The sequence below is a fragment of the Adiantum capillus-veneris genome, chromosome 20 (genome assembly GCF_014529385.1).
Source record: "Adiantum capillus-veneris isolate H3 chromosome 20, ASM1452938v2, whole genome shotgun sequence".
Classification (NCBI taxonomy): domain Eukaryota; kingdom Viridiplantae; phylum Streptophyta; class Polypodiopsida; order Polypodiales; family Pteridaceae; genus Adiantum; species Adiantum capillus-veneris.
The window spans coordinates 109,605,877-109,750,055 of NC_140950.1; the positions used below are offsets into that span (position 1 = coordinate 109,605,877).

The 144,179-nt window shown below is 43.7% G+C and overlaps 2 protein-coding genes and 1 non-coding gene across 4 annotated transcripts; all 3 read right to left on the reverse strand.

The window, feature by feature from the left end:
- Positions 1-32,226: 32,226 nt before the first annotated feature.
- Positions 32,227-32,298, reverse strand: TRNAD-GUC (transfer RNA aspartic acid (anticodon GUC)). The gene has a single exon. It is a non-coding gene; the product is annotated as a tRNA-Asp (tRNA).
- A 1,218-nt stretch (positions 32,299-33,516) lies between these two features.
- LOC147433075 (uncharacterized) lies at positions 33,517-88,362 on the reverse strand. Its single transcript, XM_086492791.1, has 8 exons — positions 88,163-88,362; positions 60,095-61,118; positions 59,903-60,013; positions 59,669-59,806; positions 59,514-59,561; positions 59,303-59,383; positions 33,959-34,118; positions 33,517-33,855 (listed from the first exon to the last, which is right to left on the reverse strand). The coding sequence occupies exons 1-8, from the start codon at positions 88,243-88,245 to the stop codon at positions 33,734-33,736; spliced, it is 1,767 nt and encodes a 588-aa protein (XP_086348917.1). The 5' UTR covers positions 88,246-88,362; the 3' UTR covers positions 33,517-33,733.
- Positions 88,363-107,118: 18,756 nt separating this feature from the next.
- Positions 107,119-121,583, reverse strand: LOC147433076 (uncharacterized). Of its 2 annotated transcripts, XR_015185594.1 has the most exons (6): positions 121,013-121,583; positions 119,703-119,780; positions 119,400-119,499; positions 109,325-109,467; positions 108,591-108,998; positions 107,119-108,492 (listed from the first exon to the last, which is right to left on the reverse strand). XR_015185594.1 is itself a non-coding variant. In XM_086492792.1 (5 exons), exons 1-5 carry the CDS (start codon positions 121,526-121,528, stop codon positions 108,795-108,797), a joined length of 1,041 nt encoding a protein of 346 aa, XP_086348918.1. In that variant the 5' UTR covers positions 121,529-121,583; the 3' UTR covers positions 108,508-108,794. The 2 variants fall into 2 exon arrangements, 1 of the variants encoding a protein (XP_086348918.1); XM_086492792.1 differs by lacking the exon at positions 107,119-108,492 and having other exon boundaries at positions 108,508-108,998.
- Positions 121,584-144,179: the final 22,596 nt, after the last annotated feature.

Below are 144,179 nucleotides of genomic sequence, written 5' to 3' on the forward strand. Positions count from 1 at the left end.
AAAGCAATTGGTGCGATACTTCTCTAGGAGGGAAGACCTATAGCCTTTAAAAGTAAAAAGTTAGATAGAGCTCAACAAAATTATTTTGTCTATGAGAGAGAGCTCTATGCCATAATTCACGCTTTACGAAAGTGGCGACACTATTTATATGGTGCCAAGTTTGAAGTAGTTTTTGACCATGAGAGTATCAAATGGTTTACTACTCAAATAGACTTGAAGGGCCGTAAAGCTAGATGGACCAAAATCCTTCAAGATTATGATTGTAAGCTATGATATCGCAAGGGGTGATATAATGTAGTAGCGGATGCACTAAGTCGGATGCCTTAGATTAATTCACTTGCTTTCACGGAAATAAAGAGTGGATTTTTGGAGTCATTACATGGCAAGTGTGCACAAGATCAATCATATGCTACAGTGTGGAGTGCAGTGTTTTAAAAAGGGATCCCTCACACTCACATGTCTCTACACACGCAAATAAAAACTCCAACACACAGAGCTCCACCCCTACTCAGGAAGAGCTTAAGCGATGGAATAATTTTTCCATTGATGATGGCTACTTACTCCACAAGGGTAGAGTATGTGTGCCAAAGGACTCAACCACTAGCCGTCAAATCTTATTTGAGTGTCACAATAGTCCAAGTGCTGGTCATCCAGGTATTCGTAAGACGTATGCCTTAGTTCGACGATAACTTTATTGGCCAGGCTTACATCATGATGTTCAAGAGTACGTACTAAACTGCCAACAGTGCCAAGTTAATAAGGTAGAGCGCCTCAAGGTAGGTGGCCTTTTACATCCTTTAGAGATTCCACAAGGTAAGTGGGAGAGTATCTCTATGGATTTTGTAGTAGGACTACCTACTACAAATCGTGGCCATGATGCCATATGGGTAATTGTAGACCGTCTCACAAAGATGGATCGATTCATCCCACTAAGACCACGGTTAAGACACCAGAATTAGCACGGCTATTTGTAAAGCATATATATAAACTCTACAGGCTTATAGCTGTATCATTAGTGACAAAGATCGAAAGTTTGATAACCACTTCTGGAGAGTTGTGTTTCAAAATTTGGAAACTAAATTTAATCTAAGTTTGGCTGATCATCAAGAAACAGATGGTCAAACCGAAAGAGTTAATCAAGTGCTGGAGGATATGCTACGAGCGTACGTTAGCAAGAAGCAAACCAATTGGGAAGACTACTTACCTATATTGGAATTTTCTTATAATAGTTCAAAGCATGTGACTATAGGGTTTAGTCCATTTATGCTTTTATATGAATTTCAACCTAGATCACCCGTTTCGGTGGGGCTGGCTAAAGATACAACAAGCAGAGGATTTTCTCCAAGACCATTTTGACATGCTTCAAGTTGCTTGATAGAATGTTAAGAAAGATCAAGATTGATATAAGAAGTACGCAGATGAGCATCATTGGCTTGCTACTTTTGAAGAAGGAGACAAGGTTTTCCTTAAAGTTCCGGAGCATTCAAAAAGTTTGAAGATGGGAAAAGTTGCTAAACTTTCACCACGCTATTGTGGACCGTTTACCATTCTCAAATGTATAGGTCAAGTGGCCTATAAGTTAGCTCTCCCAGAGCACTCACAAGTTCATCCTGTTTTTCATGTTAGCCATTTACGAAAACACCTAGGAAAAAATGATGATATCATTGACATAGGTGTGTTATTTGACCTTATCGAACCGCCAAGCATCCATCATGAGCCCGAAAAGATTTTGGATCCTCATGAGCTTCGCACCACACATCATGTCAGACGACAGGTGTTGGTAAAAAGGCTAGATAGACTTGAAGAAGGTTCTACATGGGAGAATGTCTCTGAACTTAAGAAACGTTTTCCTACGTTTGTTTTCGAGGAAGAAAACGATTCTCCAAAGGGGGGGGGGGGGGGGGGGGGGTAAATGTAAGGACATGGGTCCTGCGGGCAAGGCCACCAGTACGATCGGACAGTGTGTACACTAGGGGGAGGCTATAAGATAGCACGATTGGGTGGAGACTAGCACACACATTACCACCACACTTTCAAAACTTCGTCCCCTACACTTACGTGGTGCAATAAGTTTTCCATGGTGAATCCCCCGGGCTTTAGGTGTACATGCATACTACCTAAATGGATCCACAGTACCAATTTGATACTTTTGGGAGCTTCTTACACTCAAATGTATAGTACCAAATTGGATTATTGGTGCTTTCAGTGTTAGCTGCAAAGTACCAAACAAGATGCTTAATACCAATTTTGAAGATTCTTGGAAAATGGAAAGTACCCCATTTGGTACTACTGAATTAGTTTGACACTCTGCAGTATGCAAACAAGTACTTGTTAGGTGCAATGAATTTAGTTTGGTATTGTGAATTGTAAGGAAATGTACCCAATTTGGTACTATGCAGGGTGCTTTGAGTTTGCTTGCAATAACCTTAGAGATTCATAGTCTCAATTCGGTACTTCTGAGCATCACTCACACTTGGTACTATAATACCAAACTGGGTTTTGAAAAAGATTTGGTGCCTTCTGAGTATCATGCAAAGTACCAAATTGGATACATAGTACCAACATTGACATATTTCTCTACCCACAAAATCCATTTTGGTACTAGGGATCTAGTTTGTTACTATGGAGTTTATAGAAAACTATGAAATTGGGTACTATGCAGGGTGCTTGCATAGTACACAGTACCTTAGGGGATCCATAGTACCAAATTTGAGCATAGTACCAAAGATTAAATGCAATTTAATTCTTTTGGGCACTAGCCTTTGTAGTTAGTATAGTTCTAAAAATAGAGTATCTACTTTTAGGGGACTTGAATAGGTTACACAGAACCAAATTGGTGCTTTTATACACTCAATTTGGTATTATAGTCTGATTTTTAGCAATATAGTGCCAGATTTGGTATTTTAGAATGAATTGGTGTTTTACAGTACCAAATTTGGTATTGTAAACTACTTCGGTGCTTTACTCATTTTTTGTACTAGTATGAGCTCTAAAGTGGATTATTTTTTCTTTGTAGGTTGAGCTCTACAAAAGGTTCAAGAGCACACATTTTGTGGTGAAGTTGTCACTTAGGTCCTTTGAGACACTCAAACCATTCTGTGTCCAAAAATTGAAAGAGCACTATACTTGCTACTATGTTTACCATATCCAGATGGTATATTCAAGGATGCTGGAAGGCTTCATACCAAGTCTTTACAGTCAAAGCGTGCTTGAGCAAGGTCAGGCAGAACCGTTGCCTGATGGGAACCTTCCCCATATTGCTATCGATGTCTTCATGTCGCACGACCTCTTAACATTACACCACTGATCCCCGATCCAAAGCTTACTATGCAATGACGGTACCGATATCCACTAATTATTATTTCCAGATACAGTTGTTGGTTGGTGTTTCCTCCGATTCATCAATACGAGAAGCAAATTATTATGTAAATGAAAAGGTGTCTCCACTCAAGCCCAAAGGCAGATCTTATGCCACTCCACCTCTCCCATCCCAATAAGTGGCAGTTCAAAAAAGATGTTAGCCTTTATAGATAGTGAAATGTATATTTAAGGCTTTGCCTAGGCTAAAAAAAACCAACATAACTATGGGATTGAGTTAAATGGATGACGAACATCCATGCATTGTATACAACAATGAGCAACTTGAAGTGGTAGATAGCTTCAAGTACCTTGGCCTTGAGGTTCCATCTAATCATAAATGGAAGGATTGTGCAATGCGTTGCTTGGAAGCCAAAAAGAGGGCGTATTATGCATTTGAGAACATGTGCAATGCTGGAGAGATCAAGTGTCGGGCTCTCAAAAAGTACCTCTTTGACACATTGGTGACACTGGTGCTTCTTTATGGAGTGGAGGTGTTGGGTGGTAGCATCGGGAAGTCTACTTGGAAAGAGTTTGAGAATGTCCAAAAGCGTTTTCTCACCAATTTTCTCCAAGTCAAGACACAAACACCCTACGTGCTCTTACTTCTTGAGTCCGGATCGCTTCCCATTGAGGTCTTGGGCATGAAGAGAGTTGTGGAGTACATGCTTGAGACACAACAATATAGCCCTTTGTATCGCATTCTCTACGCTCCAAGATAGGACGTTGGGGGACTGCCGAGGAGTGTCATCGACTTTGCACCTTATTCCCTCGTCAAGTGCAAGAGAGTGAGTACCACACACTACTTGAGTGCTTAGCTTTTGACCACATTAGGTCCTCTTTTGCCCATATATTCAGCCATGAGCTCTCCCTACATAACTTCCTCTCCCAACCACGATGTGGGCTCTCTATTGCGACGTTCATTTTAGCCATTTTTGAGCATCAAGAGTCACTTATGACCTCCACTCACCCCACGTGACATGTTCATTTGGTCCCATAGGTCATATTTGACCTCCGAAGACGATAATAGAACTCTCTCTCTCTCTCTCTCTCTCTCTCTCTCTCTCTCTCTCTCTCTCTCTCTCTCTCTCTCTCTCTCTCTCTCTCTCTCTCTCTCTCTCTCTCTCTCTCTCTCTCTCTCTCTCTCTCTCTCTCTCTCTCTCTCTCAGTTTATATACCTCTTGAATAACAGGTATTGAGTTCAAATCTCCTCGTCGGATAGATCTTTAAGGTCTCTTGGGTTAGTTTTCTATGACGTTAAAACAATCTTCGTCTTGGGTGTGCGTGTGCATGCGATATTAAAAAGAGGAAAATGGTATAAGCTTTCTATCACCCAAGTGTGGTAGATTGGTTATGCCATTTCCCTCTTGAATAACAGGTCTTGAGTTCAACTCTCCTCATTGGATAGATCTTTAAGGTCTCTAGGGATAGTTTCCTATGACGTTAAAAAAATCTTCTTCTTCTTCTTCTCTCTCTCTCTATCTGGTCTAATGGCCCTAAGAAGTTAATATACCATTTCAATATACCCTCCCTCTTCTCTCTCTCTCTCTCTCTCCCTTTGATCTTGTTCCAATTTTTAAAAGGGGACATTTGCATTTTTCCTCTCTCTATTGTTTTTTTTCGAAACAAAATCTCCCTCTCTCTTCCTTTCTCTCCCTCTCTCTAGTGTCTCTTTTATCCCCTTTATGGTCACATGGATCTACTCTTTTGAGCACATTACCATAACATTTCATTTCATTTTCATCTCTCTCTCTCTCTCTCTCGCCGCTTCTGTTTCTCTGATGATGATGAGGAATATAAGAATAAGGAGAGCTCTCTCTCGGCACTTATGTTTCTTTGATGACGATGGGGAATATAAGAATGAGGGGAGGGAGAGAGAGAGAGAGAGAGAGAGAGAGAGAGAGAGAGAGAGAGAGAGAGAGGAACAAATCTGCTGCTCTACGAGAAAACGGCCTCACCCCACATTGGCCTCTCATGGACCCTTTGTCCTCACTATGTTGGAGTCCATCTTTCTCCATGTTCATTGCAACTATGCAACTACTCCAAGTGCATGGCTAGTGAACAATGAACATTACCCAGATGGTGGAGAGAGAGAGAGAGAGAGAGAGAGAGAGAGAAAACACATTTCTGCTCTCCTTGCCAAGGTGCTATGGCCCTACACACTCAGACCACCTCTTGAACACCCTTGGGCAAGCAGCAACTAGACTGCTGGACACCTGCTCGTGGTACTGTCATGCATCTGTCCGGCATCTGCTCCACAACAACCCACCCTACTCCCTTGTGCATGCAACGACAACTAGTAGCCCCTGGACCCGCTACTGTTGTGGTGCAGTTGCAAGGCTACTCACTCCTTGACAACAACGTCCTCTATCGCGGTGATTGCATACACACACACACGCATGCACAACACCAAGGAAGCAAGCACCTGTTCTTAACCCTTGATGTCGACATGCATTTTTGTGTGTGTGTGTGTGTGTGTGTGTGTGTGTGTGTGTGTGTAAGCGTGGGTATACTTTGCAAAGCAGGGAGTATGGAGCAAGGAATGTGGCCATCACCAAGCATGTAAATGAGCTTAAAACCTGGCAGAGCCACTGGAACATGACCATTTGCATGCAACATTTTCCTCCTCAATGGATAATGGGTGTTGTAATGGCAGCATTTTTTTTGTACCTGCAATTACATCACTAAGATGGAATCTAATAGATCCAACCTCATTACATGCCCCCCCCCCCCCCCCCCCCCCCCGATTTGTCTCTCCTAACCATTTCACCAAGGTAAAGGACTTATATATCGTTAAATTATTGCAAGATTTCAATCAATAGTGAGGCCATTCTAGTTACTTTAGCATGACAAACTTGAATTAGTGCAACCCCAATATCTCTCTTTGTTCAGCCCTTTTCTATGCATTTCAGGCTATTGAACTTGAACTATCGTGGAAAACTTGATCCTATTGTCCAATTTGGTTAATACACAGTTGGGAGTTGGCTAGTACACAGTGGCTTCTTGGCAGCTTGTGCAAATTGAGGACATCCTTTGGAGAGTCAGTGTCACTATCTGTGGGACTACCCCATTTCACAACAGGTTTGGCTTTTGGTTCTTTGGCTAATACCAACTCTTCCCACATCTTGACAATACACTTGGGGTGCTGCAGTAGTGTGGTCCACTCTCATGGGCCATGTGCTCCACTTTGACTTGGTTTCCACCTGTAAGATGATAGTGATCGAGGGAAATTGACCTACTCTCCAGCCTGCGACAAAACTTACCCCCTATGAGTGGTACAATAGCCTTACACTCTGGTTCATCTGGCATGCCCGCTGCTTTTGCATCTTCAAGGCTCTCCCTGTCCTTATCAACAAAGATTGTTCGTGACTTTTGGTTCGAGCTGATTCACACTCTGAGGGGTCAATTTGAGAGATTGTAGGGAAACTTTGACCACATGAGGGAGTACAAAGAGGCTTTTCTATGACCTTAACTCGCGGGTCCCTACTTCACCATGGTCCAAGGTGTGCCTAGATGGCACTACCATCCACCAATGTGGCTTTTTCCTCCTCCCATCTTGTGATTTAGCCCTCATTGTACATATTTTGTTTACTCACTGGAGAGTCTCCCCATGTTTTTGATATAGCCCTCTTTAATAGAGGTGGTTTGTAGCCCTATGAACAGCTTTATTAACTAATGGAAGGATCTTTTTCTTGAAAAAAAGGAAAAAATTTGGTTAATGAAACCTTACAAAAAAATTTGGTTATACAATGCGTAGTAAAAGACATTTAAAGGTGTAAAAAATCCCCCCTCCCCTGCCCCTCAAACTCCACCCTTCTCTGTTGTGTCCGGGCACAATGATCTCTCTCTCTCTCTCTCTCTCTCTCTCTCTCTCTCTCTCTCTCTCTCTCTCTCTCTCTCTCTCTCTCTCTCTCTCTCTCTCTCTCTCTCTCACGATATTAACAGGGACAATATTCTCTTTCCCTTCAATTTTGGGTATGTGCATTGTGAAATGTAGACGGGTGTTGGTTTTCAGACCTGCAAGGGTGCACAAAAATCACATTCAGTAGCACCCCCCCTCTCTCTCTCTCTTTCTCTCTCTCTCTCTCTCTCTCTCTCTCTCTCTCTCTCTCTCTCTCTCTCTCTCTCTCTCTCTCCTCTCTCTCTCTCTCTCTCTCTCTCTCTCTCTCTCTCACGATATTAACAGGGACAATATTCTCTTTCCCTTCAATTTTGGGTATGTGCATTGTGAAATGTAGACGGGTGTTGGTTTTCAAACATGCAAGGGTGCACAAAAATCACATTCAGTAGCACCTCCCCCCCCCCCCCCCCCCCCCCCCCTCTCTCTCTCTCTCACGATATTAACAGGGACAATGTTCTCTTTCCCTTCAATTTTGGGTATGTGCATTGTGAAATGTAGACAGGTGTTGGTTTTCAGACCTACAAGAGTGCACAAAAATCACATTCAGTAGCACCTCCCCCCCCCCCCCCCCCCCCCCCCCTCTCTCTCTCTCTCTCTCACACACACACACACTCCCTTTGGTTGTGTGGAAACACACTTTTTAAGGTTGTTTCCAACCCACGCATGTTGTGTGTGTGTGTGTGTGTGTGTGTGTGTGTGTGTGTGTGTGTGTGTGTGAGAGAGAGAGAGAGAGAGAGAGAGAGAGAGAGAGAGAGGTTAGCATGCAATCCTACCAAGCCAAGGCTGCCTCATATTGTAGAATACATTATCTTCCTTTGTGTCAAGGTGGATGACAACCTGAGCGGCCACAACATGATAGCCTGAAACAAATGGCAGCAATAACAACATCGTATAGCTGATTGCGACAATTTCCACCTAGTAATAATAGCCAATTGGAATGAGGAGACCAAAGAATCAAAGGGATATGAGGGCAGCAAGGGAGATAGTGTCGGTCAGTTAGGGTGATTTTACATGAGGCACAACAATATGGAATATGGCCTGGACCTGCTATTCGCACCATCGTCAGATTACCTGCTGCACAACAATATGGAAGATGGCATGCACCTGGTGTCTGCACCATCATCACAAGCTACCATCGTCCAGCTTGTAGTAGGTTTTTTGGCAAGGCAGGTAGGTGAGTAGGGCAAATAAGTTGAGAGCTATCCATGTTAGTAGCCCAGCCAGGTGCAATTCAGCAAGGTCAGCAGGTAGGTTGTGAGCCTAGCAGGTGGAGTCTTCTGAGGAAGAGCAGAGTGGCGAGGAATTTTGATGCAAGCTGTGGGCTTCACACAATGGTGAGAAGACATGGTAGGATAGATCGGCAAGCTATACCGGTGCATATAGGTTAGCATGGAGGGCGGATGACTCAAGTGAGCATTCAAATCAGGCGGGCCAGCGTCTCAAACATATGGAGAGAGAGAGAGAGAGAGAGAGAGAGAGAGAGAGAGAGAGAGAGAGAGAGAGAGAGAGAGAGAGAGAGAGAGAGAGGGAGCGGCCTAAGTGGGGTGGGAGTCGAGATTGGAGCTACTGCTGCTAGAGATAGGTTAGCCTTAGATTTTAGCCTTTAGGTTGCAGCTTGTGCCACGTGGAAAGGGCCACCCCTTCCGCCATATCATGTTAGTTGATGTAGGTAGAGGATCTTTTGGTGCGGACACCCATGACAACACTTGTTGCAATGCCTCTAAATCACGTAGATAGTCAGCCAATGCCCCTATGGTAGCTTTCTCTAGTTCTATGCAGATGTTGTTGCCACTTTGAGTCAAGTTAAGTATGGAGCCTCATTTACCCCTTGTAATTTTTTGTATAGAAAATGCACATTTGTAAGGCCCCCGTTATGAAGAGAAGCCATCGTGCGTGAAGAAAAATCACTCGCCAAAAACCAGCCGAAATATTCCTTTTTGCCGGAATATTATGATTGGACGGAGGCCGAAAAGTGGTTGACAAACGTTCGGTTGGCCGATGGGCGGTGGTGGTCGATTTCAAAGGCAGACTTGTCTTCTCAAGGGAGGCCACACATGGGCGGATTGGAGAGTCCGTTTGGACTTGTCAACACAAGGGCAGCTACACACGGCTACCTCTTATGAGAGAGGGCATCTCTTTTGGCCTATAAAAGGAGGCCATTTTTGCACACATTTGGAGTGTGAAGGTGATGCAACAAGGTGGGTGTGAGGTGGTGAGAGTGAAGCAAGGTGTGAGCTCTATAAAGGGTATAATCCCTTTGTAATCTACTTCTTGTTTTGAAGTACTAAAGCCATTGAGTGGCTGCTTTCCCATGGATGTAGCCCACATTTAGTGAACCACGTATATCATGTATGATCTCTCTCTCTCTCTCTCTCTCTCTCTTCTCTATATCTCTCGTGTGTGCAAATTATCTCTCTCCATTAAGTAAGCTATTCAAATATCTATTTAGATACGTCATATTTCCTGACAATTGGTATTAGATCAAGGTTTGCTCGTAGCTAAAATATCTCAAGGAAAGGATTCCTTGAATTGAGTGGGAGTAATGGTGGAGGAAGGGAAGCTCAAGATCAAGAAGTTCAATGGCAAGGACTACCAACACTGGAAGATGCAGCTTGAAGACTATTTCTACCAGAAGGACCTTTATTTTCCACTAGGCGGTCTTGAAAGAAGCCCGCAACAATGGTAAATGAAGCATGGATTGTCCTTGACTGAAAGGCATTATGAAAAATCCGGCTAATCTTGGCGTCAACGGTGGCCTTCAACATTTTGGAGATGAAGACCACGGAGGACTTGATGAAGTCACTTGACGGCCTCTACGAGAAACCATCGGCATCAATAAGGTATTTCTCATGAAGCACTTGTTCAATATAAAGATGGCAGAGAATGGTTCAATTGCAGAAAACCTAAATGACTTTAACACCAACATAAGTCAACTTCGATTGGCAAAAATCAAATTCAATGATGAAGTGCAAGCTCTCCTAATACTATCGTCTCTATCGGATAATTGGGACAGCCTTGTGATGGCTATAAGTAACTCTATCTCTGGCACAAATCCTCTTAATTTTGATGATGTAGTGGGTGTTCTCCTAATCAAGGAAATACAAAGGAGAAGCACAGGTGAATCATCAAGTGCTGCATTGTCAGCAGAAACAAGAGGAAGACCTAAGGAGAGGTTCAAAAACCAAAAGGTCATGATCGCTCAAGGAGGAGAAAGTAACACACAAAGTCAGTTCTTGAATGGTGGAACTATAGCAAGAAGGGCCACATCAATAAGGATTGCTGGTCCAAGAAAAAGAAGGAGTCGGAGTCTCAAAACTACAAGACAACATCACAGGCCAATGTGGCAGGTAAAGTAGAGCGAGATGCTCTAATTCTCTCATTAGACAATGTGTCTAATTCTTGGATAGTAGATTCCGAGGCTTCACTCCATGCAACACCACACAAGCAACAATTCCAAGATTACACCAAAGGTAATTTTGGGTATGTATACTTGGGAGATGATGAAGCTTGTGAAATTGTAGGCAAAGGTACAATTTGTGTCTAAATTGCTAACAAAATTGAATGGAAGCTGAAAGATGTTAGGCATGTTCCTTCTCTTCGCAAGAATTTGATCTCTATAGGACAATTGGACGATGAAGGTCACAACATTGCATTTGAAAACAAACGGTGGAAGATCTCAAAGGGATATTTGGTGGTTGCCAAAGGAGAAAAGGTTGGTACACTTTACTTCTGTATTGTCAGCTCGCAATCTTTAGCTTGTACAAAAGTCGACAGTGCAGTGTGGCACTACCGACTTGGGCATATGAGTGGCAAGGGAATGCAAATCCTTCAAACAAAGAAGCTTCTACCAGGTTTGAAAGAAATGGACTTAGAGTTCTGTGAAGATTGTGTTTATGGTAAACAAAAGAGGGTAAAATTTCAAAAATCAGGAAATGAGAGAAAAAATAAAAAACTTGAACTGGTTCATTCTGATGTTTGGGGTCCTGTAAGTACACCATCCCGTGGTGGCTCATTGTATTATGTAACATTCATAGACGATGCAACTAGAAAAACATGGGTTTATGTGTGATGAAGAATAAATCCAATCTGTTTTCCATATTTCAAAGGTGGAAAGCCTTTGTGGAGAATGAAGAAGGTACCAAGGTTAAATGCCTCAGATCCAACAATGGAGGCGAGTATTGCAGCCAAGCTTTTGAAAGCTTTTGTGCTAGCAATGGCATTTGGAGGCAAAGGACAACCCCAAGGACACCTCAAGAAAATGGAATTTTTGGAAGGATGAACAAAACAATCATGGAGTGAGCACAAAGCATGTGGCTACATGCAGGCTTACCACTTGAGCTTTGGACGGAAGTAGTAAGTGCATTTGTGTACTTAATCAACCGATCACCCTCAATGGCATTGGATGGGGGAGTTCCAGAGGAGGCATGGACATGTAAGTAACTACTCTTTGGACTAGTACCTACAACTTACTTTGGTTGTATGCTTAAATGTCATCATCCACTTTTGTAGAGGGCATGAATGTTCCCAAGTGGAACACATTTTCCAGGTGTCTAGTGATAGGGTGCATGGATGTTGCTCATGAGTTTTTGGCCGATGAGGGGTTTTTAGTAACCATGTGCATGGTAGATCATATTGGAGATTTTATTGCAGATGAAACTAGGCTAGGACTTGTGCTCTTACATACATGGACCCTCATGTGTAATAAGAAGTCATATCAACATCCACTCACTAGAGAGGCGGTGAGATAAAAAAATTAATTTCATGATTTAATTTCCTAACTAAAAGCATTGTAGCTAAGACATTCATTCTTTGAGTTATTTATTTATGCAGGTACTGGATCTTACCATGTGTCTTTGGTATCATGTTGGCCATCATGTGCCACGCTATGATAGAGAGGAAGGGGAGAAAATTGCCGAGAGATTGTTTCCAGCAAATTGTAGCTACATGATAGATGATGTAGTCTTCCCCATCGAGATTGATGGTGTTATTCTTAGAGGCGGGGCAGAGTGGTCTTATTTTTTCTTTCAGTAAGATTAGTCCAAAGTATGATACTAGTGAATATTATAGTATATGTGAGTTTGCATTAGGTTTCTAATTTACTTTTTATATGGTCAGGTGGTTGCTGGAACATTTACTGGGTCTCATGACTATGTTTTGGACTTGTTTGCGGGTTTTGGTGGTTTGGGTAGAGCTTGTGCGGAAGATATGAGGTATTTCATGTGTCTAGAGCTAGATGATGTGCTCTATGAAAGATGGTTTCCCGATATTGCATGTGGACCTGTGAAATGTTGATTGTGGCAGTGCAGATTTGGTTTAGGAAACTCTATTCTAACAGTACACATCTTGATGTTTTGATTTATGTGTTTATGTACCTGGCAACCATATGACATTGACATGGCATTTTGGTGTTTTTTTAGTATGAGATGTATAACATACTAGCACTTGTAATTTGGTTTGGAGGGATCTTAAATTGATTTGGTATGCTACTCTCTATATACATTTCATTTGGATGTTTCTTTTGTACATGATGGCCACTTGGAGGTTATTTCGTTAGATTATGTTGACACTATTGAGAATGTGTTGAATTTTGTGAGATAACAAAATCGTTAAAGTGATGGAAATAAGAGTTTATGTGAAGGAATTGCCATGTGGGAGCCCAGGAAAGGGTGTACAGGTTTTGTATGAAGAGGTCTCAAAAGCTCAGAAAAAAAGTTCCAATTGTAAAAGCTCAAAACTAAAAGCTTGCAAAAAAAAAAAAAAATCCCCCTCCCAAGACAAGCTGCCACGTCAACAAGGTGCTTGTCATGCCGTTGTGACAAGCAAAACGAGGGAATTTTTTTGGCTAAAAAAGAAGAAAAGAACGAAGGAAAAAGGAGTTAGGCCCAAAGAATGGGAAATAGGAGGACAAAGGGAAGGAGGATAAGGCAGAGAAGATCTCTCTCCTTCTCTTGACTGAGTTCTCTCTCTCGACAGCCAATGAGAAAAGTGAGAGTAAGGTGGTTGACAACCAGAGAGAAGTTTTTAAGACTTCTTGTTAGCAATCAAAGAAGAAGAAGAGGAGAGCATTCTTGGAAATTGGAGAGAGCTCTCTTGACAATCACAGGAGGAAGTTTGGAAACTTCATGAAGGCAAGCTGAGCTCTTGGAAACTTCATGAAGGCAAGCTGAGCTCTTGAGGGTAATTGAAGCAGGAAGAATGACATGGAGGGAAGTTCCTGTTAAGTATGGAGCCTGATTTACCCTTGTAATTTTCTGTGGTAAAAGCGCACATTTGTAAGGCCCCCATTATGAGGAGAAGCCATTGTGCGTGAAGGAAGATCACTCATCGGAAACCAAAATTTTCACGGACAAGAATCAGGGGCAACTTTAAAGGCCTCGGGGGCGGAGGCCCCCGAGACTTTTTTTTTTGCCGGAATATTCTTTTTCGTCGGAATATTATGGCCGGACGGCGGCCGAAAAGTGGTCGGAAAACAACCAGTCGGTTGGCCGATGGCCGGTAGTCAATGGCCGATGGCCGGTGGTCGGAAGTCAATGGCCGGTGGCCGGTGGCCGAATAAAATAGCCGGTGGCCGAATTCAAAAGCGGACTTGTCTTCTCAAGGGCGGCCACACATAGGCAGATTGGAGGGTCCGAGTTGGACTTATTCGCACAAGGGCGGCTACACATGGCTGTCTCTCATAAGAGAGGGGAGCCCTTTTGGCCTATAAAAGGAGGCCATTTCTACACACATTTCATAGTGTGAAGTTGATGCAACAAGGTGAGTGTGAGGTGGTGAGAGTGAAGCAAGGCGGGAGCTCCATTAAGGGTATAATCCCTTTGTAAACTACTTCTTGTTTTGAAGTACTAAAGCCATTGAGTGGCTCCTTTCCCGTGGACGTAGCCCACATTGGGTGAACCACGTATATCGTGTGTACTCTCTCTCTCTCTCTCTACTCTATAATCTCGTGTATATAAATCTGTCTCTCTCCATTAAGTAATCTACTCAATTATCTATTTAGCTATGTCTTATTTCCTAACAGTTCCATCATAATATTAAGCTTAAGCTTTGCTAATCTTGATGATAAGTTCCAATGTTGTTAACGGTCCACTGAGTTTTTGTAAGAAGCTTAAACTCCTTAGTTTTTAGTTAATGCAAGTGATGATGTTGTTAACGACCTGCCTTGGCTATTGATGAGTTGTAGTCAAAGCTTTAATGAAGGTTTATTGATGATTATATTGATTGTCAGCTTCTGCTATTCTCTGTCTCTCATACCTCTCACAGCCAGAGGCCCCACGCATTCTCGGCTCACCTTTCAAACACATATCCCCCAACATTCTTGGTGAACCCAACGCAAAATGAGTCACGGTGGGAGGCACATATGGAGAATTCATAGCAGTTGATGAATTTTATTGAATAGCTCAATTTCAAAGGTTTTGATGGCAAGCCAGCAGTTCCATATTTGGCAAAGATGCTAGAGCTAGTACAAGGGTATCTACACGAGATGGAAACGAAGAAAACATAGCTGAAAGGATCAAGGAAGCTATTGACATAGCACTAGATGTTGTGTATGAAGAACGGATTTTTTTTTCAGGGTATGATCCTGAAGTTTACCTTACGTGCTACAAAGCCGAGGTGTACCTAAGGACCAAATGATTTTTGCTTTTGGACAACTTGTGGCTTCAAGTTTCCAAAATGTGTACCAAGAGATAACATAGTGTTCTTTCCAATAGTGGAGCGAATTTGCAAACGCTTTGATCCATGCATGCTTTATGGTACTAGAACTTGAGATCAAACAAGTTACATCCAACAAACAGAGGGAATGTGAAGATGATCTAAGGGATAAATTGAGTGCTTCTACAACGGTACGTACCCAGCTAGAATCTCTTCTAGATTCAAGTGATTTGAGGGACATTGAAGATGATCTAAGGGATAAATTGAGTGCTTCTACAATGGTATGTACTCAAATAGAAGCTCTTCTAGATTCAAGTGATTTGAGGGACACGAAATATTTTGATCAGTTAGTGAGTTCAGATTTGAAGTAGTAGATTCAAGAGCTTACAAAAACCTGTGAATTGGGAATGTTTCAAAGAATCTATTCTACAAGTAAGAGATGAGCATGATGCAAGATATCAAGAATAGATTCAGAGTCTACCAAATCACTTAGATATTGAAGAACAAGTATGATCAAAATTAGAAGTTGTGATTGATGAGTGTCTTCTACAAGATGCTACTTTTGTCCATGCTAACAACGAAGATATAGTTAAAGATGTGTATGAAAAGCTGGGTTTTATAGATGCCTTACATGAATTGGAATCTTTGAGGGTGAGGCAATACAACCTCAAGATACATATGGTGAAATTTTCAAAGATCCTATACATGCAATACATGAGGAAAAGAATTCAAGGGATCAAAATGATGAAGTGGATGAAGCTCAAGATGAAGCTGATGTATAAGATGTTGAGGGTCTACAAGATGATGCAACATAGTGGAAGCTGTTTGCACTAAATTGGGTAAGCTGACTTCTCATGATTCCTCATATGATGCTATGGAGGATGTTGTATAGTTCACACAGCCATGAGGGGATATTAGCGAGCTACAAAACTTTCATAATGCAAGGAGGGATGTACGGCTACCATTTACCATGAGCTTAGTGCATATGATCTTTCTTGCTTGTTTGATACTAGTGAAGAAGATGATGATCTACGTACTATTGCCATGATGCATGATATAGTATGCCTATGATGGATCGTGCTCTTGTTCCAAAGCACTGGGATATAGGTACAATAGGTTAAATACAGGAGCAAGATGAAATTTTTGATAGTTTTCTCTCTGGTGGTGATGCATGCGAGCTGCCTAAACTTGATGCTTCTCATGAGGGAAGTGTCTGTTTAGAGGGGATGTTGGTACAACCTTTTCATTGTTTGTATGGATCTATGAGTAATGAGCTGGTTGAAGATGATTGCCTGGATAAAAACATATGTATGCCATATAAATTTGTAGTACTTGACGAAGGGCACGCTAGTCCACAAGAGTCATATGATGGGTCTAAAGAGTTGCAGGAACTGCCAAATAGTGTTGATGATGGGTGTTGATGATTCTTGGCAAGATGAAGACAAAGTTATTGATGCTTTTATATCCAATTGTGAAGCTTATGTATTGGATAGTTTGAGAGGCTTTTTTTATGAGAGTACCTATTCAGAGGGGATGCCACATGAGCCTCTGCAGTATTATAATGGATTTTTAAGTAGCATGGATGCAAATGAGGAAGCAAAGGATGACATTGACAATTATGAGGATTGTCTAGATCATGCTAATTGTGAACAGGTTATCTAGGGATATTTTGCTTCTATACTTATGCATGGGTTGTGAGAGGAGGCAACTCCAGCACTTCCGATGAATGCTAAGGTTTTAAAGGGTGGTTTTTCTAAGGGTGTTTCACATGAATATTTACAGGCTAAATTTGTTTTCCATGATCAAGCTAGAATCCCAAGAATAAATGTCTCCAATACTATACGCATAGATTGTTTGGAGACTTGTGATGACTTTGAAGTTAGAGGGGGTGATGATGTTAAATCATCATGGGTAGTGCAAAAGGTGCACAAGTTTTGTCATTTACTTGGACATTATGTCAATTATGGTTGGGTTTGGATTCTATTTCCAATGATGCTTATGTCAGTGATGTTCTAGATGCCAATAAAATGGTGTCAACGTTCTTTAATACTTGTTGGTAATGAGCTAAAGTTGCCAAACATTTATGGGATGTGGGTGATGCACTATGCTTCAAGTGATGCTCTAGTATATTGTGGGGCGCATCAATGCTATGGTCTCTTAATGGTAGTTAATGCAAAATATTCTAGGTGATCTTCAAAATCAGGTTCAATATGGATGGGTACTTCTAGGTATGCATTCTAGTTACGTGTTGTTGGATCCAAGAATAGTATATCTGCACCCAAAAAAAATTATGTTGATTGATACAAGAAATGTATGCTCATGTGGATATATAATGCTCCAATTATTGGGCAATTCCTTCTAATCCCATTTGTTCTCGGGGGCTATTAAAGTGCAAGTTGCAAATTCAAAGTGAATCAGTTATGTCTTGTGGTAGGTTGCTTGGCACTAGGTCTTGTTTTTTTTGGATTTATGCTATGTGGGAAGAGTTTTTGGTTTTGAGGTCAGTAAGCTTACATGGCTAGCTTCCATTTAACTTCTTTGGAAAATTGAAGTATCTTCACATCTTTTGGGTTGGTTTCATTGCCGGAACTTGAAGTGGAGGACTTGACGTTCATTCCATGTGCAGATAGGCTAAGGCATACTTAAGATTTATAGAGTTTCCTAAATCAAGCTTGATGGTCAATACATGTGTACAACTAATTGGGGCATACTTGAGTTTGGTGGGGTTCACTATAAAGGCTTTTCCTTAATTGGGTGTGGTGGAGATACGACAAATATGGTATAAAGATTTGTGATGGGTAATTACCAAAAGATAAAGCTAGACCATTGGTGACAGGGTTTAGACCTCATATTCTTTTGCATTTACTTACCAATTATGTGAGCTTGATGGAAAAGAGGTCAAGGCACTTATAGCAGATGCATATTGAAGATCGATTGGATAGACCGGAGGCTGTGCAGGTTTAGAGGGGGTGGATAAGGGAGAATTGGAAAGAGGAGAGAACCAACGAGCACAGAGGGCTTAAGAGGAGAAGGCAAGGCTTAAATCTCTTCCTCGTTTGAGCTTAGAGAGAGGAGGCACAAATGAGAAGTCCGAGCAAAAGTGGTGGCTACACACGCCCTTAAGGGCACAACTTTTTTGCATTCAATAGGAGATTTTTGGCTATATCAGGGAGTAGGTTTTCAAGTAAGAGAAGAAGAAGGTGATTGAAGAAAAGAGGAGTTCCATCGTCGTTACAAAATCAAGCAAAGAAGAACTGAGGGAGCAATCACACTCGCTATGATCGTCGGTGGTCATTACCATTGTCGATGCTCTTTTTCTCAGATAATTTGATCTCCATCATCATCATCATAAGCTTAAACTTTGTTAATCTTATTGATACGTCATGGTGATGTTAACAGCTCTCTTAATCTTTGTAAGGAGCTTAAACTCCTTAGTTTTTAGTTAGTCCAAGTGACGACGTCGTTAACAACCTGCCTTGGCTATTGATGATTAAGTTTTTCTCAAAGCCTTATTGAAGGTTTATTGATGATTATGGTGATTGTCGGAGCTATCAGTGTGTCTATTGCTCTCTCTCTGTCACATGCCTCTCATATCCAGAGGCCCCCCTGCCTTCTCGACTCACCTTTTGAACACATATCCTCCAATGCTGCATCTTGCACATCATATTGTTACACTGCATCTTGCACAACATCTCTTCCATAAGTATGATAGGGCCACATTCAACGGACTTTCATAGACACGTTGTTTGCACCCATGCACATTGCACCCATCTTTGTCTGGGATGACTCGGAATGGAAAGGGGGGAGTAACAATAGCTGAAGCAGCATATTGCAAGATCTTATGTTGCATGATGATAAGAGATTATGTGTACATTGTATAAAGTGTGTTTTTTGCTTAAAATTTTCTTTTTAACGACCTTTAGCAGACTTCTACTATTATGAGGCATAATAGTGAGAGATGCTGAGAGTGAGAGATGTACATATGAGTGTGAGGAATAATTTGGCTAAATTTTTGGCCAAGTAATAATAATTTTCATAAATCTTCTTTCTTTTTTAACCTAATAAAGATAAAAAAATTAATAAACATAGCCAAAAAATTTGGATTTAAGTTTTGAAAGCAAATGCCAAATCTACAAAGCAAGAGCTTCGAGCATGTCAAATATGAAAGGATTTGACACATGTCAAAATTTAGGCCAACTTACAATGGTCCATAATTGCAAAATCAAGAGAAATCAACAACCAAGTTTCCAAATGACGAGCCATCTGTGTTGCAGGTGGTATGTAATGAGAAATGTGAGCAAACAACGTAAATATGCACATTTCATTTGTCGGGCGCATATAGTCAAGATGGGTAAATTAAACCTCATTTGCATTCAGTTAATGTCCTCCGGCTATACCCATGTGGGCTTCTTGCAGTATGTATAAATACTCATCCTCACGGGCACAACGTCTAAGAATATCATCCTTCCCTAGCCTGTAGAGAGTTCCCGCAATGAGAGAGTAAGGTTCACATTCTTTTAACAGTTTTCGAGCTCTGTCTTCACGAAGCTCTTTGGGTGGAAAACCATTAACTAGAAAGTTCACAATCTTCTCACTCCATTCAGGTATGGTTTCGACTAGCAATAGAGAAGTATCAAGCAATTCATCATCGACTCCAGTAGGGGATTCACCATTGGGTATGCGAGACAAATGATCAGCCATGACATGTCTTTTACCAGGTCTCACCACAACGGTAAAATCAAACTCAAGGAGAATTAACAACCATAGTGTAATTCTTCCCGTGGAACAAGGTTTATTTACTAGATACAACAAGGCTTGATGATCAACATAGAACACAAACTTGTTGGCCAGAAGGTAGTAGCGAAATTTCTTCACTGCATAAATCATACCTAAACCTTCTCACTCTTTAGTGGTGTAGTTTCTTTCGGCATCATTCAACTGACGACTTGCAAAGCTAATGGGGTAGTCCAGTTTATGTTCTCCTGGTTGAGCTAGAACACACCCAATAGCAAAGTTCGATGCATCAATATGCATATGAAAAATTACATTCCAATTGGGCACTCGTAGAATAGGAGCGCTATTCAAGGTCTTTTTCAATGACTCATAAGCATGGTCACACTCCGTAGTCCATTGGAACTCAATAAGAAGCTTGTACAAAGGACAAGCTATCTCGGCAAAGTTTAAAATAAACCGTCGGTAATAACCAACATGGCCCATGAACCTTTGAACTCCTTTATAGTTTGTAGGTGGTGGCAATTCAGCAATGGCTTTAATTTTTCTCTCATCTGTGGAAATCCCATTTTTGGACACTATATGCCCTAAAATGACTCCATGTTTAACCCAAAATTGGCATTTGAAAGGGTTTAAGGAGATGCGATACAATCTACACTTCTCAAACACTTTTCGTAAGCATGATAGATGTTCTTTCCAAGAGGAATAAACACAAAGGTTTTCTAAGAAAGCTTCACCAAACTCCCTCAAATATTCACTAAAAGAAGTGTTTATTAATCTTTGAAAGGTAGCCGGGGCATTGGTTAAGCCAAAATCCATAACACGAAATGCGCACACTCCAAATTCGGTTATAAAGGTTGTTTTAGCTTGGTCCTCCAGCGCAATTGTGATTTGATTGTAGCCAGAGTGCCCATATAAAAAGCTATAAGCTTCCTTCCCTGCAACTCTTTCAAGCACATGTTCCGAATATGGCAAGGGGTAATGGTCCCTTCTAGTGGCGGCATTGACCTTCTTGAGATCTACGCACACTCTGAGTGTCCCATTCTTTTTTGGCACAATCACTATTGGAGACACCCATTCTGAGTGCTCAATAGGGTATATGAATCCGCATTCCACAAGGTTTTCAATCTCTTCTTGAACGATCTTTGCATATTTAGGATTCATTGGGTAGGGTCGTTGCTGAATTGGTTTAGCCATGCTATTCATGGGGATTGTGTGTTGCACCACGGAAGGTGGAACACCTTTCATATCATGATATGTCCAAGAAAATATATCCCTGAATTCCTTGAGAAGTTCTTTAAGTACACACTCCTCAGTCGCTGTCAGATCTTGGGCAATGAAGACATGTTTCGACTCTTCTCCTGGGTCTGCTAACTCTATTTCCTTAACTATCGTTGGACCATCATAGACTCCATTGCTCCCATCGATAGGTTTTCTTTGGGCCTTTGTATACACAACCTTACGTTCCTCTGTGGTATAGGATTTGAAATGTTCAGGTGCAGGGTGTAAGTCTGTGGGGTCATGTTGTTCTGTGGACTGTGATTTAACTTCTGATTCCTTTTGTTGTTGAGCTAACTCTCGATTTTGTCGTCTCCTTACGGTACGGCTCAACTTTGGCTTCTCTGTAGCCTCTAGTTGTGCGATGTCAATGGGTTGTGGACTACACCACATAATGCTTTGAAGGTATTCACCCCAGTTATCTACCAACTTTCGATGAGCATCACATGCCCCTATATAATTAAGCCATTCTGCGGTAGATTTCTTTTCATTTATTCTAGCATGCACATTTGCTCGATATCGTCGCCTCTTATATCTCTTACTCTTCTTGTTTAATTCTCGATTACGGTCGATTTCTAGTGAAGACTCACTAGATGAATCACTACTTGTGTCTTCTACTCCCTTGGATAGATTATAATCTAGGTTACCACTGGGCCCTGAATGGTTTGTCCCCACATTTGCACTAAGATTTAACTCAGATTCTTCATCCTGAGAGTCAATTTCAACTGATGATTCTGACCCCAAATCGTGTGGGCTATAGTCTTGTGAGGCGCTACTGGTTTCAATGCCAGTCAAACTTTCATCTTGTAGATCATCAGAAGCTATATGCATTGCTTCTAGCATGTTTAAGGGTACAAGTGGTGGTATTTCATCCCCCTCAGGTGTTACCCAGGTCGTCCCCCTATTTCCCCAAGTGTCTATGGTTGCTGCTAGGTGGACCCAATCCCCATTTTCCGACTCGGTCATCCCAGGTAGTACATCCATATAAGGAGAATCTTCCCCAACATCAATGTCCGCTTTACACGTGTAACAATACTGCAATGGAGCCGAGTGAAATGTGGTGTCAGATCTATGATCAATTATAAACCTGTTTCCTAGAGGATGTGCTCGACCCGTCACAAGATCCACTCGAATGACAGAATCTTGGAACTGCAAGTAGACATGGTTTTTAGACCAGTCATGCACCATTTTTGCTTCCCTCATGAAAGGACGTCCTAAGATCATCTCCGATGCCATAGTGTGTTTGGATAAATCCATAACAATAAAGGTAATCCTTATTTTATGTCCAAAGACCTTGATCTTGAGATCTTCTAGCATCCCAATAGGTTTAACAATAGACCCATTGGCCATCTTCACTACTATGGTTGTGGTCGCAAGGTGAGGTCTTCCCATAGTTTCCCAGCAATTTTTAGTCACAATGCTAACCCCAGCGCCACCATCAAGGATTCCCTTCACAGTTAATCCCTTAGTAGTGATTGGTATAGTCGCATTGGATTCATCACCCTCAAAGTATTGTCCCAACTTGTTAACAGGTATTTCTATAACAAGGTTCTCATCTAGGTTGGGTTGTGGATCTATGTATTCCTCCTCTATTGGCATCTCCCCAGCTCCATCCATCTGTGCAAATTGTGGTAGCCCAAACTTTAGTTCTCCATTGAGGAAGGATCGAAGGGCTGAGACTAGCTCGGGGTCTTTATATAGTTTGGACATGATGGTGGTTCTAACTTCTGAAGACATGAAATCCATCAATTTGGCAATGTTTAACGGCACCTTTTGGCCTTGAGTCCCTTGACGTGGGGAAGATGGGATCTCCATTTCTTCGATAGGATCAGGTAGTCCCTCTGTAAACATTCTTTCCATCAAGAAGTGAGTACGCCCACTTTCCCATGACTTTAAGTCACTTTCTTCTTGGATGACACTAGGTATGTCCAAGGGTCTATGGACTTGGTGAGGTTGTTGTTGCGTAGGGAACACGGTGTCTGTAATCTGGATCTTCCTAGGTGCTGGTTTAGGTGCTGGTTCTAGATCCCTTTGGGTATCTTCTACCAAACTCCTAATTGCTTGACTCGCTCAATCTCCTCTGTAGGGTTTGGGTAAGTTCCTATCTTCTTTTTGGATCCTGGCCATTGTGGCTCATGAAGATCTTCCTTGTTGGTTTCTATGTTAGTGGTCGTTTTGGTCTCCATGGTTTCACCTGAATCAGAATCTTCTTCAGCGTCGTTCATATATACGGGGTCATCACCAGTCCCTATGTTGGTCTTTGAACTGGGGTCTGACTTTGCTGCTTTTTGCGATCTCTTTCTTCGTGTTTTCTTCTTTTTTTGAGATTGGGCAATTGATGCCGTGTCTCTTTCCTCAAGAATATAATTTTGTTTTTGGAGCATCGATCATGTGAGTACGTTTACTGGTACCACGGGTGTACTTGGTGATGGCTCCTCGGTAACTTCAATCAAGTTTAATGGCGTGATCTTCGGTGCATTTGGATTATTTGGACATTGGGCAATCAAATGATCTATGCCACATCGATTACACATGAGTATCGGCATTGTAGACGTGCTCGCTTGATTGGTTTGCATTAGTGTCGCGTTCTTTTGTAGCCTAATAGGACACTCAGCTACACGATGTGGACCTCCACACTCATAGCATTGAAGAGGTGGTCTCTTAGCAGTGTAATTGATATTTTGGCCTCTTGCCGCAAGAGTAGCTACTTGATATATAGGTTTGACTTGTCCCCAATAGTCCTCCATATAGTATTGTGGACTTTCTTCAAGCTTATCCATCCCATAGGCGATATTAGGATCTATATCTTCCTCATAGCCTTCCAAACAAGAAATAGATGACTCACAACCCACTTGATTCACAGAAGTGATTCTCGGATGTGGTGGTTGCGGTCCTAGCACTGGAGGTGGTAAGGGTGCTGTTTGAATAAAATTTTGCGCCCTAGGGACCATATTTTGTGATGTTTGTTCAAGAGGTGGGGCCGGCATCAATGCAGGCACTCGAGGTGTGTCTGTCCATGCTAAGGTTGGTCTATTGGCCATCGCGCGCTTAAATACTATGCAATCCTTAGCTTGATGACCATACCTTCCACATGCATTGCAGTTCCCATTGAATTTTACTCTAAAAGTAGGGCATTCACTGGTACTATGCGGTCCATAGCATACTGAGCACCATTGTTGCTCCCTTCTTGGATACATATGATTGTTTTGCAGAGCACAATTGTCTCTAAGACTCTCTTGAAGAGCCTTGGTGAGATCTGCTAAAGTCATCTCAGATATCTTTGGCTCCTTAGCAATAGGCTTTAGGGTCAGTGGTTGATGCCCTGATGCTTGTGAGCTAATAGATTTAGACTCAACAGACACTCTTTCTCCTTGAATCATTAAATAATCCTCCAATTGGATCGCATTGGTGGTGACTGCTTCCCAAGTGGTGATACCTCTAATGACTAGGCCATTTTAGATATCCTCATGCCGTAATCCCCTAATGAATCTATCAAGCAATTGGTTATTGTTGAAGCGCTCATTTGGATTACAACGAGAATTAAAATGCTTCAAGCGACTTATAAAGTCTCTCACCGACTCTCCTTCCTCTCGTTGGGCTTTCTGGAGCTGAGAGGCTACACCCCAAAGCACTCCCTCTCGTATGTATTCTTTTAAGAACAGTCTCCTAAGAGTAGGGGAAATCGTTTTTTCTTCCACCCTTAGGGTTCTATACCAATCCCCAGCCTTTCCACTTAAGGTTAGTAGGCTTAAAGCATTGCTCTTATGTAGGTCATTGTGTTCTCCTAGAGAATTGCATATTTGTTCAAACACTTCGATATGCTTTCTCACATCCCCGTCTCCACTAATTTTTTGTGTGAGCTTGGCTATTTGTACTGCCTTACTTCTAGGCTCTCTATCAGGCGTGTTACGCATATTCTCTGCAATAGATCGACCAATAGCTTGAGCAAATGTTACCAAGTCACCTAAGTGAGCAGGCACCGTGGGTGAAGGCGCTCCAGAGACTACATGTGGAGTAGGTATTGGCATTGGGCTTGGCGCATAGGAAGCCTTTGGGTTCCACGTTGAGTACGATGTTGTGCCATGTGGTGGTCCATAGTTCATATGGGTGGCTCTAGGCATAGCAGACGTCGGATGTGACATGCTAATGCTAGCCGGTATAGTCCCATGGAAATAAGAACTTGTGTATTGTGGTTGTGGAGCATAGGTAGTTGAAACAATGGGAGGGGTAGGGACTACATGAGTACGTGGACCCATAGGTGCATACGATCGGTACGCATTTGTAGGTACTATTGCAAGCATTGAGCTACCATGCTAAGACATTATCTCTATTTTGCTTAAACGAGGTCCATGGTGTGTTTCTTGGCATGCCCATCATTGGGGTAGGCATGGTATCCGTGGTGTCATCAAGGGAAAGATGAGCTAGACTTGGAAAAGTAAAGCTATCACTTGTGGGCTCAGATTGCATTGAGACCCCTGGCGAAACAACATATGGGGGATCGATGGGACTCACTAGGGGAGTCTCCATTTGTAATAGAGTGGGTTGTTTCCCTTTGTCCGTGTCTAAAAATCGCATAGTATCCGTCGAAGGTATGTTTATTCCTTGATTTTGCCTCTCGGACTAGATAATCCTATGGATGACATTGCAGATCATGTGTTGTTGTTCCTCTAGACTAGTGGCACTAGATGTGGATTGTACAACTTCTAACCAACCCACATGGTATGTGTAGCCCATGTATAGGTCGGTCAAAGTCTCCGTGTGTAGGCCATATTCCCAATTTTCATTGAGAAATACCCCGTCCAAACTTGGTGTACTAGAGGGTTGCCGTGAGGTGGATGCAATGTTGCTTTCCGTGTTTTGGCTTTTAGTCACCGCTACCTTAGAGGCGACTTTGGAAGGTGGTAGCTCGGTAGTGCCATCATTAAATGAGGTAGGTAGAATGTCCACGTGGACACTCTGAGGGAGTGTGGGGTCTACAGGAGATGTGAATGGTGATTCTACTTCCCCACCCCCTTCGTTTACTTCACTAGCCGTAGGTTCAGAGCGCGTAGCTCTACTAAAAGTTTCCATCAAACGGCTAAACACACTAGTTCCAGGTTGTTGGGCCTAGCTAGGTACGGTTTCATTTGTTCCCCCGGGGCTTTGTGTAAGATGCTCTTCCATAATATCGTAGTCAGAGGAAGAGTCGCTAGCCGCTATATTTGAGTCTTGGGTTGCACTACCTTGGGTCCCCGCCGAGGACGTGGACCCTAGCGTGGAAGGATAGTGAGTACCCCCATAAATCGAAGCACTAGCTAGTTGTTCGGACTCTAGCACACGACCAGAGCGTAGATACATGTGATTTGGGTGCCCTAAAAGTGTCGGCAAGTACCCTCAAAGGTTACTTTCTTTGTTTTGTGGGTGTTTTGCACCCCGTTTTCTACTTGATTTTATTTTTTTTGATGTTTTTTGAATTTTTTTTAATGTTTGATTTTTTTGATTAAAGTGTCTGATATCTCGAAACGAGCGTATCACTTAGAGGGTCGCTGTGTGCTTTACAGCACAATTTTCGGGCATCTGACGTTCCATTGGTCCTCAAAAAATCGATTTTTAGCTACGTGTGAAGCTAAAATTCGTTTTTTTTTTTAAAAGGCGAATGAGGCCTAGGCCTGAGCGTGAGCTTGGGCTTGAGTCTAGGAGATATTCTCGATCCGGTCCTACCTTTAAATTTTTATTTTTATTTTTATTTTTATTTTTATTTTTTTAAGGATAAGGTCGCCGCGGCCTGCGCGAAAGCACACACACACTCTATCTACCTACTTCTAACTAATACACCTACTCTTACACACTAACACACTCTATTAACTCTCACTAATCTACTTCCTACATACTGTACACACAGAAAACTAACTACCTTAATACATAGAGAATAAACATAGAACCTTTGAAATCTCTATTAACAAAGAAAACTAACTACCTTAATACACAGAGAATAAACACAGAACCTTTGAAAACTCCATTAACAAAAAAAACACACATTATAACACCAAATTCCTCTTCTCAACACACACACACTCCTTCCTTACCTTTCCTACAATAGAAATTGCACCACGAAGAAGCACAGAGTGCTACTCGAGCTTCATGTATGGCATTCCCTGGCAGCGGCGCCAAAAATGTGTGCGTATGTCGCACGTGTCAATGCAAGGAACTTGCCGATACACCGTGTGCGAGCCACAAATGGCTCCAAGCACACAACAAGCCTAAACTAGTAAGCTCAAAGAAAGCGATGGTGTGTCACTCACCGCTCTACGCTTGCTTCGTGGAGGATTCCTCGCTGTGAAGAAGAAGGAGCTGCCGCTTCGCCGCGCTCAACCACTTCGCCGTCGTCGTGCCGTCGTCGCAATGCTCTCTCTCTCTCTCTCTCTCTCTCTCTCTCTCTCTCTCTCTCTCTCTCTCTCTCTCTCTCTCTCTCTCTCTCTCTCTCTCTCGCGCGCGCGCGCGCGCACACACAAGGAGATGAAGAAGAAGAAGATGGAGATGGAGCAAGAGCACTCGTCTATTGCACAAATGAGAGAATGAGTGAATTTTAGGCTTAGTTGACTTTTATATGAGCTCGCCCCATTCACACTTGGGCGCCCATGCTTAGCCAACTAATCCCTTGAATGTTCCAGTTAGAGTACGCCTCTCATCGGCGATCACTCTTACCCTTTTCCTATTGGACCGACAAGCCCAGTACCTGACTCTACCAAATAAATAATACAATGTCCGCCGTAGGTTACAACATCTGTCGTAGGTAACAGGGTGTCCGTAAGCCGTGAGGGTTAAGAACTACCTACCTTAGCCAAGCAATCCACGATGAGTAAGAGCAGGTTTCCACATCAGAACCAAGGGTTAATAGCCAAAGTTCCATGCAAAATTTAATACTAACAGAGTAATGCCTATAACCTAGGAGCTAGGTAAAGTAGTTAGCAATAACCAATGATAGAAATGGTAACCCATGCCAAAATCCACAAGCTATATCTTCATATGCAACCAATGTACCAAAAGGAAGTATTATCTTCAGGACCAAAAACCAATACCAAGAAAAACACAGCATTATCATGCCACTAGAACCAATCCTAATCATTTGAGCTATGTTTAAAGACCAAAATCGCACCAATCAACCGGGAGTCCAAATCTCATTGTATTCCAAGTTGTCAACATAGCATAAGCCAAGAGCCATGGAGCATTATAAAATTACACCCTCGAGGAGTAGAAAATCCGCAATCCAATAGATTAAACAGACAAATTTCAAATTTGTAAAGATTTTTTTAAAAGACTTTCACTGCACACTATTAGTCTTCTAAAAGTTTCCATTTTGATGTATGAATACCTGACCTATATATCATTTAGGCCAAAAACCAGAAGCATATATGAGGATAACCTATGTGTTTAGGCAACATGGCAGATCCCTATTCAGTTTAAGCCATATGCTCAGTTAATAAGATGTAAACCGCTAGCCCAATTCCATCATTTACAGGAGTATGAAGGAAAAAAAACGCGCAGACCAATCAAACCAACCAGTCGGCTTCCTCAACCAAGTATATATCATGAGCCACCCAAAAGCACCAAACTCAGTAGAGCGTCAGTATAAACAGTCATATATTATGAGCTAGTACCAAAAGCACCATAAAAACTAAGTAGAACATCAGTATATATCCAAAAGCACCATAAAAACTCAGTAGGACCAAGAACTAATTGTTTCTCAATCTTGAATTAGGTTTTAGACAGCAACCTATGAAGAACAGGCATCTACCACACAATCCATGTTGAGAATAGCCTGTGGTAAAGTTGAATGTCTTAAAACCCCAATCACCATACTTTGAAATTACTCAAACTTCTCTCTCTCTCTCTCTCTCTCTCTCTCTCTCTCTCTCTCTCTCTCAAGCAAGACAGATAGGTTAAGTAACCAAAGTCTAAGTGAGGGATTTAAATCCCTCACCTTTAGATAGAAAGGGGCAATAGGACAAGTCATCATCCTCCTCCTTCCATAGTTAGTGATTATGTAAGGCCATAGGAGTAATCCCATCTTCTTTAGTAAATGTACATGTAAGAATATTTGGACAAGGATACCAAGAATTAAGTGCTCCCAACCAAAGGATCTGCAAGAGAATGCATGCCTATATAATTATTCCATGAGAATGGGTGCACAATCCATCAAGGCAAAGCCTACATTAGTCTGACACCATGTCTATAGTATGAGTAGTATTGGGCCATACAATAGAAGCAAAGTAGAACTATTAGTATAATATATATTGCAAGAGGACAGCCCACCCATATCATGGAAGCTAAGAGGAAGGGAGAGAAACCCCATCTATTTAATTGTGAGAGCAATCCAGAATGATGGTAGTAGAGCATCAAAGAACATGTAAATTTACCTTTCACGGTGATGTTTATTAGTCCATCATAGGAGGGGAGGTGAGCATTAAAGCTACGATGTGCCCGGAACAAGGAAGACTGACAGGTTGCAGAGCATCTCGACGAGGACATTAATTTAGGGAGAGTTTTATTAAGGGGATAGTCCCACTAGACATGAAAGCCTCAGAGATTAGAGTGTGAAGCAAGACAACCTACTTAAGAGTTCAAGAATCCTAATGCTTTAAAATCAAGGAGACCACGGGTCCTATTAAGATCAGAGCATCACAAGGAGACTCCAACATCATGGTGAACACCACAGAACACTATATTCATCAGCACTATTATGCATATCATGAGCCACAATCACCCATTGAGGAAGTGCAAAGTAACTACCCAAGGTAATCACCCATAAGATAATAAATCCATCAGCTACATCAGTAGTTCAAGTATGTGTGTGTGTGTGTGCGCGCTCACGCGATGCCAACAAAAAGGAGTTTCTTTGTGGTCTTTAAAAGGGTCACCCCTCAAATTTGAAGCGCGGCACATCCATTTGTGTAGAAAGAAAAGGAGTTTCTTTATGGACTTCAATAGGAAAAGTAGAATAACCTTCACATTTGAGGATGGGAGGTGTGGCATTGTGTAGAAAGAAAAGGATAATTTCTTTATGGCCTTCAAACGGAAAACTAGAGTCTACCTTCAAATTTGACATATTGAAGGTTGGACACGTAGATGCCTCCATAGCTCTTTTTTTTTCAAGATTTTTAAGAAAAGTATAGATATATATATGAACCTGACATGATTTTCTTTTGATTTTATAATCTAGAAAAAGCTCAAACAATTAACTTAAGCAATGGTCACATGATGCATAGTTATCAATTATTTTTTGAAATTATTGGACCTCATGCATGGTCACACGTGCACCACTTATTTGTCTTATATGGAATTATACAAGGCCTTTTGAAACTATGAAAATTTTGGCATAGTTGCATCAATGACATCTTACTGATAATTGTGCTTCATGTGACCACATCCTTATTGATCTGATTGATCATTGGTCAAATTGAGCTTTGAGAAAGAAAGCGCCACATTTAAGGAGGTATAACCATATCGTACAAAATTTGAGATATTTAATTCCTTCTCAAGTGAAGGAGCTCAAACTAGGGCATCAAGTGCACAAGCTCAAGCCAAAGATGTACACTTCATTGACGCATCACTGTAAACCAAGAATGGGATATCCTACAAAAAAAATTTGGAGCAAAGACAAAGCAAAGTAGAATCAGTCTCAAGAAAAGTTTTCACATGGTAGCTATGCGTCAAGGGAGGATGTCTCTAGTCTTGTCAATAGACTAAGAGCATCATCAATCAACTCTTGTGAGGCTCCCAAAGAAGATAAAGTAGCAATTCTCTTGAGTGCGTTACCTCCATGATTTACCATATTGTCATAGTTTTGGAAGAGAAAGACTGTGGACCAACCTTACAACATGTTAGCTCATTGCATGAGGACGAGAGAAAGAAATTGAAAAAGTCAAGTTCAAATGGAGGAGCTTTAGTTGCATCTTCATTAGCATCAATAGTTTCTCCGCCAAGGTGAGTTTTCACCTCATCATTTGGACAGTTGTGGATCTATTTTATGTCATTGCAAAATATGTTCCTGTCTTGTTCGAGGAAAAACAATAATGATAATGGCTTCAAAGTTATATACACTTTTTTACAAGTTCTCCTTGCAAGAGACGAGCATCCGCTGGAATATTATCTCCTAACGTGGTGCTAGTGGTATCCCTTGGAATCAACATGGATGCATCTGTGTCTATCCATTTCTTATTGCGGAGCCTCAAACTTATCTCTTGGAGAAAAATGATAATATGTTTTCCTCCACAAGAAAGTATGGCATTTACTCTAGAAGTGTGGAAAATCTTATGCAAACATATAAAGAAAATTGTATCAGATAATTGTATCTCATTGCTAGCCTTAGGTATTGGAGCTAGTTGAGCCATAAAAGCTACAATTGCATTGCCTATACTTTTCTCCTTGATAAAAAATATGGTGGAGTTGATTGTCAACAATGTCAATGGTAGTATATGAAAGTAAGAGACGCTTCCTATAATTAGTAAAATGCAGAAGGGAAGGGCAAGTGCAGGGAATGAAAAGCCTCATGGCATAGGCAAGTCAAAAGGCCTTTTTCTCTATATTTAAAGAAGGGGCCTCGCTTGGATGCAATGTGTCTTTCCGTAGCGTTTTCTTTTGTAAGAGTCCATTGTCTTGACCTTCCTAGCCTTGCTTTAATTTTTGTTATGTATCTGCTATGTATGGGTGGATCTCTTTTCAGTCGAGTCTATGTCGAGGTGGCTCCCCTTGTAGCCGGATATTGTGATGCAATTAATTTGTGGTCTTGTGATGCATTGGCTCGGGTTGAGTAGGGTTTCTTTGTAATTGTTTTTGGATTGATATGAACATACTATCACACTCACAGTTGTGATTATTGCAACAACCAAAAAAAAAAGAGTTTCCATTGTCTTTACCTTCCCCTTAGAGGTCTTTTCTTTTCCTTAGAGTCATTAGGAGTGTTTAGGTATGAATTAAAAAATTTTAAGCCATTAGGAGCACGTATTGTTTTAACATCGTGAGCTACCGCTCGAAAGCTCGAAAGACATCGCATACCTAGCTAGGTGCACTTTTGGGATCTTGGTAGAAATAGTGTCGAGACTTGATTATTCAGAAAGACTGACATTCCTAAAGGAATCTTCAGCAGAATCTTTTTATGTTAACTTGACGTTAGGAAAAATATAAATATATAGTAGCGCACTCTCCATTTCAACCAAAACAAGGACAAAGGAGAGTCGCTGATTTTCGTAGGCACCTTTACGAAGTAACGTCCGGCCGGATTGCTTTGTTTTCATTTCGTTACTTCCCAATAAAAGAATGGAAACGCAAAACGCCGCTGCCGGGGATCGAACCCGGGTCACCCGCGTGACAGGCGGGAATACTTACCACTATACTACAACGACTTGCATGCTACAGGTCTAGCAATAATTAATAACATCTATAAAATTATCTGCTCTTTTTAAATGCAAGTACGAGTACTGTTGCTTTGCTCTCGAAACTAATACAGAGACGACAACAGTGTTGATAACTTGCTCTCATTCAAGAGAAAGGTGCTATTTACAGCAATAACAATGATCTTCTGTACTAGATGAGGCTGACTACAATATAAACCAACTTCCTTTTTGCCACAATTCTGCAAATGCATCTACAATATCTATCCTATGTTCCTGGCATGTAGGTGTGGGGAGCTCTTATCAAATTCACAATGTGTAAACTCAAACTCTGGCTCTTCTCTCGCACGGACTGAAACTGTACCAACAGGAAGAATCGTCTTTCTTCCATGTCCCTTGAGCCTATCTGAAAAGATAAGCCTCACATCCACATCATAATATGTACAATGGACTTGCTATCTTTGTTTGTTGGACAGCTTCTAAGCAACTTCATCTTCATATTGTTTAAAACATTTATGGAATTCTGATCCACCTCCCATGAAACAGAATCATAGAAACCCTCACATGCTTGCACCTCACAAGCACAACATTACTCGTTTTACAACCCCATTTCTATGCCATGTTCAAACTCATGGTCACACTCAAAGTCGCCTTGCCCAAGTGCACATGATTTCAACCCAACCATCTACCAATGACTGCTTTTTTGGCATTACTAGCATAATCGCACCAGTCTAAGTGCACATAGCAATGCAAATTGGACATCTAGAAATATGTTCGGATTTGTCTTTCCAAGGGGGTTTTCTTAAGGGACCGATATTGACAATTTTTTAAAAATTGATGTATGTTGAAGAGGCACTTGTCTAGAATTGGACATCTAGAAATATGTTCGGATTTGTCTTTCCAAGGGGCTTTTCTCAAGGGACCAATTTCAATATTATTTAAAATTGATGCAAGTTGGTTTCAATTTTTTGAAAACCTATGCTAAAGAGACTTTTGTTCCAAAATAAGGTCAAAAAAGTTGGGCACTCAACCAATCACCTTCACTTTTACTGGAACAAGGTGTGCGCATAATGATGGGCCACACACTTTTGGCCATTGCTACACCCTCCTTACTGGCACATCTAACCCTACATCATGTGATATTTTACAACTCATTCATACTGATTCAGTAAGAAGGGCTTCATAACTTAACCCCCAACATGATTGCACAGTCATTTCTAGCAGCATAGGTTAGCTATCTAAGAAAGGTTAATGATTATGGAGGAAATTACACATTTACAAAATTCTTTGGATCTAAATAGCAGTTAGTACGAAGGGCTTGATGGGTTCCTCAAGAGATAAAAATTCACATTTTCAAAAAAACCCAATTGGACAGTGATCACTTCCTTCCACGTGTGGGAGGGTAAGAATAATCATGAACTAGATGGGTTCCTCAAGAGATAAAAATTCACATTTTCAAAATAAGCCCAATTGGACAGTGATCGCTTCCTTCCACGTGTGGGAGGGTATAAGAATCATGAACTAGATCCAAAAGTGCATCTGATGCCAAATAATAGTCCAGTCTCCAACCTGATCATCAACAAAGACAATGGTTTTTAAGACCTTACAAATGCCACTAGCATGCATAGCAACATAAGACTGTTGCATATCTCGTCCCTTTTCTTTCACTTACCATGATTTTTTGGACGTGCTACCGTACGATAACCCCAATATGTATATGCCACCGCATTTGGATGCAACTTTCTGAAGGTGTCATGAAAGCCATTATGAAGAAAATTTTCTTCGAAGGACGTCCTTTCTTCATCTGTGAAGCCCGCACTTCTCCTATTTCCCTGCCATAATGGGTGACATGACCATTGTAAGTACATGGAAGTATCAGGTCTGTAGCAAAAATTTACTCGGCATAGAGCAAAGGTTCAAAGGAAATTTAAGTTGAGCAAGCAAAGAGATCACTAAAGCAATAAACCATGAGGGCAATGTACAACTTACAAGGCTCTCAACTCCTTCTGAGCATGAAAATCTCTCTCTCTCTCTCTCTCTCTCTCTCTCTCTCTCTCTCTCTCTCTCTCTCTGATAGAGGTGCACCGCTGGCAGGGACATGGATTCAGCTATTGTTATATGCTGATGATATTGTGTTGATCTCCGACTCTCCGGAGGGGATGCAACATCACTTGGATGCTTTGCATAGGTTTGCCCATGAAAGTGGTTTGTCTGTCAACCTTGGTAAAACCAAGGTCATGGTATTTAATACCACCCCACAGTGGATCAGGAGGTCAGGAGGTCAGCGCCTGCGTTCACATACGGCCAGGAGACAGTGGAGTATATAGATGCTTACACTTACCTTGGAGTGGTTTTTAGTGGACCAGCATTTTCATTGAGGAGAGCAGCAGAGACTAGATTGGAGAAAATGTGTTCACAGGTTCAGTTTCAGGAGCCTCAGACGAAGCTCTGGCTCTTTGACACTCTGGTGGCTTCTGCATTGCTCTATGGGGCTGAGATATGGGGGCCTTCATTGAATCATCACGGGAGGACAGGTCGCACTGATGGATGGGGGGACATGGAGAAGCCTCTAGTCTCTATGATCTCGCGGCTCATTAGAGCCGAGGCTTCAGTACCACGTGCCATTATCCGAGCAGAGCTAGCTGCCCCCCCCAGTAGTGGTTGAGGTGCTCACCAGATCTGTCTCCTTCATACACCGCATGTGGGAACTTCCCAAAGACAGATACGCCCGCCTTGCACTTGAGTCCTCTCGACAGCCATGCAGGGAGATACAGCATGTTGGTATGGGGAGATGACATCATGGTTTCAGGCACATGGGTTCAGCATAGACAGATTGCCCCCCTTCCAGTACTCATTGGATGCACCCTCTCTCACTCTTACACAGTCCGAGATCACCAGGCTCATCCGCCAGGACCTGACTCAACTAGACACTAGGAGGACATGGATACAGCCAGCACAGGAGCTGGGCACGAAGATGGCTTTCTACAGAGAGCATCTTACAAAGGACAGTTTTGTGACGAGGCCCAGATACATGGACACCAACTTGTCTCATGGGATACGATGTGCTATTGGCCAGATACGCACATCTTTACACCAACTGCAGATCGAGGCTAGGAGGTACAGTGGAGTACCAGCAGAGGCCAGGACATGCCCCTTGTGTGACATGGAGCCTGAGACAGAGTTGCACTACACATCCCACTGCCCCATCTACTACGAGATACGAGGCCGCTTCCACTGCTTGTTCAAAGAGGGCTTTGGACCGGGGAGATCTAGACGCCCACGACTACGGAGGACTACACAGTATGGACGGAGGCTACATCAGAGGATTCGGATCACTTTGGCCCAACATGCACGACGCTCAGTCAAACTGCTGACCATGGAGGAGATTGATGAGATCCGCCAGCGACCGATGCTGGGTCTCTTGTGATTTAGCTATCCCTGCTAGCTGCTTAGTTCACACCTACCAGTTTAGGATTCCATAGTAATTTTATTTTGTCATTTTGTTATTCTGACTTTGTATCAGATCCACCACATTGTAACGCTCTGGTCTCATAGGTCACTTTTGCCTTATGAAGACGTTAATTTATTCCATTTCATTTCTCTCTCTATGGACCTCTTGTGATCCACATGAGGTCTCAGCTTTTTAGTTTTCAGTTCCTTTTATTTTGGTACTCAGACATTGTATCAGATACATCAGGTTGTAACTTCGTGGTCTCATAGGTCATTTTGGCCTTTTGAAGATGTTAATAGAACATTTCATTTCCTCTCTCTCTCTCTCTCTCTCTCTCTCTCTCTCTCTCTCTCTCTCTCTCTCTCTCTGTGGACCTCTTGTGATCCACATGAGGTCTCAGCTTTTCGTTTTCAGTTCCTTTTATTTTGGTACTCAGACATTGTATCAGATACATCAGGTTGTAACTTCGTGGTCTCATAGGTCATTTTGGCCTTTTGAAGACGTTAATAGAACATTTCATTTCATTTCAAGTTGAGCAAGCAAGGAGATCACTAAAGCAATAAACCATGAGGGCAATGTACAACTTACAAGGCTCTCAACTCCTTTTGAGCATGAAAATCTCTCTCTCTCTCTCTCCCTCTCTCTCTCTCTCTCTCTCTCTCTCTCTCTCTCTCTCTCTCTCTCTCTCTCTCTCTCTCTCTCTCTCTCTCATGAAAATCAGCAAGACGTTAATAGACTCTGGGCGAGGCCAACCAGGGCGAAGGCGAGCAGTCAGCCCAGGCGAGTGGCGAGCAGGCAGTCCAGAAAGAGGAGCGAGGGGCGAGCAGTCAGCCCAGGACGAGGACCGTTCTGTGGTCGGACTGAGGACGAGGACAAGGGGCGAGCAGGCAGCCCAGGACGAGGGACGAGTGGCGAGCAGGCAGCCCAGGACGAGGGGCGAGCAGTCAGCCCAGGCGAGTGGCGAGCAGGCAGCTCAGGATGAGGGGTGAGCAGGCAGCTCAGGACGAGGGGCGAGGGGCGAGCAGTCAGCCCAGGACGAGCAGGCATTCTCTCTCTCTCCTGCAACGAGCGAGCAGACAGGAGCCTCTCACGCTGTAGACACAGCAGCGCACCACCCCTTCCCTTCTGTACAACCACAGTAACTTCACGTGCTGGTCTCTCTCTCTCTCTCTCTCTCTCTCTCTCTCTCTCTCTCTTTTGGGGCGAAGGGCGAAGGGCGAGCTGAGGTAAGGACGAAGGGCGAAGGGCGAGCTGCTAGACCTGGGCTTGGTGACGAGAGCGAGGCCAACCAGGGCTAAGGCGAGACCTCTACTGGTGAGGGCCTTGGCTCAGAGCTTACTTTGTTCTTCTCTCTCTCTCTCTCTCGGATGGACCAACCAGCCGAGGATGGTGATGCAAGTGGCTTCACCACCCCACAAAAAATGAAAGCAACATTCAAGCGGAGGAACAGAGATAGTATACTCTCGCCAAGCTCTCTGCGGGCAGCGAAAACAGTCAGAGTCCAAGATGATTTAATGATGGAGAGGGTTCAAGTGATGATTAAATCTGAGCTCAGCTTTATGAGAGATGACATCAGGAAAGAGATGTACGCAAACGCAGAGAGTTATAAGAATTCTATGTGTGCAAATATGAGGAAAGAATTGGATAAAGCGATGCGTGGAAAGCATGATGACATGTATCTATCTGTGAAAGGAGAGATGCAAGCTCTAATGCAGGCAGAAGTAAATGTAATGGAATGTATCATGCAGAAAAAGTTGGATGAGGCAATTGCAAGCTTCGAATCTTGGAAAACCAATGTGGAAAATTGCATGAAGGAAAAAGATGCAGTGATTGAAGAGCTTAAAGGGGAACTTGCAGCTTGCAAAATTATGCCCAAAACGGAGGGGAAAAATCAGCCCTCGATGTTAAAGGAGCTCGAAGATATTAAGGAGCAGGTGAAAAGTCTACGCGAAGGGGAAGAACAAAACTCGAAAGAGGCTTCCTCATGGGCGGAGCGCCTTTGTAAAACACAGGAGAAAGTTGACGAAGCAGAAAAATGGATTGAAGGTGCAAAGGAAGGGAAGGACCGGATGCCAGAAGCCGCACAGACTTCTACCATCATCAATATGACCATTGATAAGGAACAAAAGAGGAGCACTAGAGCCCTCCATGTGCGTATTACTGGTATCAAAGACACCGAAAATGTAGAAGACGAAGTGAAGGAACTCTTGCAGCCCATGGGCATCCCGGAACCTATGCACACAGGTGCTTGGAGAGTAGGAAAGAAGGGAGTGGATGGGAAGGGAAATGTCAAAGAGAGCACTTATTTTGCGTTTCCCGACTTTGGACACAAGGAAGGAATTCCTGAAGAAGAGACCAGCACTTAAGAAAACTGGAATATTTATGGGGGATGACCTTACTTTAGCACAAATAGCACATATGCAGGAGTTGATGCCAGAGATCAAGGCAGCAAGGGAGAAGGGGAAAATTGCCTTTTATAGAGGAGGGAAAGTAGTGGTTTTGGAAAGACGCACAACATGACGGTGCGAGACATATGGGACCACACTCCGGATGGCGGCATGGAATTGCAATGGATCATATAGGCTGGATGTGGGTGCTTTTGAGGATAACTTCAGAGATAGAGACATTGTCTTTTACTCAGAGACACATCAGAAATCCGGACAGTTGATGCCAAGTGTGACTGGTTATTTATGGGAGACTGCTTGTCGGCCAGACGCTAAATCCCAGCATGGGAGTCGAGGTTCAGGAGGGATAGCAGTCTTATTCAAGGAGTTGTTGTAGCCGCTATTACAGATTGTCCGGAGAGATGACCAGGCGAGATACATGTGGGTGAGACTGAGAGCTGAGACAGGCAGATTCTTATACATTGCTATATGTTACTTTCCCCCTAGCACATCAGTCTATACCTCACCTAGAGGGCAATCCCCTTTCTCTATACTTGATGATGACATATGGGAGTTCTCTAGAGATGGAGATATCATTCTCTTGGGAGACTTTAATGCCAGGACGGCCAACTCCCAAACGGTATTTTATGATACCTCGGAGGAGATGCTTAGAGAGATGGATATATCGGAGATGGGGCTTGACAGACACTCACAGGATAGAGAGCACACAGAGTATGGGAGATATCTCATGGAGATGACTACTACGCATGGTCTGGCCATACTTAATGGTCTAGAGATTTTTCCTTCGTCTGGGGGATTCCACACAGACATGGAGCCAGTGTCATGACTTCACAGAGCTTCATCTCTAATATTCAGGATCTCAGTGTGGGTCCTAGGCCTGTTGGAGTAGCAGTGGACCATGCTCTCCTGACTTTTTCAGTCTCTTTCCAGTATAGTGCCTCTCAGACACCACGGAGGATTGCACACACACGGTATACTTTTACACCAGAGACGGACTCAGTTTATGTGGAAGAGATTTACAGACGGATGTGGGCAGCCGAGCCTGTATATACCGTGGAGGAGATCACCACTTTATTGACGGAGATCTTGCATGGGGCAGCAGCAGAGGCATACCCACACACTCAACCAGATCAGAGAAGACGTTCTGGGAACATGCCTCAGAATAGTTGGTATGATGAGGAGTGCAGAGAGATGAGAGTTCAGATTCAGAGCGAGCTTATACTTGGAGTCATTACATATAGACAGTCTCGGATTTCCCTTCGGCGTTTAGTGCGACGGAAGAAGCGGGCCTTCTTAGCCCAGATGGAACATGATTTGTATCAGCTCTTTTTGAGTCGAGATTCAGGTGAGGCCTGGCGTCTCTTCCATGAGCACTCACCTCCTCCAGTGATTACTTCTCCCGAGATTTGGGGTCAGTATGCAGCATCATTATATACAGTACCTGGGCAACCACCATTACCAGACTCTCTAGAGCCATGTCTAGCCACTAGTACCTTCTTTACCACTGAGATGGTGAAGAACGCCATTGACAGGATGAGGACTAGGCGAGCATATGATCATGATGGTTTGGTGGCAGAGCACTTGATACATGCTAGAGATTTACTGTCAGAGGTTCTTGCGCGGTTGTTTAACCGTGTCATGTGTGAGGGACTACCCGAGTCTTGGAGGTTATCTACAATTGTACCTCTCTTCAAGGTAGGGAACCCCACGGTGCCACGGAACTACTGTACTATTATGATAGGGCACACATTGGCACAGTTGTATGCATCCATTCTTGAACAGCAACTGAGTAAATGGGCAGAAAGTGAGGGCATACGAGCAGCAGGACAGGCTGGATTCAGGAGGGGTTTCTCCACTTTGGACCATATTCTTACACTCAGAGCCATTATTGAGGAGGGTCGGGCACATGGGAGACAGATGTATTGTTGCTTTGTGGACTTCCACAAAGCATTTGACACAGTGCCGAGGGCCAGATTGATGCACAGGTTACTGCAATTGGGAGTACCCACAGAGATCATATGGGGGATCATGGCTTTATACGGCTCAGTGACTCGCCGGGTATGCACCCTTGAGGGGATTTCTGACATTGTTCATTCCACTATTGGAGTGAAACAGGGGTGTCCTTTGTCCCCTACACTTTTTGGTATGTATGTAGATGAGGTCTCTGACTACATTGACAGAGAGGGTGACAGAGGCGCTCAGCTAGCAGGGACATGGATCCCTTTATTATTATATGCTGATGATATTGTGTTAATATCAGAGTCGCCAGAAGGCATGCAGAGACAATTGGATGCATTGCACAACTTTGCAGAGGATAGTGGACTGTCTCTGAACCTTGGTAAAACCAAGGTTATGGTGTTTAACACCACATCACAGTGGGTCAAGAGATCGGCACCTACACTCGTATATGGTCAGGACACTGTGGAGTACACAGATGAATATACATATCTGGGGGTGGTATTCACGGGACCGAGGTTTACTCTGAGGAGAGCAGCAAAGACTAGACTGTCCAGAGCCTATGCGGCATTGGGAGGGCTAGAGAGGATGTGTTCGCAGGTTCAGTTTCAAGAACCACGAACAAAGCTATGGCTCTTTGATACTTTGGTTGCTTCAGCTATGCTTTATGGGGTCCAGGTTTGGGGACCATCTGTGAATCGTGACAGTTGGAGGAACATGGAAAGACCCTTGGTATTTATGATATCCCGGATGATTAGAGCCAAGGCCTCCGTACCACATGCGATTATTCGAGCGGAGGTAGCCGCCCCTCCTATAGAGATTGAGGCTCTTACCAGATCAGTGTCCTTTATGCACAGTCTATGGGATACACATAGAGGCAGATATACTAGATTGGCTCTTGAGTCCTCTAGACAGTTAGCGATGCAGGGAGACGCATCATGTTGGTATGCGCAGATGACCTCATGGTTTCAGAGGCATGGTCTCAGCATGGATAGATTGCCTCCTATTCAGTATTCCCTAGATGCACCCTCCCTGCCAGTCACACGGACGGAGATCACTAGACTCATTCGTCAGGATCTTATACAGTTGGACACCAGGAGGACATGGGTAGAGCCGATGCAGGAGTTGGGCATGAAGATGGCTTTCTACAAAGAGCATCTTCTCCAACTTTCGGGAGATGGGTTTGTGACTCATCCGAGCTACATGGACACTCATTTGTCTCATGGTCTACGATGTGATATTGGTCAGATTCGCACATCCTCACACCAACTGGAGATTGAGACGGGTAGATTCAGAGGGATACCACCGGAGTCTAGGATATGCCAACTATGCGGTAGAGAGCCAGAGACAGAGCTACACTACATATGCCACTGCATTGTGTATTATGAGATACGAGGGCGCTTCCATTGCTTATTCAGGGAGGGTTTTGGACCCCTAGCTAGAGTCATGAGGTACCAGGATCAGAGATGCCTTGGCTTATATCTACTTGAGTTACACCGACATAGAGATAGTCTGTTGAGAATACATGGAGTACGACAGTCACAGAGACAGATCACAGACTTCTTTGGATCGAGGGAGCCAGGAGACCAACCACCAGCACAGTGTTGTACCCGCATTCATACCAGAGGCACCCTCATTGACAGGGCGACTGAGCTCGGGAGATCGAGACGACCACGACCGAGACACAGGAGCACACTCCATCGGCGGAGACTCAAGCAGAGGATCAGAGGCATTCTAGCACGACACCCAGATTGTCATTGAGGGCCTATTCTACATTTTCACATTTCACATTTCACATTTCACACTTCATTTTCAGTTTTCATTTTACTTTCAGTACTTTTTGTACTTGTACTTCAGACATTGTATTAGACTCACCACTTTGTATCTGATGGTCTCATAGGTCATTTTGGCCTTTTGAAGACGTTAATATATCATTTCATTTCATTCTCTCTCTCTCTCTCTCTCTCTCTCTCTCTCTCTCTCTCTCTCTCTCTCTCTCTCTCTCTCTCTCTCTCTCTCTCTCTCTCTCTCTCTCTCTCTCTCTCTCTCTCTCTCTCTCTCTCTCTCATTGACAGGGTGATCGAGCTCGGGAGATCGAGACGACCACGACCGAGACACAGGAGCACACTCTACCGATGGAGACTCCAGCAAAGGATCAGAGGCATTCTAGCACGATACCCAGAGTGTCATTGAGGGCCTATTCTACATTTCACATTTCACACTTCATTTTTCATTTTTCACATTTTACATTCAATACTTTTTGTACTTATATTTCAGACATTGTATTAGATTCACCACTTTGTATCTGATGGTCTCATAGGTCATTTTGGCCTTTTTAAAGACGTTAATATATCATTTCATTTCATCTCATCTCATCTCATCTCATCTCTCTCTCTCTCTCTCTCTCTCTCTCTCTCTCTCTCTCTCTCTCTCTCTCTCTCTCTCTCTCTCTCTCTCTCTCTCTCTCTCTCTCTCTCTCTCTCTCATGGGTTACGATGCGCCATAGGCCAGATACGCACATCTTCACACCAACTTGGGATTGAGACAGGCAGATTCAGAGGCATACCAGCAGACAATAGGATATGTCAGTTATGCCATGCAGAGCCAAAGGCACAGCTTCACTATATGTCACTGCACAGTCTACTATGAGATACGGGGACGCTTTCGCTGCTTATTCAGAGATGGTTTTGACTCGTTAGATAGAGTCATGAAACATCAGGATCAGAGATGTCTCGGATTATTTCTACTTGAGGTACAGAGACATAGAGACTGATACAGAGACATAGAGACTCTCTATTGAGAGAGCATAGACAGAGAGTACACCGACGGAGATTGCGGTAGAGGATCCACAGGATTCTAGCACGACACCCAGAGTGTCGATCAGGATAGACTTCATGCTACTACTATATTTTATCATGGTGACACTTATCCCCATTCTGTACCTTTGTAGCATTATACCATTGCTCAACTTACCAGCCACCCATAGGAGTCGGTAGCACTCCTATGTCAGTTTCTAGTTTGTAGTTTTCTTTGTTTGTACCCTGACTTGGTACTAGACTCACCATTGTAATCAGTTTGGTCTAATAGGTCATTTTAGCCTTTTGTAGACGTTAATATATCATTTCATTTTATTTCATTTCTCTCTCTACACTCATTCGACCACTACCAGCACTCTCATCGACCGAGCACTAGAGCTACGGAGATCCAGACTGCCATGATTGAGGAGAGGGCTACACAGCATCGACGGAGACTACAGCAGAGGATTCAAGCCATACTCTCTCGGCATCCAGAGTGCAGATGAGGATGGATTCTAGTAGTAGTATCTTTGTTCTAGTTCTTTTGTACCCAGACATGGTATCAAATTCACTATTTTGTAACAGATTGGTCTCATAGGTCATTTTGGCCTTTTGAAGACGTTAAAATAACATTTCAATTCATTTCCCTCTTGAACAACAAGTCTTGAGTTCAACTCTCCTCGTCGCGGATAGATCTTTGAGGTCTCTTGGGATAGTTTCCTACGAGGTTAAAACTCTCTTCTTCTTCTTCTTGAGGCAGCTTGTAGGTGACGCACCACCTTTGCAACAGGTGCACGCAAGCAGTTCATATGTGCAGCAGGTGCACGCAAGCAAATGCAGCAGGTACGCACATGCTACAGGCACAGCAGGCAGTCGCAACATGTGCAAAGCACCCTGCAGGTAGCGTGAAAGGCGACAGGAGGTCTAGGGTCTACTGCAATCAGTGCAACACAGGTCTGCTCGGCAGTTCTGGGCTGCGACCAGTCCTCCTTACTGTCTCGTCTGCAAACAGTGAGTAATCTGGCTTGGGCTGCAGACCAACACACGGTCAAAGCATATAGCCGCTGTACAGTTTCAGCCCGAGGGTGTGTGAACAGCAGGTAGCCATCGCCAAAGGAGCTTGCTGCTACCACTGCTGTTGCGAGGGGCCATGATGGTAGGAGTGGAGTGAACGAAGCACCCAAAGGAGACATTGCAATTGCGCGGGGCAGAGGCAAGTTAAGCCTCGACAATCAGCCCGACATCCAGCACTAATAGAAGGGTGGTGGTGCTTTTTGTCTGGTGCTAGTTGCATTTGCCAATTTTTCCTGCCATGGAAACCATCTCCCCTGCTCCACCTTCACAGGACACGGAAGCCATGAATGTTTCACCTACTTGCAAGCCGCGAGCAAAAGCCACCTTCATGCTCACGACCAAGCGGATGACGCAAATGGAAAGGGAAATGAAGGAATGGAAAACAAAGATGGAAGGATGGTGGAAGGAGAAAGCCAACCTCCTTCAGATGGTCTTCAACGAAGGCGCACAATGGAAGGAGGAGAAAGAGAACCTTAACGCAGAGATACAAACACTTAAGGCGGACTCACAGACACTCAAAGATGAAGTCTCAGCCCTCAAATGGGAGCTTGTTGACAGAGCAAGCAGTGGACTAGAGGAAGGTAAATTTCAACCCTCTGTGATAGAGGAAATCAAGGTAATCAAGGAACGGGTAAGGATATTCTCTTAACACTATCCGTTTCATTTCAGTATAGTACAGCCCAGACATCAGGAGGCAGGTCACACACCCGCTATACATTTACACCAGAGACTGATTCCGTTTATGCAGAGGAGATCTGGGACCGTCTATGGGAAGGCTCTCAGTGGAGGCTCATACAGGCCTCTCAATGGAGGAGTGCACCACTCTACTAACTGAGACACTGCATGCTGTTGATCAGTGGCATACCCACACACTCAGCCGGGCAGGAGACGACATTCTGGGAGCATGCCCCAGAATAGTTGGTATGATGAGGAGTGCAGAGAGATGAGAGCCCAGATTCAGAGGGATCTTCTTTTAGGAGTCATCACTTATAGACAGTCTCCGATTGCTTCCCGGTGCCTTGTGCAACGCAAGAAGCGAGCTTACCTGGCTCAGATGGAGCGAGACTTATATCAGATGTTCTTGAGTAGGGACTCAGGAGAGGCATGGCGACTCTTTCATGAGCACTCCCCTCCCCCAGTGATTACTTCACCTGATGTGTGGGGCCAATATGCGACATCGTTATATACGGTTCCTAGACAGGAACCCCTTCCAGACCCTACAGAGCCATGCCCAGCTACGAGCACCTTCTTTACCACCGGGATGGTACAGAGGGCCATTGATAGGATGAGAACCGGGAGGGCATATGATCACGACGGTCTAGTAGCAGAGCATACATGCTAGGGATATGTTGATGGAGGTTCTTGCAATGTTGTTCAATCGTGCCATGTGTGAGGGGTTACCTCAGACTTGGAGGTTGTCTACTATTGTGCCTATCTTCAAGGCAGGTGATCCTACAGAGCTTGGGAACTACCGCACTATTATGGTTGGGCACACATTGGCACGATTGTATGCATCCATTCTTGAGCAGCACTTGAGTAATTGGGCAAAGGGTGAGGGTGTACGAGCAAAGGGTCAAGCCGGTTTCAGGAGGGGTTTCTCCACTCTTGATCATATTCTGACACTCAGAGCCATCATTGAGGAGGGCAGGTCACATGGGAGACGGATGTATTGTAGCTTTGTGGATTTCCGCAAAGCATTTGACATGGTACCGAAAGCTCGATTGATGTGCAAACTGCAAGAGATGGGGGTGTCCATAGAGTTGATTTGGGGGATTATGGCTTTGTACAGATCAGTGATGGGACATGTACGCACTCCAGAAGGGATATCTGATTTAGTACTATTGGGGTGAAACAGGGCTGCCCATTGTCTCCTACTCTATTCGGTATGTATGTTGATGAGGTGTCTGATTACATTGACAGAGAAGGTGACAGAGGTGCCCAGCTGGCAGGGACGTGGATCCCATTGTTGTTATATGCTGATGATATTGTGTTGATATCTGGCACTACACAATTTTGCAGAGGATAGTGGATTGTGTGTAAACCTTGGTAAAACCAAGGTTATGGTGTTTAACACCACACCACAATGGATCAGGAGATCAACACCTGCTTTCACATATGGTCAGGAGTATACAGATGCATACACTTACCTGGGGGTAGTCTTTACTTGGCCGAGATTTTCTTTGAGAAGAGCAGCACAGACTAGACTGACTAAAGCTTATGCGGCTTTGGGAGGATTGGAAAGGATGTGTTCGTACGTTCAGTTCCAGGAACCTAGGACAAAGTTATGGCTCTTTGATAGTAGATACTTTGGTTGCCTCTACTATGCTATATGGGGTGCAAGTTTGGGGACCTTCTATAGGCCAGGATGGTTGGAGACGTATGGAGAGGCCCTTGGTATCTATGATCTCTCGGCTGATTAGAGCCAAGGCCACCGTACCGCATGATATCATTCGAGCGGAGTTAGCCGCCCCCCCCTATGGAGATTGAGGCGCTGACCGGATCAGTCTCTTTTGTACACAGCCTATGGGATACTACCAAAGATAGATATGCCAGGTTGGCCCTAGAGTCCTCCAGACAGTTAGCTCTACAAGGGGATACATCATGCTGGTATGCACAGATGACATCATGGTTTCACCATGGACAAGCTGCCTCTTTTTCAGTACTCTCTACAGGCACCCTTGATGTCTCTAACACGGGTGGAGATTACTAGACTCATTCGTCAGGATCTGATCCAGCTGGACACGAGGAGGACATGGATAGAGCGGTACAGGAGTTGGATGGCTTTCTATGGAGAGCATCTTCTCCACCTCATAGGGGATGGGTTTGTGATTCGAACTAGCTATATGGACACGCATCTTTCTCATGGTTTGCGTTGTGTCATTGGCCAGATATGCACATCCTCATATCAACTCGAGATTGAGACTCGCAGATTCCGAGGGATACCAGTAGATAGCAGGATATGCAGCTTATGTCATCTAGAGCCAGAGACAGAGTTACATTACATATGTCATTGCACAGTGTACTAAGAGATACGAGGCCGTTTTCATTGTCTATTCAGAGAGGGTTTTGGGCCTCTATCTAGGGTCATGAGTTATGAGGATCAGAGGACTGTATCTACTTGAGTTACACAGGCATAGAGACACTTTACTGAGGAGAGCTGCAGAGAGAGAGTCCCAGAGACAGATTACACATTTCTTTACACTAGATATTGGACACCCAGAGGAGCAGCCAAATGAGCAGCTACCATTGCAGAGCTCTGCCCGCACTCACACCACCACTACTAGTCTCATAGACTGAGCATTGGAGCTAGGAAGATCTAGACGACCGCGATTGAGGAGAGGAGCTACACAGTACCGACGAAGACTACAGCAGAGGATTCGAGCCATACTTTCTCGACGTCCAAAGTGCAGATGAGGATGGATCTCTACCATATCCCCCCCCCCTTCTCTCCTTGTACTACACATTGTACTAGGCACCTTTTGTATTAGTTGGTACATCGATACAGTCCCAGCTTGTAGTAGTTGTATTTTTTGTTTCAGTTCTTTTTTATTCCGGACATGGTATCAGATTCACTATGTTGTAACAGCTTGGTCTCATAGGTCATTTCGGCCTTTTGAAGACGTTTAATATATCATTTCATGTCACATCTCTCTCTCTCTCTCTCTCTCTCTCTCTCTCTCTCTCTCTCTCTCTCTCTCTCTCTCTCTCTCTCTCTCTCTCCTTGTCGGCTAGATCTTTAAGGTCTCTTGGGATAGTTTCCTACGACGTTAAAACTCTCTTCAAGCCCACCTTTTCTCTCTCTGCGAGAAAAGGTGGGCTTGACCCTTTGTATTATGTAACCAACTTACAAAGCCCGGAGGCATTATATGAGCCTGGAGGCACACAGGAGAAACAGAACTAGCAGTGAAAGAACCTCTGAAACATTACAAAGACAACAAACCATAGGGGAAAGCCACCAGTGATACAAAGTTACACGAGATGGGTGATACATCAAAGGCTAGGGACAAGGGAGTAAGGGAGGAACAAGCCACCCAATTGGCAATGAGGAGGCCCCAAAGAATCTCGAATATCCGAGTCCACGTTTCTTGGGCCAAAAGAGGCACACTACCAGAATCAGCATCACTAACGCACAACTACTCTGCATCAAAATCGGGGAGAGAGAGCCTCAAGCCCCTAGCAGCATCAACAATGACACTCTTCAACCTGTAAAAGCATAATCATGCATAGGGCAAAGCTGGAGAAGAGGCTAATAATCTCCTTGTCAAAGGTGCAGCAAAAAAGGGTGAATCGGGTGACTATCTCGTATGCAACCGCGAGCAAACCTCCTCTCAGGACCAGGAGCCAATGGGTCTCGGATCTATCTTGACATATCTCCTCAGAAACGTCCTTCTATCGTGTACCACCCACCAAACGGGGCACGGGTAGTAGACCTGCCGCAAAGCCTACAGCACAGGGTGTCAAGACGGAAGAGAGAGAGTTAGAGAGAGGAAGAGATTGCTAGGCAAAATGCTAAAGAGAGGACAAACGTTGGTGAGAGAAAATGCTAGAGAGATGTGGTCAGACATACACAAGCTCTAGAGAGAGAAAAGAATAGAGAGAGTGTGACCCAAAACGTTGGCAAGCTCTACTCGCTAAAATGCTCATACAATGGGGCCATAGTCACAAGATACGGACAGCAGCAGTTTCTAGAAGAAACGGACCGACGGAAATGGAGTTTCTTCCCTTCAATTTTTCGGGCCCCTAAAATGGGTGGTCTTCTACATCTAGTGAGGACAGTCAAGAGAAGGTGGAGGATGAGGACGGGGATGATTCTCACGACTCGGATGCTTGAGTCTTGAGCATGTTGGTGTTGTGATTATGGACCACTTTTTTGTATTTACAGTGATTCATGTACTTGTGACATATGATATATCATGACTCGGAGTCCCATCACATCTAGTTAATTTTTTTATCAAAAGAAACTCCATTTCTTAACCGGTTCAGCCTTGGTCGAAACTCCGGTTTTTCTATTTCCGTTTCTACCGTTTCTCTTTCTTGTTGTTACTATAAATGGAGGGAGGGCCTATCTACACAGGGAAACCCAAAATATGTCCTACCTACAGCTAAAAAACCCCACAACCCAAAAATACAAGCCTAGACCTAATAAAGTGTGTAAAGTCACTGAAGTGACATACCCCCCACATTTTAGAAGGGAAAAATGTAGAACACTTGAGACGTTGACCCCGGAAAACCCTAGGAGCATGTGTCCTGCCTCAAGCTAGCCTACCGAGTGGGCAACACAATGGAATGCACCATCGAAAAAGTACGCCTACCTCAAGTATGGCCGGGCATAGCCACCAAAAAGCCCTCACTTACCAATCTGCTCCTAGGAGATGCCGGAGAGGAATCTGAAACTTTTAACACCCCCTCTCAGCTCCTCGAAAGGGAACCAATCCAAGGGAGCTAGCATGAGAGGATAATGTCGCCTCTAGTAGAGGTTTGGAGAAGATATCAGCAAGGTTGTCGGACATTGAAACATACTCTCGTTGAATATAGTCATCCTCAGTCTTCTCACGAACATAATGGTACTATATCTCTAAATGCTTGGTCCAGGCATTAAAAACCGGGTTCCTCGCAATGGCGATACAACTTTGGTTATCAAAGTAGATCGTGGTCGTCTATTGTGGCAAGCCAATCTCCAAAATTAGCCTCTGTAACCACGCTAACTCACATTTAGCACCGCAAACAGCCCTAAATTCTGCCTCTATGGATGATAAGGCAATTGTAGGCTATTTCTCATTGCTCCATGAAGCTGCTCTTAAGCCAAAAGAAAAGGTGTAACTTGTAGTCTATCGTCGTCCATCTAGATCTCCACCCCAATCTGAATCACTCCATCCTCGAGGATCTTGGAGTCCTTACCTCTATCCGCCTAGAAAATGCCTAACAAATTTGAGTGCTTTAAATAATATAGAGTCTGAAGAGCCTTCTCCATACATGACTATGCGGGTCTCTGCATGAATGAGCTGAGAAGTCCCATCGAAAAGCTAACATCGAACCAAGTGTTGAGCACCCAAATAAGAGAACCGACCAGCTTCCGATAGCGTGTAGCATCTGCTACATCTCAAGGGTCATACTGTGACAACCTCGTTGGGATCCATAGGGGATGAGGTAAACTTAGTCATATTGAACGCTTCAAACAACTCTTGGACATAGTGTTGTTGATAGAGAAAGATGAAGGTCTCGTCGTAGTTCACACTATGTCTCTGAGAGAAGCCCTTGGCAACAAATCGTGCCTTGTGCTTATCCAAAGAACCATCAAGCTTGTACTTGGTCTTGTAGACCCATTTGACACCAATCACCTTCCGCTTGGCAGGACACAAAACCCACAACCCCCAAGTGTTTTTTTTCTTGATGGAATCGAGCTCTTTCTACATGGCCAACTACCACTTTGGTTGTGAAAGTGCCTCCTCAACTCTCAGAGGATCTCTGTCCTTGATCAATGTAGACATCAAAGCATAGTTCACTTGCAACAAAGTCCCGTATGTCTCAGAAATCCAAAGTCACTGAGAACGTCACGTCGGGCCAACGACTTGCCCCCAAGAGAGGGATCTACCGGTACATCTCCCTCTACCTCAACAATATGGTGAGAACCACTATCATCTGCATCATCTGGAATAGATGCATTCTCTTCCGAAGCCTAAGGGACAGGAACTACAAAAGAGGGTCCACCGAACTCAAGAGGAACATCATCATCGAGATCTCCAAATATCGGCAAATCTGGGGTTGTCGTGGAGGATTTGGGAGCAGAACCCCCCTCTAAAGGAATATGCTCGTCCAAGACCACATCGCGGCTCAAACTTCCCCCTCTTCTTCTTTAGTACATGGACGTATGCATTGCTCTCGAACATCCAAAAATGAGAATCGGGCTTTTTACCAAAGCAGGCCTCAAACGAAGTCTTCCCAAGAACTCAAGAGGTTGGTGATCAGTTTATAGTGCGAACTACCGTCACAACTGCCTCCGCCCACAAAGACTTCGGTAAATCTCGATGGTCAAGCATAGTCCAGGCCATCTCAACCACTATCATATTCTTCTGCTCCACAACTCAATTCTCTGAGGGCATCCGGTATCGCAAGCTTCCCCTTGATGCCATGGCCAGCACAAAATTGAATGACAACTTTGGAGGTAAACTCCCCACCTTTGTCCAATCAAATTGTCTTCAACACTTCATTGCTCTCCTTCTCCACAAGAGCACGCCAATTCTTGAAAAGATCAAATGCCTTTGACTTGTGCTTTAGAAAACATACCCAAGTAAATCGGCTATAAGCAACATGATTCATGAAGTAAAGAGCTTTGACCAAAGTCAGAGTCTACATAGGTCCACAAAGGTCATTATGACCTGACTCGAAAACCGCAGTAGCTTGGCGCTTTTGAATAGCCTCTCTATGTTGCTTCCCACAAATGCAAGTAATGCATTTCCCAAGCTTACTCCCAACATCTAGTAAGCTTCAATCATTTGTTCACGAAAAGCACGATGAAGAGGAGCGCATGGGTGTTTTTGAACCCACACACAGAGGTGCTTGGAGAGTTGGCAAGAAGGGAAGTGATGAGAAAGGAAGGCCCAAGAAGAGAGCACTCATTGTACGTTTCCCTACGCTGGAAGCTAGGAAGGAATTCCTGAAGAAGAGACCGACGCTCAAGCAAATTGGGAGATTTTTGGGTGATGACGTCACTGTTGAGATGTCGAGCTCTACACCTTGAGCTGGCATCCACTACGGGTCTTGGCCGCTTACGGCATTTACTCACTGGCGCGTTAGGTGACCGACACGGAGGATCTCTGCCAGTGATTCTACAGCTGGACTACACTTATAGTGCCAGCGTAGTACGCTTCTAGCGAGTTCACACTTAGTGACCGCATGTACATATGTGCTACTTTTCAGCTTTAGCACTTAGTCATTTTTGTACTCTCTTTTCTGTGAAGAAGAAGAAGAAGCTTTCCATCTCTGTGTGCTTTGTGCTTATCTTGTGTAGCTCTCTTGCATCCTCATTCTTTACATGGTATCAGAGCTTGGTGCAGGCAAGAGAGGCTAAGAGAGCAAGAGCATCACAATCCCTTCGTTCACAATCCACGACCAGATGCCGAAGGCGTCTCGCGCAGCGAAAAAAATTTTAGGGGTTTTTCGCACAAGTTTCTGAACAGGTTTCCAAAGTGCAGTATACAGAGATTTACTGTACAAGTACAGTGGTTGTATGTACGCTTTGATTGTGGACACTCGTTGAGTGTAGAAAGCGTTACAGGAACCACGATAGCAGGTTCAGCAGATTTGCAAGTTTTTGCAGATTGCAGCTATTTTGTCTTAGTGCTTCAAGATGTCTGACGGTTTCAATCAGATTGTTACTGAGAAGCTTGAGAAAAATAACTACCCTGCATGGAAGTTCAGAATAACAAATTTCCTAAAAGGAAAAGGTTATTGGGACTATGTAGAAGGAGACAATGAAAAGGAACCAGAGATTCCCGAGGCAAATGCTACAGCAGAACAAAGGAAAGCTTTGAGGGACTGGCAACAAGGCCAGAGCAAAGTGATGTATTGGCTGTCTATGAGCATCACAGATGACATGATGGGCTATCTACAGGATGCTGAAACCCCCGCCATTGCATGAAGAAACTTAGGCAGAGTGTTCGAGGTGAAAACCAAGGCCAAGAAGCTTCAACTAAAGTCGGAGCTAAATCAGGTTAAGAGGAACAACCTCTCCATCAATGATTATGCTTTGAAGATCAAGAGTATCATTGAAGCTCTTGGATCTATTAAAGTCTCAGTGGAAGACGATGACATTGTTCGTGCATGCTTGGATGGTCTAGGAGATGAGTATGTACATTTTAGGTCTTCCATGAATACAAGAGACGACATCCCCGTGTTCCAAGATTTGATTTCTATGCTTATTCTTGAGGAGAAGAACCTTGACACATCTTCTTCTCATGGCAGAAATAATTCTGAACAGGCCTTCTATTCTAACTCCAACAGAGGTAGAGGTAGAGGTCGTGGTCGAGGCCCAAGGGGTTGCAGGGGCCAATTTCTGGAAGGTCAATCAAATCAAAACAATACAGGTGGCAGGGGAAACCAGTCTCAAGGCAGGGGGAGTCAAAGAGGTCGTGGTGCAGGATCAAGCAGGCAGCAACATACTCCAGATAGTAGAGAATGTTGGACTTGTGGTGAAAGAGGTCACATGTCACGTGACTGTCCAAAGGGAAAAGCAAGTAGAAAGAGAGAACAGGGCAACTATGCATCTACTAGCAGAGATGCAGATGACAGCAAAAACGAGCGCATGTTTGTTATGCAGCATGTAATGAATACAATGACTGCAGAGAATTCCACCCAAGATGATGTTTGGTATGTGGATTCAGGTGCCTCTAATCACATGACGTCTCGTGGAGAGTGGTTTAGAGATATGCGCAAACCAGATGTGTCAGGCTATGTACAGACAGGAGATAACACAGCTCACCCCATTGCTCATGTAGGGAACATACCTCTAAATACGAAGAGTGGGAAATCAAAGTACTTAGCAGATGTACTTCATGTCCCAAACATTACAAAGAATCTTGTTTCTGTTGGACAAATGGTTGAGCAGGGTTTGCAGGTTCGCTTCAATCCAAATGGCTGTTATGTAGAAGATTTCCAGAATGGCTGTAAGCTGATCACAGAGGGCAAATGTGTGGGCAGAATGTTTACGTTGAATGTAAACATGCCTGAGGTAAAAGCTGCATTATTTGCACAGGGCACAGGTGTTATGGCTGATGTTGACATTTGGCACAAACGTATTGGCCATGTCAATGAGCAGAGATTGCGCAGCATGCAATCAAAACAGATTATAAAAGGTTTGCCCAAATTCAAGGTGGATGGTATGCATAAAGTGTGTGCAGCATGCCAATTTGGAAAACAGTCAAAGGGCTCATTTCCACATGAGCGCAATGTATGTAAAAAGCCACTTGAGGTGGTGCACACAGATGTTTGGGGTCCAACCGATACTGCAAGTATACATGGTTGCAGGTATTATGTCTCTTTCATTGATGACCATACAAGGAAAGTATGGGTCTACTTCATGCGTAACAAAAGTGAAGTGTTTGGTCACTTTCAAGACTTCAAAGTCATGATTGAGAAGGAGACAGATATGCAAATCAAGACATTGAGGTCAGATGGAGGGGGAGAGTACTTCTCCAATGATTTTTCAGATTTTCTGCGAATGCATGGTATACACAGGCAGTTTACATGCAGATATACTCCACAGCAGAATGGGGTCGCAGAAAGGAAAAACAGCACATTGCAGAGGTTGCATGTGCATTGATGAATGAGAAGAACATGCCTCATCATTTCTGGGTTGAAGCTGTAAATACAGCTGTGTACATTATGAACAGGACACCTACAGCTGCGGTGCATGATGTAACACCTGAGGAAAAGTTTACAGGTACAAAGCCTGATTTGGCACACTTGAAAGTGTTTGGCTGCATAGCTTACGTGCATGTACCAGATGAGTTGCGTAGGAAATTGGATCCTAAAGCAGAGAAATGTATTCTTGTGGGATATTCCCTTGAACAAAAGGGGTACAGGTGCTACAATCCTACTACACGAGAATTACGAGTGAGCAGAGATGTAGTCTTTGATGAGATGAGCAGCTGGTACAGTAATGCACATGGCACTATTGGGGCTGATGTAAAAGATGATGTGGTTGTACAAAATGTGAGGCCACAGTCACAGGTTTTGAGTGGACCACAAGAGTCCTCTTCTCGTGGCTCTGTTGAGAAACCATGGAATGGTAGACTACGTACACAGGTTACTCCACCAACAGGTACAGGGAATGTATCACGAAAAGGAAAGGAAAAGGTTGATGAACCTCCCTTTATGGTTGATGCATCATCAGGTTTTTCACATGTAGACATGGATTCAGATGGTTCTGAACAAAGTCTTGATGAGGAATTTGGAATTCCGGCTGTCAGGACACCTGGTGTAAGGAAAGTACAAGAAGATGCTAGAGGACAAAGGAGTGACCCAGGACCGCGCAGATCTAATAGAGTCAGAAATCCAATTCAGAAATTGACTTATGATGGGTATCTAGCGCATCACCAAGCCTACATGGCTAAGGTGATACAGGATGTGGAGCCCACATGTTTTGAGGATGCAGTTGGAAATGTGCATTGGGATGATGCAATGAATGAAGAGATGGCTGCATTGGAAGCAAATGACACATGGGAGTTGGTGCCATTGCCAAGTGGCAAGAAAGCTATTGGCTGTAAATGGGTGTATAAAACCAAGCATAAGGCTGATGGTAACATTGAGCGTCACAAGGCAAGGCTGGTCGCAAAGGGTTATGCACAGACGTATGGCATAGACTATGAGGAGACCTTTGCTCCAGTGGCAAAGATGACGACAGTGAGAGCTGTCATAGCAGTGGCTGCATCTAGAGGATGGATTATGCATCAAATGGATGTAAAGAATGCCTTCTTGAATGGTGAGTTGCAAGAGGAAGTGTATATGGATCAGCCACCTGGTTATGTCGATCCAGGTTACCCAGATTATGTATGCAGACTTCTCAAAGCTTTGTATGGTTTGAAGCAGGGCTCTAGAGCATGGTATGACAGGATTGCCAAGTATCTTGTCAGTATTGGTTTTAGGAGAGCTCATGCTGATCATTCACTCTATGTACGTGAGAGTGATGTGGGGATTGTGGTCATTACCATATATGTAGATGACCTTATTATTGTTGGTGACAATGCTATGGAGATTGACCATGTGAAGGGTCTTCTCAAACAGGAGTTTGAAATGAAAGATTTAGGCGAGTTGCGCTACTTTCTTGGCATTGAAGTGATCAGGACTCCAGAGGGTGTATGGCTATCACAGAGACAGTATGCTTTGGACATGTTGTCAAAGTATGGTATGGCTGATTGTAAGCCAATTTCTATTCCCTTGGATGTGAATGCAAAGCTGAGTGTAGAGAAGGGTGATGTTGTTGAGGATGTCAATATGTACAGGAAGATGGTGGGTAGTCTAATCTACTTGACTATCACAAGGCCAGACTTGAGCTACACAGTAGGCTTGGAGAGTCAGTTCATGCAGCTTCCGAGGAAGCCACATTTGGATGGAGTACGACGCACACTTAGGTATGTGCAAGGGACTCTTGACTACGCATTGTTCTATGCAGCAGATGCACCATTAGCATTGTATGGGTATACAGATGCAGATTGGGCAGGTAGCATTGTTGATAGGAGATCTACGAGTGGCTTCATGTTCTCTTTTGGGAGTGCTGTTATTACTTGAAGCAGCAAAAAGCAGCCTACGGTCGCTTTATCGAGCACAGAGGCCGAGTACAGAGGTGCAGCAGTTGCGGCGTGCGAGGTAGCTTGGCTACGCACATTACTTGAGGACTTGGGAGTGCAGGTGGACCAGCAGATTGTCATTCATTGTGACAACCTCAGCAGCATACAGTTGGCTAGGAACCCAGTGTTCCATGCTAGGACCAAACACATAGAGATCCATTACCACTACGTTCGAGAGCGAGTGTTGGCGGGCGACATCGACTTGGTCTACGTCAGCACAGAGGAGCAGATAGCGGATATCTTTACCAAGGCCCTCGGAGCTGAGAAGCTTCGACGTTTCCGGACTATGCTTGGACTCTGCGACATGCAGAGCTCGAGGGGGAGTGTTGAGATGTCGAGCTCTACACCTTGAGCTGGCATCTACTACGGGTCTTGGCCGCTTACGGCATTTACTCACTGGCGCGTTAGGTGACCGACACGGAGAATCTCTGCCAGTGATTCTACAGCTGGACTACACTTATAGTGCCAGCCTAGTACGCTTCTAGCGAGTTCACACTTAGTGACCGCATGTACATATGTGCTACTTTTCAGCTTTAGCACTTAGTCATTTTTGTACTCTCTTTTCTGTGAAGAAGAAGAAGAAGCTTTCCATCTCTGTGTGCTTTGTGCTTATCTTGTGTAGCTCTCTTGCATCCTCATTCTTTACAGTCACTCTACCACAGGTAGCACACATGCAAGAGCTCATGCCGGAGATCAAGGCGGCGAGGGAGAAAGGGAAAATTGCTTTCTACAGGGGAGGGAGAGTAGCGGTGTTGGAAAAGCGCACCACATGATGTGCGAGACCTATGGGAACAGCCTTAAAATGGCAGCATGGAATTGTAATGGATCAATGAAGCTAGATGTAGGCGCATTTGAGGATATCTTTAATGGAGAGACATTATTTTTTTACTCGGAAACGCATCATACTCCTGGCGGCACATTACCTAGAGTGATGGGATACCATTGGGAGACTACTTGTAGGCAGGATGTGAGATCAACGCATAGACGGGGGTCAGGAGGTGTGGCAGTCCTATTCAGGAAGGAGCTTCAACCCCTCATTCGTATTGTTCGGAGAGATGATCAGGCCAGATATATGTGGGTCAGAGTGAGAGCAACGCTACTTGTCTTTACTTGCACTCAAAAGCAATGTGCAAAAGAGGTTGGCAAAGCTCTTGTACACAGCTCTAGCCCTCTGGAGGCCACGCTCCTTCAGCTCACATGGACCAAGTTTGAAGATGGAAGACCTGCCAAAGACTTCATAGTGCAACTTCAAGACAGAACTTAATCTAACCAAGTACCTCATCGAACTGAAAATTACGACCTTTGAAAACCGAAGTTGGTGTCAGCTAAAGTCAACAAGGGGTGTCCAAATGAAGGTAAGAAGCCTGCACATTGCAAGTGCTGGATTGCGAAGAATCTATTTGAATTGACTTGTCCCCACGCAGACCAACGCAACAGGTGGTTCTGTGTACTGTGGATTACCTTTCGGCGAATGTTCAAGTATGGGGACTTCTACTTGTACATTCCAAGCATGCATTTTCCAACCTTCTGTCAAAACCCATACATACACATACACTTAAATCTCAAAAACAAAGCATTCTGCAATGCATAAGGGTACATTTGCACTTAAGACACTTTGCACTATTTGCACCCCTTTGATTCCGATTGCTGCATAGCCAACTCTCACGCAACCCACTTTCGTTTGACGAGGACGTCAAAATTATCATCAACCAGGAGTATATACAAGGGTAGTGACCCATTCGAAAGGGCCAACGAGCGGGGAGCCCCCACCTAGACACGCTAGTTCCACTTCGCGCATCGTGCACCGTGGGATGCCACCATAAGGCTCGATAGGGGGACGCTATGCCCCTAGCACAAGTCATGGGGGAGCTTAGGACTACGTGGGGCTAGGGACATGGACAGCGGGCACATAAGGTCTATACCACTAACCACACTAACCTCCCCACGGCATCTTCATTCTGGCTAGTCACCAAACGGCAAAGAGGACCAGAATCTATGATACCCTAAGCTGCCTTTAAAGTTGATCAACCAAAGCATCAGAGGCTGTCCCAACTGATCATGCACTGTCTAGAAACCATAATGTAGCTCCGGTGGCCCTTTGGGACAAGAAAGAAAGGATCTCCTCTCTATGAATACTGCATACACATCAATGTGAAGAGGTCCATCCCTAAAAGATGCTTCTGGACCTGAAACATGGACAAGGGAACATTTGATAGAGAAACAAAACCAGCACATACTCAAACCTGTCTCCTCTTAGGAAGACTCCGCTATCTTCTGCCCCTCCCATAAACCATCCTCAATACAAGGAATGTCCAATTGAACCTCCGACTCTACCAACTGTTGGACTCTGTCATCGTCCCCTAGCTGTTCCAAAGGCTGCTGGTCCAACTCTGCAGACCCGCGAGCTCAGGCCTCACTGCCTCGCCAATCTCAACATAGATCAGATTAGTAGCAATACAGAGATGGTAGGGATCGGAGTCAGCAACAGTCTAGTAGGAGTGGTTGACAACAGACACAGTAAGGTAGCAGAGGTAGGCCCAGTCTATCCTTGTTTACAAGAGGAGAGTTGAGAGAGTTGTTCATGGTGATGAGCTTTCTCCTCCAGATGTGAGAGAGCCTGTGTTTGGACCAGAGGCTTCACCAAAATTATACCAGCAGCCTTTGGAGCAGCCAGGGGTTAATGGCAGAGCCCAGCAGTTAGGCCACAGTTAAACGTCCCTCTGCCAGAAGACGGTTATATTCTGAAATCCTTTGCAACGCATGCCTCTCTTTAATGCATAAGTTGCATGGACAGCAGCTTGACCATAACAGACGGTCGATTAAAACAAATAGCACCATCAAAATAAAGATCAACATGTAAGGCTTGGTGCCACAAACAAAGTTGGCACCAGTGCAAAAATAATAGAACAGTATCATACACAGTATGCCTAAACCTTATTTGACAAATGACATATAAATGAATGTTTTCAAGGGGATAATCAAATGGCTTACATCTGGATTATAGATGTCAATTTCTTGATGTGCACAGTTCAAATCTCCTGTCAAAATGACCGGCTTTTCCTTTTCAAGGGCCTGCATGTAAATGAACCAACATTTATGAGTGTACCATTCCATGACACTAATACAAAGAAAGGGAGCACAATTCTGCTGTGCATGTGTGAAAACATGTACAGGCTTCTTGAAACACAAAAACGGAACCTGCCTTGAGATAAATTCCTAAGGACAGGTCCCAATCTTGGGTCCGATATACCTGCAACAGTAGAGTTGCACATCCAAGTAAGATGAAGAAGGTGTATGAGCGTTTCAGAAGTACACTGTTTTTTGGTATCAGAACAAGCAAGCAATCAAAAATGTTACCAGTCTTTCAAGCTTCTGTCCAGAATTCGGTACGTAACAAGTCACTAAGAAAAAATTTTCAAACTCGACAGTGATGACTCTGCCTTCACTGTCATGCTTTGGGATCCCTATTCCATAAGATATGGACAATGGTTTTATCTGCAATATATCAGCAAAAGCAAGAAGATCATTAGGAAGTCTAATTAAGTATTATTCACGACAATACTAATGGACTATGCTGTTGAGACAAATTACTCTTGAGATGACTGCAGTCCCTGAGTAACCCAGCTTTGCAGTGCTACAGCTCCAAAGAGAATTGTCATACGCAGGCAAAAGGGTCTCCTTGATTTTAACCACATCCTTTTCCTATAATAATATATTTGTGTTAGAAGGTAGCAAAAAGCACTAGTCAAACGAGTGAGTGAGCCATGAGGAAGTAGAACGTACTTGTAGTTTTGTCTCTTGCAGAGACAATACATCAAAATTCTCTTTCTGTGCCAGTCTTAAGATAGCAGAACCGGGTAAATCTTCACCCTTTCTTTTCAATAATGCTCGAAGACCATTAACATTCCATGAGAGAAGTTTCATAGACTTGCCTTGCGGTTCTGATTGGCGCATGGTATGTGGATTATACACACTCCACTCAGACTGCACCTTCTTGTGAACCAGCAACAACCATGGATTCACTTTCTCAACAAGGGTGTCCACGGTATGCTCTTTGAAGCCATTAGCTGTGGCCACTTCTACATTTGTGGCTTCTGTGTTGCTTTCTTCTATTTTCTGAGAGAGAGAATCCAAGTGTTCTATGCACTGAGAACCTTTTACCCTTGCCTTTCTCCTCTGAGAGCCTGAGGCTGGGTCTGTCACAGTTCTCGCACCTACCTTTCTCTTCCCCGAGCTTGCAGCTGTCCCTAACTCAGCGTATTGAGAAGCCTCTGTGCATTCAGAGACTTTACTAGTAACTTTCCTCTTTCGACCAGTTTTACGTGAAGCTTTGGTGATTGCTTCCTCAGTTTGCTCTTCTGAAGACACAACACAAGCCATGGCCTCTGAATTCAAAAGCTCCTCCTCTACAGTCTTCGTCACAGTTAAAGCTTTTTCTGCAGCAATGGCTTTTTTAGATCTTCTCTTGTACACAATTTGACCGACAGTTGAAGTGACCACATTGAGCTCCGTTTCAGCATTCTCAACAATGGCTTCCCTTGCCTCTTGAACATTTGGAGCCAAAACTAGTGATTGTAATGCTGTCTCATGAACATATTCATGTATGCCTGTGCCATGCTTTTGCTCTTGTCTACTACTTGCGAGACTCAAACTGATCTCCATATCTGATAAAGAAGATGTCTTTGTAATAAATGCTTTTTGATGGTGATATGGCACACATTCTAGATTAAGAAATGACAACCTGTTTTCATGACAGTTGAAGTACCTCAATCCTTGCTTCTGTCTTAAAGATTGGAACTGAGCAAATCTGCAAGTTCATGACAAGCGGGTGATCCTTTTAGCACATCAAAGTGAATATCTCCCAGTTCAAATTCCATTTTTACAAACGATTACAGCATGTGAATCATGCTGCATAGAGGATGCAAGCTTAACAAACTAAAAATCGATAAACGTGTTTCGACACACTAAGATTTGAACAACAGGAACCGCAGAGATGACAAAGTCACCATGCGAAAGAAGACGGGAGTGCCATTTGCACTTTGTACATCCACTGAGGAAAGTAAAGCATATTAGGCTACCTAATTAAAGGCTTGTTCCTATGACCAACATGTTCATGATGTTAAGAGTTTCATCTTCCTTCTGGTGGTGGCTTCAGTCTCTCAGGAGCAGTTTAGGGAGTGAGGGCTATTTTGTGGCTGTGCCCAACCGTATTTGATTTAGATGTACCTTTTCCGGCGGTATGCACCATGTATTTTCGCACGATAGGCTTGCATGAGGCAAAACCCCTGTTCCTAGGGTTTCCCGGGGTAAGAGTCTCAATTTCTGCAGTTTTCAATCTCCTAGACGATTTATTAACCTATTTTTAGGTGATGTGGCATTTTTCCAAGGCACTTCCCTTTTCTGGGTCGTGGAGTATTATTTGGATCGGACGGTTGTAGGGGACCCTTTATAAGGTCCACGACCCCCCCTCCCCCCCCCGCGGGGCCGCCTACCTTGTACTCATCCATTCCATTGCTTACAAATTGTAGTCAACGTTTTGGGGATCTCAACTCTCTAGAGTTTGCTCCTAAGATCTTAGCGTTTTGTCTACACACTCTCTCTCTCTAGCATTTTTGCTTGTGATCTCTCTCTCTCGCAAAACAATCTCTCTCTAGCCACCATCTGCAAGTGCTTGTTTGCAAGTACTGCTACCCTTTGCCCGTGTGATGGGCCGTTTGTGAGTGGAGGCTATTTTGAAGTGGTAGATCCAAGATCCAATGGCTGCCCATGTTCATGAGGAGATTTGTTCGCAATTGCAACTTGATCACTATCCGATTCACCTTGTCTTGTCAGGTGCAACGGAATTGAAATGGCGACAAGATCTAGACTTTACACTTTCACAAATCTTTCCTTCTTTCCTTGCTTGAATGATGGTTCCTTTTATTTCCTTGTAGAGAGAGAATGAGAAAGAGAGGTAGAGATGTGGGGGGGGAGAGAGAAATGAATGTTATATTAACGTCTTCAAAAGGCCAAAAGTGACCTATGAGACCAAAAAGTTACAACTGGTGAATCTGATACCATGTCTAAGTACAGAAATTACAAAGTTACAAAGAACTAACACTAGAACATTAAGAGGAAAGGATGTGGGGGGGGAAGGGGGGGAGGGGTCGGTGGGGTCAGATGAAATCTCTCATCGGTCACTCTCGGATCTCATCGACCTCCTCCATGGTCAGTACTCTGGTTGGGCGTCTTGCATGTCGAGCTAGAGTAATCTGTATCTTCTGTTGCAGCCTTCGTCGGTAGTGGGAGACTCCCCGAGGTCGTGGGCGTCTGGATCTGCCAAGTTCAGTGGCTTGGTGCAGTGTACCTCTAGTATGAATAGGCTCTGAGATCTACTGTAATGACTGCTCTCCACTGGCTGGTATAAAGAAATCTGTGATTCATCTCTGAGACTATCTTTCCCCTAATGTCCTCAGCAAACTCTCCCTAAGTCTGCGCAGCTCTAGTAGGAACAATCCGAGACATCTATGATCCTAGAAAGAGAAATGAAATGAAATGTTATATTAAACGTCTTCAAAAGGCCAAAATGACCTATGAGACTAAACTGATACAATCCTTGTGGATCTAATCCAATGTCTAGGTACAAAAATAAAATGAAGTAAAGTGAAAGACTAAAACTAAAAGGCTAAAATCGTCAGACTGAAAATCATCATCATCATCATCCATGCCCGAGGATGCCCGGCATCGGGCATCTGTACATAGTCGTATTATACCGTGCTAGAATAGTCTTGATCCTCTGGTGAAGCCTCTGTCGATGTCGTGGTCACCCCTGTAGACGTGGGCGTCTAGCTCTCCCGAGCTCAATGTCTTTGTCCACTAATATACCTTTGGTATAAGTGGGCTCTGAAGTCTGCTGTGAGGCATGCTCATCTGGCTGTTGAGTCCCTGCTCTAAAGAAGTTAGTGATCTCCCTCTGTGAATGTCTCCCGCTACCTGGTCTCCTCAAGAAACTCTCCCTGTGTCTGCGCAGCTCTAGAAAGAACAACCATCAATGACTAGCCAACGGTCCAAAGCCCTCTCTGAATAAACAGTGAAAGCGCCCTCGTATTTCATAGTATATCGGACAATGACAAATGTGATGAAACTCTATCTCTGGCTCAATATGGCACAACTGGCATATCTGTAAGGTGCAGCGGAAGTGAATGTTTGAACTTTGCTCAAGATGAGTGCTCCGAACTGTGCTAAGGGTTCCTTTTACTTACGAAAGGGAGAGCCTTCTGTTCCTTCAGTGAGAGAGTGCAATGGACACAAACAAACTGAATGGACACTGTGAATGGAAGTGCATGAGACTGAGAGATAGAGAAGAGAATACGACACCAGAGACGTTGTAAAACCCTCCTCCAAAGGCCCCACTCTCTATGGCGAGATTAGTCTACTTATGATTGCACAAATCTCTACAATGCTTGGACTTGCCGACGATGTCGACGACGATGAAGACGACGACGAGACGGGCTGAAATCTGAGAATGCTAAGGGCTGTAATCTGCAAATCTTTATTTGCTGAATTCTGACTCTATGTCGGTGACGATGTCGACGACGACGATACAACGACAACGCGTTGAAAACGTAGATGTTGAAATCTGCGTTTTCCGGGCTGAAACTGCTGAAAACTAAAAACGCTAGTGTTTCTTGATGTTCCATCGCGGTGAATCTGCAAAACGCCGGGGCTGATCTACAAACCAAAAACGCTAGGGCTGATTTGAAGTCTTCTGCAAAAACGCTAGGCTTTTGCGATGTCTTGTTGTCACCGGGTTGGTCTGTGTCACAAAGTGATGACGTGGCTACCGACAGCAGAAACCCTAATTTCTGCCAGAAACCTAAACTTCCTGCAAACCCTAATTTCTGCCAGAAACCCTAATTTCCGGAAATCGCGGGGGTGGAAAAAAAAATTGTTTTTTCTTAGCGACGCAAATCCCTGCTTTTTGGCTTTGCAAGGAAATTGGAAGAGAGATAAAGAGAGAATATTGCTTTATTTTGCTCTCATTGAGAGAGAGAGAGAGAGAGAGAGAGAGAGAGAGAGAGAGAGAGAGAGAGAGAGAGAGAGAATCTGCTTTTGCTTTCAAGCTTTTGGGGCTCTGCTTTTGGGCATCCTTGTAATCTTTATATTCACGGTGAGGGCCTCACTTCTCCAAGCATGTGGACGCAGAGTCTGAGAGTGAAACCCTAACCGCTCTTTGTACTTTGACATTGATTTAATACATAAAGAAATACCGAAAGGGGCGCCAGTCTTTGGGGCCAATATCTCTAGGCACGGAACTCCGCCGGGCCAATGCAAATCTATTGTGATCTGTGAATTGTTTTGAAGTGATTATTTGGTGCTGTCGCGATTGATTCTTCACTTGGAATGTCCAAGTCTGTTACAGTGGTATCAGAGCACGGCCGATTTCTCTTCTACGGGAAATCTGATCCCCAATTTTTTTTCCGTGGCACCTATGGCTTCACGCAAGGATCACTCGACTCCCTCTGCATCTGGAGATGCGGGCAGGGATCACAACGAAGATTCTGACAGAGTATGGCCCGCCTCGGCCTACTCAGGTGGAGCAAAGAGAGATGAAGCGTCGTCAATTGATCGGCGATGCAACAAAGATGATGCTCAGTTTTGCGAAGGATCCGAAATTGGCAAAATATATGAGCAAGACTTCTTTTCAGAAAGTGCATGCACAGTGGCAGAAAACCACTACACCACCCCTGAAACCCGCTCTCAAGAAACCTTCTAATCACAAACAGTACTCAGAGAAGGAATTACAAGAGGTGGTTGATGCACGGATTGCTCAGCTTTTTGACGCGCAAAAGAAAGCCAAAAAGCAAGGCAAAAAGCAAAAAAAAGGCACTGACTTCCCGAGATATTTGGGTCGTCAGTCGACTTTTGACAAGGAAAAGAAACAAAAGAAGCGTGTTCGATTTGAAGGAGTACCCAGTTCTTCTTCTTCTTCTTCTTCTGACAGTTCTTCTAGCTCTTCAGATTCGAGCGAAGAAGACAAAAAAGGTAAAAAGCGAAGCAAGAAACAAAGCTTCGGAAAGGGCAAGAAAAAGGCAAAGAAGGCTAAATCTCGCCCAAAGACTCATAGTTCTACTGAGGACTCGTCTACAGACAGCTCAGATTCTCATGATGGAAACTTTTATGCGAACAAGAAGAATCTTTACAAGCCAACCAGTATGACTTTCTCGAAGATAAAAGCAAGAAAGTCCGAGAGTTTAAGGAAGGTGGCCACTCGATCAAGTTTGATACTTTTTCAAGATACTCAGATGCTTCGAAGGCTTTGTCTTTTATACAGCAGTTTGACATCACTTTCGCGGGAGGGCGCTATTCAGAGCACTCCAAGATTCGGAGAGCTACCTATGCTCGTACTTGGTGGTCCACGCTTCTTTTAAACAAGATTGCGCCAGTTAAATGGCTGAAATTTAAGAAGCTGTTTAGTTCTTCTTGGTTGACACAAGAATATGAACGAGATATACGAGCTGCTTGGAACCATCTTCGGATGACTAAGAAAGATACAATCAATGCTTACTGTGAAAGATTCTGGAGCTCTTTTCTACCCACCTCTTCATTCAAGAAGATCTCGTTCAGAGAACAGATTGAGCGGTTTACCTTGGGTCTACCTACAGAGATCCGAGATCACTGCTTGGAACAGAAGTCAGCTTCTATTCAGGAGTTGATGAGTCATGCGAAGCGGGGCTTTGCCATTCACTCTGGCAGTTTGACCTACCCCACAGATGAGGCCATGACACAACGAGCCGGACAGACTTCTGGGAATGAAAGTAGAAAGAAAAAGAGCAACCCAGAGAAAAAGGATGCACGACCAAGCTTACTCCTGAGGAGAGAGCTCGCTTCATTAGAGAGGGGAAGTGCTTTCGATGTGGGGAACATGGACATATCTCCGCGAAGTGCCCTAAAAAGGCACAGAAAGAACAAAATGATAAAGACGACGACAGGCCTGAGAGTTCGAGAGCAGCTGAGGAACGTGGCAGAAACGGCAGATAGAAAAGCAGAACTGGTACCACATGGCGTGGGACCTACACCGAATCTAATGAATGAAAGTACAAACTTTGCAGCTTTTGGGGCAAAGTGAAGGATCAGGGAGCTCTTTTGAAGGAGCCAAGGCCGACTTCTTTTCACTGGAAATTGGCGGCTCAATTTGGAATTACGCCCGACAGACTGACGCCACAGGCGGAGGTAGTTCGACTGGCACCCGGATGGGATGTTGCCATTACACCGAGCATTGGCAAACTTCGTTTGCAATGACAGGGGTGTTTAGGGCACGCGAGTGATATTCTACTCAGGATCCCTTGGTACCACAAGAACTACGCCGTGGTTGACTACCGGGCCGAGAAAGCGACTTTGATAAATGAAGGGCTCAGAGAATTCCACTTGATGAACTTCAGTTTCTTTACTCATTCTTTTGAAAGAGAATTGAACGATGGATAAAGGTTGAAATATGTTTTGACCTGATCAAAAGAACGCCAAGATTTTTCTCCACACTCATGCCGATTGCTTTTTAGAGGGCCTGAAGATCAAACCATTGACCTGATACCTGGAAACACGTCACCGAACCGGCCACCGAACAGTGTGAGCCAAGTACAGGTGAAAAGATTATGAACCCAGTGAAAGACTTGGAAAAGGGTCTTGTCCAGCATAGTACTTCACCCTATTGCTCTCCACTGTTGTTGGATTTGAAGAAAGACGGATCTTGGAGAATGAGCATCGATTATAACGCTCTCAACAAAATCACCATCAAGAACAGATTTCCGATTCCTAGGATCGATGATATACTCGACAGGTTACAGGGATCCTCGTGCTTTAGCAAGATTGACTTGAAGAGTGGATATCATCAGATCCAAATCGTGTCGAGAGACGTCTAGAAGACAGCCTTTCGGACGACTTTTGGGTTATTTGAGTTTTTTTGGTGATGCCTTTTGGCTTAACCAATGCTCCTGCGACATTTAAACCGGATGATGGACAGGATTTTTTCAAGAGTACAGGCTATTTGTTGGCACTTTCTTTGATGATACCATTGTTTTCTCCAAGAATGAGGTAGAACACAGAGATCATCTGCTTCACAGAGACTTTTTGGGACACTTTGTCTCAGCAACAGGAGTGCAAGTGGATTCGGCCAAGATAGACACTATCCGTGATTGGCCCGATTTGAAGAATGTCCATAAAGTTGGAAGCATCTTGGGACTGTGTTCGTACTACAGACGGTTCATTCGAAAGTTTGCAGAGGTTGCTTATCCTTTGCATATCTTGATACAAAAAGGAGTCCCTTTCTCGTGGGGATCCACAGAGGTGACTGCCTTTCAGACATTGAAAGAGAAATTGACTACGGGACCAGTTTTGACTTTGCCGGACTCGCAGAAGTCATTTCAAGTATATTGTGATGCTTGTGGTTGTAGTCTGAGTGCGGTCTTGATACAAGAAGGCCATGTCATTGCTTACGAGAGCCGATTGTTCTCTAGGCCGGAGATGACAGCGTAGATATATGAGAAAGAGCTTTGGTAGTTATCCATGCTCTTACTCAGTGGCGGCATTACCTACTCGGAGCGGATTTTACTGTCTTTACAGAACATCAGCGTTTGCGCTACTTTCTTGTCATAGAAGCAGCTTTCGGAAAAGCAGATCCGGTGGGCGAACATCTGGTCACAGTTTCACTTCCAGATTGTCTACGTGCAGGGACAGAAGAATGTGGTGGCAGATGCTTTGTCTCGGAAGCCATTGCTTCTGGCTATTTCCGCGATACATCATAGGAGCTTCGAGGATATGGTCGATCAATATGCCACGGATACGAATTTTGTAGATATTTTCACACGGATACGGGATGGGGAGACAGTAGCTGGATACTCCCTTCGGGAAGGCTACTTGATGAAAAAGACTATGTTGTGCGTTACACAACCGTTGAGGGAAAAGGTTATGACTGAATACCACTGTCCACCTTTTACGAGTCACCGCGGCATTGCTACCACCATGAAGGGGGTAGAGAGATACTTCTTTGGGCCGAGACTCTAAAAGGATGTGGAAGAGTTTGTGCGCAGTATGCCAGAAGGTCAAGTTTGACAGGCGTAAGGCACAGGGATTGTTACAGCCTTTACCCATACCCACCCACCCCTAAGAAAGTGTTGCAATGGATTTCATTTTTGATCTCCCGAGAACACAGAACGATCACGATGATTTTCCGATTACATGGCACGTCTGAGACGATTGTCTCCAACAGAGACCCCAGATTTATATGTTTGTTTTGGGAGGCAATTTGGGAGAACATTGGCACGCGGTTGCAGTTCTCATCATCGTTCCACTTGCAGACTGACGGGCAATCTGAGATTGCTAATTCAGTGGTTTTAGATTTATTGAAGTCTTGTATCTCGGATCAAAAGACTCAATGGGAAAAGAACTTACCTTTGGTGGAATTTGCCTACAATAACAAGATACACTCTTCGACGGGGAAGACGCCATTTGAGATTTGTTGAAAGTGCTGCGAAGGTTCCATCCTTCCTGAGCACGAAAGATTAGATATTTGAAGCGGATGAATATTCACGAGATTTGGATACAGCTTTTGCCAAGGTTCGCGAGACTTTGCAGAAGTCTCAAGAACGACAGAGAAAGGAAGCGGATCGCCATCGTCGCGACTTGAAATTGAAGGAGGATGATTGGGTGCTCTTACGTTTTGAGAAGGCACGCCTAAGAAAGAAAAAGGAAAAGAGAGGCTTTTTCCAAAGCTTAGTATGCGATACTACAGACCTTTCCAGATCACTGAAAAGATAAATGATGTCTCCTTCCGATTGAAACTGCCAGATATTTGGAGGATCACAATGCATTGCATGTGAGTCTCTTGAAACCTGTTAAGGGTGAAGTGCCTGATGATAGGGAGCCTGATGAGCAACCCGAAGTGGAAGAAAACGAGGAGACCCTTGTTCCTGAACAGATTTTGGCACATAGGGATACGAAGAAAGGTAAAGTCCGAAGGCGGTTCTTGGTTAAGTTCAAGAACTTTCCTGCATTTCATGCGAAGTGGATGGAGGAGGAGGACCTAGCAGATACTCCTCGGATTGTGAAACTTTACCTCGATGCTTTGGTTTAGCATAGTCTACTCCAAACGGAACCCAGAATTCGAGATATGGTGCAGTGGGATGCACAAGAGGGGAGTCACTCCACTCCTTTGTCAACAGATGCCTTGATTTTGATACTAAAGTCACTGATGTCTCTTTGAGCTTCAGGGATACTGAGAGCTGACAGTGTTCTGCTGGATGACTTTATGAAATGGAATTCCTGATAATGATACTGATTTGTTCTTGACTTCTTTTGAGTGCAGGAACTAATAGACGAAATGACTGTAGCATTTTGGTCTGATTGATCTCGAATAGACATGGTTGCAATAGGGGTTAGTCAATCGGACATCGATGAGGTCCCGATTGGACCTAGATGTGATTGCTAGCTACATTGATGATAAATCATGGTCTAAGATCCGAATGAATGTTGAATGTCATGTGATGTCCTGTGATGTCTAGTGATGTCTTGTGATGTCTTGTGATGTCGTGTGATGTGACTGTCGATTTGATACATGTGCTAGATGTGTGTTCCTAGTACGTAGGTACTAACAGTCAGTGTCTGCTAAGACGGTTTATGGCTTTTGTCGGTTTTGCAAGCGTAATCGCAGTCGATTACAATGCTTTCAAGAGGGGGGGGTATGTCACAAAGTGATGACGTGGCTACCGACAACAAAAACCCTAATTTCTGCCAGAAACCCTAATTTTCAGAAATCGCGGTGGTGGAAAAAAAAAATTAGCGATGCAAATCCCTGCTTTTTGGCTTTGCAAGGAAATTGAAAGAGAGATAAAGAGAGAATATTGCTTTATTTTGCTCTCATTGAGAGAAAGAGAGAATCTGCTTTTGCTTTCAAGCTTTTGGGGCTCTACTTTTGGGCATCCCTTGTAATCTTTATATTCACGGTGAGGGCCTCACTTCTCAGAGCATCTGGATGCAAAGTCTGAGAGTGAAACCCTAACCGCTCTTTGTACTTTGACATTGATTTAATACATAAAGAAATACCGAAAGGGGCATCAGTCTTTGGGGCCAATATCTCTAGGCACGGATGTAACAGACTTAGACACTCCAAGTCAAGAATCAACCGCGACAGCACCAAATAACCACTTCAAAACAAGTCACAGATCACAATAGATGTAGACTGGCCCAGCGGAGTTCCGTGCCTAGAGATATTGGCCCCAAAGACTGGCACCCCTTTCGGTATTTCTTTTTATATTAATCAAATCAAAGTACAAGAGAGTGGCTAGGGTTTCACTCTCAGACTCTGCGTCCAGATGCTCTGAGAAGTGAGGCCCTCACCACTAATTTAAAGGTTACAAGGGATGCCCAAAAGCAGAGCCCCAAAAGCTTCAAATCAAAAGCAACTGCTCTCTCTCTCTCACAGAGAGTCAAAACTTGAAAGCAAAAGCATTCTCTCTCTCTTTCTCATATTGTAGAGAAAAAGCAAAATTTGCGTCGCTCATCATTTTCAAAAAAAAAAAAATATATATATATATATATATATATATATATATATATATATATATATATGTTTAATAGCCTGCGCGATTTCCGGAAATTAGGATTTTTGGGAAAAATTAGGGTTTGCAGGAATTTTACTGTTTCTGGCAAAAATTAGGGTTTCTGCTGTCCGTAGCCACGTCATCACTTTGTGACAACGCAACTCCGCCGGGCCAATGCAAATCTATTGTGATCTGTGAATTGTTTTGAAGTGATTATTTGGTGCTGTCGCGATTGATTCTTGACTTGGAGTGTCCAAGTCTGTTACAGTCTGCAATGCAAAACGCTGGGGCTGCTCTGCAATGGAGAAAAACACTGGCTGTTCTTGGCTGAAAACGCTAAGTCTCCTGCCCGGGGGGGGGTCTTGCTGAGAAGGTGCATTGTTGGATGTCAGGTCCCTGCTGTCTCTTCTGCCAGAAAGTGCTAGCGCTAGGTTTCTATTTATACAACTTAGCAAAATTGCCCTACCTACTTTCCAACAAAAGTCACTTAAAAATAATAAGTGAAAAATGTCAAAAATAGGAAAAATAGGCCTATGCACTGTAAAAATGCTACTTATGGGTTCTAACTGAAATCTGATGATCATGTTGTGTGCAACCAGAGGATATGCATCTATTCTAAGTGTTTGGACACGCACGGTCTGCGAACAGACTCACAAAAGTGCCAGATCACTTCCTATTCTAAACCGACTTAATTGAACTAAACCCTGGTCATGTTGTAGCTTGTCCACGGACACATAGGGTTGGATGTGTCACGTGACAATATCCTAGCCTATGTTGGTACTCTCCTAAATCTGCCAGTCTCGATCTCTAGTTGATGCGATGATGTGCACATCTGACCAATAGCACATCGTATCCCACAGGATAAATGAGTGTCCATATAGGCCGGTTTGATCACATATCCATCCTCTCTTAGTTGGAGAAGATGCTCTTTATAGAAAGCCATCTTCGTGCCCAACTCGTGTCGGCTGTATCCATGTGCTTTTGGTAGTTGAATCAAATCTTGACGTATTAGTCTACTGCTCTAAAAACACCTAGAAATGCCAACCCTCGTTGCTCGCTCGCTGCTGCTCTGCGCACGCCCTCGCTGCTCCCCCCCTCACCCTCCTCGCTATCGCTGACACCCCGCCTCGCCCCCTTCTCTCGCTTGTGTCTACCTCCGCCTGCTTCTCCCTCGCTCGTGCTACCCACCCAACCCTACACACCCGCGCTCGTGCAGCCCGCGCTCGACCCGCAATCCCCCCCCCCCCCCCGTCAGTTGCCTTCCATTCTCTCCTAGCGTGGTCTCTCATGCTCGGCATCCCTTCATCAAAAGGACTCTCAACATTAAGTGTCGACGCCCCTCTCATCAACAGTAGCAGACACACATGGAAGCTCGTGCTCCGGCATCTCAGTCTTTGTAAGATTATTGGCAGTCATCTCAGTCGCGGAGAGGTATGCGACCTTTTGCATGCCCGCCTTTTAGCAAAGGTGGGGAAGATCACTGACATCCAGCTTCTCGAGCGAGGATACTACCAGATAGAGTTTGAGACTCCCGAGATGGCTGCCAAGGTCATCTCGATGAGCCCGTTGGCCATCCGAGCGGTCAGAGCTCATCTCCGACAGTGGCGCCATGGCTTCGATCCAACATCGAATGTTCTTGTCAAGGAGGCAGACTTGCCTATTTCGGTCTGCTTCCCTAGCCTACGGAGGGAGTACTTACCACTTCTTTCCAGGATTGGTTCGGAGATCGGGACAGTCTTGGAGACCCGCGCACGCCAACTTCAGTTGCAGCCAAGGCTGCCAGTGTGCCTTTAGTACGTGTTCTAGTTCGTGACACCCATACTCTCCCGAAGGTGGTCCTTCTACCTAGGGTGAGTGGGGATTGGTTACCCCAGAGGGTGGAGTATTCGGGACTCCCAAACCAGTGCTTCATTTGCAGGTAGATGGGCCACTTAGCAAAGGCCTGTCCTCGCTGGAGATATCGACCGACAGCACATGCACAGCCTCCCAAGGGTGAGCATGTCCAGCAAACAGGTACCCAGGACACACAGACTGGTAGCTCGACAAAGGCCAACGATCAGACAGCTGACGGTTGGCAGCAGGTGCCCGGCCGTCGTCGACAAGGACGGGCTCGCCACACGGCCCCCCCTCCGACAGGGAACCGTTTCGACCCCCTCTAGCAAGAGCCCCCTGAAGAGGCCCCCTCTACCTCAGCTTCACCACCTCCACCGCCTCCCTCCCCTCCACCTTCAGACTCCTTCGTTCCTCCCCCTCCTCCATCCTCACCCCCACTTCTCACTCCTCCTCTCTCACCGGTGGGGCCCTCAGCCTCATCACCCGACTCATCCCACACTCCTTCTCAGACGCAGGGGACTGGACACACATCCGCAGTGAGACAATCTCTTGCTAGTGCTTTCTGTAACAAACTGCTGATGTGTCGAAGCCTTGAAGAATGGAGTCAACTTGCAGATGTCGGCCAAGGGGCCTAAACCCTAAGAAGAACAAGTAACAGAAGAAGAAGTCCTACCAACTTATGGGGACCCCGTTCGATGGGGCCCCAAGTGACAAAGGATTAAAATAAAGCAGGACCTGCGCACACACACACAAATTGATGACGTGGCAGAATTTCGAAAATTGGGCTGACATGATGACGTGGCAAGCTGTACGGATTTCCGCGTTTTGTGTTGGCTGATGACGTGGCAGGCCAGATTTCCGTGATTTACGATGGCAACTTTTTGGCTTTTCTTTTGGACCAGATGCTTTTAAGTTTGAAGGCTTTTTACTGTAAACTGCTTTTTAGGCCAAGGGCCTTTAAATATGAGGTTAGGGCTCGTTCTCTGGCATGCTTCCTGGAGAACGTGTAGAGTCTAGAGTACTGGCTTGTACTGTGTTGATGCAATATAAAGAAATACCGAAAGGGACGCCAAGGTTTGGGGCCAATACTCTCTGGGGTGGAATTCCGCCACTCCGTGTCGCGTGTCGTCTCTCTCTTTCAGTTTCAGTTGTTATTGAAGTGCTAAAAGTCTAATCAGTCTGTTCTTTTCTATTGGCACGTGGTGCCCATCTTGTGACACTTTCGCTACGAGTCGCATGGCTCGGGAGGGATAGTCCCACCTGAGAACGCCACTTCTCGTTTAGACCTCTCCTTTTGCAGCAGTCCCTCGGGTTTGACCAGCTTTGACATTCGTAGACGATGGGACTTCTTCCACTACAGCTTCACACGCTTCCTTGGTGACTCTTCTCCCAACCTAGAGGATGACTGTTGTCACGTGACACATCCAACCCTTTGTGTTCGTGGACAAGCTAAAGCATGATCAGGGTTCAGTCAGTCCAGTCAGTCTAGATTAGAAGTGATCTGGCACTTTGCAAGTATTCGTAGACCGTGCATTCCCAGTCACTTAGTGTAGATGCATATCCTCTGGTTGCACACAGCATGATCATCAATATTCCCATCAAATTCCATCAGGGGAATTTTCCAGTGCATTTAGCCTATTTTACCTATTTTTGGCATTTTTCACTTATTAATTTAAGTGACTTTCCAACAAAAGTAGGTAGGGCAATTTTGGTAAGAAAATATATAAGCAAACCAAAGTTAGCACTAAATGGCAGAAGAGGCAACAGGAGCCAAGCTCAGCAGGCAACTTCTCATCAAGACCTTGGCGGTTTCCCCCACCAAGCAAGAAGACCATCGCCAGAAAACCCCTTCTACTAGCGTTTTTGGAACTGCACCAGCCTGGCGTTTTGCATCAACACCATCGCGAGCAAGTCACAGCATATAGCGTTTCTGCATCAGCATCATCGCCAGCAGAAACATCAGCCTAGCGTTTTTGGTCCAACTTCAGCGTTTTCAGATTTAGCAAGGCAGCGTACTTGCAGATTCAGCCCTAAGAAGGTAGCAGATTCAGCCCGGAAAGACCATCAGTTTTCAGCCTAAAGAAACCTCAGTTTTCAGCCCTAAACCTGCAGATTTTCAGCGTCAAAGACCCACAGAAACAACCCCCCAAAACAGCATTTTTGGACTAGTCGTAGATTTCAGCCCATAGCGTTTTTGGACAGCAGTAGAAAGATTGCAGATTTCAGCCCTTAGGTTGGTCTCGTCGTCATCGCCGACATAGCCTAGACTTGCATCAGTCTCATGCATACCGTTTGTACCAGATTGTGCAATCAATAGTAGACCACTCTCGCCGACGAGGGTAGGGCCTTCGGAGGAGGGTTTTACAACGTCTCTGGTGTCGTATCTCTCTTCTCTCTCTATCTCTCAGTCTCATACACTTGCACGCACAGCGTCCATTCACTTTGTTTGTGATCATAGCATTCTCTCATTAAGAACGGAAGGCTCTACCTTCCATAAGAACAAAAGGAACCTTGAGCACAGTTCGGAGCACTCATCTTGAGCAAAGCGCAAACAATCATTCCGCTGCACCTTACATTGGTATCAGAGCTTTGGCAGTGTTCTGTATCACTCAAGGAAAGAATCACAAGATTTTTTATTTTTTTTTGCTTGTTGAGGTCGCACTAATCCAAGTTCGCTTGGGCGTGTCGATTCCTAATCGTGTTCTTGAAGAGTGACAAGAATCCCAGGAAAGAAGGGCTTGTCCAGCCTCCCCTTGTGCCGATTTTCACTCATTGAGAGCGGACCGTGCACTTAGCGGCCGGCCAATCGACGTGAGGTGGGAAAAAGCAACCTTGGCGTGAGCGCAAGGCCGCCAAGGGGTGCACCCGTGGAAAGGAGTAGAACTCGGGTGAAGAGAAGATCCTTCTCTAACACAGATTGCAAGCGAAAGAAGAACCTCAAGACCCGCAAGAACCTCAAGAACTCAAGAACCCCAAGAACCAAGACTCCCAAGAACCCAAGTTCCTCGTGAACTTAAGAACCAAAGACCACAAGAACCCACGACTTCAGTGGATGGTCATCACTCGAAGCGGAATGGATACTTCGCTCGGAGGTGATGAGCATGAGAGAGGCGAAAAAGAATTTTTCCCACCAAGAGGTTTTTCCGACCCTCCCCCGTTCCCATCTACGTCAAGAATTGCGCTAACTCCTATGGAGGAGTTGGACCAAGCAAGAGAAGCAAACAGAAAGTCCTACGAAGAAGAAATGGCAGCCATAGATCGTGACTACGAAGAAGAAGTGGCAGCAACGTAAGTACGACTTGGAAGAAAAAGAAAGTCAAGCCAAATTTGATCGTGAGACCAAAGCAAGAATGCAAGAGATGTTGCGACTCTTCTCTCAATTTCAGGCACAGATGCAAGAGGTTCGGGAAAAGGAGACTCTCTCAGTCTCATCTTCTCCAAAGCAGGACACACAAGATTTGCATGATTGTGAGAAGCATGATGATTTGAATGACAATGCTAAGCATGATGATTTGGATGATAATGATGGACATGATGATTTGCATGATCAAGATGTGATTTCTCACAAGCATGATGATTTGCATGATCAAGATGTGATTTCTCACAAGCATGATGAGTTGCATGAAGAAGATGTGATTGTTCACAAGAAGGATGATGTGTTAGTGGATACTTTTGCTAGCGAAGCTAACATCGTTACAGATTCGATCAATCACGAAGAATCGATCTTGGCTTTCGAGTCGAGGTCCACAGATCCCCCACAAGAAGATTCGATAGATCCCGAAGAACCAATCTTGGCTCTCGAGCCTAGGTCTCAAGAACCCTCACAGGAAGTATTATGTGTTCGCATGATTGATACGCACGCATTGTTCGAGTGTTTCATTCGTGATCGTTTCCTGTATTTTAGTCAACGTCTTTATGTGATCCCTTTTCCTAGGCATGACATATTGTACGTTGAGCACGTTTCACTCATGAATGAGCACGGATGTATGCAGATTTTTCATGAAAAGCTGAAAAGTATGCATGTAAGGAAGTCACATTCCCTGTCTCTCCCTTGGCATGACACATCTGAAGAAAGAGCACATGAAAGTATGCGCACCAAGCATGGGCATTTCCGTTGTGAATTGCCACAGTTGATTGCTTTAGATCAGAAGAGAAAGATTCGATCTCATTGTTTGCGTGTGTGTGATGAACGGTTTGGCACTCCGTCTATTTGTTCATCTACATTGCATGCACAGTCTTTGAGAAAGACAAGATTTTTTCCACTCACTTTACATGGAATGGGTGTGTTCATGTTTTTGTGTTGGAAATGGTTTCAGGAATTTTCAGCCATGGAGATTCTTGAAGAAGAAAGAAGCATGACTCTCGACGAAGTTGAAGCATCGAAGGAGCCACAAAAGACTTTGCGTCGCTTTTGGTGCGGCCCAAAGAAGCAAGCATTGCAGACCTTTATGAAGTTCAAGTACCGCACGACCCACACACCAGAGTGGGCCGGCGAAGAGTCCCTTCCAGGATTCCGGATGCTATTGGCGATCTCCCTCGACGCCATACAGTTCGGTATCAGTACCTCACTTTGAAAAGGAGGGGATGTCACGTGACACATCCAACCCTATGTGTCCGTGGACAAGCTACAGCATGATCAGGGTTTAGTCAGTCCAGTCAGTTTAGATTAGAAGTGATCTGGCACTTTGTGAGTCTATTCATAGACCGTGCATGCCCAGTCACTTAGTGTAGATGCATATCCTCTGGTTGCACACAGCATGATCATCAATATTCCCATTAGAATCCATCAGATTCCATCAGGGGAGTTTTCCAGTGCATTTAGCCTATTTTACCTATTTTTGGCATTTTTCACTTATTAATTTAAGTGACTTTCCAACAAAAGTAGGTAGGGCAATTTGGGTAAGAAAATATATAAGCAAACCAAAGTTAGCACTAAATGGCAGAAGAGGCAACAGGAGCCAAGCTCAGCAGGCAACTTCTCATCAAGACCTTGGCGGTTTCCCCCACCAAGCAAGAAGACCATCGCCAAAAAACCCCTTCTACTAGAGTTTTTGGAACTGCACCAGCCTGGCGTTTTGCATCAGCACCATCGCCAGCAAGTCACAGCATATAGCGTTTCTGCATCAGCATCATCGCCAACAGAAACATCAGCCTAGCGTTTTTGGTCCAACTTCAGCCTCTAGCGTTTTTGTCCCAGATTCAGCGTTTTCAGATTCAGCAAGGCAGCATTTTTCAGCAATGAAGTACTTGCAGATTCAGCCCTAAGAAGGTAGCACATTCAGCCCGGAAAGACCATCAGTTTTCAGCCTAAAGAAACCTCAGTTTTCAGTCCTAAACCTGTAGATTTTCAGCGTCAAAGACCCATAGAAACAGCCTCCCAAAACAGCATTTTTGGACTAGTCGTAGATTTCAGCCATAGCGTTTTTGGCAGCAACCGAAAGATTGCAGATTTCAGCCCTTAGGTCGGTCTCGTCGTCCCTGTCGTCATCGCCGACATTGCCTAGACTTGCATCAGTCTCATGCATACCGTTTATACCAGATTATGCAATCAATAGTAGACCACTCTCGCCGACGAGAGTGGGGCCTTCGGAGGAGGGTTTTACAACGTCTCTGGTGTCGTATCTCTCTTCTCTCTCTATCTCTCAGTCTCATACACTTGCACGCACAGCGTCCATTCACTTTGTTTGTGATCATAGCATTCTCTCATTAAGAACGGAAGGCTCTACCTTCCATAAGAACAAAGGAACCTTGAGCACAGTTCGGAGCACTCATCTTGAGCAAAGCGCAAACAATCATTCCGCTGCACCTTACACCTGCTTTCAAGTCCACGTCCTCTTTCTAGCAATCCGAGGCACTTAGGCTCTGGATATTGTGGTAGGTTTCTCCTTTTCGCTGTGCGACAAGGATCATAAGTGGACCCTGCACACAGTTCTTGACTAGCTTGAGGTCCACGCTATTGAGATCTCACACCACACCGGGGACCTGGGGGTGACAGATCTGGTACAGACACTTTGTCCTTTTACCAAGTTCAGTGTGACGCCGCCGGATGCAACAGGTTGCAGGCATATTGTGGTGCACTTGTTTGCTGACACTTACAACCTTTCTTGCTATGTATTTGTACATGTGTCACAAAGTGATGACGTGGCTACGGAATACAGAAACCTTAATTTCTGCCAGAAACCCTAAAATTCCTGCAAACCCTAATTTTTGCCAAGCACCTAATTTCCGGAAATCGCGGAGGCTATTAAATTTTATTTTATTTTTAAACAAAAATTTAGAATGATGAGCGACGCAAATCTTGCTTTTTCTCTATGCAATGAGAAAGAGAGAGAATGCTTTTGCTTTCAAGTTTTGACTCTCTGTGAGAGAGAGAGAGCAGTTGCTTTTGATTTGAAGCTTTTGGGGCTCTGCTTTTGGGCATCCCTTGTAACCTTTAAATTAGTGGTGAGGGCCTCACTTCTCAAAGCATCTGGACACAGAGTCTAAGAGTGAAACCCTAGCCACACTCTTGTACTTTGATCTGATTAATATAAAAAGAAATACCAAAAGGGGCGCCAGTCTTTGGGGCCAATATCTCTAGGCACGGAACTCCACCGATTTCTCTTCTACGGGAAATCCGATCCCCGAATTTTTTTTTCCGCGGAACCTATGGCTTCAGGCAATGATCAGTCGACTCTCTCTGCATCTGGAGATGCGGACAGGGATCACAACAAAGATTCCGGCACGGAGTATGGCCCGCCTAGGCCTACTCCAGCGGAGCAGCAAGAGATGGAGCGTCGAAAATTGATTGATGATGCAACAAACATAATGCTCAATTTTGCCAAGGACCCGAAGATGGCAAAATATATGAACCAGACCTCTTTGGAAGAGGTACAGGTGGAGTGGCAAAGAACCACAACACCACTCCCGAAACCCGCTCTCAAGTTGGGCCGTCGGTCGACATTTGACAAGGCAAAGAAATTGAAGAAGCGCGTCAAGTTTGAAGGAGTACCCACTTCTTCTTCTTCTTCTTCTTCTTCTTCTTACAGTTCTTCTAGCTCCTCGGATTCGAGCGAAGAAGACAGAAAAGGTAAAAAGCGAAGCAAGAAGCAACGCTTCGGAAAGGGCAAGAGAAAGGCAAAGAAGGCTAAATCTCGCCCAGAGACTTACAGTTCTACTGAGGACTCGTCTACAGAAAGCTCAGATTCTGATGATGGAAACTTCTATGCGAACAAGAAGAATTTTTACAAAGCCAACCAGTATGACTTTCTCGAAGATAAAACAAGAAAGTCCGAGAGTTTAAGGAAGGTGGCCACTCAATCAAGTTTGATACTTTTTCAGGATACTCAGATGCTTCGAAGGCTTTGTCTTTTATACAGCAGTTTGACATCGCTTTCGCGGGAGGACGCTATTCAAAGCACTCCAAGATTCGGAGAGCTGCCTCTTACTTTAAGAGGAATGCTTGTACTTGGTGGTCCACGCTTCTTCTAAACAAGACTGCGCCAGTTAAATGGCTGAAATTTAAGAAGCTTTTTATTTCTTCTTGGTTGACGCAAGAATATGAATGAGATATACAAGCTACTTGGAACCATCTTCGGATGACCAAGAAAGATACAATCAATGCTTATTGTGAAAGATTCTGGAGCTCTTTTCTACCCGCCTCTTCATTCAAGAAGATCTCGTTCAAAGAACAGATTGAGCGGTTTACCTTGGATCTACCTACAGAGATCCGAGATCACTGCTTGGAATAGAAGTCAGCTTCTATTTAGGAGTTGATGAGTCATGCGAAGCGGGGCTTTGCCATTTACTCTGGCAGTTTGACCTACCCCATAGACAAGGCCATGACACAACGAGCCGAACAGACTTCTGGGAATGAAAGTAGAAAGAAAAAGAGCAACCCAAAGAAAAAGGATGCACGACCCAAGCTTACTCCTGAGGAGAGAGCTCGCTTCATCAGAGAGGGGAAGTGCTTTGGATGCGGGGAACATGGACATATCTCCGCGAAGTGCCCTAAAAAGGCACAGAAAGAAGAGAATGATAAAGACGACGACAAGCCTGAGAGTTCGAGAGCAACTGAGGAATGTGGCAAAAAAGGCAAATAGAAAAGCAGAACTGGTACCACATGGCATGGGACCTGCACCGAATCTAATGAATGAAAGTACAAACTTTGCCGCTTTTGGGGGAAAGTGAAGGATCAGGAAGCTCTTTTGAAGGAGCCAAGGCCAACTTGTTTTCACTTGGAATTGGCGGCTCGATTTGTAATTACACCCGACAGACTGACGCCACAAGCAGAGGTAGTTCGACTAGCACCCGGATGGGATGTTGCCATTACACCGAGCATTGGCAAACTTCGTTTGCAATGACAGGGGTGTTCAGGGCACGCGAGTGATGTTCTACTCAGGATCCCTTGGTACCACAAGAACTATGCCGTGGTTGACTACCGGGCTGAGAAAGCGACTTTGATAAATGAAGGGCTTAGGGATTGTACTTGATGAACTTCAGTTTCTTACTCATTTTTTTGGGAGAGAACTGAACGATGGATAAAGGTTGAATATGTTTTGACCTGATCAAAAGAACGCCAAGATTTTTCTCCACACTCATGCCGATTGCTTTTGAGAAGGCCTGAAGATCAAACCATTGATCTGATACCTCGAAGCACGCCATCGAATCGGCCACCTTATCGTGTGAGCCGAGTACAGAATGAAAAAAATATGAACCCAGTGAAAGACCTCTTGGAAAAGGGTCTTGTCCAGCCTAGTACTTCACCGTAATGCTCTCCAGTGTTGTTGGTTTTGAAGAAAGACGGATCTTGGAGAATGTGCATCGATTATAGCACTCTCAACCAAATCACCATCAAGAACAGATTTCCGATTCCTAGGATCGATGATATACTCGACAGGTTACAGGGATCCTCGTGCTTTAGCAGGATTGACTTGAAGAGTGGATATCATCAGGTCAGGATAGCGCCAGGAGATGTCTACAAGATAGCTTTTCGGACGACTTTTAGGTTATTTGAGTTTTTGGTGATGCCTTTTGGCTTAACCAATGCTCCTGCGACATTTAACTGGATGATGGACAGGATTTTTTGAGAGTACAGGCTATTTGTTGGCACTTTCTTTGACGACATCATTGTTTTCTCCAAGAATGAGGCAGAACACAGAGATCATCTGCTTCAAGTCTTTCAGGCATTACGAGATCACACGTTAGTGATTAATGCAAAGAAAAGTGAATTTTTCCTACCAGAGATACACTTTTTGGGACACATTGTGTTAGCAGCAGGAGTGCAAATGGACCCGGCCAAGATAGAGACTATCCGTGATTGGCCCGATTTGAGGAATGTCCATGAAGTTAGAAGCTTCTTGGGACTGTATTCGTACTACAAGCGGTTCATACGAAAGTTTGCAGAGGTTGCTTCCACTTTGCATACCTTGACACAGAAAGGAGTACCTTTTTTGCGGGGACCCACAGAGGTGACTGCCTTTCAGACATTGAAAGAGAAATTGACTACGGGACCTATTTTGACTTTGCCGGACTTGGAGAAGTCATTTGAAGTATATTGTGATGCTTGTGGTCGTAGTCTGGGTACGGTATTGATGCAAGAAGGCCATGTCATTGCTTACGAGAGCCGTTTGTTCTCTAGGCCGGAGATGACAGCACAAATTTATGAGAAAGAGCTTTTGGCGGTTATCCATGCTCTTACTCAGTGGCGGCATTACCTACTCAGAGCGGATTTTACTGTCTTTACAGACCATCAGAGTTTGCGCTACTTCTTGTCACAAAAGCAGCTTTCGGAAAAGCAAATGCGGTGAGCGAACATCTTGTCACAGTTTCACTTCCACATTGTCCATGTGCAAGGACAGAAGAATGTGGTGGCAGATGCTTTGTCTCGGAAGCCGTTGCTTCTGGCTATTTCCGCGATACATCATAGGAGCTTCGAGGATATGGTCGATCAGTATGCCACAGATACAGATTTTGCAGATATTTACGGGATGGGGAGACAATAGCTGGATACTCCCTTCGAGAAGGCTACTTGATGAGAAAGACTATGTTGTGCGTTACACAGCCGTTGCAGGAAAAGGTTATGACTGAATGCCACTGTCCACCTTTTACGGGTCACCGCGGCATTGCTACCACCATGAAGGGGTAGAGAGAGACTTCTTTTGGCCGGGACTCAAAAAGGACGTGGAAGAGTTGTGCACAGTATGCCAGAAGGTCAAGTTTGACAGGCATAAGGCACAGGGATTGTTACAGTCTTTACCCATACCCACCCGTCCCTGGGAAAGTATTGAAATGGATTTCATTTTTGATCTCCCAATTACATAGAATGATCACAATGATTTTCCGATTACATGGTACATCTGAGACCATTGTCTCCGATAGAGACCCCAGATTTATGAGTTTGTTTTGGAAGGCAATTTGGGAGAACATTGGCACGTGGTTCAGTTCTCGTCATCGTTCCACTTGCAGACTGACGGGCAATCTGAGATTGCCAATTCAGTGGTTTCAGATTTATTGAAGTCTTGTATCTCGGATCAGAAGACTCAATGGGAAAAGAACTTACCTTTGGTGGAATTTGCCTACAATAACACGATACACTCTTCGACGGGGAAGACGCCATGTGAGATTGTTGAAAGTGCTGCGAAGGTTCCATCCTTCCTGAGCACGAAAGATTAGATATCGGAAGCGGATGAATATTCACGAGATTTGGATACGGCGTTTGCCAAGGTTCGCGAGACTTTGCAGGAGTCTCAAGAACGACAAAAAAAGGCAGCGGATCGCCATCGTCGCGACTTGAAATTGAAGGAGGATGATAGGGTGCTCTTACGTTTTGAGAAGGCACGCCTACGAAAGAAAAAGGGAAAGGAGAGGCTTTTTTCAAAGCTTAGTATACGATACTACGGACCTTTCCAGATCACTGAAAAGATAAATGATGTCTCCTTCCGATTGAAACTGCCAGATACTTGGAGGATTCACAATGCATTGCATGTGAGTCTCTTGAAACCTGTTAAGGGTGATGTGCCTGATGATGGGGAGCCTGATGAGCAACCCGAAGTGGAAGAAAACGAGGAGATCCTTGTTCCTGAACAAATTTTGGCACATAATGATACGAAGAAAGGTAAAGTCCGAAGGCGGTTCTTGGTTAAGTTCAAGAACTTTCCTGCATTTCATGCGAAGTGGATGGAGGAGGAGGACCTAGCAGATACTCCTCGGATTGTGAAACTTTACATCGATGTTTTGGTTTAGCATAGTCTACTCCAAACGGAACCCAAAAATTCAGCTTGGCCGAAGATCTGGTGCAGTGGGATGCACAAGAGGGGAGTTACTCCGCTCCTTTGTCAACAGATGCCTTGATTTTGATACTAAAGTCACTGATGTCTCTTTGAGCTTCAGGGATACTGAAAGCTGACATTATTTTGCTGGATGACTTTATGAAATGGAATTCCTGATAATGATACTGATTTGTTCTTGCCTTCTTTTGAATGCAGGAACTGATAGCCGAAATGACTGTAGCATTTTGGTCTGATTGATCTCGAATAGACATGGTTGCAATAGGGGTTAGTCAATCGGACATCGATGAGGTCCCGATTGGACCTAGATGTGATTGCTAGCTACATTGCCGATAAATCATGCTCTAAGATCCGAATGAATGTTGAATGTCATGTGATGTCCTATGATGTCTAGTGATGTCCTGTGATGTCATGTGATGTGACTGTCGATTTTGTACATGTGCTAGATGTGTGTTCCTAGTACGTAGGTACTAACAGTCAGTATCTGCTAAGACGGTTTATGGCTTTTGTCAGTTTTGCAGGCGTAATCGTGGTCGATTACAATGCTTTCAAGAGGGGGGTATGTCACAAAGTGATGACGTGGCTATGGACAGCATAAACCCTAATTTCTACCAGAAACCCTAAAATTCCTACAAACCCTTATTTCTGCCAAAAACCCTAATTTTCGGAAATCACGGAGGCTATAAATAAATTTTTATTTTTTCAAAAGAATTTAGAATGATGAGCGACGCAAATCTTGCTTTTTCTCTATGCAATGAGAAAGAGAGAGAGAATGCTTTTGCTTTCAAGTTTTGACTCTCTGTGAGAGAGAGAGAGCAGTTGCTTTTGATTTGAAGCTTTTGGGGCTTTGCTTTTGGGCATCCCTTGTAACCTTTAAATTAGTGGTGAGGGCCTCACTTCTCAGAGCATCTGGACGTAGAGTCTGAGAGTGAAACCCTAGCCACTCTCTTGTACTTTGATCTGATTAATATAAAAAGAAATACCGAAAGCGGCGCCAGTCTTTGGGGCCAAAATCTCTAGGCACGGAACTCCGCTGGGCCAGTGCAAATCTATTGTGATCTGTAAATTAATTTGAAGTGGTTATTTGGTGCTGTCGCGATTGATTCTTGACTTGGAGTATCCAAGTCTGTTACAACATGAGGATTCTTGGACAGAGGATGTAGCCCTATAGACTGCACGCTCAGCCTGGGCCTAGGTGGGACAATCTCTTCAGATGCGTTTGTCTAGAGGGCAGAAATATTATTGTGCCATGCAAAGCTCAGTGGATTATTATGCAAGTTCAAAGTTGCCTCATGGGTTTCCTGAACATATATGCGCCCAATGTAGCAAGTGCACGAGCAGAGTGTTGGTCTCATGCTGTTGAGTGTTTGCCGCATGCAGAGCAGTGGTGTGTTTTGGGGGACTTCAACATGTTGGAGGACCCCTCTGACAGTATTGGAGGTGGCCATGCTACTGTGAACGGGGCTGAGTTGGCACCTTGGGAGCGGCTATTATGGAAGCACTCAAGCTTTGTGAGGCTCCCAGACAACTTGTCTTTCTCTCGCTCTAACCGTAGGGTAAGAGAAGTAAATCTATCTCGGATAGATTGCTTCTACGCCAGTGAGCACATCTGTGACATGGGGGGGGGTTGTTTGCATCCTGGCTGGGAGTACTTTTCCGACCACGCGCCACTGATTCTCACTATGACAGACAGACACAGGAGGGGAGGTGCGATGCTACGCATCCCCGAGAGAAACTTGCTCGATCCACAGCTCAGAGAGTGCTACAAAGGCAACCGATGCTCAAGATGGCATTTACTTTCAGGTACAAAGTTGAGGAGAGCAACACCGAGGTGTATCCAGTTGGTGGCCACTTTCTGGGGTGTCCATGGTAGCTTCTTCATCGACTTGGGTCTCACTATTGATGTCCACTATGAGCTGCAGAGAGGGTGTTAAAGTTTTGGCATCTCAAGTGAACTGCCCAATGTGATCCCATTATTTAGTTTGGCTTTTAGGTATTTATTTTACTTATTTGTCAAAGTCTTGGGTAGGGCAATTTACTAGGATTGCTATATAAGCAACCCCTTGCCTCCATTGTATACACATTCAGTTATTCATTGCCAAGGTTGATTGGTTCAGGAGACTCTCTCTTGTGCTCACTTCCCTTGGTCTCTACACTTCCGCATCGTCGACTTTGACACATACGAATACAGAAAAGCAGAAGCTTTACTCACAGGAAGAGCTGGAATAGAATTGTTGACCAAAAGATGAACCAGATATTGGAAAGGCCACTGACAGGGATACTGATGTACTAACAATCTGGTTGTTTGTGACAGATAACCGGAAATAAAAGCGAGGAGTTCGCATTTGTATGAATTGGAAAGCATGGAGTTGGACATCCACTCTTTTGCAACGAGATGAGCCATCTCCTTGCCTGTTTTGCAGGTGAAACCGAGGATGAGATGGTGAGATCGAGAGCAACGGAAGCTCAAGAATGGATTCCTCGATTCAAGGTAAGAATGATGAATCTGAATGAATGGATGATGACGCATGTTGAATGATTGTAGTGCATCAAGATTCCCATATGAATGAGATGACTAGATATTGTGGTGAGCGCAACAAGAGTTCCTGCAGACACACTGATCTAGGTGCATCAAGACTTCTGGATGGATGAGATGATTAGATGATTGAAACATTGTGTTCAGTATGAACTAAGTGTGTGAATGAAGAACTTTGAAATAGGAATTTCCAAATATGATTCTGATTTATGTATGAGATTAATGTTTTTTGGAAGAACTTGCTAGATCTGTGTATATAACAGGTGAAATTGATGATAATAGATGACGAATTTAAAGCAATGATAGCTCTAAAATGAACCTGACAATGATAAGTATCATGAATTTTGAACGAAACTAATGGAAGAACCTGCTATTTGTCAACAGATAACAGGATTAAGAATGAGATGATGATGATTTTGGAGCAATGACAGCTCCTGTATGAACTTGATATCGAATCATGAATTTTAAATTACAAATGATTCAATGGAACTGTCGTGTGCACATCAAGAGTTCCTGCAGGATGAGATGGTCACACAGCTAGAACTGAATGATTGAACCACTCTATTCGGTATGAACTTAGTGATGGATTGGGATCCCCGAAAATAATTACTCGCACACGACAGTGCTTGAGTATAGATGGAATGATCACTCGCACATGACAGTGCTTGAGTACGGAAATCTATGGACATGATCGCAATATGAGATTAGTTAATCCAACATCAATGAGGTCCGGATGGATCTAGATGTGATTGCTAAACACGTTGCCAAGAATCATGATCCTAGATCGTAATGAACTCTATGTGATGTCATGTGACTATCGTCTTTGTACAAGTGTTGGATTTGTGTCATCTAGTTGTGAAGTATTTTAAGTGATTCTCTCATGTGTAGTGTTCGATTCCCGACTTGGCCAAGCCCGTGACATAAAGCACTTTGGATTTTGGTCAGATTATCTCTTGGTCTCTGCTTGTGGATTGCCTCTATATGCCCTCGGTGCATAATCATGTCTAGAAAAGGGGCGGTGTATATCCTCAAAGGAAGAAGGCACTCAACCTCCTCCTACAAACTCGTACCTATGAGGAGACTCAACTTCCATCCGACTCTACATCGCTTGGTATATGAGGCTCTGTCATAAGCGATAACACCTTTGGCACGACAACAGGTGCTCCCATCTTTATGAGCAGTGAATGTTGCCAACGACAACCGTCCACCAACAGGAGCAACTTTAAGAGCAGTGATTTCTCTGCTCCTCCAAGCCTCTCTATGCGACTCCTATGAAATGTTGCCAACGACAACCGTCCACCAACAGGTGGTGCATCAGGTTCCTTTCTCATATACTTCTCTCCGTGGTGTCTATTGTGACTCAAGAAAATTCAATTATAAACCTTCTCCATAGGATTTACACATCACCATAATTCAAATAAAAGAATATGGAAGCTGATGGTGGACGATAAGGTGCAGGGACACTGGCACCGGACCATTTCAGGGGCATGTACCATATACCCATAACTCACTCCATTAAATATGGGTCTCTCTCTCTCTCTCTCTCTCTCTCTCTCTCTCTCTCTCTCTCTCTCTCTCTCTCTCTCTCTCTCTGTGTGTGTGTGTGTGTGTAGAGGTTAAGTGCGGACACACATGCACATACCTCAAAAGTGCGACACTGGGAGCCCACGAAGGTTGAAAGTGAAGAATGTAACGAGGCACCCTCTCCGTCAAGGTAGCAGTCATGGCATTCTGCTCATCAGTAGCTGTTTGTGCTTTGGCGCATGCAAACTCAACATTTGGGCCCCACCTTTTCAGTCCAAACAACAACAACCCCTCATCACTATATAACAAACGCGCCGCCCCCCCCCCCCCCCCCCCCCCCCCAACGCACACACTAAGAAGATTAGTGAGTTGATGTTGACGGGAGCTAGCTCCCTTGGTTAAAGCAATCACCATGTCATGGGATCGATTGCGGATGAGCGATGCCCGAAGGCACATTTTACAATTTACGAGCACGAATGCTTATACTATACACAAAAAAAAGATTAGTGAGTTTAGTAAGTGGTTTTAAATCTTAGTCCCACAACTCTCATTCGATTTTAGCAAGATCAAGGGAAGAGGTTCCTAAAAACTAGCGATATGGTAAATACACACTTTTTCTTGTGTTACGTGCCTTTAGTTGAGACTATTCAATGAGAAGTTGAAGCATTGTGCGCACTTTTCATTCTTTTTTAGGCATTTTACCTTTGAAGTCTTCCCTAACTTTTAGTGGGACTACCATTGTTTTGTTAGATGCTCCTAAATTTGCTAATACACAGCGGGACTCTCCTCTAAACAAGATCAAAGTTATTTACTTGTTTGCCATCAATTACACTGTAATGATGGGACTATCGTTTTTTGTTATATGCTCCTAAATTTGCTAATACACGGCGGGACTCTCCTCTAAACAACATCGAAGTTATTTCCTTGTTTGCCATCAATTGCACTGTAATGCTAAGATTTTGACCTTGAAAATTAGGGTGGAATGCAGTGGTAATTGGGAGGTAGGATTGTTCATTTTTGATCAAAGATCTTACACTACCAACTAGAAATTCACAATGCAAAATTGGAAATGTGAACAAGACTCAAACCTCCACTCCCTTGTAGGACCGCTTGGAACTCGGGAACCCAAACTAGCTATACAAAATTGAAGGAGTACGAGCGGAAGTGCGACGCGAGAGAGAGTGCGAGAAGAAGAGCACGACGATATGGTGAACTCGCTCTACTGTAATGTGTAGAGCATAGTGAGTTCTTATTAGGTTTATACAAAAGAATATGTGTACATACCTGGCGGCCCGCCCACTTACCTAGGCGACCACATTGGGCTTTATACCCCAACAACCTCCCACTTAAAGTCCAATGTGGTACTTTAAGTGTGAGAGAAGCTACTATACAAGCTAATATACAAAAGATGTAGAGAAGTGATGTACTACCCTACACCTAACTGCTTGCGAAAATGCGCAAAGCTCTCTGAGGGAAGTCCTTTTGTAAGTAGATCAGCAAGATTTTCTGTGGTGTGAACTTTGACAAGCTGAAGTTGCTTATCCTCGAGCATTTCCCTGATGAAATGATACTTCACATCCACATGCTTTGTCTTTGAGTGATAAACTGGATTGCGAGCCAATTGTATAGCACTTTGACTATCACAATATAACACAGGCATCTCTTCTTTGATTCCCAAATCTGTTACTAGTCGATTAAGCCAAATTGATTCTTTGCATGCCTCTGATGCTGCAACATATTCAGCCTCTGTAGTAGACTGAGTAACACAATCTTGTAATCTAGAACGCCATGATATTGCTCCACCAGCCAATGTAAAGACATACCCTGACGTAGACCTTCGGTTGTCTAAGTCACCTGCATAATCTGAATCTGTAAAACCCTTTACACTTAGCTCCTGACTCCCATGGCATATACGCATACTCTTTGTAGCTTTCAGGTATCTCAATATTCCTTTCACTGCCTCCCAATGTTTCTTGCCTGGGTTTGACATGTATCGACTTACTACTCCCACTGCAAATGCAATGTCTGGGCGAGTAGCAATCATTGCATACATTAAACTACCCACTGCAGACGCATATGGAATCTTATCCATTTCAGCCTGTTCTTCCTCAGACACAGGACAATCTTGTTTGCTAAGTTTCACATATGGTGGCAATGGAACACTCAATGCCTTTCCCTTCTCCATATTGAAATGTTGCAAAACCTTGTCAATATACTCTGTTTGAGATAACCAAATCAACTTTTTTGATCTGTCTCTCTCAATGCGCATACCAAGTATATGACTTGCCTCACCCATGTCTTTCATGTCAAACGATTTTGCCATCTTTGACTTCAAAGTTGAAATTTCTTCCAAGTGCTTGCCAGCAATCAACATGTCATCCACATACAAAATAAGGATCAGCCAACTACCATCCTTAGCCTTCTTTGTATATAGACAGTGATAGAACTCACTACGTTTGTAGCCTTGAGAAAGCATAAACTTGTGGAATTTACGGTACCATGCCCTCATTGATTGTTTTAAGCCATAAAGACTCTTTAACAACTGGCATACCCAATCTTCCTTGCCTTTCTCAACAAACCCTTCTAGCTGCTGCATGTAAATTTCCACATCTAAATCACCATGCAAGAACGCTGTCTTGACATCCATTTGGTGCAACACCAAATCTATATATGGCAACCAATGCAAGAAAGCATCTCGATGTAGTCATCTTGACCACTGGAGAGAAGACTTCATCAAAGTCAATGCCTTGTTCTTGCTTAAAGCCCTTGGCAACAAGCCTTGCTTTGTACTTTGACCGACTTTCATGAGCGGTGATCTTATACCTGTAAACCCATTTACAAGGTAGAGCCTTTTTGCCCCGTGGTAATTTAACTAGCTTCCATGTCTGGTTTTTATGCAGAGCTGTCATCTCTGACTGCATGGCCAATTGCCAATTCCCGGAGTCCTTCATTTGCACTGCTTCCTTGTAACATGAAGGCTCATTGCAATCAGTCAACATGACATAGTTCATAGATGGAACAAACCTATCAGGAGGTCGCGTGACACGTCCAGATCTACGCACAATAGGTGGCTCAGGCTCAGCCACAACGTGTGGTTCCAATCTATCATGTCCTTGCTCCTCTTGAGCCCTGACATTTTGTCTTGCACGTGCAGGTCCATCTTCTTGGAAGACAACTCTTCTAATCTCCTCAACCCTCTCTGGTTTAGAATGATATTTGGATTCATTAAAGTGAACATCATTGCTGCGGACAACCTTTTTGGATTCGGGATCCCAAAGTCTGTACCCCATCTCACCAGAATTACCATAGCCTAGAAAGATGCACTTTCTACTCTTTGGCTCAAGTTTGTTCCTAAATTCCTTTGGAACATGAGTATATGCCTCACAGCCAAAGACTCTGAGATGCTTGTATGAGGGCATTTTGCCTGACCATACCATCTCTGGCACTGAATCCTTCTGCAAAACCTTGCTAAGAGATCTATTTACAAGATGAACAGCTGTTGATACAGCTTCAACCCAAAACCCATTTGGCAGCTGTGCATTAGACAACATACTTCTGACCTTCTCTTGTATGGTCCTATTCATCCTCTCAGCAACACCATTTTGAGGAGGATTGTAAGGAGCAGTAAGTTCACGTTTTATACCTTTTGACTCACAAAAGTCTTGAAAGGCCTTTGAAACATACTCTCCACCATTGTCAGTGCGTAAGCATTTAAGCTTCTTGCCACTCTGATTCTCCACAGGTGTCACAAACGTTTTGAAAACGCTAAACTCTTCATCCTTGTGCTTGAGAAAGTAAACCCATACTTTCCTCGAGTAATCATCTATAAATGTCATAAAGTAACAAGCTCCCCCTAGAGATAGGTTAGGCATAGGTCCACACAAATCACTATGAACAAGTGCCAACTGTGTATCTCTTCTACTGCTTCTATGCTTATGTGGTTGATGTGTTTGCTTACCATACAGACAATGTTCACAGAATTCAAAATCATTAAATGAAAAGCCAGGAAAATAACCAGAACGAGACAAGATTTCCATTCCCTTCTTGGACATATGTCCTAACCGGCTATGCCACAAAGAAACGTTCGGCTGCTCGGTTACATTGATTACAGTTTTAGAGACATTTGATACATAAATCATGTAAAGTCCTCCAGACTTTACTCCATGTGCTACTGTCATAGAACCCTTGGATATCTTCCACATGTTCTGTCCAAAAGTGGTGACGTAGCCAGCATCATCAAGTAAACCTGTGCTGATCAAGCTCTTTGTAATTGCGGGAACATGTCTCACATTCTTCAGCGTGAAAGAAGAGCCATTCTGAAACTTCAATTGAACATCTCCAACACCTAAGATCTCACATGTCTGCCCATTGCCTAGCCGAACATGATCTTTAGCGGTCACATAAGAGGTAAACCACTCCTTGTTTGGAGACACATGAAGTGATGCCCCTGAGTTTATAATCCAGCCACTCAATGCATTTCCATCAGATGCTGTAAGAAGAGCTGATTCCATTGTATTCTTCAAGAAGTGGATGTCTCCTGACACTAGACTGTCATCCTGTGCAACAGTGTTTGTCACATTTATTTCTTGAATCTTCACTGAGGACTTGTTCTTCTCACCATGGTCTTCAGCTTTCTCTTTGCCTTTTTCTGCTTTCCATTCTCTGCAGTCTCTTTTCATGTGACCCTTCTTGCCACAATGGTAGCATTCTATGTCACTCTTGCCTTTAGCACTGTGGGACTTGCTACGAGACTGATTCCTCTTTCCACCTTTGTACTTTTCTTTGGTCCTTCCCCTGACAACTAAGGCTGTTCCTTTGCCTTTGTCCATTGTCTTTCTATTGGTTTCTTCAGTAAGCAGACTTCCTTCTACACCTGCTATGTTCAAACCATCTGGAGGTGCAGAATTACTCAAAGCTGTGCGAAAAGTGTCCCAGCTTTCCGGCAATGTGGTCAACAGGAACATAGCTCTAACAGGTTCATCAAACTTGACACCTTGAGCTAACAACTGACTATAGATTGTGTTGAATTCATTCAGATGATTGGACATAGGTGTCCCTTCTTTCATCTTCAAGTCAACAAGCTTCTTAAGCCAGTATACCTGTGAATCTACACTTTGCTTCTCATAAAGATCACTCAACTTTAACCATGCTTGATAAGCCGACATCTCGTCTGCTACATTGAAGTAAACGCTTTCTGCCAAAGTCAGCATAATGGTAGAAAGTGCTAATTTATCCATTTTGCTCCATTCATCTTCGTCCATATCTTCTGGTTTTATCCCCTTGAGCTTTATAGGTTTTATCTGCTTCTTTTGTACCAACACATGCCAAATCTGCTTCTTCCACAATGGGAAATTGGTTCCATCCAGCTTCTTGATATTGTAAAGAGCAGTGTCCTGTGATCCAGCCGTAGCTACGCTTCACAGTGGTTTACTTTCCTGGGAAAAATTCGGCAGAGTTTCCCTTGTAAACTGACCTCTGAACCAATATCAACCTGTCAAATGAACCAAGAAAGCTTCAGATTCTGCATAAATTTCGGCAGAGTCTCCTTTGTAAAATGGCTCTGGTGTACTCAAAAACAGACCAAAAATAGCTCAAAAAACACTATCTCTCTGACACTGTAAGCTGCGGGTAAACCTCTCCTGCACCTGTACTGTCTCTCACTGTCCTGTAAGCATAGACTGCGACAATGCCTCAACGGCAGTAAAGCAAAGATGCAATCCCAACTGTCTAACTCACAGTCAATACATCCTAGCGGCCTATCTAAGGGTGCTCGAGGGATCGCTCCAAGACCTATATCACCGAAAGGATCTCAACATTCGAGAATCCCCCAGCTCAATAAAACCTCACTCGACCCTCAACAAAGGCTGCAGTAAATCTGACAGTACATAGACTTCCCACAAAGTCATACATCCACAAATTTCCCACTATATGCTGTAACCGTTGCGGTGGTTGTTTGCCGCGTGACTCACAGCCAGCAAACCCTCAACAGACATACATCATCTCTGACAATACATCCCATGTGGAAGTACCTACAATGTCAGGATGAAATCTGGAATATCAAGCAGCAAACACAAGCTACCTGATGAACTAGTGGATGTCGCCTACAGTCTGTGTGTAGATGCGCCCGTGTCGTATGTGACACGCCTCCAAGAACTGTGAGCCGTCCTTCGATGTGTAGAGCCAAAAATCAGCACTCTGGGATTGCCGATATGCTCTGCACCTGCAGTCGTAGGCCGAACCCCAAATTTGCAGAGTCGGATCTGCACCCGCCGAGACCACGTAGTCGAAAGTGGCCTGCGCAGAACTTTGTCGAAGCCGAACAGTGGTCGAGATGACCTCAGAATGAAATTCTGAGAACACCCAGCCCTACGGGCTTCCCCGCAAGATTTGGGGCCGTGTCTTCGCCTGTCGAATTTCACTCCAATCTGAGCTGGTGAATCTAGCCTCCTGCAGTGCTACCCCAAGCCTCGATCTGAGCTCTGATACCAGTTGAAGGAGTACGAGCGGAAGTGTGACGTGAGAGAGAGTGCGAGAAGAAGAGCACGACGATATGGTGAACTCGCTCTACTGTAATGTGTAGAGCATAGTGAGTTCTTATTAGGTTTTTACAAAAGAATATGTGTACATACCTGGCGGCCCGCCCACTTACCTGGGCGACCACATTGGGCTTTATACCCCAACAGGAACTTTACGCAAGATGGGTTTCACAAATGCTTGGATCAGAGGTGTGTCAGCTCTCTACAGGAGTGCGCACATTCAAGTGCTCTTGGCAGGGGGAAGAGGGGAGCGCTTCTTGCTCATGGATTTGGTCAGACAGGGTATGCTAAGGCAATGAGCAGATTTTTGACTTCTCAATAGGTTGGCCTTCGTGGTCTTGAGCTCCCTAATAGGGTAGATGAGCTTCTTGACGCTGAGTTTGCCGACGACTCAGCCTCGTACTTGGAGGGCCAAGATGCCAATCTGCACAAGTGTGAGTAGGCTCTTGTGAGGCGTTCTATTGTGCATTAGGAGCACTGATGAACTAAAGGAAGACAATTGCTTTCTGAGTTGGTAGTTCCTACGAGTCGCATGGGTTGGGAGGGACAACCCCATCTGAGGCTGCCACTTCTGGTTTAGACCTCTCATTTTGCAGCAATCCCTCGGGGTTTGACCAACTTTGACATTTGTAGACGATGGGACTTCTTCGATTATAGCTTCACATGCTTCCTAGGTGATTTTTTTCCGACCTCGAGAATGATGGCTTTCGAGTCCACGTCCTCTTTCTTGCAGCCTGAGGCACTGTGGCTCTAGATACAACGATAGGTTTCTCCTTTCCGGCTGTGCGGCAGGGATCCTACAGAGTGCCCCGCACACAGTTCCTTACTGGGTCCAGGTCTAGGCCCCTGAGGTCTCACACAGCACAAGGGGCCTAGGGGTGAAAGATCTTGTATAGACACTTTGGCCTTTAGCCAAGTTCAATGTGATGTCGTCGGATGCAGCAAGTTGTAGGCACATTGTGGTACACTTTTTTGCTAACGCTCGAATCCCCCCTTGCTATCTATTTGTAAATGAGGATTCTTAGACAGAGGATGTAGCCCTACAGGCTGCACGCTCGGCCAAGGCCTGGGCCTGGACGAGATAGTCACTTCAGAAGCGCTTGTGTCTAGAGGTCGCTCAGATGCAGATTACTCCCCATCCAAATCGGACTCAAAGATAGCGAGGTTGGCTGTTGTTGCAACATCTATTTTTTCTCACTAACTCCATGAGGATCATCTCATGGAATGTGCAAGGATTAGGAGAGCCCCAATTTCAATGTCAGAGGGGTCGATTGGGTCAAGAGCTTCATCGATGCATTGTGGGTGGTGAGATTGATATTCTTATGTTGCAGGAGCATTATCTATGTGATAGCCGCATTAGAGGGTGTGGTCAGTCCCCATCCAAATCGGCCTCAAAGATAGCAAGGTTGGTTGCTGCTGCAACATCTATTTTTTCTCACTGACTCCATGAGGATCGTCTCATGGAATGTGCAAGGATTAGGAGAGCCCCAATTTCAATGTCAGAGGGATCGATTGGGTCAAGAGCTTCATCGATGCCTTGTGGGTGGTGAGATTGATATTCTTATGTTGCAGGAGCATGATTTGTGTGATAGCCGCATTAGAGGATGTGGTCAAATTTTGCATGGTCCCTCTGAGATATTTTGGTGACCTGCATTTGGACCTGGAGGTATCCAAGGAGGGGTATGTATGACTATTGTGGATAATTGGCAGTAGGCCATTGTGGGCAAAGGTATTATTGTGCCAGGCAAAGCTCAATGGATTACTATGCAGGTTCAAGGTTGCCTCATGGGTTTCCTGAACATATATGCCCCTAGTGTGGTAAGTGCACGAGTAGAGTTTTGGTCTCATGTTGTTGAGCCTTTGCCGCATGCAGAGCAGTGGTGTGTTGGGGGGACTTCAACATGTTGGAGGACCCCTCTGATAGGATTGGAGGTGGCCATGCTACGGTGCACATGGTTGACTTGGCAGCTTGGGAGCGGCTATGTATTGACTATGAGGATTTCTAATGTTTGGCAGCACTCAAGTTTTTTGAGACCTCATACAACTTTTCTTTCTCTCACTCTGATCATAGGGTAGGAGGAGTGAATCTATCTTGGATTGATCGCTTCTACGCCAGTGACCACAGTTGTGACATGGGGGGATTTGTTTGCATCCTAGCATGGACTACTTTTTTTGACCACGCGCCAGTGATTCTCATTGTGACAGATAGACAGAGGAGGGGGGGTGCCAAGAGGATCTTGCTAGATCCAGAGCTTAGAGAACGAGTGGAGGCACTTTGGACAGAGAGTCTGGACACGCAAGACACCCTTGCAAGGAGAGTGGCCTCTGGACTGGTAAAGCTTAGTTGTTTCTTCCGTCAGGAATCTGCAGCTTGCTTGGCTGTTGTCAAGGAGGAGGAGAAGCGTCTTTGATGGGGCATTGTTTCCTTATCGAGGATGCACAAGCAGCATCCAAATAATGCATGGTTGGAGGAGCAGATTTTGCAAGCTAGGCAGGAGTTGACTAGCATTGAGGAGCGACGCCATGAGTTTGCCTTCCATCGACAAGTATCTTAGTGAACCCAAGTGGGTGACAGAGTTACTAGGGAGTTTTTTAAGACAATGGGGCCACACCATGTGCACACAAGTGTTAGTCAGCTGAGGAGACCTGATGGATCAATTTCTTCAAAGCCTGAGGATATGCGTGCAGCTGATACTGACTTTTATCGTGATATGTTGTCAGTTGAGCCTCAGTCAAAGCGCCAGGATTCATGTAGAGAATAGATTTGGGCACAGATGCCTTGCCTTGTTATCGAGGAGATGCGACAGAGACTTGAGCTTCCCTTGGAGTTAGAGCAGCTCCATGAGGCCCTCAGAGCACTCCCCCGAGGTATTTGTCTAGGGGAGCATGGTTTGACTGCCAGCTTTTTCTTGGAGTACTAGGACTTGCTTGGTTTAGATCTTTGCAGCACATTCCAATATGTTTTTCACACTATCAAGATGCGTGACAGCATGAGTGAGGGATTGATTTACTTGATTCCCAAGGAGGGAGGCTCCTTGGGTGAGATTCGCCAGTGGTGACTCATTACCATTGCACGTCTCCAAGGAGAGGATTTGGTGATACTCCTCCTCAATTTTGAGAAGGCCTATGATAGAGTTGATTGGGACTTCTTGGAGGGCACTCTACACATGATGGGTTTCACAGATGCTTGGACCAGAGGCGTGTTAGCTCTCTACAAGAGTGCGCATAGTCAGGTGCTCCTGGCAGGAGGAAGAGGGGAGTAATTCTTGCTCACGGATTTGGTGAGACAAGGTATGCTGAGGTGATGAGTAGATTTTTGACTTCTCAGCAGGTTGGTCTCCATGGTCTTGAGCTCCCTATTAGGGCAGATGAGCTTCTTGGCATTGAGTTTGCTAATGACTTGGTCTTGTACTTGGAGGGCCAAGAGGCCAATCTGCACATGTGTGAGTAGGGTCTTGTGAGGCATTCGGTTGTGCATTAGGCACATTGATGAATTGGAGGAAGACAGTTGCTTTCTGGGTTGGAAATACTCCTACACCTGATTGGTCGACATGTGAGGGTTTCAGATGAATTCCCCCAGGGACTGCAATTCTCTACTTGGGTTGTCAGGTTGGCCTAGACTTGTCACTTGAGAAGCATACATATCCCCTCCTTCTGTCCATCAAGAGGAAGTTGCTACATTGGAGTTCGGCACGGCTCTCTTTGGCAGGTAGTGGCCAACCAGGTGTTGTTGGCTACTATGTGGTACATCACATCTTTCTGGATCTTCTCGAGCTCCTATATCAGCCAGTTAGAGAGGCTGATCAAGAAATTTCTTTGGTCAAGGCGTGACACTCAGTTATCCCGGGCCAAAGTAGCCTGGCAGGTCATTACCCTACCATGTTCTCAGGGGGGTTGGGGATCATAGACCCAACACAGCACATCGGAGCCCTTCTTGGAAAGTTTTTTGTCAAAGGAGTGCTTCCAGGGGAGGATCCCTAGAAGGAGTTGTTGCTTCAGTGGCTTAGAACTCGAGTGTCTCATTCAGGAGGCCCTTGGAGCAGCCAGGAGTGGCCTGGAGCAGCACCAACCCAGTTGCACGGAGGAGCTCTTGAGACAACCCCTTGTTTGGAACCCCATGGTTAGCACTCAAAGAGGCCACTTGGTTGGTAGTAGGCATCATGTTTCTTGGGGTCCCATGGGAGAGGGCCCAACTTCACTCTACATGACTAGCTTCACATTTCAGGTTTGTCAGACGAGGTACAAAGCATCCAGCAGGGCATGAGAGGGGTGCATAGCATGTGCCAGGACATTATAGAGGCTTTACCAGCTGAGTGGCTCACCCCTCTAGAGACAACAGCTCCCCGATGGATGGGGGCCTTCACACAACTGGAGGTCCTCATTGCAGTTTGTGCTTGCTCGGAGTCAGTACCCCCCTTATTCTTCGAGATCCAGGGTGAGGGTCGAGTACAAAGAGTCTTAGTAGAGGCTCCACAGGTTGTAGAGTGCTATTTTAAGAGGATACGAGTAGTTGGCATCTATGGGAGGACATGTGTCACATATCCCAACCTAGCAAACCTTGAGACAAGCCACTGGAGGCTTTGGGATTGGGAGATTTGCCCTCTGGCACGAGTGTAGTGGGACCCTGGAGGTGGTTTTGGAGAGACCCCTTCTCTTCAGCCGACCACCCTGGGATCCCTTTCTTTCAATACACTGTTTGACTGGGGTGTCACATACTGGCAGCACACAGAGAGGCTCATCTTGCTGCAGCAGTTCATTGGCAGGAGGAGGGTCTCACAGCTGAGTTCTTGTCAGGATATTGGGAGCGATTATGGGACTCCAGACATCCAAGGTGAGTCACTTTGTTCTAGTGGCTAGTTGCACATAGAGCTATAGCAATGGGGAGCTGGTTGGTACATAGGGGCCTTTCGGCAGCCTGTGCAGCTTGCGACCATCCTTTGGAGAGTCAACATCACTCTCTGTGGGATTGCTCCATGGTGCAGGAGGTTTGGCTTTGGGTTCTTTGACTGATATCAGCTCTTTCCACATCACGACAGTACACTTGAGTGTTATTGCCTGGTCCACCCTCATGGGCCCTGTGCTTCAATTTGAGCTATCTTCCACCAGCAGGATGATAGTAATCTAGGGGGGTCAACCTACACTTCAGACTACAACAGAGCTTACCCCCCCCCCAGGAGTGCTGCAGTGAGAGAGAGGTGTGTTGGGGGATCTCGTTTGTGGCTTAACACTCTGGTTCATTTGGTGGGCCCGTTCCTTCCGCATCTTGGAGGCTCGCCCTGTCCCACCAGCAGAGACTGATCGTGAATTTTTGTTGGAGTTGATCCATACTCTTAGGGGTTAGTTTGAGAGACTTCAGGGCAGCTCCGATTGCATGTGGGAACGTAGAGAGGCTTTCCTGCGACTCTGGCGCCCATGTCCCTTCTTCACCATGGTCCAGGATGTGTCGATATGGCACTGTTGGCCATCTATGTGGCTCTTTCCTCCTCCCATTTTGTGATTTAGCCTCATTGTACATATTTTGTTTACTCATTGGGAGAGTCTCCCCATGCTTTTGATGTAGCCCTGGTTTCTAGCCCTATGGCCAATTTTATTAACTAATGGAAGGATCTTTTTCTCGGAAAAAAAACATTGTTGTGATAGAATCATCAAAATTGACTCCCTACATAGAGAGCTGACTGAAAATTGTGTTGAACTCATTAAGACGGTTTCACATGGGTGTGCCCTCATCTATCTTCAAATCAACCAGCTTTTTTAGCCAATAAACCCATGATGATGCACTTTGCTTCTTAGACAAGTCACTTAACTTTTTTCACAGGTCATAGCTAGTCTTTTCCTTTTTTACATTGAGGTATACATTCTTTGACAATGTCAACATGATGGTGGAACTAGAAAGCTCATCCAATTCGTGCCAATCATACTCGTCTATATCCCCAAGCTTTATCCCTTTCATATTTGTCGATCAAAATTTTCTTTTTTTGCACTAAGACATTGTTAGTTTCTTCCAAAATGGGACGTTAGTGCCATCTAACTTTTCAATGTTGAACAAAGAGTTCTCTGATTATGAAGCCATCACTGAAACAAGGACAAAAGTGGTAGATCTATTGAACTAAACAAGATGATATAAAACCAGTCACTCAACAAAACAAAAGTGGTAGATATTTTGAACTAAACAAATGTGTACAATGTCTAAAATATTAATCAAAGTGGCTAGACTAACAAGATAGAATCTCAAAAGCTGTCACTATCATTGTTCCATTGTCTCCAACTCTTGTCAAGGGCATACCATAAAGATGACAATAATGCCAACAATGGTGGGTCAACAGATGCACACCAATACTAAACTAACTGCATAAACATGCATCCTATGTCAATGTCAAAACTATCACCAGGTGCGTATCCTTTTCAAAGATATCTCTAAAACTGCCTTTCAAACACGATTTGGGCAACTAGAGTTTTTGGTTATGCCTTTTGGTTTAACCAATGCTCCAGCTACATTTATGACACCCATGGATAGTGTCTTACGTCCCTATCTTGGAAAATTTGTTGTGGTTTTCCTTGATGACATTCTCATTTACAATAAGACTGAGGATGAGCACATAGAATACTTACAATTAGTGTTCCAACAGCTATGAACTCACGCCCTGTATGCTAAGCCAAGCAAGTGTGATTTCTTTAAAATAGAGATACACTACTTCAGTCATGTGATCTCTTATTTTGGCATCAAGATGGACACTGACAAGGTCGCTTCCATTCTTTGATGGCCACATCCCAACACGGTTGAGGAGCTTCAAATCTTCTTAGGCATGGCTGGATTTTATCGACAATATATCCGTGATTATGCCAAAATTGATGTTCCTATGACGGATCAACTTAAAGCAAAAGGTAAGACCTTTTCTTGGGAAGAATCCCAACAATGCAGTTTTGAATAGCTCAAGTTAGCTATAGCCACTGCTCCCATCCTAGCAATCGTTGACCCACTTAAGCCTTTTGTGGTCATGTGATCTCTTATTCTGGCATCAATATGGACACTGACAAGGTCGCTACCATTCTTTGATAGTAGCCACATCCCAACACGGTTGAGGAAATTCAAATCTTCTTAGGCATGGCTGGATTTTATCGATAATATATCCGTGATTATGCCAAAATCGTTGTTCCTATGACAGATCAACTTAAAAGCAAAAGGTAAGACCTTTTCTTGGGAAGAAGCCCAACGATGCAGTTTTGAACAGCTCAAGGTAGCTGTAGCCACTGCTTCCAGCCTAGGAATCATTGACCCACTTAAGCCGTTTGTGATAGAGACTGATGCTAGTGATAAAGCAATTGATGTGGTAATTTTCCAAGAGGGAAGACCTATAGCCTTTGAAAGTAAAAAGTTGGATAGAGCTCAACAAAATTATTCTGTCTATGAGAGGGAGCTCTATGCCATACATAGTTCACGTTTTACAAAAGTGGCAATGCTATTTATATGGTGTCGAGTTTGAAGTGGTTTTTTACCATGAGAGTATAAAATGGTTTACTACTCAAACAGACTTGAAGGGTCGTAAAGCTAGATGGGCGGAGATCCTTCAAGATTATGATTGTAAGCTACGATATCACAAGGGGTGATATAATGTAGTAGCGGATGCACTAAGCCAGATGCCTCCGATTCATTTGCTTGCTTTCACGGAAATAAAGAGTGAATTTTTGGAGTCATTATCGGGCAAGTGTGCACAAGATCAATCATATGCAAAATTGTGGAGTGCAGTTTTTAGAAGGTATCCCTTTCAGTCACATGTCTCTACACGAAAAGATCAACATGTTTCTACACGTGCAGATAAAAACTCCAACACACAGAGCTCCACCCCTACTCAGGACGAGCTTAAGCGATGGAAGAATTTTTCCATTGACGATGGCTACTTACTCCACAAGGGTAGAGTATGTGTACCAAAGGACTCAGACACTAGGTGCCAAATATTATTTGAGAGTCACGATAGTACAAGTGCTGGTCATCCAGGTATTCGTAAAATATATGTCTTAGTTCAACGTTAATTTTATTGGCCATGCTTATATCATGATGTTCAAGAGTACATACTAAACTGCCAACAATGCCAATTTAATAAGTCAGAGCGCCTCAAGGTAGGTGGCCTTTTATATCCTTTAAAGATTCCACAAGGTAAGTGAGAGAGTATCTCTATGGATTTTGTAGTAGGACTACCTAATACAATCGTGGCCATAATGCCATATGGCTAATTGTAGACCGCCGTCTAACAAAGATGTGTCAATTCATTCCCACTAAGACTACGATCGAGACATCAAAATTAGCACGGCTATTTATAGAGTATATATATAGAATCTATGGTCTTCCAACTAGTATTAGTGACAGAGATTGAAACTTCAATAATCACTTCTGAAGAGCTGTGTTCCAAAAGTTGAAAACTACACTTAATCTTAGTATGGCTGATCGTTCACAAATAGATGGTCAAATCGAAAGGGTTAATCAAGTGCCAGAGGATATGCTAAGAGTGTACGTTAGCAAGAAGCAAACCAATTGGGAAGACTAATTGCCCATAATGGAATTTGCTTATAATAGTTCAAAGCATGTGACTACCGGGTTTAGTTAACCTAGATCACCCGTTACGGTGGGGTTGGCTACGGAGAAGAGACAAAAAGTGAAGGATTTTCTCCAAGACCATTTTGATATGCTTCAAGTTTCTCGACAGAATGCTAAGCAAGCTCAAGATCGATATAAGAAGTACACATATGAGCATCGCCATCTTGCTACTTTCCAAGAAGGAGACAAGGTTTTCCTCAAGGTTCCAAAGCATTCAAAAAGTCTGAAGACGGGAAAAGTTGCTAAAATTTCACCATGATATTGTGGAACGTTTACCGTTGTCAAACATATAGGTCAAGTGGCATATAAGTTAGCTCTTCCCAAGCACTCACGAGTTCATCCTATTTTTCATGTTAGCCGTTTACAAAAACAGCTAGGACATAATGATAATTTCATTGATACACATGTGTTAGTTGATATTATAGAACCGCCAAGCATCCCTCATGAACCTGAAAAGATTTTGGATTCTCATGAACTTCGCACCAGACATCATGTCAGACGACAGGTATTGGTAAAATGGCTAGATAGACCTTAAGAAGATTCTACATGGGAGAATGTCTCCACACTTAAGAAACGTTTTCCTAAGTTTGTTTTTGAGAACAAAAACGATTCTCCAAGGGGGGGGGGGGGGGGGGGGGGGGTAATGTAAGGACACGGGTCCTACAGACAAGGCCATCGACACGGCCAGACAATGTGTACGTTAGGGGAGGCTATAAGATAGCATGGTTGGGTGGAGACTGGCACACTGCATTACTCTCCTCCTTTCATGTGCATATCTATCCAATCATTGATTGCACTTCTCCACATTGATCATATAAATGGCTACTACCCAAAGCTTGTAACTCTGTCCAATTCTAATCAATCAAGCAAATTCTTCTTCATTGTATTGATTATACTAATCTTCTTATTCCCAATTGTTATGAATCTATTAATTATGATGAATACCTCATTGGTCCATCCACCATAGACATTACATATGTAAGGGTCCATCCCAATTAGAAACAGTCAACGAAGAAAACATTCAGGTAGAAGGCCTAACATTTCCTATCAACTTTGCACCATATATATTGGAACCGGTGGAGAACCTTTATCCATTAATCCAAGGAAATCCCTAATTAAGGATAGCCAATGTGAATCAAGACTAGGGTTGTGATCAAGAGGGGAAGAAGAAGGTAAATCTAGACTTCAAAGAGGACCATACCCTCAACCATACCCAAGGCCCATAGGTTGGTAGTGCTACAAACCATTAATATGAGGCCAAAAGTTTTAGGATGACTAGAATAAAATTGAGGAAGAATCAGATAATAAATGTGGATTTTCTATTAACACGGTACAATATTTTGGATCAGTATAGATTCCTAAATAAATAGAGGGAAGAAAACAACAACATTGAAAGCAATGTGAAGATGGACAACAATATGAAACTCTCGGGTAGTCCTCACAAAATGAGAGGAAGTTGCTAAAGCAATCGTAGGTGATGTTGAAAATATCTAGAAGAATTTAAGGCTAAGCCAACAAGGGTGTGGAGATGCATAGAACTCTAAAACCTGGGAAGACTGAAAAAATCACAGCTAGCAAAGATCAGTATAAACATTGCAAGATAGTTTAAAGAGGACTTGGAGCAACTATTGAAAGAATCCAAAGATGCCTTTGCTTAGGGTTTTACAAAACGATGCCTTAACACTAGTTTGGTACCAAAACAAGACACTTTCAATGTTCTTTTTTAACAAATTTAGATTAAATGCTACGTGCATAGCACAATGTATTGAAGAAAACCCTCTTGATATGATTAGATAGGTTAGCTAGAGTGTTTTTATTTTTTTTTCCAAATTTAGATTAAATGCTACATGCATAACACAATGTATTTAAGACAACCCTCTTAATATGATTAAATAGGTTAGCTAGAGTGTCTATTAAAAGTATAACCTTGCATTTTAGTATCTATCATTATCAAGAACTATACTCATCAAGTGGACCCTCATAAGACTGCGATTGATGATTTGAAAAAACTGACTTTATAAGCTCAAGAAAAAATGAAGAGGCCTCGTAGAAAATTTTACATGACTTTCCACAATTGTGCTATAAATAATTGCAAGTTTCATATGAAAAATAATTACTTGAGAGTATATAAAATAATGAAAAGTTCTACATGTTTGAGATGGTCATTTCAACGATATCATTGTATACAAAGAAAAATATGTTTTTGATATATTTGTGATACATTGCGTACCCTCCATTGAGGACTCAAGGTGGCAAGTAGAAGGGCTTTGGTAAACAACAATTATTGGATCATTTTAAATATTCAAAAGTGCACATGAGAAAACATGGATATTTTAATTCTTGCATCATAAGCATGCAAAACCTCAAATAACTCCAAAATTTCCATGTAGTTTAACTAAATGTGTCAAAGTAAGTGGTATGGACACAGTTAGGCATCTAAAATCTTGTTTTCAATGTTATTGTGGAGGACTAAAGATTTTTAAGAGTTTTTGCACATAAAAAAATTCAAGATAGAATTCAAGCAATGAGATTTAACCGAGTTAGGGAGCCGAGAAAATACGTAGTTTCTTGGTTTCAACATATAAAATCATTTGTAGTTGTCAAACTACACTAGAATAGCCCCAATTCCATGAGAGGACCTTTGGAAGGCCGAAATTATGCTCTTAGTCAGGACGTGCTCAAGTATGAAATTATGTCTATAACTTGCAAGTGTCTTGGAAACGAGTCTTGAAAGGCATTCCATTGTTTTGTAACACTAATTACTAACACACTTGGATTTTACAAACATAAAAAAGGCCATCTCTACAAAAGATATAAGAATTTTATAATATTTTTTAGCAAACCAGCTTGAAATTTTACTAAAATTTATGACTTAGAACTAACCATAATTCTCTCCGTAGGGCCAGTATTTTGACATAGAGGAAAATCCAATGTTTTCTTCCCCTCATAACCAACCTATGGTAGAAGCGAAGTGTAAAAAACTTCTTTCTAGCTTGACAAATAAATTGCCAAAACTTTGGTAGGAAAACAAGACACTTTAGTGTCTCAAGACACTTAAGTGCCCAACTACAGGACTAGCATTAACCTCAAATTTTTCTCCACAAAATAAAACTGAAGAAGGATCCATTTCCTTATTTTCCAACAAAATTTTGCTAAAAAGGTAAAAGAGGAAATTGAAAGCTACTAAAAGTAGGGTTCATCTACGTGGTCCATGGAGTGACCCGATTATCACCTATTGTTAAGGTACCAAAGAAAAATGGAAATATAAAGGTGTGTCTAGATTATATAAGATTGAATGTAGGAACAATAACATATGACATGTTGGTATATGAGTTGTACTCATGCGAGAGAAGGTAAAAAAGTGGTACAAGCCAGTGTACTATGCACAAAGTGTTATCCATTGTAGAATGAGACTACTTTTTCTTCTAAAAGGGAGGCTTCGGGAATGATATTTGCATTAAAGAGGTTGAGGCACAATCTCCTAGCCAACAAAGGCATTCTTCATGTTGACCATCAAGCATTACCGTATATAGTAAACAAGCTTAAATCGTTAGGAAAGATGGATGTATGGGAATTACAGTTAGAAAGAAAGTTAAGTATTGAGTGATACACACACTAGGAAGGATCCACATATATACTTTTTTGTCGTATAAATTTAATGTTTGAAATGAGAATTCTCAATTGTAATTCCCGTGAACCTTTTTTTCAAGGTGATGAATTGAGTGTTTTTTTTAGAAAACCTGACAAGTGTCATAGATTTAGGTATAAACCCTAGTGGTCTCAATGACAAGCAATGGCTGCCAACAAGCATATACTATCCAAAATGACCATTTATTGACTTTTGTCAGTTTCATGATTGTGGGTATAGAGTGCTCCCACATGCATAAAAACAAAGCATAAGAAAAGAGGGAGAGAGGAAGGAAAAGGAAAGGATAAATATACAAGAGATGACAACAAAGAATCTCTATTACTCTTAGTGAATTGTTTGTGTGCAATAAGATTACACTGCAGAGATACACTCTTTTCCACTAACCACTGGTGTGAGGGCATTCTAAGTAGAGCATGGATAAGACAACACAAATGTCAAGCTCACTGCGAGTCCAATGGCATCTTATAGTCTTATTTCAAGCAAGACTTATGTAATGTCTCTCGGCAAAGTAGAATTAACGGTTATATGTGTGTGTGTCTCAAGGGAAGAGGATATGGTGACACCAAACCTCTCTCTTGTTTATATGGGCGCTATCAGCACAATTAACTTGTCCCTATTCTCTGCATTGCCAGTTTTTATGCTTGTTGTATGAAAGGCTTGCTTGCTTTCCTCTACTTGGTTGTTGCCTTGACATGCTACTTGCAGGTATCTCAGATTACTGGAGGCATTGATAATCGGCCTTTTCTTCGTTCCTAAGGTCACTTCGTTGTGTGCTTCCTCCGCATTTGCTAGGTAGCAGAGCACTTGTGGTCATTTGCATTTTATTGCCCATGGTATGGTATACTCTTGGTTTTCTTAGATCAAATGGCTAGTTCAAACATCCTTTTGGCTGCAAGGGATAACCCCAAGCCAGCACAAGGTGCTCATAGCCAAGCAAATCGACTAATGCGTCTCCAAAACGATGAGCCTCGGAAATATATTCTTGACACATACCTTTTTCTCTATTGCATGCCTTTGATGAGGTGGTCATCTCATCACTGAATATGGGAGCCCAAATTCAGTATTTGGGTGCTCAAATATTAGTAGAGAGGTGCAGAGCACCACTGGCTTGGAAAGCTTACTCATGTAGATTGCACGCACTGCCATCTTCTTCCCTGATCTTTCTTTCTTCAATGGAACGTACATGTCCCTTGAAGGAAACCTTTATTTTGATACAAGGGTATTGGCATGCCTATTTCGACTCACATCTGACAGATTGGCATGCCATCCTCTAGATGTGGACATATGCATTGCCTATGTGCACACAACTTGAGGACACCCACCCATAGACAAATGAGTATTGATGTTAGCTTGGCAGCATGCGCAAATTGTTGGCTACTAGAGATGGAGGCTCCAAATGGAGGAGGCTCCTTCAAAGTTTCATTGGATATACTTTCAGACATAGCGGTTGATTCCTCTATCCAACCTCAGCACAAGATGTTCTCTATAGGGGCCAGAACACTGCATATTGCATGCAGAGGGTTTGTTCCTTGCATATTGTAAAGGACTAGCCTTCCTCCACCTTGGACACGACGAAAACAATAGCATTGTACACGTTATAGCCTTATACCATCCCATGGAATCTGGCCACAAGAGCGACCCTACTATCTTCATGCGGCCTTCCACGGTATAATCTGCTCCTCACAATGTGTTCAGGAAGTACAATTAGTATCTTTGCATAATGTTTTGTACATAAAAACTGTCCATATTTCTTTTTCCCTGGTAGACTTACCATAATACAGTTTCCTCACTTCCTGGAGATGTCTCAAGCATATTGAAAGTTCCCCATGCTTGAAAGAGGGTTTGCTCCTTTTTAAGGATAATTTGCTTCCTCTGCAATATACAAGGTGAGAAATACTGTACAAAAAACAAACTGCACAGATGCCAGTTTGGTAAAAACCGCAAGAATTTCAAGAAAAGTCCCGACTGTCGATGACTAATGATGGAGATGCCGAAGAACAAGGAGTGCCCCCGATGTCAAGAAGATGGAGACTGAATAGCTGAGAAGATCTGCACCGGTTGCTATTACCACTGCTTTACTTCTTTCAAACATTTTGACAAGCAATATCATCACCACAACATGCCCCAGCTTTGTCTTCAATTCATCTAGCGACGCAATTCTCATCCACTTGGGCCTCTCCTGCATTTCCAAAAAAAAAAGGTTTGCCTTGATGAAATCAACAAATGACTCCACAAGCTAACACGCTATGGATGCAAACATATACAAAAACAAATTCAAAACTCTTCTAGTTCGGGCAATGAAAAAACAAGGCGAAAAGTCTGTGACCTACATAAGAGGATGAGAAAGAAAGTGTGTGACCAACTTCTCAATGTCCCTCTTTATGGAAATAGAGAAACAAAAGTTATCTCTCTCTCACAGTGGCCTACATCTCAATTCATATTGAAACAAACACTTCTCTATTTCCTGAAGACTGTCAAAACTAGACCAAGGAAAGAGAATTAGACCTGAAGAAGAAACATTCCAAATAGAGATGAGTTCTGCAGAGCTCGATCCTGATTTGGTGGCAGGTTGCTTGCAACATTGCTTATAAAAAGTCCATATAAACCCATCCCGAAAATAAGCATTACAGTCCCTGTTAAATATACATCTGCCAAAAGCACAATACCGCTAGTGTTTACTCTCTCTCTCTCTCTCTCTCTCTCTCTCTCTCTCTCTCTCTCTCTCTCTCACTAAGTGTTTATCATATATGGACACTTAGAGCTGTTATTAAGGAAAGCAGATCACATGGTAGGAGGATTCACTGTACCTTTGTGGATTTTCGCAAAGCATTTGATACGGTTCCCAGAGCTCGACTAATGCAAAGACTACAGGTGATGGGAGTACCCACAGAACTTATTTGGGGAGTCATTGCTTTACACAGGACAGTCGTGGGGCAGGTTCGTACTCCCGAGGGGTTATCTGAGCATATTCACTCCACTGTTAAAGTGAAACAGGGATGCCCACTGACCCTACATTATTTGGTATGTATATAGATGAGGTTTCAGATTACATTGAGAGGGGAGGCTACAGAGGAGCACAGCTAGCAAGGACATGGATTTCATTACTACTGTATGCAGATGATATTGTGTTGATCTCAGATTCGCCAAAGGGGATGCAACGACACTTGGATGCTTTGCACACTTTTGCTAGTGATAGCAGCTTGTCGGTGAACCTTGGCAAGACCAAAGTTATGGTGTTCAACACCACAGCACAGTGCGTCAAGCGATCTACACCGATCGTCACATATGATCAATAGAAGGTTGAGTATACAGACGCATACACTTACCTGGGAGTGGTCTTCAGTGGTCCAAAGTTCTCCTTGAGGAAAGCAACAGATACCAGATTGACGAGAGCATATGTAGCTTGGGGAGTATGGAGAGGATGTGTTCGCAGATTCAATTTCAGGAACCTCAAACAAAGCTCTAGCTATTTGACACATTGGTTACTTCAGCTATGCTTTATGGGGTGCAGATATGGGGACCATCAGTAGATCATCATAGCCAAGCTGGTAGTACTCATGGATGGAGATGTACGGAGAGGCCCCTCGTCTCTTTGATTTCTCGGATGATTAGGGCCAAGGCCTCTGTACTGCACAAGATTATCTGTGCAGAGCTTGATGCTCCCTGCTGGTCATAGAAGCACTTACCAAGTCCGTCTCTTTTATACACAGTATCTGGGATCTCCCCAAAGATGTATATTGACACGTGACACATCCAACCCTATGTGTCCATGGACAAGCTACTTCATGACAAGGGTTCAATTCAATCAAGTCAGTCTAAAATAGGAAGTGATCTGGCACTTTTGTGAGTCTGTTCGCAGACCATGCATGTCCACACACTTAGATTAGATGCATATCCTCTGCTTGCACACGGCATGACCATCAGATTACAGTCAGAACCCATCAGTAGCATTTTTACAGTGCATAGACCTATTTTCCCTATTTTTGACATTTTTCACTTATTATTTTTAAGTGACTTTTGTTGGGAACAGGGTAAGGCAAAATGAGCAAGCAAATATATAAGCAAACCTAGCGCTAGCACTTTCTCGCAGAAGAGGCAACAAGAACCAAGGGTTCAGCAGGCACCTTCTCAACAAGACTCCTCACCGGCACGAAGACTCGGCGTTTTTCAGCCATCAACAAGATCAGCCAGTGTTTTTGCACTTGCAGATTCCCGACAACAGTAGAACAGCAAATCAACCCTAGAGTTAGTAGATTCCCACAGCAACAACAGATCAGCCCTAGCGTTAGCAGATTTTCCACAGCAAGACCAGATCAGCCCTAGCGTTTTTGGAGCTGCAGGCACCCTAGCGTTTTGCAGTTTCTCCACGACGGAATCAACAAAAAGACCAGCGTTTTCAGTTTTCAGCATAGACACTGTGCAGAACAAGTCTCGAACCTTGCAGATCTCACCTTTCGCAGCAAATCCTCACCGCACGGTCAGATCCAACGTAGTTTGCAGATTCAAACTCGGAAATCGCAGATTTTAGCGTCTGCGTTTTCAGCGCGTCGTCATCGCATCGTCGTCATCGACATCATCACCGGCATAGAGTCAAAATTCAGCAGATAAAGATTTGCAGATTTCAGCCATTAGCATTTTCAGATTTCAGCCCGTCTCGTCGTCGTCATCATCGTCGGCAAAGCATTGTAGAGATTTGTGCAATCATAGTAGACCGCTCTCGCCATAGAGAGTGGGGCCTTCGGAGGAGGGTTTGACAACATTCTAGTGTCGTATTCTTCTCTCTCTATCTCTCAGTCTCGCCTTCATTCACAGTGTCTATTCACTTTGTTTGTGTCCATTGCACTCTCTCACTAAGGGAACAGAAGGCTCTCCCTTCTGTAAGTAAAAGGAACCTTGAGCACAGTTCGAAGCACTCATCTTGAGCAAAGTTCAACATTCACTTCTGCTGCACCTTACATTGGTATCAGAGCTTTGGCAGTGTTCTGTATCACTCAAGGAAAGAACCACAAGAACCACAGAATAACCCAAGTCCTCTTGGGCATGTCGATTCCTAATCGTGTTTTTGAAGAGTGACACGAATCCCAAGAAAGAAGGGTTTGTCCAACCTCCCCTTGTGCCTCTTTTCACTCATTGAGAGTGGACTGTGCACTTAGCGTCCGGCCAATCGACGTGAGGTGGGAAAAAGAAACCTTGGTGGAGCGCAAGGCCGCCAAGGGGTGCGCCCACGAGAAAGAGCAGAACTCGGGTGAAGAGAAGATCCTTCTCTAACACAAATTGCAAGCGAAAGAAGAACCACAAGAACCTCAAGACTCTCAAGAACCTCACAACCCTAAAGAACCCCAAGAACCAAGACCCCCAAGAACCCAAGTTCCTTGTGAACTTAAGAACCCAAGACCACAAGAACCCACGACTTCAGTGGATGGTCATCACTCAAAACGGAATGGATACTTCGCTTGGAGGTGGTGAGCATGGGAGTAGCAAAGAAGAATTTTCCCCACCGGGAGGTTTTTCAGACCCTTCCCCATCTACACCAAAAATTGCACCAGATCCTATGGCAGCTTTCGACAAGATGTTTATGGACAGGAAGTTAGAACGCGGAGCACGACAAGCAGAAAGAAAGGCCGACTTTGCACGTGAGCGCGAGCAAGCACGCTTGGAGGCCGCATAAATAAAAGCAGAAATAGAGCGTGAACACGAAGAAAGAATGGCAGTAATAGAGCATGAGCACAACGAAAGGAAAGCCGCCTTGTTCCGATTCTTTTCTCAAGTGCAGGCACAGATGCAAGAGATTCGGGAAAAGGAGACTCTCATTCTCTTCTTCTCCAAAGCAAGATACAGAGGAATTACATGATTTGCATGATCAAGATGTGATTATTCACGAGCATGATGATTTGCATGATCAAGATGTGATTACTCACAAGAATAATGATTTGCAAGAAAAAGATGTGATTGTTCACAAGGATGATGGGTTGGTTGATACTTTTTCTAGTGACGCTAACCTAATTGCAGATTCGATTAATCACGAAGAACCAATCTTCGCTTTCGAGTCGAGGTCTACAGAACCCCCAAAAGAAGATTCGATAGATCCGGAAGAACCGACGCTCTCGAGCCTAGGTCCAAAGAACCCCCTCAGAAAGAACCGATCTTGGCTCTCGAACCCCCACAGGAAGTATTATTTGTTCGAGTGATTAGTCAGCACGCATTGTTCGAGTGTTTCATTCGTGATCGTTTCCTGTATTTTAGTCAACGTCTTTATGTGATCCCTTTTCATAGGCATGCCATATTGTACATTGAGCACGATTCACTCATGAATGAGCATGGATGTATGCGGATTACTCATGAAAAGATGAAATGTTTGCCTTCAAGGAATTCACATTCTATGTCTCTTCCTTGGCATGACACAGTATCAGAAAGAGCACAAGAAGGATGGAGCATCAACCATCGGCATTTTCATTGTGACTTGCCACAGTTGATTGATTTAGATCAGAAAGTCAACATTCGACCCCATTGTTTGCGTGTGTTTGATGAACGGTTTGGCACTCCGTCACTTTGTTCATCTGCATTGCATGCACAGTTTTTTCGAAGGAATAGTATTTTTTTCCAGTCACTTTACATTGAATGGGTATGTTCATGTTTTTGTGTTGGAAGTGGTTTCAAGTAATTTCAGCCTCGGAGATTCTTGAAGAAGGTAGACACATAACTATAGACGAAGTTCAAGCATTGAAGGAGCCACAGAAAACTGTCGCTTTCAGCGCGGCCCAAAGAAGAAGGCATTGCAGACCGTTATGAAGTTCAAGTACCGCGTGACCCACGCCTCAGAGTGGGCCGGCATAGAGTCCTTTCCAGAATTCCACGCCTTGTTGGCGGTCTCCGTCGATGCCATACACTTCGGTACCAGTACCTCACTTTGAAAAGGAGGGAATGTCACGTGACACATCCAACCCTATGTGTCCGTGGACAAGCTACTTCATGACAAGGGTTCAGTTCAGTCAATTCAGCCTAGAATAGGAAGTGATCTGGTACTTTTGTGAGTCTGTTCGCAGACCGTGCATGTCCAGACACTTAGATTAGATGCATATCCTCTGGTTGCACACAGCATGACCATCAGATTATAGTCAGAACCCATCAGTAGCATTTTTACAATGCATAGACCTATTTTCCCTATTTTTGACATTTTGCACTTATTATTTTTAAGTGACTTTTGTTGGGAACGGGTAGGACAAAATGAGCAAGCAAATATATAAGCAAACCTAGCGCTAGTACTTTCTGGCAGAAGAGGCAACAAGAACCAAGGGTTCAACAAGCACCTTCTCAACAAGACTCCCCACCGGCAAGAAGACTCGGCGTTTTTCAGCCATCAACAAGATCAGCCAACGTTTTTGCTCTTGCAGATTCCCGGCGACAGTAGAACAGCAGATCAGCCCTAGCGTTAGTAGATTCCCACAGCAACAACAGATCAGCCCTAGCGTTAGCAGATTTTCCACAGCAAGACCAGATCAGCCCTAGCGTTTTCGGAGCTGCGAGCACCCTAGCGTTTTGCAGTTTCTCCGCGACAGAATCAACAAGAAGACCATCGTTTTCAATTTTCAGCATAGACACTCCGCAAAACAAGTCCCAAACCTCGCAGATCTCACCTTCCCACAACAGATCCTCGCCGCACGGTCAGATCCAGCGTAGTTTGCAGATTCAGCCCAGAACACAAATTTCAGCATCTGCGTTTTCAGCGCGTCGTCGTCGCATCGTCGTCATCGACATTGTCACCGACATAGACTCAGAATTCAGCAGATAAAGATCTGCAGATTTCAGCCATTAGCATTTTCAGATTTCAGCCCGTCTCGTCGTCGTCGTTGTCGTCATCATCGTTGACATCGTCGGCAAAGCATTGTAGAGATTTGTGCAATCAATAGTAGACCGCTCTCGCCATAGAGAGTGGGGCCTTCGGAGGAGGGTTTTGACAACATTCTAGTGTCATATTCTTCTCTCTCTATCTCTCAATCTCAACACCTTCATTCACAGTGTCTATTCACTTTGTTTGTGTCCATTGCACTCTCTCACTAAGGGAGCGGAAGGCTCTCCCTTCCGTAAGTAAAAGGAACCTTGAGCACAATTCGGAGCACTCATCTTGAGCAAAGTTCAACATTCACTTCCGCTGCACCTTACAGATATGCTCGCCTAGCTTTGGAGTCTTCTCGACAGCTTGCATCCTAGGGAGACACACCTTGTTGGTACGCACAAATGACATCATGGTTTCAACTACATGGATATAGGATGGAGAGACTACCCCCCTTCTAGTACTCGCTGGATGCACCCTCCTTGTCCCTCACACGGACCGAGATTACCTGCCTCATCACACAGGATTTGATTCAACTAGACACCAAGAGGACTTGGACAGAGCCGACAGAAGAGCTTGACACGAAGATGGCTTTCTACAAAGAGCATTTGCTCCAACTATCAGAGGATGGATATGTAATCAGACCTGCCTATATGGACACTCCATTATCCCATGGGATACGATGCGCTATTGGTCAGATGCACACATCATCGCATCAGCTAGAGATTGAGAATAAAAGATTTAGGAGAATACTAGCAAAGGCCAAGAGCCAATTGTGTCGTATAGAGCCAAAGACAAAGTTACATCACATATATCATTGTCCGGTATACTACGCAATGCGCGAGGCCGCTTTCACTTTCTATTCAAAGAGAGCTTTGGATCACTGGCTAGAGTCATGAAATATCAGGATTAGAGATGCCTCGGGTTGTTTTTGCTAGAGTTGCGCAGACGCAGGGAGAGTCTCTTGAGGAGATTAGACAAGGAGAGACATTCACAAGGGGAGACCACATACTTCTTTAGAGCAGAGACTCGTTAGTCAGATGAACAAGCTTCACAACAGATTTCAGAGTCCACCTACACTAGAGGTATATTGACTAACAGAGCCATTGAGCTTGGGAGAGCTAGACGCCCACTGTTAGGTGCAGCGGAATGAATGTTGTATTTTCTCAAGATTAGTGATCTTTATTGCTCAAGGTTCCTTTTGGAGAGAGCTTTCCGTCTTGTAGAGTGTTGTGGTCACGAACAAAGTGAGTGGATATTGTGCGTGCAAGTGAATGAGACTGAGAGAAGGAGAGAGAAGAGATACAACACCCAAGAGGTTGTAAAACCCTCCTCCGAAGGCCCCACTCTCGTCGGCGAGAGTGGTCTACTTTGATTGCACATAGGTGTACAATGCGTATACAATGGACTGATGCAATGGGACTATGCCGATGACGACGACGGTGATGACGACGAAGACTTGATGGCTGAAATCTGAGATCTTCTAATCGCTGAATTTCGGGACTGTTTCGGTGGCTGAAAATGAATGTTTTGGCTGCGTTTTTATGGCTGAAAATGGGGGAACATCTGCAACCAATCTGGTGTTGATCTGCTTCTATGTCGTAGGCTGAAAACTGCGTGAATCCAACTGCTGAATTCTGCGTTTTTGCTACTGCTGAGCTGGCGTTTTTGACAAGGCTGAAAAAACGCTGATCTGCAAGTGATGCTGGCGTTTTTGTCAAGGCTGAAAAATGCTGGCTAGGATGTATCTGCTGAGGTTGGAAAACGCCAGGCAAGAGGACTTGTAGGCGATGGCTTGCTGGGAGGAAACGCCAAAGGGAAGGAGTGGATGGCGAGGGTCTACTGCTGAGGGGGGGTACTGCTGAGAAGTTGCCTATTGAGCGGGAAGCTCCTGCTACCTCTTCTACCAGAAAGTGCTAACTTGGGTTTGCTTATATATTAACTTAGCAAAATTGCCCTACCTACTTTTGTTGGAAAGTCGCTTAAAAATAATAAGTGAAAATAACCAAAAATAGGAAAATAGGCTAAATGCTCTGGAAAATTCCCCTAACTGATGCTAATGGATTCTGATGGGAATTCCGATGATCATGCTGTGTGCAACCAGAGGATATGCATCTATGCTAAGTGACTGGGCATGCACGGTCTACGAATAGACTCACAAAAGTGCCAAATCACTGCTAATCTAGACTGACTAGACTGATTGAACCCAGCTGTGGTGTAGCTTGTCCACGGACACATAGGGTTGGGATGTGTCACGTGACACTCACATTTACAAGGGCCACCACGACATCGACGGAAGCTCCATCAGAAGATCAAGACTATTCTAGCACAACATGGGAAACGTTCAGTACGACTATTTATAGAGGCGAGCATTGACAATGCTCTTCAATGACCGATGCGATACATCCTCGGATAGCGTTCAATGTCAGGCATCCTCGGGCACTGATGTTCATTCTAGCTTTTATCTTACTTCATTTCATTTTGTACCTAGACATTGTAATAGATCCACCAAGATTGTAATAGTTTGGTCTCATATGTCATTTGGCCTTTTGAAGACGTTTAATATAACAATTCATTTCATTTCATTCCTCTCTCTCTCTCTCTCTCTCTCTCTCTCTCTCTCTCTCTCTCTCTCTCTCTCTCTCTCTCTCTCTCTCTCTCTCTCTCTCTCTCCTAGCTGTTGATCTGTATTTAGCTATCCCACCTATCTGCTTAAATCACACCTAGCTGTTTCAGATTCCATAGCATTTTATTCTATCATTTTGTTTTGTTATTTTTGTTACTCTTGACTTTGTATCACATCCACCACATTGTAACTTTCTGGTCTCATAGGTCATTCTGGCCTTCTGAAGACGTTAATATAACATTTCATTTCATCTCTCTCTCTCTCTCTCTCTCTCTCTCTCTCTCTCTCTCTCTCTCTCTCTCTCTCTCTCTCTCACATAGACTGACCCCATTCCAGTACTTCTAGGATGCACCCTCCCTTTCTCTTACACAGACAGAGATCACTAGACTTATAGGTCTGGATTTGATTCAACTAGCTACCAAAAGCACATGGATACAGTCGATACAAGAGTTGGGCACAAAGATGGCTTTCTATAGAAAGCATCTTCTCCAACTAACAGAAGATGGATATGTGATCAGACCGGCCTATATGGACACTCATTTATCCTATGGGATACAATGTGCTATTGGTCAGATGCGCACATCATCGCATCAGCTAGAGATTGAGACTGACAGAATTAGGAGAGTACCAGCAGAAGCCAGGATATGCCAGTTGTGTCATATAGAGCCTCATATAGAGCCAGAGACAGAGTTACATCACATTTGTCATTGTCCGGTATACTATGAGATACGAGGCCGCTTTCATTGTCTTTTCAGAGAAGGCTTTGGACCGTAGGCTAGAGTCATGAGATATCAGGATCAGAGATGCCTTGGGTTGTTTTTGCTAGAGCTGCGCATACACAGGGAGAGTCTCTTGAGGAGACCAGGCAATAGGAGACATTTACAGAGGGAAATCACTGTGTCACGACGCACGTGCACATCTAACCCTATGTGCGATGGATGCAAGGGGGAAATGCTAGGTTGCAGCTGGGTCCTACCGCTGCAAGGGGTCCTTGGTTTTGATAATCTATTCTGATGATCCAAGGTGCACCCCAAGGCTCACGTATATAGCAAAAAGGGGGTGAGTCCAGCAGTAATAATAACCCCCAACTTCACTTATGATAGACTGAATTATTAATAAAATGAATTAAGTGACTTAGAGAATGTCCACATGCTGAGACCTGCCTGATCATGCACGCCCTTCTAGATGCTCACAAAGTGCCTGGCTAGATCCTAAGCTATACTAACTAAGATTGATGCTGACCTGCAGCAGTAGCTTGTCCAACGTGGCTCAAGTGCAATGCGCATGTGACAGATATTGAATGTAAAGGTGTAGTCCAAAGGATTGCACAAAATCCCAAGGTGCTTGATCTCCCACAAGCCATCACCTCAATCGATGATTGTTACTGTCTCCTCCCATAAATCTCAAGGGGAATGAAGTACCAAATACAAGAGGTAAAGAGATGGTGGAGTTCTTGCCCTCGTATTGCTTCGTGTCGTCTCAAGCTTGCTACTAATGCTCTTTGCAAAGGCCAGGCTCTGATACATGAGAACATGCATGGAAGGAGGAGCTTTAGCTCTAGCAAGTATGCACAAACTCCTCTCAAAACCCTAGCAAGAGCACAGAAGGTGGGGAAGTTGCAACTTCTTCTTCTTTACTACTAAAAGAGAGGTCTACAAAGGAGATGACATATAAACCATACACAGTTTTTCCAGGCAGTCCATAATCTGGACATGCTGAAGAGATGTTAGTGAGTAGGTGGGACTGTGCAATGTCGTCCAGCTATAGAATCTCTCACAAAGATATGTCAGTGTCAAATAGTGACAAGCCAACGAGTAACTGCACCAGCGGTCTTGTAGACATGTCATGAGTGCCAGATCATTTTCACCTTTATATCAATAAGTCGTGCTTCAAAGAAAAAGATTGCTAGACACCCAAGCTAGAGGCAAATTTATAGCTACAGGCACTAAGCCAGAAGTCTAAGCAGGCTGAAGCTGACACTTGGTCAGCAAGTTCTCACCTTCTTTGCGAGAATTTTTTAGAAGTAAAAAATCCTTGATATACACCAATCAGATTTAGTATTCATTATCACGTTTGTAACAGTCTTAACCTAAAAAACCACATCTCACAACTCTCACACTCACCGACAGCTTCCACAAGCCGCAGCACCATTTTACCAGTATGTTCACCTCTCAAGCACATTACATAAAAGGCCTGGTAAGACTCCACAATAAATACGCATCCCTGAAAAAGAAACAAACAAAATAAAACCTACATGCAGAACAGAAAATACTGGAAGATCACTGGATTGTAGAAGTAGATGCTCGAAAGGCTTGTAAATATGTGTTAGACACAGTAAAACCTGGTTGCTTATTGAAGTCTCTAACTCTTTGAAAATCTGACACTTAAAGGAAGGAGAATTCTGCAAATTAAAACTCTGAGCATACCTTTAAGAAACAAAGGAACGATCCAGCTAGAGACCCAGCAACAGCCAAAAGCGACAGAAACCGAAAATCAAAGATAGCCTGTCATGAAAGTGCATCAACATAAATACCAATATTTCTACAGACAGCCTTGTCCACATTCAAAAAATTCCATAAATTCCTTCAAATTCGACAGGCACAGATAGTTTGGCCACCAAAGACATGCAAGCAAGAGAACAATGAGTAAAGATGGGTGCATACAACAATAAACAATGCAAAGAACAAAAGAAGACCTTTATTGCAGAATGCATAAAGATAAAGTCAAAGCCTACAAGTCAAGACTTGGACTACAACACAATCATCAAAAAACTAGATAGCACACTACAAAATCAGAAAGTTGCCCAATTTCAGAGAGCACCCACAAAGCAATAAAATAAATGAATTTTCTGGAAGCAAATGAATAGATCCTACATGGTTAACAACCTATACGTACACACAAAAGGTATAACCTTGCAACACTACGTCACATATCATGTTGGAACTCCACGATTTCCATCCAAATAATGGAACTTTTTAGGCAAAGCAAGGCATAAAATCAAATTCCAAACAAGATGATAATAAAGACAGCTCCTTTTCTTCCAGAACAAAAGATCATAAGCTTTGTTTCTAACCAGCACTACAGAAGTCAAAGAGTACGCAGAAAATGCAGCAAAAGGATAAACGTGCATGATAAGCATTACTACCAAAAGCTATCATTACAAAACAAAGAAAAAACTGATACATTGGCAATAACAAGGAGGAGCAAAGGCGAACCAAGGACCAGAAGACTACATCATAGCATACTACGTATGGTCAACATTTGGGGAAAGATTGAACAGCTTTGACTAATTCTACATCAGCCCCAGCCTTCACAATGTTTTTTACAGATAACGGACAGTCTCCACAGACAAAGTACCAGCAAGTTTGAGGAATGGGATGTGTGCGCAAGCACATGCATGTGTGCGTGCATGTGCGCACAATGGCAAACCACAAAAGAAAACCAGCCATCTAGATCTTTGATATAGTTCACTACATCCAGTCAGTAATAGAAAAAACATTGAACTGCATACGAACTCAGCAAGTCTCTATGTTCTAAAGGAGATCGTAGCACCTTAACAGACATAGTCCTAGCAAGTTTATGAAATGACATGGGACTGTGAGGGTGCACATGTCTCAGCACGAATGCTTGCAAGCACCTCGTCCATATGTGTGTGCTAGAGCATTCTTGTACACAAAGAGCATGCACACACACTACTCTGATCAACGAATGAGACATGTAAACAAGCGTAACATACTCTCTCGATTGCATTTTCAGCTCGTTCTATCCAAGAAGGGCCAAAGGCAGCATCCAAGAGGCGAGATGCAGTGAAAGCATTGAGCAGGACGTTGGAGTGCTTTAGGGAGGCCGCGTGGGCAGACCCATCTGAGGAGTGCGATGAAGATGGTTGCGCAGGAACCCCATTTGAAGATTGCACAGAACCACTTGAAGAAGCGGAGAAGCAACACTCAAAAGAAGCAGAAAGAGCGGGGGAAGGGGACCTGTAAGCGGAGCTTTCACTGCCAAAGGTCTTGTCAGAGGGCTTTAACCATTGGCAGCTCTCAAGGTCCCCTTTGGACATGGCTACTCTTGGATTGAGATCATCTGAAGAGCTCCTGCCGTTTGCTGATGCTGTAGATGAAGAGCTCCTGCTTTGCGGGTGGAAGCTTCTGCCCTGTCTGTGTACATTGCTTAAATGGGGCGCCCAGGGAGAAGACCTCATGCTGTGAGAGTGGGGGTGCAGCTTCATTGTAGGCACGAGCATTTCGGGCATGCAATGGTCACAAGTAAATTGGAAGTTCCAACAAGCTCGCAATTTCTAAACTCTCGTGTCTTCTTCTTAGTCTCCCATTGGACATCTCTCTTCTTCGATGAATGGGGCCACACGAACACTTTAACGTGAGATTCGAATTTTGTATTGCTGTGGGCCTATCTATGTTTGGTTTCCACATACAATGCACTATGCTCATTTTCTTTGGTGGTACATGTTTGTAGCATATATGAGCGTTTCAAGGCTGTCCTAATCTTACACCTTGGTTCTAAAGCATTGTTACTCACACCCTACTTGTGAAGTGTGTGGCTTTATAAACTCTTTTTGTAGCAATACGAGCATTCTCGCTCGGGATGATACAAAGCACGTCCGTGAGCGTCATCTTAGTCACTTGGCTTTATAAACGTAAACAAGTTTTAGTCAAATGCAAAAGTATCTCCTTGAGGCACATGTTTGATTTAGGGGAGAGAGAGAGGGAGAGAAGTTGCAAGGGGAGTTTACAAAAAGTATTAGAGGTTACAAAGGTCTAGGCAGGTGGAGAATGAGGGATGGCAGATGAGAGAGAGAGAGAGAGAGAGAGAGAGAGAGAGCCAAGGTTGAGCCAGGTGAACTAGACAAATTGATGGAGAACAGTTGTGTGCTATGCATGCAGTCGAGCAGAGACAAGCAACCAACATACTACTACAGCATGGTAGTAGCCGACGGGAGTGGCAGCTTCATTGCTAGTCCCAATAGAGGCACACTCGTCATGTTTTGTTGGTGTCCCTTAGATGAATGAATACCAAAGGCAATTGCTTGTAGGCCAATTAATGGATCTCTCTGCTCGCTCTCTCACATGCTCATGTTCAAAGGGTTGGCCAAAGAAGCTCTATATTGTTATCGTTGGATGCTCAATGAGGGCATCACCCTAGCTACAATCACTTCTATTTGATGTTCTCCTTGATGTCGTCCTACCTATACTAGAAAAGGTGCAATCAATGCTCACATTGACATCTAGGTGACTTGCACCAAAAGGAGGCCAGTGTATTAGCTTAGCAAGAGTTCAAGGTGCATATCAAGGTAGGAATAAGGAGCACTTAAGAGGAGCAAATGTGAAGATCAAGGTAGAAGTAAGGAGAACTTAGAGTCAACACACATAGGCATATGTATGTCACGAAGGATGTTCTTGGTGTTTCCCCCTCTTTCCTCTTGGATTGCAGCATACACGCCTCCAATAAATGTTACATGCCACTGTTTGTTTTAGTATTGAATGCTTGTAGAGAGCAATAAGGCTTGGGCACACATTGGCTAGACCTCCCTGTAGAAGTTTGTGTCGGTGGCATTGATTGGGTTGAATTGTGTAGCCATCTCTCTCTCTCTCTCTCTCTCTCTCTCTCTCTCTCTCTCTCTCTCTCTCTCTCTCTCTCTCTCTCTCTCTCTCTCTCTCTCTCTCTCTCTCTCTCTCTCTCTCTCTCATATAATTTTTGGAAGTATAAATGGATAAATATCATTTTATTTTGCAAAAGTCTCTCTTTATTGCGCTCTCTCTCTCTCTCTCTCTCTCTCTCTCTCTCTCTCTCTCTCTCTCTCTCTCTCTCTCTCTCTCTCTCTCTCTCTCTCTCTCTCTCTCTCAAACCCTAGCATCTCTTCGAAGCCGTTGCCCTCCCTAGCCCCCCAAGCTCCCCCGTGGGCGAGGGGCTGCCCTTGGGGGGGCGTTAGCCATAGCCCCGCCCCTCCCCTTTTCAACCAGCACCGCTCGAAGCTCTCTGTCAACTCAGCTCTGATGACTCTGCACCAACCGACCTCAAAGCCCACGACTCTGTACCAGCCGACCTCAAAGCCGACTCTGTACAAAGCCGACCTCAAGTCGACATCCATTTCGGGCTCAATCCGATCTCTGTTTCGGCCTCAAGCTGTGTCGGCCTACTGCGACCTCAAGCCGACTCTGTTTCTGCCTATCGACCTCAAGCCGATTCTGCTGTCGACCTCAAGCTCTGACATCAAGCCAACTCGCTCTCTTTCATAGTAACCTCAAGCCGAAGCTCTACCTACTTAATCACAGTAAACTCGAGCCCACTCTAAGCTCTGCCGATTTAAATCACAGTAAACTCAAGTTTTTTACCCCTCGAGTAAAACCATGGCCACTCGCGCCTCAACCCGAAACAAACTCACCTTTGCTGGGGTTGTGGCAACACCCCCCAAAACGGACAACATCAGTCATCTTCAAAGCGAAGTTGAAAGACTCCGCAAGGAGAACGACGAGCTGAAACAAAATCTCATCGCCATCGAGACCCGGCTAACTGCAGTGGAGAACCACCAGATAGAGGAATCGGAACAGATGCAAACCAAGTTCACCAAAACAAAAGAAGAAGTGGAGACTACCCTTACACAAGCAGTCAAAAATCAAGTGCAAGAAGCCATCATTCATAAGGTGGACGACCGTGTGGCGTCCACGCTACGCGAGCGACAACGGCAAGAGGAGATCGCCCTCAATGTTCACATTGGTGGGCTGCCAAGTGACTGGAAAGGGGAGGGAGAGCTCAAGTTCCATGAAGCGATTGCCCGCATCCAGACAACAACCCACATGATAGAGTGGAATACACCAACAATCGACTCCATCACACACGAGCATTGCACCAATCATGCGATCCTCGCTTTCAAGACCAAAGAGGACCGAATTAAACTCCTTGAACAATCAAGGCTTCTCAAGGGCACTAAAATCTGGTTCGTAGAAGATCTTACCCTCGGCCAACTCAAGCAGAAGAAGACAGAACTACAAAAGGTGCGAGCAGCGCGTACGGCAAGGAAATGGGCAGTCTATCGAGGAGGTAAAGCCATTATTCAGGAGTTTCGAACTCCTAAAATGGCTCCCCTCTCACCTATCCCCCCTTAGATTTTAAGTTTTGTTCATCCCATCCCATTTTCTCTTTTGTTCACCCATCATTGGACCCTCAGTCCTTAACTGATATGTATCTGCCCTTCATTTAGAAGGAATCTTTGTATGCGTTGTTTTTCGGTCCCATAGGTCATATCTGACCTCCGTGGACGATAATTCAATCTCTCTATCTCTCTCTCTCTCTCTCTCTCTCTCTCTCTCTCCCCCCTCGATGTTCGTCCGTAGGATGGTTACATACTCCTCCACTGTTGGAATTATGGTTGCAAGGATGCACAACAACTTGGAGAAGGTGAAGAAGCTCAAGGCACACAACAAAGAGTATATTGCTTAGTGCACAAGAGAAAGATAAGTTAGCCCTAGAATGATGGGTGTATATACAATGCACGGGGGAAAAACCTCTTAGTGAGGGGAAAAATGCTCCGGTGGTCCTAATTGTATTCACACACATCACTACCACATATATGGTAACAAATCCCCCTTGTGGGAGTGATGCAATGAATTAGAGCTGGCACTGCTACAAACGGAGGCATGGAGAGCCTGCAAAATACCAAAAATAACGTGCTACAAATCATAAAACAACATATCTACATACCTAGCGTATCACAAGAGCACATAATCAATGTTATACGAGAGAGAGAGAGAGAGAGAGAGAGAGAGAGAGAGCATAACAGTGTTGGAAATAGGGTTGCAGGGAAACACACACAACTTGGAGAAGACGAAGGAAGCTCAAGGGAGACAATAGAGAGTAGTATTACTTAGTGTGCAATGGAAGATAAGTTAGTCGTAGAGTGATGGGCGTATATACAATGCACGGGGGAAAAACCTCCCAGTGAGGAAAAAAAATGCCCCAGTGGTCCTAAGTTCTTCACACACATCACTACCACATGTATATGGTAACAAATCTTCCCAGGGAGTGATGTGGTGAACGAGAGCTAGCACATAGAGTATCATTAGGGAAATTTTGGACTCTCAAATGGGCCCTATAAGGACTTTGACTTTCTCCCTCTTGTCCAAAATCAGCGCACGTTAAAATTTTTACAAATGAAAATAAAACTTGTTAGACCTTTTGGATTTAGAATGTACTCATTGAGATCTATCCATTGATATATAGCATGCCATCAGATTCTTTATATTCTAAAAGATTCTTTTTTTTAATGTGACAACTCTGTCTTATAAATGGAATCTCTCCCCACATTTCAACTTCAGTGTGGAGGCCATAACTTCTACAAATCAACTCCAAATTTGCCGGAGTTTGGGGATTTATAACCTACTTTCTAAGATCTTTCCAATGATATGTTGGTTGAGAGGGTTTGACACTTCACTGGCTTGCCCACTTCGGACAAGAGAGGCAAAGTAAAACCTCCTTATAGGGCCCCTTTGAGAGCCCAAATTTTCCCTGATGAGGGAAGTGTCATGCCCTAAGGACATGATAAGTCCACAAAGGGGAGTAAGCCCACAACATTGCACAAAGCTTCAAACTTCTCACGAGACAATGCCTTTGTGAAAAGATCTGCAAGGTTGTCATGTGTTGGCACATAAGCCAAGTTGATCTCTCCTACTGAGAGCCTCTCCCTGACATAGTGGTAATGCACCTCAATGTGCTTTGTACGAGCATGAAAAATTGGTATCCTTGCGATTGCCAATGTGCTCTGACTGTGAGTGTAGATAGTGTTGGCAGTGTCCCGTTTGACACCGAAATCGGCCATAAGGCGTCTGATCCATACACACTCAATTACTGTGAAGACTGCCTTGTACTCAGCATTGGAAGTGGCCATAGTAGGTTGCTTCTTGCTCAACCATGATATGCATGAACTGTCGAGAATGAAACAAGAACCACTCGTGGACACTCACATGTCATAACAACCAGCCCAATCTGAGTCCGAAAAAGCAAGTAAATTTGGCGGCAATGATCCCCCTTGGGATAAAACAACGCAAGATGTAAAGTTCCACTCAAGTGGTGAAAGATCCGCTTGACAACCTGCCAATGCTTAGACCCTGGGCTATGCATAAATCTGCTGACTTGTGAGACTACGAACTAAATATCCGGCTTCGTGCTGCATACATAAATATGGCATCCAACAACAGTTTGGTAAAGAGTGAAATCGGCAGGATCACCAACATCATGAAGACTCAATTTCATACCTGTTTCCATGGGAGTGGCAATAGGTTTGCAATCCTCAAACTTACATTGCAATGTCTCTAAGTCGCTTGTCTCACACAAGGCAATACCATCATCACATTGCTTAAATTATATGCCCAAGTAATGATGTAACAACCCCAAATCTTTCATCTTGAAAGTATCATTCAAATCAACCAGCAATATATGCCTCATTCAAACCAGTGATGAGCAAATCATCCACATATAGAACAACAATGAGAAGTACATCGCCATCACACTTTACATACAATGTGCTTTCTGTTAAACTCTTATGAAAGCCTTGTTTGACCAAATGAGTGTCAGCTTTCTCATATCAAGCACGAGGAGATTGCTTCAACCCCTTACAAAGCTTTCTTACATTTGCACACTTTATCTTCTTGCCCTTCAATGAAAAAATTGTGAGGCTACGTTACATAAGCTTCCTCGAATATGTCACCATTCAAGAAAGCAAACAATATGTGATTGATGTACATCCCAACCAAAATGAGCTGCCAATGCACATAGAAAATACATAGTAGTCATACAAGAAGTGGGAGTAAAAGTCTCTTCATAATCTATGCCTTTTTTATGTGTATGACGCTTTGCAATAAGTCGAGCCTTATAGCAATCAATCTCACCATCTGGCTTGCATTTCAACTTGTAAACCCACTTTGCACCAATGGCCTTTTTGCCAGGAGGCAAATCACATGAAGTCTATGTGTCATTTTCTATAAGTGCATCATATTCTGATTGCATGGCAGCCATCCAATTTTCAGAATTATGTGCTTTATGAAAAGACAGAGTCTCCTCAACATCACATAAGCTAGAAACAGTCAAAGCATAACAATCTGATGCCAGGAGGCAAATCACATAAAGTCCATGTGTCATTTTCTATAAGTGCATCATATTTTGATTGCATGGCAGCCATCCAATTTTTCAAAATTATGTGCTTTATTAAAAGACAAAGGTTCCTCAACATCACATAAGCTAGAAACAGCCAAAGCATAACAATCTGATGCATAAGATGCATGGTGAGAACCTAAACGAGTATGTATAGACAAAGGTGCATTCAATTTATTGTCACGCAAAGTGTGCACCAGCCATTTTGGCATACCTCTAGCCTACTCATTCTCAGCCCTTTCCTCATCAAGTACATCATGTACTTCTGAATCAGAAATTGGCTAATCGGTGACATTTTCAGAAAGCCCCATAGGCTGTACATTTGCCTCATTTGAATTTACATTCGAACTTCCACCACTGAAAAGAGGCAACAAACTATCATAAATATCATGTGAGCTAACATTACTGTCTCTAGTACATGATAGCAAGGGCTGAACATAATTCTCCACAAACACAACATCTTGTGAAACCAAGATACGCTTTGTTTGCAAATGTTACAATCTATAACATTTTCTTTCAACTATAACCAACAAAAATGCATTTGACAGCCTTATCATCCGATTTTTTGCGTTGCGTTTGTGGCACCAAAACATAAGCCAAACAGCCAAAAACGTGCATGTGCTCAATAGAAGGCTTTCTATCATGACATGCTTCATAAGGAGTCATAGAGTGCAAAGCTTTTGTAGGAAACCTATTAAGTACATAAGTGGCACCATGATACTAGCCTCGAGCCAAAATGAATGTGGAAAAGCTTGACTTTTGACCATACATCTTGCCATTTTTTGTAAGTGACCTATTTTTCCTTTCAGCAACACCATTTTGCTGAGGTGCATACGGAACTAAACATTGGTGTTTTATCCCACAACGAGCCAAAAATGCATTAAATTCATGAGACATATACTCCCACGCTCAATTAGAACGGAGGGTGCCCATTTTACATTTTGAGACATTTTCAGCCATAGCCAGAAATTGCTTGAAGCACATGAGCACTTCCACTTTGCTTTAAGCGGATACAACCATGCATGCCTAGAGTAATCATCAATGAAATTCAGAAAGTACAGGTAATTGCCCAAGGACAAAGTTTCCATGAGCAGACCTAGCTTACAAGCTTTCCCAAAGTATTTGTCGACCTGCTGACGCTCCCCAAAGCTCACTAAAATCGGAGAAAGTGGGCATGCATGTGATGGCGATGCTGACGACAAAGCTCGGGAGGACGCAACCTTTCTCTGATACCAATTGTTAGAAATAGGGTTGCAAGGAAACACACATAGGTTGGAGAAGATGAAGGAAGCTCAAGGCACACAATAGAGAGTAGTATTATTTAGTGTACAATGGAAAGATAAGTTAGTCCTAGAGTGATGGGCGTATATACAATGCACAAGGGAAAAAACCTTCTAGTAAGGAAAAAAATGCCATGACGGTCCTAAGCGTGTTCACACACATCACTACCACATGTATATGGTAACAAAGAGCGCGTGTAGATGCATCTCCTAGAGCAGAGTGCTACATTGGCATGGTGAGAGAGAAGAGAGGAAAGGTGAGAAGAATAACGCAGACACTAGGTGCAATCTCCCCTCGTGCAAGAGTGAGCATTTTTCTCTTGCATATATTTATTTATAGATTTCTTGAATGCTCAAAATGAATACACATTAATCGACCATACATAAATGGACATAGCTCATAAAGAGCACTTGAATAATAAAATGTACATAAATGGGATGTCCTTTTGCATATCCCATAGCCCGGTCATGCTTTTTTAACCTATCAGCTGCAGTAAAATAATTATATCTCAAATTCCATTACATACGTCTCCGTTAGAAAGGAATTTTTCTCAGTTGTGAAGATAAGAATTTGCAAACCATACTTGTCAAAAACAAAGGTTAGTATTATGTGTCAAAAATATCATATATTGAAAGAAAATTTTATAAAATTAAGCAACATTGTTTATGCCCATCATCATCCACAAAAATGCATATTCTAGTGTCCCATACCACTAGAATAACCTAATGAATTAGGATATCATTGGTCACACTCATCGTTAAGTAAATCAATTCTCATAAATCTCAAGTCCAGTTTCATAAACATTGTCACAATAGGAAAACATTATATATCAAATGCAATTCCAAATCCAAATATAGGTCCAAATCCACATATCTTTCATTTTATATACCCAAGTAAGAAAATCATACTAGGGACAGTGGCGGCCAACCATTGTAGAATGATTTTGCGATCGGTGTTGCCTCAACCAATGAATCCACACCAATGAGACGTGCTGCCTAAATCGATATAAGGTAAGTCCTCTCCTCGCTCTAGTTTCTTTCATATTTTAAAAACAATGTATTCATAAAGAACCAATCACATGGTGCATTTTATTAATATGCATCTAATAGCAAGATTTATATAATGCACCATACTAGTGTCTATCTTACCTTAAAATCTCCACATTATACACCACCTCTTACAACATATTTTTATACGACAATTCCCCAGTTTAATTTTGGTTTGATAAATTTATGCTCCTTCTAATTAATTTCTTTTGAGTAACTCTCTTTACAGATATTTCCATCATGAGACTATATTCAAACAATTTTGCAACAAGCAAGAATACCGCCGAACACTGCTAGAAGACAGAGCTCCTTTACTTGTCTATATGGTGTCATAAGTTGTAAATTCAATTATCTCTAAAGTCATGTCATTGTACTTATATTGATTAGAATCTCCAGTGAGATAAGTTGTCATACAATCACTTACATTAGCTTAGTTGATTTGGGATGATCGTTAACATTTGGTACATACTTCAACATTCCAATCTACTCCAATTTGGTACCAAACATGTAGTAAATTTTTTGTCTTTTTATGCCTTGTCTAGTCCATTGGTCACATGCACATAGATTTGTCGATTTAGGCAGTGTGTATATGCTCATCATGGTGTAGATTTCCCGATTTAGGCAACACCAATTATATGTGTAGATTTGTTGGTTTAGGCAGCACACAACAAACTCCACATTCACTATTTTACACAATAAGTACATATACGCCGCTTTAGGCACTTTAAATGCAAATTCTGGTTCTCTTCAAGTGTGCTTAGACTTGATGGTATGCATGCAATAAGCCAAATATAAGGTGGGTAGGCCACATTATGCTTTACATGTCCCTTTGTGAATCATTGAAAGATAAGTAGATTATCACAAATTGTTGGACGGGTACGCCGCGACGGACGTCAGCATAGCGAGAACTCACCTAACATATAATGTCAACTGAGGACGAAGCTCGACCCGCAAACGCATGGAAGCAAGCAAAGGGTGTCAACCTCTACTCGACCGACTAATGACTACTTCCTACAGAGATATCAACTCTACATGCCATCGGTTCTGTGAATGTGAGAGTCTCCTATGATGCTACCGCAAGCCAAAAGCCCATTAGACGTTCTCGAAACGTTACGAAACTTGAGGGATATCCTATCAACACCAATAGGCCACTAGGTCCGTGACCAAAAAAAACCTACTCAATACCCTCCGTGCAGAAACGCATAGGATGTCTGGCCGGTTTTTGCAGGTCGACATTTTCGAAAACTAAAGTGCCTAATGTATAGCTCTACTCGCTCTGATCGCGTGGATATGCTGAAATGCAAAAACGGACAACAGTTACTCACCGAAACTCCAAAAGTAGCTCGCGGGTGAATCTGCCAAAACACAGACGAACGCGCGTGATGTAAGCATCAACGCGTAGCTCTCCTCGCGGGTAACACACTGCTGCTCTCCGTTTGCGATTCCGACCACCGTAGCTCCTGTAGCACACACACACACTCTCTCACTCTCTCGCAATCTCCCAACGACACAGAAGATCAGATTTATTAGAAGTCCCCTTACAAAGCTTTAGGTTTTGGCTTATATACTAAGCCTTAGAAAACCTAATGTCCGACCAAAATGACCTGATTTGTCCCTAGGCTTCTATAGAGCTTAACTACAACACCGTGAGCTGGCTTTGCTCATCCAACAAGCATCTGTGGCCAAAATACAATTGCCGACTTAAAATATGAAGTTCCCATAAACATTACAAAAGTGGCCGTAATGGCTCAAAATAATAATAACGGGATATTTGATGATGTCCATGAGCTTGTATCTTCACCTTACAGCATCCATCTTCGTCTTCATCACTTCATCAGCATCTTTATTTAGAATCTTTGAGGGATCTTTATGGAATCTTTGTGGAAGCGTTGTTGAAAGGTTGACCTTTCAACACTCTCCCCCTCCGAAGTCTTGTCGTCCCTGACAAGACCCTATGTCTGCAGTGGCCTTGGCGCGTGGTTCATGTTTTGGTGTTGGTTGAATCTTTTGTTGTTGCAGTTTCTTCTACCAGATGCTTTGTATGTTGTAGAGTTACCTTTTTCTTGTACATGTAGTGTAGTTGAAGCCATAGCTCTCCCCCTCCGATTGGTTGTTATAGCGTGTCTCTTGTAATATCTGTGGATGTACTTGAAGCTTCTTCCTGACTGGTCTGATTCCTTTGAGACGCCATTGCTTTCGTCTTGACTCCCTTGTTGTACCTGTTCAGTGATAGCTCTAATTGCTTGCCTCAATGCTAATAAAAATTATTAGCATCCTTGTGTCGGTCTTTTTCACTTGAGGTCCTTCAGCTTTGTGGATGCCTTAATCTCTGAGTTTTCTGGATTGGTCTTTGCTTGAACTTCTTAGCTCCCTTTCTTGCCAAGGCTTATACTGACTTGTCTGGCTGCTTGCTTTTCCTAGAGCTTTTTAGCAGGCCTTGATCTAGTGGAAGCACTGTGATAAGTTATGCAACTTACCACTATACTGCAACGAGTGATCCCTTTGTAGCGATTCTTGAGTCGAGCTAACCTGTGTTCACTTTAGCACACAATCTGCAAAATTCTATTTAGCTGGCAAACTTTTTCACAATGAATGCAGAAATCCTTGATGTACCTTTGACGACCACACTTGTTCCTTGAGCACCTTCCAACGGGTGACCAATGGTTTTTCCAAAATATAATTTCAATCTGTTAACTTAGCAGTCTTCAAAACCGTGACCGTTTCCTCACAATTCTTTCGAACTGCACCCCTGACTTCCGGATGCATTTTGAAACCTTAAACGGCGTTTTTTTTTTCCAAATTTGAACTAAATGGTTGCCGTTGGCATACATTTAGTTCAAATTCTGCTCTAAGATCTGTAGAGTCACTCTCAAGCTACGTTTTGATATAAAAACTTTTCCAGTTCGATACCGTTTGTGAAAGTTATGGCCAAAACAGTGAATTGTAGTTTAGAATGGTCAAAATGAAAAGAAGATTTGGGATCCTGTGACACTGTGAACACTCCTGTATGGTCAAAAGTACAGTTGGACCCTAAACTGGCCTAGACACATCCTATGCGTAGGATGTCTATATGCTCAGAATTTAACAAAATTTGGTCCAGAGACTCCCCTTAAGTCCAGCAACACAATGGTATGCTCAAAATTTCAATTGGACCTAAAAATGGCCTTGAGACATCCTACGCGTAGGATGTCTTTTTGCTCAGAATGACTTGAAATTTTCACCCTATCTTCTCCTTGATGTGTTGATCACAGTGGTGTGCTCATAGGTTGGTTTGGAGTCCTAAATCAAGCTAGAGACATCCTACGCGTAGGATGTCTTTTTGCTCTGTTTCAGCTCAAACTTGCACTGTAGCTTCCCCTTAATGTGCTAATCACAGCTATTTTTACTTTTTGATTCTGACACCTATAGGTTGGTCAAATGATCAAGAATCTGTTCCAAAAGCCTGATGTCTGTTCTGATGAATTCCTAAGTCAAATCAACTCCAAATTGGACCAAATTTGACTAGGAGGCTTGCCTAAGGCTATATAACACCCTGCTATGTCCAAAGTTTGAATTTGGCCTCTAAATCATGCCTTAGACATCCTACGCGTAGGATGTCTAACTGCTCAGAATTGCCCCAAATTTGAACCACAGACTCTCCTTAAGGTGCTGATCACTGTGGTATGCTCAGATTTGAGTTTGGATCTCAAAAGACCCAAATTTTAGCTGTTCTAGTCTTTTTCAGTCAAAAGTGCTAAAGTCTGCTTAGGACCCCCGTTTCTTCCCCAAATGAGATGAAAACTCTCTCAGTCACTCAATATATCATGCAGATCATGCCCCTGCAGCCATCCTATGGTTTTGGTCTTGGAATAATGCCTTGGCACAATTTGGGTAGGATGTCTGGCAATTTCAGTCTATCTGGCCTTATCCTATCAAGATATGGTCAAATTTCCACTTTCCAAGTGAAAATAGGGTAAAACCTACCTTCTAAACACACTGGTAACCTCAGATTTTCAAAAAAGTGCCCAGATCACCCTGTAGACATCCTACGCGTAGGATGTCTACTGCTGATTTTTTGAGACTGAAGTGTCCCTGATGCTTCCTTATGCTCTCAGCAAGTGCAAGTATGATTCACAATTGCAAAAACATGCAAAAATCACTCATTTTAAGCCTTTTCTAAAATTTTGCGTTTTCTGACTCCGCCTTTTGTCTTTCGGTCAACAAAAACAGGGAAAAACACTCAAGTCAATATGTTACTAGGGTAAAACCTACCCTCTGAACCCACTGGCAACCTCAGTTTTTCCAAATTCCTTGCCAAAAGTGCCCTGGAGACATCCTACGCGTAGGATGTTTACTGTCTTAAAATGCAATTTTTTTCTGGCAGTAGTACTCCCTATGCTCTGTAGAGCTCTCAGCAATAATCACAGAAACTTTTGGACTTCAAATCAGCTTCCAAACACAACTTACAGTCTTTCCTGCTTAGGGTTTTCCACTTCTCTGATGAGCCTAACAGCAAATAAGACATGCATAAAGTACTCTAGATCAGCAATCAAGATATCCTACTTACCCTACTCCTACTCATCATGTGAGATGGTGATTTTGATGCCTTGGTTGCTTCCTAGCCTCACACAGACTCTCAAGTCAACCTACCACCACATCTACCACTCCAACTCCTACTCTCTACACCACAACCAACTACTACCTAATACTACCTAAGACGAAGGATCTAGGCCAGATACACGCTCCCTAGACTCCCTCTAAGACCAAAAGAGTCCACCACTCTCCGATCCTATCTAAAAGAATGAATATACTCTGGCAAGCCAGAGGGACCTCTATCCTCAAGGACTAGTCTCAGTCACCTACTTAGGGCCCTCGTCCCCGGCAGCGGCGCCAATGTTGGACGGGTACGCCGCGACGGACGTCAGCATAGCGAGAACTCACCTAACATATAATGTCAACTGAGGACGAAGCTCGACCCGCAGGCGCGTGGAAGCAAGCAAAGGGTGTCAACCTCTACTCGACCGACTAATGACTACTTCCTACAGAGATTTCAACTCTACATGCCATCGGTTCTGTGAATGTGAGAGTCTCCTATGATGCTACCGCAAGCCAAAAGCCCATTAGACGTTCTCGAAACGTTACGAAACTTGAGGGATATCCTATCAACACCAATAGGCCACTAGGTCCGTGACAAAAAAAAACCTACTCAATACCCTCCGTGCAGAAACGCGTAGGATGTCTGGCCGGTTTTTGCAGGTCGACATTTTTGAAAACTAAAGTGCCTAATGTATAGCTCTACTCGCTCTGATCGCGTGGATATGCTGAAATGCAAAAACGGACAACAGTTACTCACCGAAACTCCAAAAGTAGCTCGCGGGTGAATCTGCCAAAACACAGACGAACGCGCGTGATGTAAGCATCAACACGTAGCTCTCCTCGTGGGCAACACACTGCTGCTCTTCGTTTGCGATTTCGACCACCGTAGCTCCTGTAGCACACACACACACACTCTCTCACTCTCTCACAGTCTCCCAACGACACAGAAGATCAGATTTATTAGAAGTCCCCTTACAAAGCTTTAGGTTTTGGCTTATATACTAAGCCTTAGAAAACCTAATGTCCGACCAAAATGACCTGATTTGTCCCTAGGCTTCTATAGAGCTTAATTACAACACCGTGAGCTGGCTTTGCTCATCCAACAAGCATCTGTGGCCAAAATACAATTGCCGACTTAAAATATGAAGTTCCCGTAAACATTACAAAAGTGGCCGTAATGGCTCAAAATAATAATAACGGGATATTTGATGATGTTCATGAGCTTGTATCTTCACCTTACAGCATCCATCTTCGTCTTCATCACTTCATTAGCATCTTTATTTAGAATCTTTAGAGAATCTTTGAGGGATCTTTATGGAATCTTTGTGGAAGCGTTGTTGAAAGGTTGACCTTTCAACACAAATGAAGGCCAACAACAAAATCATTCGGTTAAGGTCATGCGAGTCAGGTTTATTACATAAACAAAACAAAGGAAAGAATGTTAATCAAATTTAATGTAATTAATAAGTAGAAATGATAACAATGAGTGCTTGAATAAAATTGGTTAAAATGAAAAAAAATCTTTCACTAAATGTGACATGAAAACTTATAGTAGTAATTAACACGTAATGACTATATTAATCATGCAATGTGGTATCAAAAGTATGTTGATTCTTGTTATGAGTATGTAAATATAGTATCACGACTAATATTTGGAAATGTAAACCTAGTGAGTAGAGAGAAAAGAAAAGAAATTGTGGTATACATTTATACTGATAATTTTGCAACACCTATGTGAAGATTATCTGCTAAGGTTATTAATGTGTGATATTTATAATCACTTATCGCAGGGTTATACTATCTGTTGGGGTTAAGGCCTATGTGCCTTGACCGGTCGCCCAGATCATGGGCGCCCGCCCACTGTTACCCTATACTTATAGTGAGTATACTGTATAGGGGGAGCTGCCACTTCACAGTCTCCCCACCTACATCGTGTGTGTGTCTCCTTCTCTCTCTCTCACTCTCCGTCTGTGGTGCTCCCCGATCCCCTTCAATTGGTATCAGAGCTATGGTGACAGCGAAGAGCACGACAGCTTTGATTGCTTCGAGGCGATAGCTCGCTCGCTCTCGACGGTAGAGAGATTAAGAAAGCTTGGAAGCTTTGTGAGAATGCAATGGGAGCTTGTGAGCTCAGTTGAGAGTGATGTATGCTCTTGTGGAAGCTCAGAAAGGAGTGTGGAAGATTGTGTGTAAGTGAAGGTGCTGCCCTAAAACTGTGTGCGCAGCAGCACAGTTTTCAGATTCGTTTTTCTCCTTGTAGAATGCAGATCTGAGAATTTTGTTCATTATGCCCATTCGTTTTGACGTGGTCTACAACTTTGCAGAAGAAACTTTTTGCAAATTCCTCACCGTTTTGCTGATATTCAGCTCAGACTGACTGTATACAGAGATTCCAGATTTTCTGTTGTCGCATTGTGTGCGAGTTTGATGCACTTTTGGAAGCACGAGAGATGCTTGAAGTTGAGTGCATAAATTCTGAGCTGAAGATGCAATTGCAGCTTGTGTTAAGCTTGTGCTTTGAGGGTTTTTGGTAGACTTGGGCAACGAAGTACGGAGGCGTTTACACACCACCGAAGCGGTCTCTTGAGAGATGCAGGTTTTTGGAGCACACAGGTGGAGCTTCTTTCACTGGTTTTCACAAAATACTTTGGCAGTGATTTTGTGCTTGGATTCATGGTCTTTGCGGATGGTTTGCATATGGTTATGGCGCATGGTTGATGCCCATTATACATGCATTTTGACGAGCACTTTCAAGTGCCGGTGAGCTCTCTTGAGAGCATTGTTTTCGCATTGAATAAGTTTCCGGATTGCAAATCTTTTGGCGCTTGCTTATGCGCGGTCAGTCCGTTGATGTACGTTGAGTGCGGATTGCCATTGTATGTGAAAATGTGGAGCCATTTTGGCATTTCTACTCATTGGCATTGAGTAGTGTTATGGTTTATGGTAGAGATTGTACTTGAGTTTTTTGCTCAGTTTTCAGGGGAAATTCTGTCGGATTTTTCCCAGATTCTCGCCATAGTTTGTGATCGAGTGTTTACTCTCACTTTGACAGGTTTTGTCAGTTTGGACACAGTTTTGTGTTTTTTGTATCCACTCTCGCAAAAGTGAGGAGTTGTGTATCTTTCTTTGCTTGAGACAGTGGTTTGCTCTCGAATGGGAGAGTCTTGTGATCTCGAGCATTGTTTGCCATAGTTTTGCAGAGCTTATGCATGTATGTTGAGTGTAGTTTGATGCGCATTGATTGCTCATTGTATTGAGCTTGCAGGACAATGGTTATTTTGTGTTGATAGCCATTGTGCGTCGAAACTCTGGCGAAATTTTCCTAGGAGTTTTATGCGTATCATTTATGTGATCTAGGTAGAGATTGCAGGTTGCACTCAGCATTTGCGTGCGGTGTTCTCTACAGGTGGGAGATTTGTGCGTGTGTATGCATCGATACCGCACAGTGTGGGCTTGGTGATTAGCTCACAGATTGCAGTGTGATACTAGAGCATGCGAGGCTTGTATTGACATTGCGGGAGCTCTATTTTGGAGTGTGTCTCACAGGTTTTACATTGTGTTTCTGGCCATATTGGTAGACAGTTTCCAGGTGTTGTTGGTGAGGTGGTTTTGCTTTCTAGTTTGCTACATTGTGCTCATGGCAGAGACAGGTGATCGATCAGATTGTGACCTCTCACAGATGCGCGTGTTTGATGGGTCAGACTTTGCGGTGTCAGGAGTTTTTTGGAGCAAGGGATTGCGCATATGTACGTATACATGCATGGTGCATCAAATAAAGGATTGCCCATTTTCCTTAGCCAGGTGGTTATGTGGGGCCCACATGTGTACAGGTAGGACAGTGTGTACATAGTGCATCGATATTTACTATCACCAGTATCAGTATGTTTTTTCTACAATAATGAGGAGTTTATAGCGCGTAAAACTTCTCGAGGAAGCTATCCGCGGGCCGACGACGTGAGGTCAGCAGGTGCGTCAGATGGCATCTAGTGGCGTCAGGAGGGCGAACGAGGTCAATATTTGCACGCGGATGAGGACGGACACGGCGTGGGTGTTTTCTTGTGATACTTATGTAGAAAGGTCATCATGAGGACCACTTTTTGGGGCCACTTCACGTGGTTGCGGGATGCATTATTTGGAAAAACTGAGTGCCAGGTGTGCGAATGATGCAAAAAGGGTGACAACTATGCACTGCGAGGTCAGTTTTTGGCCTGTCCGGGGTCCGTTTGAGGTCATCTAAAAGGCCAAGGTGCCCAACTAACAAAGCTAAGTGTGGGAACTGAAGAAATAGAGAGAAGACCAGAAAAAAAAACGTGGAGAAGAGAGGAGGAACCCGCAGCCGCAGGTGTTTTTTTTGGTTTTTGGACCTGTTTTGGCCGTAAACTGCTCATCCGACCGAGGTCGGATTTGAGCACTTTGACATTGTAGGCTGGGGTTTTGGGCCGTTCTGGTCGCGATGGGCGCTGTCCATTTTTGCCAAATTCCTCACTCTTTTCCTGCTGTTTTTCTGTGTAAGTTTCTCCTATGAGCGAAGTTTCTGCTCTAGTTTGTGATTGTATCTGGTATCTTTTACCCATATTGTGTGAGCTGTTTGCCCCATTGGTGTTGGCCCAAGCTCATTTGTATCTAAACATCAGAAATTATCCTCTCTTGAGCTGAGTTTTTTGGGTGTGTGTGTGTGTGTGTGTGTGTGTGTCTGTGTGGAGTGGGCAAGTGGATAGTTTCTCTCCTCTCACTCCAGAGGTGTGTTCCCTGTCTCGGCCAGGTGTGTTGTCTAAGCCGAGTGGTGCCCCATAGTGTGTGTGTGTATCATTCCAAGAGTGTGTGCCAGGTCGTTATAGAGGCGCTGTGTGTGTTTTCATCCCGCTCACATTCTTTTGGCGCCCCCACGGAGGATCTTCTTCGAGTACCTTCTGCTTGGAGCTTCGAGCTTCGGGATTACAGGTTGCAGGTTGCAGATTACAGGTTACAGGTTACAGGTTACAGGGACATGTACAGATACAGGTGATTCACACAGGTACAGGTAGCTGGAGTACAATGATTTACTAGCAGTGATGTCACTTACAATTGTTGTGGGAATGCATCACTTGGCGCCTATTTGAGCGCATTGTCTGCTGGATTGTACGTTACTTGTGGAAACTGCCATTGTACACATTTGTGGAGCCATACTTGGTTGTATTTGGCAGTCCCAGCCATTTCTGAGACTTGGTCTGGAAGATAGTCATTTCTTCTGAGACTTGATATATGCGATTTGCATTAGCCTTCGTGTAAAGGGTCGATAGCGTGAGGTTTTTATTGAGCTGGGGATTCTCAAATGTGGAGATCCTTTCCTTTCGGTGATACAGGTAGCTGGAGCACCCTTTTGTGACCTGACCTCCGCCATAGGCTATGTACTAGTGAGTCCTACTTGATGCTCGGGTTCTATTGTTGATAGTTTTATGCATACATAACAGTCTATATTTTGGGTTCCTACAGCTCTACTTCTGGGGAAACTCTGTCGAAATTTTCCCAAGTTATGATGGCTGGTTTTTTGGTATTTTGAGCCATTTATGCTATTATGCTGCTGAAATTTTGGCAAAATCAGAGATTGAGTCAGGTGTGCCTTCTTGGGAGCTTCATGGTTGGCTTTAATGGATGATCAAAATGGCCCTCAGTTCACTCCTTTTCATTTAACTCAAAGAATTCAGATTAATGTTCATGTGTCCAGGAATATCTTTTTCCAGCAGCGCATAGTCTTTATGTTTGGGCCAAGAAGATTGAGAGAGATCCTGGAATGTCCTTTGCCTGTTGTAATTCCAATGATCAACTATGAAAACTCATTTGATGTGCATGTGTTTGTTCTCATCTAAAGCTGAGCTCCATTGAAGTTTCTGGGGATTGGGTAGTCAAAAGTTTTGGGTTCTTGCACGTGTGTTTGAAGGGGTTCTCTAGCCATGGCTTTCTCTTATCCGGAGTTTCATGGAAGAAGTGATGAAGATGTGGAGGACTTTCTGGAAAAGATGGAGGTTGCCTGCATTAGCAACCAGATTCATGACCCTACGCAAATGTTACGCCTTCTCCAAATTTGTTTGAAGAGTGATGCACGAGTTTGGTCCAAAGCATTTGAAGAGGAGTTGCGTGTGGATGATCCACCTGTAAGGTTGAGTTGGGACAATCTACGACATGGGTTGGAAGTGGAGTTTGTGAAGATAGAAGATCCTGACAAAGTGTGGCAAGAAGTACAGGCTTTGGTGCAAAAGGAAGGTGAGCCAGTAGATGCGTACATACGTAAGTTTTCATTGGCATGGGAGCGAATGTGCAAGGCTTTAGCACCACAGGTACCCCCGCCTGACATGATGAAGAAGGACAGGTTCTTGGCTGGTCTTTGGGAGAATATACGTTGGAGAGTGGAGCTAAAGAAGCCTAGGACATATGAAGATGCACTAGAGGTAGCAAGGAACAAAGAGTGGAAGCTGAGGAAAATGAGCCAGTTAGGGGTGGAGTCTTTGCCAATGAGGTCTGAATTTCAGCCTATAGAGTCTTTACAAGGGCGCATGTCAGGGGTTCATCATGAACCAGTAGTTACTACTCAGGTTATGCCAACAGTGGTCACTACAGCAGTGCAAGATGATGGGCTAAGGCAAGACATGAAGCAAATGGTAGATTTGATGAAGAATCTCAGCCTAAACATGCTAGGTCAAGTGGGAAATAATCGAGGTCGAGGGAGGTTTGCAAATCAGCCAGGAGGTGAAGAAAGGCCTAGGAATGGTGTTGGACAAAGCAATGGTAGGTTTTGGAGGCAGACGCCCACATGTTACAATTGTGGAGAGTTGGGTCATATCAGCCCGCAATGTGATAAGCCACCAAGGATGGGGGGAGACATGTATCCATTGCCAAGACAGGTGCTAACTAGGTCAAATGATTATGGCATCGAAATTAAGGGAGACGAAGGAACCAGTGGACTGACCCAGGAGGAAAAGGGAAAGACAAAAGTGCTAAGTGTAGTCACCTTGGAGAAGGCATCAAAGATAGAGGATACATTAGTGATGCCTATTGGGAAGAGGACCACAGAGGAAAAGGAAGGAAGAAGTGCCCCAGGTCCTAGTAAGAAGAAAGGAAAGAGCCATGAAGGCGAGGATGTCAAGGCCAAGAGGAAAAGGAGAGCTCGTCGAAAGTTTCATGTTTCAGATTTTCCACTAGGGGATGGGCAATTAAGCTATGACTTGAAGGAGGATCTGACGAGCAGGAAGGCAGATGTTACTTTTGGGCAGCTTATAGAGATGGTGCCTAAGCTAAAGCGACAGTGGAAGAGGATGGTTAACCCAATGGAGAAAGAGCCAGAGAGAGGTTCAGTGAAGGTGTTGGCAATGGACGAGCTACCAGACATTTGTCCAATAGTAGATGTGTGGCATAAAAGGAAAAATTTGGGACAAGGTTATGTGGATGGCGGAGCCCAAATATGCGTCATAACACACTCATGTGTTGAGAAGATGGGTCTCACAGTGGCTGGGGTGTCAGGTTTTCGGATCAGATTGGCAAACCATCAAAAAGTAAAATGCTTGGGTGTGTAAAGAGCTTAGAAGTGGAGGCATATGAAGCAAAGGCAGTGGTTGATTTTCATGTGATGCCAGCAGGGTTGGGAGCATATCCTATTATACTGGGCAGACCATGGTTACGTGCAGTGGGAGCTGTTCAAGATTGGCGACATGGTACGATTAGCCTCTATGGAAAGACAGGTACCAAGAAGCTTTATAATATGGACACAAGGAAACGATTAGAGGAGCTTTATGAAGATGAGGATGAGTCTAGTGATGAAGACTCTTCCACGGTGACAGATGAGGACAGTGATAGCACTACCAGCAGTGATGAGGATGCTGATGTTGCATTTCTTTTGATGGATAAAGAAATCCAGGAGTGTGGTTTAGTTGCATTTGCGAATGAGCTTGAAGATGAAAGTGAAGGGCCTTATGAAGTGATTGAAGGGCTGATGCAAACCAAGGTTGAGTTGTCAAAGAAGCAGGAATTAATGACACAAATGATTAGTGGAGACCTCTCAGCTATGGAGACGGATATATTTTTGCATATGCTGGCTAGTTTTCCTGATTTGTTCATTACTTCATATGAAGAGATCAGAGGGTTCAAGGGTGGAGAGATGCATATAGAGCTGAAAGAAGGTGCTAAGCCAGTGCGGCAAAGGCTAAGAAGGATGGGTCAAGAGCAAATGGAAGCCTTGCGGGTAGAGGTGGACAAGTTACTGAAGGCAGGGTTCATAGTTCCAGTGGAGACCACAGAATGGGTGAGTCCAGTTGTAGTCAGTCCAAAGAAGGATGGGAAGTGGAGAATTTGTGTGGATTTTAAACCCTTAAACGCAGCCACTAAGAAGAACCCATATCCTCTTCCATTTATCGATCAGATCTTGGATTCAGTGGCAGGTTATGAGAGGTACAGTGTGTGTGATGGTTTTTCAAGCTATTTTCAATTGAAGATTGCTCTTAAAGACCGCACAAAGACAACATTTATTACGCCATGGGGCTGCTATTGCTACACAGTGTTGCCGTTTGGGTTGTCAAATGGACCATCTTTCTATCAAGAAAGAGCAAATTGGGTGCTGGAACCATTCATTGGTAGTTGTGTTAAGGCTTTTATGGATGACTTCTGTGTTTATAGCAGTAGGGCTGAACACCATGAGAAGCTACAGATGGTATTGGCTCGATATGATGAATGTGGAGGACAACTAAATCCAAAGAAATGTCATCTAGCACAGCCGAGGGTGAAGTTATTGGGCCACATGGTGTCAGAAAATGGCATTGAGGCTGATCCAGATAAGGTGAAGTCTATTATTCTTCTTCCATCACCTATGAGTACGAAGCAATTGGCAACCTTTATACACAAAGTGAAGTACATGGCACGGTTTATTCCATTGTCTTCGCAGCTTCTTTATCCATTACAGCAAGTGGCAAAGCATGATCCATTGCAATGGGATGACAAGTGTGAAGAAGTGTTTCAAGAGGTGAAAGAGGTGTTAGGGGGGTTGTCAGCCATGCAGGCTCCTGATTGGGAGAAAGTTTTTTATGTAAATCCATCAGTAGGGGATGATGCCATTGGAGCCATGCTATTGCAAAAGGGGAAGGGCAGCCATTATATGAGGCCAGTGTATTGTGCAAGCCGAGTGAAGTTGGTAGCGGAGAGAAAGTTATCGGAAGTAGAGCTAGTGATGGCCAGTGTAATATTTGCTTGTCGACGATTTCGTCATTACTTGCTACCACGACCTTTTGTTTTCTTGACGAGTTATGCCTTTTTGCCACAGTTAATTAATGGTATTAACATGTCAAATGTGGTGAAGAAATGGGTAATTGAGCTGCAAGAGTTTGAGTTCTCTTTTCTAGTGGAAGATAGTACAAGGGCTACCCTAGCTGATTTGTTGACCTACAAGGAGAATCCCCTTATTGTTAAGGAAAAGGTGGTGAGAAAGGTAGTTGAAGAAGTGCCACAGATCAGCAATGCACATGTGTTGTTCTTTGATGGTTCATACAGAAAGAGCCACGATGCAGCTTCAGGGGGTATAGCACTTTATGATCCAGAGGGGAAGCTAGTATGCAAGAGAGGGTTCAAATTGGATGCGCATAGTAACAATGAGGCTGAATATGCTACATTGGAAGCCGGATTACACATTTGTTTGAAGTATGGGGTTCGAAGGTTGAGCATAAAAGGTGATGCCTTGTTAGTGGTGAAGCAAGTGCTGGGTGTGTGGAAGAGCAAAAACACCTCATTGAAGGAAATGTGCTTCAGAATTAAAGGCCTGTTAAAAAAGTTCGAAGCATGGAGCATCAGACACATTGAACGTGCTCTAAATGGAGAGGCACA

Excerpts from the sequence above, each read along its gene's own strand:
- LOC147433075 (XM_086492791.1), bottom strand. The coding sequence starts at position 88,245 with ATGACTGCTACCTTGACGGAGAGGGTGCCTCGTTACATTCTTCACTTT. Across the intron at positions 60,014-60,094 it reads TGCAAGAGACAAAACTACAA|GAAAAGGATGTGGTTAAAAT; the intron begins GTACGTTCTACT and ends ATATTATTATAG. Across the intron at positions 59,562-59,668 it reads GACAGAAGCTTGAAAGACTG|GTATATCGGACCCAAGATTG; the intron begins GTAACATTTTTG and ends CTACTGTTGCAG.
- LOC147433076 (XM_086492792.1), bottom strand. The coding sequence starts at position 121,528 with ATGCCCGAAATGCTCGTGCCTACAATGAAGCTGCACCCCCACTCTCAC. Across the intron at positions 119,781-121,012 it reads CTGAAAATGCAATCGAGAGA|GCTATCTTTGATTTTCGGTT; the intron begins GTATGTTACGCT and ends CTTTCATGACAG. Across the intron at positions 119,500-119,702 it reads CGTTCCTTTGTTTCTTAAAG|GGATGCGTATTTATTGTGGA; the intron begins GTATGCTCAGAG and ends TTTCTTTTTCAG.